Consider the following 110,299-nt stretch of genomic DNA (forward strand, 5'->3'; position numbering starts at 1 on the left):
TGGAAACAACAGCGCAGCCTTGGGGCAGAGTCCTGGTTCCGCCCGCAAGAGATCGCTGAATCCCTGGGCTGCTTTACAGAAGTGAAACCCCCAAGCAATGGAGGATGTTAGTATTCTTCATGCCAGAGAAAGCCACGTCTGCTATCCTCAAGGAGTGCCACCTGAGGCCAGAGTATAGCAGTGTGAGCACAGAGGCTGCTCCTAACCAGCAGCTCTGCCCTGGAAGCACTGCTGTAAATCTCCCCACCAAATCCGCCCTGGTTAGGACACACAGGTCCTTAGGGCAGGAGCCTACGGTGCCCCCGTTTGCCTGGCAAAGGAATAAAGCTATTCTTTTCTACCTCACCCCAAACTCTGTCTGCAAGATTGGATTTGGCACTGGTGCGCCGAGGCCAAGTTTGTGGCATCAACAGCACAGGCCAAGAAAGAAGACAACGTGCCAGGCAAACCAGGGCCCGCACGGTGGGGCGCTAGGAGGAAGCCTTGGAAGGAAGAGGCAGGCAGTGGTAGATGAAGCAGGATGCGGCCCTCCCCAAGTCACCAGAGGGGGGAAAATCAAAGAAATCCAACTCAGTGAAAGACACAGAAAGAAAAACAGGAAGCAACAAGACCAAAAATGCTCAATAGGAAAACAGACGGCCCAGAAGCCGTCAGATGTATTAGGTCTGCGTCTGCGCACCGTGTGCCAGAGCCCGGGTGGGTCTCAGGGCGGGACGGTGCCGCACTGAGCACGGCTGAGCCCCGGGCTGGGACGGAGGCCCCGTCGGCTCCGAGCGGGCCGGGGGCTGCCACACGCCTGCATCGAGAGTCCGGCGCCCCCGCCGCCGCGTCCCTCCCGCCGCCCGCGCACCGGGCGCTCAGGGCGCGGCTCCGTTTCGAGCCGCAGGCCCAGAGGTGACGGGCCGTCCCCGGGTCCGAGGCCGTGAGCTGCCAGTCTCGGTGCGCCAGCCCCTCGTGCTGCGGCGAGCTGCTCGCACCAGCCTGCCCGCCGGGCTCTCTCCGGGAGGTGACAGAGCCCGCGGGTCGGCGTTTACTGCTCCGGCCGCCTCCCGGGGGAGCGCTCCCCGGGAGCTGGGGATGGCGGGCCCGCCCGCCGGGGCCGGAGAGCCGGGAGGGGACGGTCCGGGGTGGGGGGGTCCCCGGCGGGGGACGGTCTGGGGGGCGGGGCGCGGCAGCCTCTGCAGGCTTCTCGTCTGGGGAGGCAGAGGGGCCTGGGGCCCGTCCACGGGGTCACTCAGAGTCCGGCACTGCTGGGCGGCAGCGCGCACGCGGTGACAGGTCAGAGAGTCGCTCAGGCGTGTCCGACTGTACAGTCCATGCGATTCTCCAGGCCAGATTCTGGAGCGGGTAGCCTTTCCCTCCTCCAGTGAATCCCCCAACCCAGGGATCGAACCCAGGTCTCCTGCATTGCGGGCGGGTTCTTCACCAGCTGAGCCACCAGGGAAGCCCTCCAGGTGATGAGAAATTCATGCATTTACGCGGGCAAAACGCATTATGTCAAGGCCGCTGTGCTGACGGCCAGGAGGGCGGGGTCCCCGCGGGAAACGGGGCGCGGGGCGCAGCGAGGGGGCGGGGCCGGACCGCCCAGTCTCCCCCGCCCCCGGGGTCTCGGCCCCGCCCGGAGACGCCCGGCCGCTGGGCGCGCCTTTGCCGCCGCCCCGCCCCGTCCTGGCCCGGCCCGCCCGCCCGCCGAGGCCGCGCTTCTCCCGGCGCGCTTTCCCCCGCGCCGTTTGCCGTGTCGGGGGCTCGGCTCCGTCGCCCCCCGGCCCCCGGCGGCGATGGAGAGGACACGCGCCGAGGTGGACGCGACGCTGCAGATCGCCAAGCTGGACTCGGCCGAGCTGCTGCCCGCCGCCCACTGCCTGCGCTTCGGGCCCGCGGCCGCCGGCGACGTGTGCCTGCTGGAGTTGGAGCCCGCGCTGTGCGGGCGGCTGCGGGCGGGGCGCAGGTGGGGAGACACGAGGGGGTGCGGAGAGGACCCGGGGGGCGGAGGGCGCAGGTCGGGGGACGGGGGACACCAGGGGCTGCAGAGAGGGCCCGGGGGCGGGGGGCGCGCAGAGAGGAGCACGCGCTGCGCTGGCGGCTGCGGGCGGGGCGCAGGGTGGGGAGTCCGGAGAGGAGCCCCCGCGCCCCCTCGCCCGGGACCAGCGGGGCGGCCAGCCCACCCGGCTGGCGGCTCGGGCCGCGCTGACCTCGCAGCCCCGCGGGCGCGAGTCCGGAAGCGGCGTCCGCGGAAGTCGGGAGGTGTTCCTGAACCGCGCGCCCAGGCCCTGCGCCTAGCGCCTGCGTTTTACCGAGACGCCCTGCGATAGTGTCAACATTTACAGAGTTCCTCTCGCCTTCTCCTTAGGTTTATTTTACCCAGGGTGTAGCCAGGAGTTTGGGGGAAGAAGTTTAGAACTGTTTTTTTTTTTTTTTTTTAACAGATTTGGTAATTGTGGAAGGCCCTCAAAAAAAAAAAAAAAAACCAACAAACTTGCGCGGGGTCACTACTGAGAATCTGAAGCTGTTTTCTAATTCTAGGTCCGCTACATATTTGCTGCAAGACCATGGGTTAAAAAACATACAGGAGAAGTCCATTCTCTGTCTCAACTTTGTGCAGTCCCTGAAAAGGAGGAGTTAGCGGTTCTTGTTTAATTCTCTTCTGCACCGTTGTTCCTCTAACACCTGTATTTTATTATATAGTTGTGGCTCAGATGGTAAAGAGTCTGCCTGCAATGCAGGAGACCCTGGTTGGGAAGATCTCCTGAAGGAGGGCATGGCAACCCACTCCGGTACTCTTACCTGGAGAGTCCCATGGACAGAGGAGCCTGGTGGGCTACAGACCATGGAGTCTAAAAGGGTCGGACACAACTTTGACCCTTGTTATCTTGTAGGCTTTTAAAAATTGGGGGACTTCCCTGGTGGTCTAGTGGCTAAGACTCGGCGCTCCTAAGGCGGGGAGCCTGGGTTCAATCCCTGATCAGGGAGCTAGATCCCACGTGCTGCGACTAAGACCTGGTGCGACTAAATAAATATATTTGTTGCGACTAAATAAATATATTTGTTTTCTTTTTAAATTATGCTGCCTTTAGGCTGTCTTTCACTTCTTACTTCAGTCATCGAACGTTATCATAGGCTAGTCTCCAGATGCTAGCAGTAAAGGATCTCTCGGGGAACTGAGGGACAAGCATCACTGTGGGTTTTCACCCCAGCTGAGTTGGCAGGACTTTGAGAAGAGACTTCAGGTGTGAGCACCTGCTTTGTCCAGTTATAGTTAATCTAGCTGGCAAAAACCAGAATGAAAAGGTGTGTTAAAAATTTTTTTCTTTTTGGTGAGGGAAGGGTTTGTTGTTTTAAACAAAATATTTGAAAGCAGAGATGGTGCAATGTGGACATATATATTAAGAGTAGGTACTTGGGACTATTGAATGTTGTTAGCACCAGAAAGCTTTAAAAAAAAAACTATATTTTCACTTAAATGAAGGATTAGTTTTTTTAAAAAAAATTCAGTCTTTTAGTTCAGATTTTTTATTACTTATTTAAAAGAAGTGAATTGGATACAGGAAGATTAAATATAGACAAGGAAGAGGGCTAGAATCAACTCCGTTTTTGTCATGTTCATTATCTTCGTCATTTATTTTTCTTCCCCCTTCTCACCTTTGACCCTCCCCTCTTCCTTCTTCTTGCGTTTTTCTACCTGTGACCCCTTGTCAGAGACATCGTTTACTCTAGTTTGTAAACATATCCTTTGCACATTTTTCTTTCAGCACTGTGGCCTTCTTTTCTCATGGTCCCAGTTTCTTTGCAGCATAGGTGATGATTAGGCCAGGATGTGGTCATTTGATGGTGAGGGGTTGCTCAGGCCAAAACACGAAGGACCACTTGGGTGGGTACCACGGCCAGCATCATAGTCCTCGTCAGGGAGCTTATTGGTAATGCAGAGTCTTACGTCCCATCCCAGATGAATTGCATCCTGAGCTGCTTTTTAACAGGGTTCCCTAACATGCATACTCATAAGTTTGAAAAGGATTGCTTTAGCGATTTTAGAAAGTTTTGACGTCTTGACTGCAGGTTATGGATACTCTTCCCAGTGGTTTACAGAAAGATGCCATGTGGTAACATTTGGCCTCTTTGGATTTTTTTTTTTGCCTGTATGGAGTTATTTTTCCTTAGTGAGTCTCAGTTGGCCCAGTCCTTGCCCTGTGGAGCCCATCATTGTGGGAGGGTTGTGAGAGGAGGGCCCAGACATGGCCTCAAGACTTCGTTGTAAATTCTAGAACCCTAGAGGGTTTGGCACTGTGTGATGAAGCTGGCATCGGTGTCCCAATAAGCCATGGCTTGTCTTTTCCCGTTTTCCTGCAGTCTAGTGATTCGCGGTGATAAGGATGAGCAGGCCGTTCTGTGCAGTGAAGACAAAACATACGATTTGAAAGTGGCAGACACTTCCAATATGTTGCTTTTTATTCCTGGTTGTAAAATTCCAGAGCAGCTGAAGACGGAAGAAACACACTGTAACATTATTCACACTGAGGTACTGTCTTCTATTTCCTGATTTATTTGAAAAAGACAACATGCCTTTAATTGAAAACTCAAGGTTTGGGGCTTCCCTGGTGGTCCAGTGGTTAAGATCCTGTGCTCCTGTGCAGGTGCCGTGGGTTCGATTCCTGGTTGGGGAACTAAGATCTCCCATGCAATGAGGCCAAAAAGAAAAAGAAAAAAAACTAGAGGTGTGAAATGTATAATCACAGAGAATCTGAAAATTTCTCTGATGAAATTGGAAATTTCTCAGCATTATTTTTGCTTGTTTGGAGTCATGTAAAGTTGTCTTTATTTTCCCAATGTGATGTTTAAGTCCCAAATAAGCTGACCATTTTCTGTAATATAGAAAAGTTACTATTAGGTGACTCATTCTAAAAGTTTTACCTATTTTCAGGGAGTTTTGCTGTGGATAGGTTTTGAAAGGTGATTCCCTCAAACTATAACTAGTGCATTAGGTGACGTAGGGAAATGAAAAAATACGTTTTTGAGGGAAGTGTGTTTCTCACCTTTGAAGTTGGTTTAGTTCATTACTATCCATAGCCATGTATAACAAACTCTTAATTACTTTGGAGAATACTGATGGCAGATACCAAACAAAAGTTTCTATCCTGGCTGGATAGTTACACATATACAGTCAAAGCACCTTAATTCTCTTAGATTAACTTCAGACCAACTACTTCCTAAAAACAGAATTGGAATAGAAATAAGGGAAAATACTGGGACACTTGAGTGGTTCATATGATATTGCTAGAACAGAGGAACTGCCAGTAAATATTGTACTTTGGTTTTTGTAGAGTTATGTCTTTGATTGTAATGAGCTAGAAATTTTGACTTTCATCCTTTTGGGAAAGCTGTTGTTTTTTCATCATATGCCTGTCTTGTGGGTGTTTTGGAGAGGGTATAACAACAACCTGAGTACCTTTGAGCTCTTCTTACTAGAGTTCTGTGTTCTGGGACCGAGTAAAACTCAACAGAGATCTGCTAGCCAAAATCTTTGGTTGCACTTCAGATGCTTAGAGGCTAGGTCAGGAATGCACCTGAGCAGAGCAGGCTGGCATTGATAAATGGCAGTGGGTGCCCAGGCTCGGGTGATAGGGAATGGGGGTCTGTGACAGAGTCTGTGACAGATCGGAGTGCACAGGCCTCAGGCAGGTAGGTGGGTGCTTCTTGGCCTTCTGGGAAAGCCACCCAGCATTGCCAGATCTTCTGATTTCTTTTGTCCAAGTGAAGCTTAAAATTTAAGTTTTAGGGGGCAAAATCTCCTTATTTTTCCATGTTGGCAACCAATCAAAAGTCCATACTAAACTTCCTTTTCTCCCTCAACACAAAAGCGCACACCGACATCTGTGTGCTGAGTCCAGCCAGCAGGGCGCCTCTCTGTGAGCTGTGCGTGAGCTCAGTAGTCTTTCTGTTTTGGTCCTTAAGCTTTGCTTATACTCAGCAGCATCTCCACCAGGCTCTGGACCTTGTCTTGTCTGTCACGGCTTCTACTGGTCTGAGAGTGGATGTGTCCCCTGACCTTCCGTGTTAGAGCTACAGTGTATGCCAGAGACAATCCATTTCAGCCTTTTTCCATTTCTTTCATGTGAAACAGTTATTGAGCACCTACTAAGTGCTGGTGTTGATTGGGCAAATCCTGGAGATTCAAGAGAAGGATAACAGCAATTTATCCGTCATTTAGCCACTATCACCTGATTTGAGTGACAGGCCTCTCTAACTGTTTCTCAAGTCCAGTAAGGAATTAGTTGCTGTTCTACTTAGTAGAAGCTCTTGCACTGAATAGAAGTCTTTCTTTTTAACATCTGCTGAATTTTAGCATCATGAGCAACACACAGCAAGAGTGCCCCCCTTCACTTTAACATCTAGGCATAATTTGAAGACTATGATAATGTCTCTTCTTTACTTTCTATTTTTCAGCCTAAATATATTCTTTCTCTGTTGTTTCTACCTGGTTTGCAGAGTTGTCACCTTCCTGGTTGTTCTTTTCTGGGCACACTCTTTTAAGTTTCCAGAATACACTTGAGATGTGGAAGGCAGGAGGAGGAGGGGGCGACAGGAATAGATGGTTGGATGGCATCACCAACTCAATGGACATGAGTTTGGGTAAACTTCGGGAGATAATGAAGGACGGGGAAGCCTGGCGTGCTGCAGTCCTTGAGGTTGCAGAGTCGGACATGATTTAGCCACTGAACAACAGTGACAATGGAAGCTTATTTATCCATTCTCATTATGTTGGCAGTGTCTTCTTGATTGAGGTTTAAAAAGATGTGACCTGCAGATGTGTAGCCATCTCAAGCAGATGGCTGGATGAACACCTTCTCGGCAGAAAGCAGAATACCTTGGCTCCCTTTCCTTGCTTCTAATGGAGGATAGATATATTGGATGAAATTTTGTATGAAATTTTCTTTTAGAATGGCCCCTAAAAGATTATGATGTATTTGTAATCTCTAGATCTTTGGTTTTACTAACAATTACTGGGAATTAAGAAGATGTAGACCTAAACTAAAGAAGTTAAAGAAACTTTTAATGGAAAATACCTATGAAGGACCTGACACTGAAAAAGAAAAGGATTCCAGTCACTTAAAAGTAAGACTATTATTTTCATTTTTTTAATTGGAATTTTAAAAAATATAGCTATAGTGATGTTAATGGTGACATTCTTTTTAAAGTTCATATTATGAAAATTTCAAACATACCCCAAAGCAGAAATACTTGTTGACCATTTATCAATATTTTGTCAATCTCATTTCTTCTGTCCCCCTAACGCCTTCCACCATATTTGTATTAGAAGTTCAACTGATTGACTTTTTTTCTTTGCCACAGCTTTATTGAGATCTGATTCATATACCAAGCAATTTGCTTATTTTAAAGTATGTAATTCAACAGCTTTTAGTGCATTCAGAGTTGTGCAATCATCAACTTGATGAAGTTTAGAATATTTTTATCACCCCTCCAAGGAAACTGTATACCCCATATCTGTTCCCTCTCAGTCCCGCCTTTCTCTCCTCTCTCTCTCCCCTCAGCCCTGACCTCTCAGTCCGCGTTTCTCTCTCTCTCTCTCCTCAGCCCTGACCTCTCAGTCCGCCTTTGTCTCCTCTCTCTCCTCAGCCCTGACCTCTCAATCTGCCTTTCTCTCCTCTCTCCCCTCAGCCCTGACCTCTCAATCTGCCTTTCTCTCCTCTCTCCCCTCAGCCCTGACCTCTCAGTCCGCCTTTCTCTCTCTCTCTCTCCTCAGCCCTCACCTCTCAGTCCGCCTTTGTCTCCTCTCTCTCCTCAGCCCTGACCTCTCAATCTGCCTTTCTCTCTCCCCTCAGCCCTGACCTCTCAATCTGCCTTTCTCTCCTCTCTCTCCTCAGCCCTGACCTCTCAGTCCGCCTTTCTCTCCTCTCTCTCCTCAGCCCTGACCTCTCAGTCCGCCTTTCTCTCTCTCTCTCTCCTCAGCCCTCACCTCTCAGTCCGCCTTTCTCTCTCTCTCTCTCCTCAGCCCTCACCTCTCAGTCCGCCTTTCTCTCCTCTCTCTCCTCAGCCCTGACCTCTCAGTCCGCCTTTCTCTCCTCTCTCTCCTCAGCCCTCACCTCTCAGTCCGCCTTTCTCTCCTCTCTCTCCTCAGCCCTCACCTCTCAGTCCACCTTTCTCTCTCTCTCTCTCCTCAGCCCTCACCTCTCAGTCTGCCTTTCTCTCCTCTCTCTCCTCAGCCCTCACCTCTCAGTCCGCATTTCTCTCTCTCTCTCTCCTCAGCCCTGACCTCTCAGTCCGCCTTTCTCTCCTCTCCTCTCTCTCCTCAGCCCTCACCTCTCAGTCCGCCTTTCTCTCCTCTCTCTCTCTCTCTTCAGCCCTGACCTCTCAGTCCGCGTTTCTCTCTCTCTCTCCTCAGCCCTCACCTCTCAGTCCCGCCTTTCTCTCTCTCTCTCTCTTCAGCCCTGACCTCTCAGTCCGCCTTTCTCTCTCTCCTCAGCCCTGACCTATCAGTCCGCCTTTCTCTCTCTCCTCAGCCCTGACCTATCAGTCCGCCTTTCTCTCTCTCCTCAGCCCTGACCTCTCAATCTGCCTTTCTCTCGCTCTCTCCTCAGACCTCACCTCTCAGTCCCGCCTTTCTCTCCTCTCTCACCTCAGCCCTAGGTAGCCACTAATCTGGGTTCTGTCTCTATTAATTTCCTTCTTGTGGGCATTTTGTATGAATAGAATCAGATAAGTGGCCTTTTCTGGCGAGGATCTTTAACCTAGCATGGTATTTTCAAGGTTCAGCCATTCCTTTTCATTGCTGAATGATACCACATCTTCTGGGTATACCATACTTTATGCATCTATTTATCAGTTGATGAACATTTGGGTAGTTTCTACTTTTTGATTATTGTTGATTACTTATGAATAACACTGCTGTGAACATTCATGTACAAGGGTCTAGTGAACCTGTGTTTTAATTTTTCTTGGAGATGTACACACACACACATACACACGAGTGAAATTGGTGGGTCCTATGGTCACTCTATATGGGCTTTATATAGAACGTTTATACAGAAACCCCTTTGCCAGTTTTCAATTGGGTTACTTTATTATTCAACTGTTGGAGAGTTTTTTATGTAATCTAAACACAAGCTCTTTGACAGATAGAATTTGCAAATATTTTCTTCTATTTTATGAGTTATCGTTTCACTTTCTTGACTTTTTAAAAAAAAATTGTGGTAAATAAAAGTACAGAAGTTTTCATTTTGATGAAGTCCACATAATGTGTTTACATTTTATTGCTTGTGTTTTTTGCATCATATCTAAAACGATTGCCGCATTCAACATCACAAAGATTTGCTCTGTTTTCTTCTAAGATATTCTTTGATTTTGTCTAGTTATCATTACACAGTAACTAAAGAAATTAAGCTATAGATGTTGCCTTATCTGTTCTATGTATTTATTCCCTCAAAATTCAATAAGTTTGAAAAAAATGCTTTGTCCTAAAATGCGAGTTTTGTTTGTTTGTTTGTTTGTTTCAGTATAGGACTGAAGATTTACTTGATCAAGTTCAGGCAAGCGAGGAAGAAATAATGACCCAATTACAAGCTCTAAATGCCTGTGAGATTGGAGGTAGCATTACTTACTATTATCAATAATGGTGGAATTGGGCATCATATGAGAGAGAGAGGGTTTTTTACATCTCCCTCTGTTTATTGCTGTTGCATGCTATGTATTTAATCCTCTTCTGGTCTTAGAGATGATGGTATTTGTGTTTTGGGGTGTGGGATAGAGACTCCATGTGATCACCTTTAACAACAACGTCAGTCTCTGACCAGTGACTTTATTCACTCCTTACAGGCCTTTTCCTTTGGACTAAGTGGTAATAGCAGAACCACATTTGATCAGGAGAGGCCTTAGATACCAGGTAGTCTATTCTATTTTAATAGGTGAGGAAACCAAGGCCTGGGAAGGGAAACAGAGCCTGGTCCAGGGCTCCATGTCGAGATAGTGAGAGGATGAGGCATCAAACCAGGTCCTTGAACTCCTGGTTCAGAATTAACTCATTGCATTTCCAAACTGCTTGGAAGATGTATTTATTCTTGTGAGCACTCAACATGCTTTTGAATAAATGTGGAGTAGTTTATATAATAAACCTGTGTAAAAGCAGTAGCAGCAAGAGATTGATGGAGTAGCCCAGCAGAATCTTCTTCAGCGCTTTGACTTTCTTCTGGTCCGGAGTGGTGGAGTGGGAGCTTTTCCCCCTACCCTCCCCACCCTCCACGTCTGGGCCTACATTAATACTTGAGTAGACGTTTGTGTGCCTTTCTCAGCTCTCTCAAACTTGCCCAGAGAAGCAGCTTAATTCTGCACCCATGTGTTAGGAAGGAGGAAATTGGCATGGTTTGGTGGGTGCACTTTTCAATTTACTCACAATCTTCCAAGCAAGATTAGCTTCTATGATCAATTCTGCTGAGTAAAGCTGCTGCACATGACTTTAGAACTAACTGGAAGCACTTAGTTCTTTGTTGTGGTTCCTTGAGTTTTTAATTGTGGATGCCTGCTTCTAATTACTATGGTATAGGGATACCATGAATATTAAGGTTAAGAATAGAAAAATGGATTTAATGCAGCCCTCTGCATTCTTTGTTTATTGCATGGGAATGGATAATATTTTGGTGTGAGCATGGGGAGGTGGGATGCATAGGTTTTTTTCCTAGGTTTCTTTTTCAATTTTGCATCACACATTCCATGCTTTAACATTGCTTTCATTTCTTCAGAATAAGAATAGGAACATTCTCCCTTGGGAATGATGGGTGTGCACTTGATTTGTTTCTCCAGGGATGGTGGCAGTGCCTTCGGTTATAAGATGGCATTTCATAATCTTTCATAGGGATTGGGAAATGTATCTGGACACCCAGCCTTTGTTTTGCTGCTGGTCCACATCGTACCTGAGTCTGTTATCTCTTGAATGAACTAGACTTATTTTTTAAAAACATATTTATCCTTTCATTTGGCTGCCTGGCGTCTTGGTTGCTTGCGGCGTGTGGGTCTTCACTGCATCTTACAGGGTCCTTCGCTGTGGCGCACTGATTTTCCAGCGGCGCTGCTCGCGGTTCGGCAGTTGGCGCACACGAGCTCTCTCGTTGTGGCTAGTAGGCTTAGTTGCTTCTCGGCATGCGGGATCTTAGTTCCCCCGACCGGTGATCCATCCCACATCCCCTGCATTGCACGGCATATTCCTGACAACTGGACCACCAGGGAAGTCCTTGAACTGGACTTCTTCGTGAGCACGAGAACGGCTCTCCAAGGTGGCTGGAGGAGGGTGTAACCATGACAGTGCGCCGGCGCAGAGGTTACCGTGTGGAATATCCAGCCCGCGATCTTCAGCTCATTTGTGTGACCTTCTAAGATAACTGTACCAGCTACCGCTTTCTCCATTTCCATTTAGAACAAGATTATTATGAGATAATTGAGGATTAAAGCACTTGAAAAAGTCAAAATGTTGGTCATGTGGAAAGTACTCTTTAAAAACCACCTGACCTCGCTTGACAGTTTGCAATGATTGGGAGAAAAGCCGAAACAGAAGCATTGTTTATAAAGAAAGCTAAGACTTATCATGTCTCTTTTTTGCAGTGGGCAAGAGGATACTGCTACTGTATCAGTCTTATCAGTCAATTCATTTGTTTAAATTAAATTTGTTTAAATTAAAATGAATGTTCTTTGGTAAATGTAACTTTGGGAATTTATAGGTTATTGGAGGATTCTCGAATTTGATTATGAGATGAAACTTCTGAATCATATAACTCAGCTTGTGGATTCTGAATCTTGGTCTTTTAGCAAAGTTCCTCTGAATACATGCCTTCAGGAACTTGGACCATTGGAGCCAGAGTAAGTATTGATTCCCCATCCTTCCAGATTTTCTTAAGGGAAAGAAAATTATTATCCAGGGTAGGACTAAACCCAGGGCATAAACTATTTATATTTTAATATCACATAGAAATCTAAAAAATATACAACTAAAAAGGACTTGGGAATTTTGGTCACTGGGGTGAATAAATGTGTCACTTTTTTTCCCTGCCATTAAAAATAAATAATTATATATGTTATTTTATAATAAATTATGCTCAGATGATTTATATAAAAATATGTAACATGGGGCCTGGCACATCGTAGCTTTCCAGTATGTTTTAGTTTTTATTTTTTAAAGTTTCTTGGCTGCACCACATAGCATGTGGGATCTTAGTTCCCTGACTAGGAGTCAAACCTGTGCTCCAGGGAAGTCCCAGTATTTCAAATTTATATCTTAGTTTATATATAGTTAGCAATCGTGTTTGAAAGTTAATGTATAAAATTGTGAAAACTTCAAATAAGCGTTTAAAATTTTTCAGGGAAATGATTGAACACTGTCTTAAATGTTATGGAAAGAAATACACAGAGGAAGGTAAGATTGGGAGAATATTTTAACGGGTGTTTTAGCTCTTGGTGTGTGAAACTTGCCATGCCTTTTGAAGTGTCTTCCTGTTAAAACCAAGATCTCCATGGGGAGTGGAGATGAGTGGTGTGTGATTCCTTCTGAGAATCTGCACTGAGGAAAAGGGGACGGTAGTACAACTCAGGAGACAGTGTGAAACCATCTGCTACCCTTTCCTTAGGTGAAGTTTATTTTGAATTGAGTGCAGATAAGATATGCAGAGCTACAGCACAGATGCTACTTCAGAACGCAGTGAAATTCAATCTCGCCGAGTTTCAGGAAGTGTGGCAGCAGAGTGTTCCAGAAGGAATGACAGCTAGGCTTGATCAGCTTAAGGTAAGGTGGCGACATGATTACCTCCATAACTGAGCAGGTTACGAGGTGAAATGAAGCCTGTATTGGAACTGAATTTGGAGACAATTTATCTTCCTACCTTAGGAGTGCTTCTAAATTCAATCCATCACAAAAGTCCTTTAAAAAAACAGAAGGCAAAAACCCCCAAACTCCACTTAATTGAAGTGTAATTTACACATCATAGTCTGCCCCTTTGTAAAGGATTTGTAGTAAATTTAGTGAGTTTCCAGCCACCACAGTCTAGTTTTACATTTGTCACCTCAGTGAGATCGCTCAGGCCCATTTACAGTTAGGTTGATGCCTAGGTTTCCCTTGGGCTTCCCTTGTGGCTCAGCTGGTAAAGAATCTGCCTGCAGTGCTGGAGACCCGGGTTCAAGCCCTGGGTTGGGAAGATCCCCTGGTGAAGGGAAAGGCTACCCACTCCAGTATTCTGGCCTGGAGAATTCCATGGACTGTATAGTCCATGGGGTTGCAAAGAGTCAGACTCGATTGAGCAACTTTCACTTCCTAGCTTTCCTGGAATAGTGGAACTTAGAGCAGGTTTGGGCAACAGACACAGTGAGTTCATATATACGTTCAGCTAAAGAGGTCTGGTGCTTGGACAAGGGGTTTGAGTTGAAGTTCAAATATCACAGTCATTAGCAAGTAAGTAAGTGGTGGCTGGAGTCACAGATTTAGAGGCGGTTACCCAGGACAGTGACAGCGAAACAGTTAGAGGGGTGGTCTAGGGGCCCAGGGAATTACAACATCAGGTCAGGAGAAAAGGAATGAAACAGTGATGCAGGCTTAAAGAGGAAGATGTGATCAATACTAATGAAGTAAAGGGGGCTACTGAGATGAATCCAAAGAAGGGCCCATGGGTTTGGTAATGACAGGTCACGGTGAGCTTTAGAACTAGAGCCTTTTCACTAAACTGGTGGTGGTAAAAGCCAGATTCTGGAAGGGAAGGGAAGTGACTGCTCAGAGGCGCTCTCTTTATGAAAAAGGCTCTTGTAAGCTTCTCAGCTTCATTATGCTGAGGTTTTAAATACCTTGGGCTAAGCTCAACATAAAAGAATGGGTCATTTGTTCTTAACATTACACCATACTTGAGCTCTCCTTTTTCTCATTTCATACAGGGTTTGGCCTTGGTAGATAGACAGTCAAGACCGGAAATCATATTTCTGTTGAAAGCTGAAGACTTACCTGAGGGTGATCAGGAACGTTTCAATAGTCTGTTCTCTCTGAGAGAGAAGTGGACAGAAGAAGATATTGCTCCATATATTCAGTAAGTAATTTATTACAAATAGATTTTGAGGATTATTCTTTTTGTAACAGGTAGCATAGGGTTTTGGTTTTGTTTTGTTTTGAGTCTTCCCTGATGACTCGGCTTCCTTCCCAGCTTTCTCAAGTTCTGGCTGGCTCTTATCATTCTCCATAGTAGTGATCTGGTTGGTGGGGTGGGTGACATCTCTTCCTTTCTGCTGTGTCTAGAATCACTTCTCTGCTCTTCTTGCAAACTGCAGCTCTCAGAGGGACAGTCTGCTCTGTCCCCTCCTGTGACTCTAAGGCAAGCACCCCTCTCTGATGGCCACCTTCTTTCTCTCCTGCTGCCTTAGTTTAGAACATTTTGGGAGAAGTCAGAATTCGTAAGAACAAGTTCACCCTGTAGTCACTGCTTGCAAGACTGACCCAAAATCCACTAACAAACCCTACCACTTCCTCACTGTGTCTCATACTTCTTGGGGCCTCTCTCTTCTCTTTACCCAGCCTCAGTTTTCTCATATCTCCCATGGGGTTAAATAATACATGACTGATACTCTTACCATGAAGTTTGGAGGTAATACATACATGTAATGTATCTAGCTCAGTTATGGCTTAGTAACCTCTCTTTACACTTATCTCTCCCACAAATGCATGCCCTTATGTTTGTTGGAAAGGTGGACTTAGGGGAGAGAGATATAAAGAACTAGTGCTGTAAATATTGTGTTATGTTCCCTAGACTATTTATGATGTTCATTTTTTTTTGTTTTATTTTGTTCATTAATTGTTTTATCATTCCGCAGAGATTTGTGTGGAGAGAAGCAAACCATTGGTGCACTGCTCACAAAATATGCTCGATCTTCAATGCAAAATGGTGTTAAAGTTTATAATTCAAGAAGACCCATTTCTTGAAAAGAAAAACAATAGTTTTTTCTTTAGGACTAAAGTTGCTGGATATAAGAAAGTTTTTTTATGTATTTGTATTGCAGACTTTGAAAAACCTAATGCTTTGAGGCCTTTTCTCCTCATCTTAAGTATTTTAAAACTACTGCTCTTTTTTCTTAAAGGTAATAGGATATTTTATGTCTTTCAGTATGTTTCATGTACACAGTGTAAACAAGGACAAAAGTGTTATTTTCTATACTTAGTATATCTTGGTAGTCTATATGAGTTCATTTATAGAGTAACAGGTTTGGTTTTTTATGTTGAAAATTTCATTTTTTTAATTAGGATTTGACATTCTAGTCATTAATAAATGTGAAAGTTTTCGGAGAACTAAATAGTAATAGTTTCCTAGAAAAGAATTATTTATTTACTTAAATATCATTTCTCAAGGGAGTCCCCCTCTACTTTTGACCTTCCACCAAAACAGGAAATCACATGATGCTATCAGTTATTTAAAGTAGTTGTTTGTATTGATGAAATTGGCTTGATAATGGCTCCTGTTCACCTGGCTGCTGTAGATGTGATTTCAGAAAGACAACAGCGAGTAGTCCTGAAGAGAGATCTTAGTTCCCTGCCCAGGAATCAAATCTGGGTAGCCTGGATGAAAAACCGAGAATCCTAGCTGCTAGTCCACCAGGGGCTAGAAAGTGAAATTGAAAGTGTTAGTCACTTAGTCTTACCCGACTCTTTGAACCCATGGACGGTAGCCCTCCAGGCTCCTCAGTCCCTGGGATTCTCCAGGCCAGAACACTGGCGTGGGTTGCCATTTCCTTCTCTAGGGGATCTTCCCAACCCAGGGATTGAACCCAGGTCTCCTGCATTGCCAGTAGATTCTTTCCTGTTTGAGCCATGAGGGAAGCACCAGGGGCCAGAGGCAAGAAGTCAAGTTCCTCTGGCTCTTGCCTCCTTAGAAAACAGAAATGTTTGGAGGAGGCAAAAACTGTAAAAACAGGTACAAAGTTTATTTTCAGAGATACAGCATAACAAGTGGGGGAGCACAGGGAGAAACAGTTGAAGACAGAATAAGGCAGAAATACACACCAGGAAAGAAAGGGTGTGGCCGTCCTCCCTCATGAGGAGGAGCACAGTGAAGGTGACTTGAGTCACTTCTATAGGACAGCTCTTCCTGGTCTTTGGTTTCCTTTGGCCAATCTTCTTCTTTCCCCACATCTGTCTGTTCCAGGCTGCTCCCTAACGTGCATGTGCAACTTTCTGCTAAAGAAGGGTTTCACCACAGAGACCAGTGCGGGTATTGGTGCCCTGCCTCCCTTTTTTACCTCCAAGGAGCCTTTTTGCACCTGTGCAGTCAGGAAGTTTCCTTGACCTCAGAAATAGTCGTCTTATCTCTAGTCAAGCAGAGCTCAGCTTCTGCCACTAGCTTTGTCCTCGGAGTGTGGGGAAAATAAAGCTTCAGTCTTTCTCCACTGGACAGACACCAGCTGCCCAGCCCAGGGGCCCGTCTACCTCCTACCTCAGATATGCACTTTGGGGTGAAAGTCTGTGTACTACTTCACTCTTATTTGCCTCTCATTCTTTCCTTAACCCAGTGACCTCTTTTTAACCCAGTTGCATCTATCTTGTTAAATATTCTCCATCTTCCGTGCAAAATGGTATTTAAAAGTTTGTAATTCAAGAAGACCCTTTTCAATACTAATCCCCTGTGAAGAATACTAACAATAGTTTATCTATAATGAAGGATACTGACACAGGTAACACTCAAAAACTACATGTAATTTCTGGTTTTGGAATGCCTGATAAAATTATTTTACATCTTTATTTTCCTAGTGTGTTTTCCTTTAGACCAAAGTTCAAATTAACTTTAGCTAATGAGCTTGCCATCAGGACAGTTGGAAGGGTTAAACCTGGTCCAAAGTTAAAAAAAAAAAAGTTAATGGATAATCCACAATTAATCAAGAGTTACCGGTCACTGGAATTTACAACCGTTTTATTCTCATGCACATGAAATGCAGATGACTTCAAAATACTCCGGTGTTTCAGTAATTCTGCATCTGTATAATCCACTTATTTAATTAATTAAATTTTCAATAAATACCGAGGCAGCAATGCCTAGTGAGGACTCGAATTCGAGTTAGATTCCTTGAGGTGTAGTCTTGTCTTTTCAGCCTAAGTCACAGCTCCGGTGAGTTACGGGTTCTTTTTACACAGCGCCCGGCGGGACGCCGCCTGGTTTCCTACGTCCCCATGCTTTTCAGCGTTTGCGCTACCTCTTTATTACTCTAAAATTTAATGTTTCGCCTTTCCTTCTTGCTGTGCTCGCGTCAGCCACAAAATATCCGTCAAGTTTCCTCAATTTCAGCAGTTCTCTGTCAAGTTTCCTCAGCTTTAACAGTTCTCAGCCGCCATCTGCATATTAAAAGGCAGGCGCAAACTCCGGTGCTCGCCAAGCCCCGCCCACGGCCAACAAGACTTCCGGCTGTCGCCTCAGCACCGCCCTACTTCCGCTGGCGTCAGGGGTCAGAGGTGACGAGAAAGATGTCGGCTGGCGGCCGCTGTTGGGCGCTGCTGAGGGGAGCGTCTCCGTGACAGGCACTCGGCGGAGACGACGGACGAGCCGAGTCCCCACAGCGAGTGTAAGGGGTGGTCGCGGTGGATCGGGCAGGGCCGGGCGTGGTGCCCAGGGCGCTCTCGCCGCGGGCCGTGACTTTTGGGAGCGTGCGGGAACGAAGAGCGTCGGGTGACCGAGGCCGGTGATGCCCCGACGCCGCCCGGGAGGCCGGGAAGCCGAGCTCCGCGGGGCCCCTTCATGCCGCCGACTGGCTCTGACCCCGCCAGAATGAACCGGAAGAAAGGAGACAAGGGTTTTGAAAGCCCAAGGCCGTATAAATTATAAGTATTTTTTTTCTTTATCTCCCTTTCTTGGGCTTCCCGGGTGGCTCAGACGGTTAAGAATCCGCCTGCAATGCGTGCGACCTGGGTTCGATCCCTGGAGGAGGGAATGGCAACCCACTTCAGTATTCTTGCCTGGAGCATCCCATGGACAGAGGAGCCTGGCCGGCTACAGTCCATGGGGTCACAGAATGGACACGGCTGAGCGACTAACACTTCTTCTAGGTTTGGTTTTCATTAGTTACAATTAATCAGTTTCAGTGATCGCTTGAAACTGACTTAGTGGGCCTGGAAAGCCTAGTGGGGAACTAGAAGCCGCCCACAGTTTTGTAGGGCGAAAATGTTTTGAATGACAATGTAATTTCAGCAGATTTACTGCCCCTTGCAGTTTAATGTACCTTTTTCTTAAATTGCATTTTTGTCCAAATAAAGTTATTTTCGTGGCTGTTACTGAATTTTAAATGAACTGCTGCTGCTAAGTCGCTTCAGTCGTGTCCGACTCTGTACGACCCCATAGACGGCAGCCAACCAGGCTTCCCCGTCCCTGGGATTCTCCAGGCAAGAACACTGGAGCGGGTTAGTTACCCTAATTTCTAGGGTTTTAACATGAAAGATAAGTATGATTTTGAGCAGCTTAGAACACAGTTCTTGTTTACACTAGGATTGAATTATGCATTGTTTAATAATTGAAGTATTTTCTTTGTTCTTTAATGTACAACCCATCAGGTCGTCTGCATCAACAACATAAACTTCCAGAGAAAATCTGTTGTGGTAAGTATATTCTTAGCAATTATAAGCAATAACAACACCATCCTTCACCGTAGTTAGAAACTTTCCACTGCAGGTCATGGGTTTTGAGAATAGATACGAATTAGAATTCAAACGTGTATGACTTCAAGAGCCATGGCCTTAATACTATACTGGCCACCACCTCCATTCTCCCTTTCCTTTTTTCCTGTTTTCTGATTAAAATTTATTTTAATATGTTGTGGAATATGAAAGTCTACATTACCAAACATTTTGGATTTGTGTATGAAACAAGAATAAGTCCACAGCGAGATTTTTTTCTGTGAAAAAATTAAGGTTGATGCACACACTGACTTATTAACTTGACTATTCAAAGGCTGCTTTTGTTTTCTGATTTTTGCTTGACCTTGTTTCCCTGGCATTGCTTTGTAGTAAAGTTCTAGATACAGGTGTTTGAAACCTAGTAATTGCCCCCCGCCCTCCCCCCCCGCCAGTTTAGATGTATGGATTGTTATATCCATATGGATTGATATATATGCATGTATATATCCATATATGATATATATCCAAATATCCATATGGATTGATATATCTGTTCTAGGAACGCCGTTGATAGCCTGAGACCCAGGGTTATAAATCTACGGAGCTCCCTTTTCTTCTATTTTCCATTTCCTCTTTGTGCCTCTCATTTGACCGCCCTGACCAGGAGCCAGAAGGCTAGTGCCCAGTTAATGCATCTTCTTGGATACAGAGTAGGGTAGAGGCAGATTAGGACGGGCAAAAGGAAGATACCTACAACAGTCTAACCCCTTTTGCCCCCAGATCATCCTCTCAACACTTATGTTTAGATGACACTGTTCCCAGCCTAAGGAAGTCCCATCAGCTGTTGTAGCATTAGCTACGTTGTGGCATTAGCTAACTACCTGTTTTTTGTAAGTAAAGTTTTATTTGAACACAGCTACACCCATTTATTTATAAACTGTCTAAGGCTGCTTTGTACTCTTGCCTGGAAAATCCCATGGACGGAGGAGCCTGGTAGGCTACAGTCCATGGGGTCGCTAAGAGTTGGACACGACTGAGCAACTTCACTTTCACTTTTCACTCTCATGCATTGGAGAAGGAAATGGCAACCCACTCCAGTATTCTTGCCTGGAGAATCCTAGGGACGGCGGAGCCTGGTGAGCTGCCGTCTATGGGGTCGCACAGCGTCGGACACGACTGAAGCGACTTAGCATAGCATAGCAAGGCTGCTTTGGAGCTACAATGGCAATGTGGGATAGCTATGAAACTGTGAGGCCTGTAATATCTATTTAGTCTCTGGCCCTTTAAGGAAAAGTTTGCTGATCCCTGAAGTAATCCATTTGTGTGAAGAAATGGCAGTTTCAGCATTTTTCCCACCTGAAATATTAGCTATCACCTGTAGTGGAAGAAAGTTGGGTAAAATAATGTGAAAATTAGTTACTATAGCCTTTGCTTTCCTCAGTTGATATCAGGGTCAAAGTTGATGTACACAGCTTTCTTATTCTTCCACCTATTGTATTTTTTTCTTTCCTTTTGACAGCATTGCTTTTGGTCTGTCGTAGACCTTCATTTTGCATCCTTGCTTTTTTTGACTTCATTTGGGTTGTTTCAGTTTTCCATTGATTAGGACTATTCGTCAAGAGGACCTCAGAGGCCTTCCATTGAACCCTCTGAATTGCGAATAGAATTCTTGCTTCTGTTGTATAACAGAATCTCAGTTGCTGCTAGTCTTTCAGCCAGGATGGTGACCCCTTTCTGTGCCTGTTGGTTCAATGGCATGAGAAGCCCGAAGTGGTTTAGTCTCAGCTTCCAATTTAATAAAACCATGGCTCCGTGCCCTGGTGGATGCATTCCTCCTTTGGTCACTAGGCTTCTTAACACCCCCAACCTGAGGTCTTCAAGACAGGAAGCAAAATTCTTTCAGTGACTTTTTGAAGCAGTAGTGAACATAGTCACTCCAGCTTTTGCCCCCTGGCTCCCAGGTCTGTTTGGCTATGGAGAGATGACTTAATGTTATAATATCGTTCACTAGGTTAGGATGGCCTCCTCTTGGAGGTCTCGGTTGGTGCTGTAGCTGAGCCTTCAGCAGTTGGCCATGTTGGCCACTTCTGGATGAGAGGACAAAATAAATTTTGCATGTAAAGTTTGTGTGTAAATTCTGCCACACTTTTCTATACACATGGATGTGTGTATGGGATAGTATGTTGACATGGATGGCTTTTTGTAAGTAAATTGTATTAATAGGGAAGGAAAATCTAGAGTATGTGTCTGTTTTTTTTATAAGGATAAGTTACTGTCTTCTCCCTACGATACCAGCTGTATAATGTAGTCATTTTACTACTGAGTGACTAACTGATGCTTCCTGGGAAGATCCCTTGTTAGAAGCTTATTTTGATCCTCTGCTGTGGGGAGGTGGGCACTCAGCATTGATGGTGGCCAGATCAGGCTTTGTTGAGGGCAGAGCATGTTGCTGGGTTCGTGTGTAGCCTCCATTCCTGCCACCATGACCACTGCAGGTATTAGCAGGGTGGCTCGGGAAAGAGTCTGGGGACATCTGCTGGAGAGATAATCTTGCCAGTTGATTTTTGTGGGCCCCCTCTGCAGTCTCTGAGGATGCCTCTGTTGGTCATTTATGTAGTAACATTTTCATATTATACCTGCTCTGAGAAATTCACGTGTACACTTATTTTCCCATCACCCTCTTATTTTCAGTCTTTTAGTATTGTTCTTTACACATTCCTAACCAGCTGGCCAACCTAGCAACTGCCCCTGGATCCCTGTAGAAGTGTACTTGGGGACATTTCTGCTTCTATAAACACTGTACCCCCTGTTCTGTTTGCCAGCGTCCTGCCCTCAGTAGGGTTTTCTTCCCTTGTGTTTCAGGACTGCACTTCAGTGAGTAGTGATGGCAGCTGCCATCCATTTTCAACTGTGCTGGAATGCTGTACAGACTTATTCATAATTCAGGCTTGTGCTTTGTCCTGTGATTAAACATGGGAACTCTCCATGAGGTCATGGGTGTGGATTGAGGGGGAAGTGGAGATTCGATGGGAGCAAGTCTCTGGGTTCTGAGTCAGTGGCTCATGCTGTTTGCTGTTTGTGCCTTAGGAACCTTCTTGGGCCTGGTCCAGAGGTGGTGTTCCCATTAAAAAGTGGAAAGCTGCTGCATGCACTCAGTTCATGATAGCCATTTCAGGTTAACAAAAACTACCTGAAATTTTTGGAAGTCCCATGGTCATGTGTTCAGTCTCTACTGCAGGGTCTAGTAGCAAAGCAGTAGTTGCTTTGCACATAGAAAATAGTTGCTGGCAGAAGAGGTCACGGGTTTCCTCTGAAACCCCGGAATGGCAGCGCAGTGTCATTCTGTTGGAGAAAGCCAGGGTCAGTGCAGCATCCCTGTCTGCTGGGCGCGGCCCAGTGCTGGTGGCTCTGCTGAGTCATACGGCCTAGGGAGGAGCCTCTTGGACCACAGCCTGGAGCCACTGCAGAGCCCTTTCTTGTTCTGGACCTCTTCCTGAAGATGACAGTCTTAATGATTGCCTAGTAAGCAATATGCCTGAATGTATAGATTGCTTTCTGAATGCAAAGAAGCCTACCAATTTTCCTGCCTTCTTTTTTCCCCCCTCTTGGTGGGAATTGCAAAATGCAATAACTTTCACTTTAGGTTTATTTTTGTGTGCCTCAGACCACTGGAACCTTAGAAGCTCTATTGATGTGACAGTCCCTTGAATGTCCATGAGATTTAACTCTCAGCCTCTGCCATCCATGTGTTTTCTAGTAAGGCATACCGAGAACTTGATTTTCCTTTGTTACCAGGTCCAGATAGTGTAATGTTGTCAGTATAACATACCAGTGTAATTCACTTTGGGCTATCCTGCAGTCAGGAGACTTTTGAACTTTGTTTTGGGAATTGAGGGGGAAAAAATTGCTTGATAATTCATGGCAATATTTTCTACCAGGAGCTGTGCTGATTTGCTGCAGTCAGAGTATCATGTCTGTGAACATGGTTGTGGTTGGCAAGTTTGTGATAGTTCACGATCATTCTGCAACACCCACTTGGCTTTTGCACTGGCCAAATAGTTGAGTTAAATGAAGATGGAGTAGACGTCATTCTGGTGGCACTGATCTCTGCCATTCCCCAGAGATGTAAGGTTGTGTTGATTTACTGTCTTGGAGAAGGGGGAAAGGTGGCCCGTTGGTGTCCACTCAGTCCTTCCACCATAGACCTCACTCAGAGAGAGAGATCAGAGAGTGCCTGTGAGGGTTTGCCAATGACTAAAATGTATCCTATATGTTTGGACTGTGTAATAAACACCAGTCCTACCCTGAGATAGATGTGGGAACCCCTTAAACCCCTTTATTACTTGATCTCCAGAGATCGCCAGTCCGGGGAATTCCCTAGCAGTTCAGTGGTTAGGACTGTGCATTGTCGCTGCCAAGGGCCCAGGTTCAATCCCTGGTCAGGGAACTAAGAAACCATAAGCTGCACCGCCTGGCAAAAACAACCCCTCCACACCCCCCCCCCCCCAACTTCCAGTCTGCCTGGTGGACTGTTGTAATGTTCTGGGACTCCAGGGATTAGTGTCAGTTCTGAACCAGAATATAGTAACTCCAGGAAAAGGGCAAAAAATAATTTATTTGAGATGACATAGAAGTTAAGATTTAAAAGAAAGAAAAGTGAGAGTTGAACATGTTTGTAGGCGTGGGGAAAAGTCCTGTGAGAGGAGAGAGTGTAGTTATAGGAGAAGGTGATTAATAGTGCATGATTTCTGAGAAGACTACAGAGGATGGCCTCTAGCAGAGGAGTGGAAGGAACTGTTCAAAACAGGAGGAGGAGATAGGGCAAGAGAACTGATAGTTGACAGAAGAGTGATTCAAGGTAAGGCTCTTAGACGGACAAGGAAGACAGTAGCCCTAAAAATACCAGGGAGGATTGTAGAGAGAAGCTGGAGGAGGCCAAGAATGGGAGAATACCGTGTGGTTGAACAGGCGGACTGGTAGGGAAGGACAGGCATTGCGGACATTCAGGTTTAAAGTGTCCGCGTCGGGGCAGTGCTGACCAGTGATGGAGTGTCTCTCGGTGTGTGATCTTGACTACTATTCTAGAACGGCCATGCAGATGGTAGGAACTGAAATGCAGGAGCTTTGAAGCAGTGTTACTGCCTGGACCAGCTGTGTCTACATTCATGTCACAGCGTGATGGCTGAGATGGGTTAGAAAGGGAAGGTAGGAACTTTCAACACATATTGGGGTATTTGGGAGATATTAATGAAAGGAACGGAGGATGGTGTTCTGTGTGGCATGAACACGTAGGAAAAGAAGTAGAATCTAAGAATAATAACAAAAACTTTTACTGGATGCCAGCTATGATTTTAAGTGCTTCCCTTGTTTTAAATTGCTCAGTTACAATAATACCAAAAGGTAGGTAGGTAGTGTTGCTGTTCTTGTTTTGCTGATGAGGTACGGGCTTCCCAGGTAGCTCAATAGTATAGAATCCTGTTGTCAGTGCAGGAGACACAAGAGACACAGGTTCAATCCTTGGGTCAGGAAGCTCCCGTGTAGTAGGACATGGCAACCCACAGCAATATTCTTGCCTGGAAAATTCCATGGACAGACAAGCCTGGCAGGCTGTATAGTCCTTGGGGTTGCAGAGTCGGACATGGCTGAGTACACCACCAGCACCACCATAAACGGAGGTGTGGAGAGCTAGAGTAACTTCGCTCCAGCTGACACACCTGCTGAGTAGTGGGGCCAGGACCTGAAGAACACAGGGGCACTGTTCTGCCCTTGCTCTCACAGCCTGTGCTGTGTAAAGGCCTGTCAAAGGTCTAGAAAGAGCGGAAAGAGGGTGGTTTCCTGTTTTCCCCTCCTTTAATTTATAGTGAATAAAAGAATTTATAGCTGCTTTTCAAAGGGGAATCGAGATGTTTCATCTCAGGCTGGGAAGTAAAGGAGCTTTTGAAAAGGTCCACTAGCACGGTCAGTGTCAGGTGATGGGGAGGGAGCAGGAGCAGGAAGAGTGCGGTTAGGATCCCTGGGGGCTTGATATGCTCGGAGCTGTGGCTGCTGGGCTGGAGGCCAGTCAGCGGGTCTGCGTGTGGCAGGCAGGTGCAGGTTAGGGCTCTCCGTGCTGTCAGAGATCTGGCTCACGGAGACTGGGCTTCCCCTACTGTGACGAAGTATACTCCACTCACTGTTCTTTTATTGTTGACCTTAGTTTAGAAAGCCAAAGCTTATTCGTCTGTCTCATGTGACTACTTCTTGACAGCAGTTTCCATAATCTTGTCTGGTTCACTTTTGATGTTATCTTAGTTTTGCTTACAGTTTTTGGCCTAATCCAGGATCATTCATGTCAATTGGTTATTGGCTGGCTGATGTGCTAGTTAAGGGAATTTAGGTCTTTCTACAGTTGCTCACAGGTTAACACCTTTCAACTCAGAGACTTCATCAGTGTTTTTTGCTTCTGCTTTTTTTTGTTCTTATCTGCTTCCAGGCAAATAGATCTGTCCAGGTGGTCTTAATTTAAAGATGTATGACTCTGTTATTTGTCAGTTGGGGGAAAGGGGGCTCTAGATGGGCTTTTGAGCAGTTGGGCTGAATGTTATCTAAAAAAAATTCTTGCTCATTATTGAAAAGCATTGCACTGCGAGACACTGTGGCACAGCAGGGGTCAGCTGTGATCATAGCAGGGGTCAGCTGCGATCATAGCAGGGGTCAGCTGCGATCATAGCAGGGGTCAGCTGCGATCATAGCAGGGGTCAGCTGTGATCATGGCAGGGGTCAGTTGCGATCATGTAGATGTGGGTTTGAGTCTCAGTTCTCCACTTACTAATGATTTAATTTTCTTAATTCTTAATCTATAAAAAGTATAAAGTAATACTTATCTCTTGAAGTTGTTAATGGGATTAAAATATACAAAAGTATCTAGTGTAATGTGTCACATACAGTAGTGCTTAAAAATAGCCCTTATAATTGTTGTAATTTTGTTCTCTATGGTTATTGCCTGAGTTTTATTTTAGATATTCCTGTTTCAACCCTTGAAGTGTTACTGTTTCATGCCCTCCCATATTTTGTGTTTTCAACCCAGAATATTAAACTCGCTGGACATACATTCCGTGTTTCACTGGTCCATCTTCCCCATTTGATTCAGTGCAAGAGGGTCGTGGACAGTGGATATAACTGTCTCTCGTGTCTTTTGTCCATGCTTCAGATAGCTTGCTCACCACCAGGCTGAGGTGGTAGAACTGTATGGCCTTTGGAACTGCTTGGCAGAAAATCATCCAGCACTTTGAAGTGTCTGCTGCTCTTGGATGCTGCAGTAGATTTTTCCCTCCTTGCTTGAATGTTTCTTGGAACTCGTGCTACGTCACATGTCCTGATTTACCTCCCATGAGCAGAGATGCATACCTGTTAACTTTGGTGGTATAGTTTTTACCCTGTTTTGAGGGGCAGTTTTCTTTCTTTTTTAAAAAAAACATTTATTTTTGACTGCGTCTGGTCTTAGACGGGGCACGTGGGATCTGTCATTGTGGTCTTGGGGCTCTTTGCTGTGAGTCGGGAGCTGCACAGTGTGTGGGCTCAGTAGCTGGAGCTCTAGGACTTGGTTGTCCTGTGGCGTGTGGGATCTTAGTTCCCCGGCCAGGGATTGAACGTGAGTCCCCTGCAGTGGGAGGTGGATTCTTAACCTCTGGACCACCAGGGAGGTCCCCAGGGGCAGTTTTCTTCTACTCCCTGAACTGGTTTTGATTCTCTTTTTGCTCTTGGATTTTTCTCCTCTTCCTCCCTGTTTGGGTTCCAGTCTGTCTATAAATTCCTATATTTGAGGATTTTATATATAATATAAAATTCTTATATTTGAGTCATTTTACTTTTTTTTCTAGCATCTGGTTTAATTTTCACTGATAGTGAATGTGAAACACCAGGATGATAAAGTGTACAGAATTCACACCCATTTAGTCACTCGAACAACCATGCTTGAGGTGAAGCTACCTGGGGAGCACTTGTATGTGTCCAGCTCTTTGAGATTCTGTCTCTGGAGTGTAGTATGTGTATAAATAGTAGAAATCAAAAAAATACGTTGTAAAGTATACCAGTATTAATTACAATGAAATTACTATTCCTTATCTTTACAGGGATTTGTGGAACTGACTATATTTCCCACAGTTGCAAACTTAAATAGAATCAAGTTGAACAGCAAACAGTGTAGAATATACCGAGTGAGGATCAATGATTTAGAAGCTGCCTTTATTTATAATGATCCAACCTTGGAAGTTTGTCACAGTGAATCGAAACAGTAAGTTATACACTTTTAAAAGTTGGTATTTCTTAATTTTTTTCATTGATTGGATTAATTTTCTCATCATATTTTTCTTAGATTATTATTAGACTCTGGTTGCCAATTTATTTTCTGTAATTATATACATAATTTCTGTTGCTTCTGCCACTTTGTCCATTTGCTTCAAGAAATTTTACTGGCTCTGGTCAACATAGTAAGTTATTAAGTTTCCTTTATCAGAGAACTTTAAATAAATTTTCTTAGCCAGTTTTCTACTTTTGTTTTTAAAAAAAAATAATTTGTTTCATAGATATTAATATGATCTTTAATGAGTTAGGCGATATTGTAATCTATAGAGCAGAAACTATTCTATAAAATATTTGACAGCTTTATAAAATATAAAAATAATCTGAAATACTAATTTCTTCACTTTAAATACTGCATCTGTCTAGGCTACTTCTGATTTTATCAGTAAACATATTTTTAATGATCAGCTTTATGTTCTACATTTTTCATTTAAATACTTTGTTTTCACTTTGTTATTGTTTTTATGTCAGGCAGTATTCCATTTACTCAGTATACTGTGGATTGTCTGATTATTTTCTAGATTTTTTTTTCTTTTACTTTGAATTATTTCCTTAGGAAAACAGGATTGCTTATTATTCTTTTGGCTCTTTTTAACATTTTACTTGATTGTACCCCAGTAAGATTTGTGCTGATTTAAATACTGTCAAGTACATTTGAAGGCAGTTGTTTTTTCAAAGTTTTGATAGCATGCATTGATAGCATTGCATTATATCATTTCTTCGATTCTCAGTATTTGGGGATAGAGTGCCCTAAACGATGAACTCTTTTCTTGTTTTTTGATAAATTATAAACTCTTTTTAGTGGTGGTGCTCTTCTAACTAGTCCAGAGGTGTAGCGCGTCTGTGTGTTGCGTTTCTTCACAGCTTGTACATTGTTGCACAGCCTCCCCAAACCCATTGTCCTGTGTGATATTCATCACCCCTTGTGAAGTAGAAAGGCCTCATTATATCCATCTAACTGATCAGCTAGGAACCTGAGCTTTATCCTGTGCTTTCCCCGTCATAACATCAGGCACACTCTGTGCTGGTTACTAGTTTGATTGTCTGAATTCACTGCTTTCCAGTGAGCTCCATGGAAATGAGGATCAGACCTTCAGCCCTGCCTTGTGCGTTGCTGTCTCCTCAGAAGCTGGCACATCCCCTGGCGTTCAGCAAATATTTGTATGAGTGAATGAATGAATGAATTGCCCCAGGGCATGCAGACCAAGATCCCAGGTCTCCTGTCCTCCCATCTAAGCAGGGTTCTTAAAGAACGTTGGTTAGGGCTAGCAGGGCATGGAGGCCACTGAAGCAGGCTCCCTCCCGTGAGAGGCTCTCTGCATCATTTCCACAGGGAGAGCGGGCTCCTGTAGCTGACCTAGGGCGTGTTTCATGTGTACAGCAGACTGACTCCGTCATACATGTATCCACTCTTTTAGTTTCTTTCCGCATTTGATGACAGGGTAGGAAGCTTCTCCATCTGCTAGTCACAAAACACAGTGTTTGCACAGCTGCTTTACCAGTTGTTGCCGCTCAGGTTTCAAAGAAGAAAATCTGACAGTGCAGTGATAGGAACAGGACTCCAAATCTGTTGAGGAAGCAATCTAATTTTGAGGTGATGACATCCCCTAAAACTTTTCTCCAGTGATACGGGAAGATGCTTCATCACTTTTAGTATTATAAAGAAAGAAAAGGGAGTCATAAAGGGGAGTATTTTCAGAGGCAAAGTTGGGAGATGGGAAAGGATAGAGTGTATTAACCTTGTCCTTTCAGTAGCACCACCGCTCTCTTAGCCATGGCCACTTGATAAATACTCAGGGCAGCTCCTGCTTTTCTGCCCGAAATTCTGGATTCTGGATTCTTCCAGAATCCTGTTTACTTTTTAAGAGAGATGCCAGTTGTTTTTGTTGGTGTTTGTTTATTCTCTGACTTGTTCAAAAGAGGGTTTGAGATTGGCTTTAGAATTTTATTCGACAGTCATTTTTTAAAGTAGCTAATGAAATTAGCATGGAGAGTGAAACAGGTATAGGATGGTGTGCACCACACTCAAGTTACTAGAGGAAAACTGTAGGTTTGGTTTCGAGGTTTCTGGTTATGATGTGAAAGAGGGAGATGCTATTGTTGGTAAGATCCCTAAAACACGAGACAGAAGCATACCAATGGTTCAGAAGAAACGCTGCTTAGCAGTTAAGATGTGAAAATGATCTCTTGTGATGATGTTATTTATGTTTAAAGAAGACTTGGGGAAGGACAGATAGTTAAGATCTTTCGCATGTCCCTAGATACTTACACCACCTTTCTTGTTTCCAGAGTAACTCTCATTGTTGAATGAAGCAATAAAATTTCTACTAAAGCTGAAGCAGAAATTAAATAGAGTAGATTTGAAATTGAAAATTAAGTTAAAACTCAGTGGTTAAATTTGATCTTGAGTACATACCAGAATGTTCTAACCTTCAAAGAAGTAATATGCTACTTCATCACATTTTCTTCTTATTTGTTTTACTGTTAAGGTGCCAGACCCTTCTATTTTTAATGGCAGGAGTATGCTTACCTTGGTTGAGAACTGCAGGGAGAATATAAGGAAGGGAAACATTTAGATAAGAGATTAAAAGGCGTGTCTTCCTATTTTATCCAAGTAAACATTAGCTGACTTGTTAAATTACCTGTCCTAGCAATTAGAAACCCTGTTGGTCATGTAACATATTTAAGATTTCTCCCTCTCTGTCTCTTTCTGGCTTATTGGCTGCCAGGAAAATAAGCACTTGAAGTTTCTCCAAATATATTTTCTATTTGAATCTTATATTGTAGATGTAGTTTGCGTCCATAGATGCTATGTCTCTTTGGTGGCTTTTTCTTTGTTTTTATTTGTTGCATTTCTTTCTTCTTAGAAAAGGGAAATGTAGATTTTTACCAGAGATTGTTTCTGTGCGTGAGTAGCCTGCAGTGGCTGACATCTCGCCTCATTTCTTTCCCTTCCACAGGTACGCTTTGCTACCTTGAGAAAACTTTTTTTATTTTACTTGAAAAGTCTCCACTTTTCTAAGTTTCAGGAATCAATTTCCAGGAAAATTTTCCAGAATCAATTTTCCAGGAAAAAATAGCTCCTGTCTGCTGTCTTCATTTCCACTGAGAAGTGGCAGTAGAAATAAAGCTCACTTAAGATAGAAATGAAGTAACTGTTGAGTGATTGAAGCAGTTTTTAAAGTGATTAGAACTGATTTTTTAATTCCTTTTTTTAGATTTTCTAGGTCCTGTATATTTTTTTTCAGTTCTGTATTTTAATATAGACATCTGTGTAGAGAGATTTTTAATGTTACTATTTTACTGATATCATATGGTAGAAGTGGTTAATTCCTTTATTGATTATTTATGGTTAGGTAATATGGATAGTTTTATATTTTAACTCATCCACAATGCCTCACTGGCAGTTGTTTTAGGAGTATTGCTTGGAATTAAGTTGTCATAATGGAGAGAACATTGGGGTTTGTTTACTCAAAACTTCCAAGAGGACTTTTTCCCTATACTGTTCCACCTCCTGTTGAGCTCACTGTTTTTTAAAGCACCCCTTTCATTATTTCTGAATGTTAGAAAGTTGTTTATTACATTGAGTTAGTCTGTTTTGCCGTAATGTTCAGAAGCTTATCCTAATTAAAAATTGTTTTCCTGTAAACAATTTTTTTCTTTTCCAGTCTGTAGCATCTCAGTACTCTCAGTCATTCCTCATTGAAAACTTTTTCCAAATTTGTTAACCGCTCTCTGAATGCGCCCCTTTGGCGGTGTGTTTTCTTCCATGTGCTGACCCTGTAACTAAATAGGCTTCTTCCTGTTTGGACTTCCTGTAATCACACAGGCACAGCAGTAGAACCCTTTTGTTCTTACCTATACTCGGCGTTTCTAGTGACTTGAAACTCATTAGGCTCCTCAAATTGCTGTTGTTCAGTTGCTAAGTTGTGTCCAACTCTTTGCGACCTGGGGAGGCCAGGCTTCTCCATCCTCTACTATTTCCCGGAGTTTGCTCAAGTTCATGTCCTTTGAATTGGTGATGCCATCTAACCATCTTATTCTCTGCCACCTCCTTCTCCTTTTGCCTTTAGTCTTCCCCAGCATCAGGATCTTTTCCAGTGAGTCACTTCTTCGAATCAGGTGGCCAAAGTGTTGGAACTTTAGCTTCAGCAAGAGTCCTTCCAGTGAATATTCAGGGTTGATTTCCTTTAGGAGGGATTGACTTGATCTCCTTGCAGTCCAAGGGAATCAAGAGTCTTCTTCAGCACCCCAGTTTGAAAGCATCAATCCTTCGGCATTCATCCTTCTGTATGGATCGCTCTCACGTGACTATTGGAAAAGCCATAGCTTTGACTTTACAGACCTTTGTCAACTAAGTGATGTCTCTGCTTTTTAATATGCTATCTAGGTTTGCCGTAGCTTTCCTTCCAAGGAGCAAGCATCTTTTAATTTCATGGCTGCAGTGATTATAGAGCCAAAGAAAGTAAAATTTGTCACCACTTCCACGTTTTCCCCTTCTACTTGCCATGAATTGATGGGACCGGATGCCATGATCTTAGTTTTCTGAATGTTGAGTTTCAAGCCAGCTTTTTCACTCTTCTCTTTCACCATCATCAAGAGGCTCTTTGCTTTCTGCCATTAGAGTGATGTCATCTGCAAATCTGAGACTGTTGATATTTTTCCCGGAAATCTTGATTCCAGCTTGTGCTTCATCCAGCCCAGCGTTTCTCATGATGTGCTCTGCATATGAGTTAAATATGCAGGGTGATCATATACGGCCTTGATGTACTCCTTTCCCAGTTTTGAACCAATGTGCTGTTCCATGTCTGGTTCTAATTGTTGCTTCTTGACCTGCATACAGGTTTCTCGGGAGACAGGTGTGATAGTCTGATAGTCTCATCTCTTTTAAGAATTTTCCATAATTTGTTGTGATCCACACAGTTAAAGGCTTTCGAGCAATTCATGAAGCAGAAGTCAATGTTTTCTGGAATTCTCTTGCTTTTTCTATGATCCATCCAATGTAGGCAATTTGAACTTTGGTTCTTCTGCCTGTTTGAAACCCAGCTTATACTGGAAGTCCTTAGTTCACGTACTGCTGAAGCCTAACTTGGAGGATTTTGGGCATAACCTTGCTGGCATGTGAAATGAGCGCAACTATACAGTAGTTTGAACATTCTTTGACATTGCCTTTTTTGGGGATTGGAATGAAAACTGGTCTTTTCTAGTTCTGTGGCCACTGCTGAGTTTTCCAAATTTGCTGACGCATTGAGTGCAACACTTTAACAACATCATCTTTTAGGATTTGAAATAATAGCTGGCATTCCATCACCTCCACTATCTTTGTTCATAGTAATGCTTCCTAAGGCCCATTTGACTTCACATTCCAGGATGTCTGGTTTTAGGTTAGTGACCACACCATCATGATTGTCTGGGTCATTAAGACATTTTTTGTACAGCCACTTTAAATTCATTCAGGTTTGAACTTGTTATCAGTGAAATCCCCTAGACTTTTTCACAGAAAAACTTGTTAAGGTAGAGTTTTCTCTGAACAACCTTATTTCATGGCATCATAGCAAATGGTTTTTTGGTTACTTTTAAAAAGGCATTTAATTTTTTTTTTTGGTTGTGCCATGCAACGTTCAGGATCTTGGTGTCTGACCAGGGATCAGACCTGTGCCCCTGCATGGGTAGTGTGAAGTCTTAACCACTGGACCACCAGGAAAGTCCCTCATTTTTATTAATTTTGATATTGATTCTGTTTCTGGAAAATGAATTTTTCTGTCAGCCTTTTATTTATTTTATTTTGTATGTGAACTGTCAAAACTAAGGACAGAAGAAAAAATTGAATGTTGGTAAGAATATAGAGTAATTAATTCTCAGACACAGTTAAAAGATATGTAAATTGAGATCAAATGTATTTGTACTGTGTGACTGAAGAGTCTCACTCGTACGTGTATACCCAACATGTAAACCACGAAGAAAGTGCAGCGATGTTCTCAGCAGCATCTGTAATGGTCAGAACTGTAAATAACCTGAAAACCTGTTAGTATTAGAATGGTGGATTCTGGTATATTCTCTCACTGTTGGAACTCTAAAAATAATGAAACTGAATGACCAACAGTTAGATGCAGAGATGTGGATGGATTTCACAAAGTTAATGTCGAATAAAACAAGTCACACACAAAGGAATGTGTGTTAAGTTGTTGACCTGTCCCATTATTATCAGAATACTGCTTACCCACGGTGGTGAAAGGCAGGGCTCGGCTAGTGAGGACAGGAGGGCTTTGGGGGCCGGTAAAAGGCTCGGCCCTTGCTCTGCATTGCTGGTTCCGTTGGCTTCGTGAAAATTCATGGAGCTGTATGCTTAGAGCACATACACTTTGCTGATGTAATATATTTTGCTTTTAAATGGAGATAAAGGTTACAAACAGTTGAATCTTAAGTTTTGCAGAATCTGTACATTCAGTTTTAAAAAGTACATGTTCTTGACAAAGAAGAGATTATTTTAATGTATATATTTATAATTGGTTCTTGGAGAAAATTCTTTTGATTTTGTACTTGTTTGTTTGTACCTTAAGGTACTTGCTTTTCAATATCCTCTATAGCATTACTCCTCTTTAAGCTTTGTTTCCTTAAGGAAGCCTGGGGATTGACACTGTGGTGGTTATGGGCCAGGGGTATGTTAATATTTTATAGTCATTATCATTCTGAAAATTGAAAACACTTATTATAATCTTGCCTTGTAATTTTTGGCTTTTATTAGGTTATTATGAAAGGAAACATGTTTGATTTGTATTATGAAAGGAAACACTGAAATCCAAGCCATGAGAAGATTGTTCCACCAAACTAACTTTCCAATAGATTCCATTTATAATGACTCACCATTTTATTTGGACCACTTTATCACTTCTCAGGAAATGAGATTAAGTGAGAATAATTTTCCTTAAAAAAAAAAAAAAAGAAAGAAAAACTGAGTGGTTTAATATATAATGTTTAAATTTATTTTTTTGTAACAATGATTTTTTTTTATTTTTAAATTTCACAAATAATTGGCTTTCAGATTTCGTGTTTTTGAAATTTTACTGAAGAGAAGTTACAACCTTTAGATGTCTCAAGTAGTCTTTAACTAGTAGCGTATGTTAACTAAGTGCTGGTAAGGATGCAGAGCCACTTTCTTATTGCACTTTCTTATATTGCTGATGGGAATGCAGAATGGTACAGCTGTTCTGGAAAACAGCTTAGCAGATTCTTATAAAGCTGAATTTATAGTTGCCATATGACTCAGCAGTCCCACTCTTGCCTGTTTGTACTACAGAAATGAAAATTAAATTCACATAAAAACTGATACACAGTTGTTTGTAGCAGCTTTATTCCTAATAACCAAAAGCTGGAAAGAACCCAGCTGTCTTTCAGTGGATGAGTAAATAAACAATAAACAATCTGTGGCACAGTCTCTACAGTGGAATACTATTCATTATAATAAGGGACAGACTGTTGGTACATGTACACCTTAGATGAATTTCAAAGACGTACTGAGTGAGATAAAAGCCAGCCTCAAAAATACATTCTTATGATTCCTTGTATTTGGCACAAGGGATTTTGGGGGATGGTGGAACTGATCTGTATCCCAGTTGTGGTAGTGGTCACACACGTTAACGTTTACAGAATTGCATGCCGAAGGGAGAAAGTTACTTTTACTGTATGATAATAAAGAGAAAAGATGGTATGTGAAAGAACATCTATTTCTTTTTTATTTTGTTCCTGGAATTTTTATACCCTTTCTTTCTCATATTTATCTAATAGAAAGGCAGTGTTAAAAGTCCTGAGAAGTCAGCTTCACTACTGTCAGAACCTTGTATGTCGTAGTTTTAAAGCCGTGGTTGGCATTGCACCCTTCCTGGTTAGTAGAGAGCTGCAGGCAGGGAAGAGTTGCCTCTGGCCTGCTGAAAGGGTGTAAGTGTGATGTTTTCTTTAATGGCTCTTCCTGTTTTATCTTCCCTACAGTCATTCTGTAGAGTATCTGAAACTTGTCTTTTACCTAGGTTAAAGATTTAGTAAGTTAGTGAAATGTCATTAACTACTTTGTGGCTTCATCCAAGGGCGTGATGACTGACATAAAGTACACAACAGTGTGTCTCACAGAGTCGTGTCCGATCTTACTTTCTCGCTCTTGCCATTCCTTGCCCTTTCTCTTTGTTCCATTTCCTCTGTGTTACTTTCACTGATTTTAGTGAGGAAATGTGATTTGTATGTGTATGAATGTATATGTATATGAGTTGCTCTATGGAAAAATACTAGCAAGTCAGATGAGAACAGTATTTTCACATTTCCATAAGTCCTCTGTTGATGGCTTTCATCCAGTGGGCAATAAGGCCAAGTACCCATTGAACAGGCTCAGTGGTAAAGAATCCACCTGCAATGCAGGAGCCATGGGTTTGGTCCCTGGGTCAGGAAGATCCCCTGGAGGAGGGCATGGCAACCCACTCGAGTTATTCTAGTCTGGAGAATTCCTTGGACAGTGGGCTCTGGGGTTGCAAAGAGTGGGACACGGCTGAGCTACTAAGCCTACCTATTGAAAGTCCCCTGGCATTTAGGGAACGTAACAGTCAACCACACGAATGTTCCCCTCCTTCATTGAGCTTACGTTGTCATGTACTTCGGAGTGAGGAGGAGCAGTATTGTATTTTGAGGAATTAATTCCCATCCTGACTCATTTTAAACATCTTGAATTTCTGTCAGATTATAAAGCTTGTAGAATCCATTCAAATTTTTGCCAGATAGATAAAGAATAATTATTTTTTCAATTCTACCAGTATTCTTTACATTTGTATCAGGAAATTGTAGTGGCTTTGGTATTCTAAAATTAATGAAGGATGCGATACTCCTAACAAACACATAGCATCAGTGAATAGACTGTACATGCCACTGCGTTTGTTGCTGTTCACTCAGTCGTGTCCGACTCTTTGTGACCGCAGCACGCCAGGCCTCCCTGTCCATCACCAGCTCCTGGAATTTACTCAAACTCGTGTCCATTGGAGAAGTGGCACCCCACTCGAGTACTCTTACCTGGGAAATCCCATGGACAGAGGAGCCTGGTGGGCTGCAGTCCATGGGTCACAAGGAGTCGGACAGACTGAGCGACTTCACTTTCACTTTTCACTTTCATGCATTGGAGAAGGAAATGGCAACCCACTCCAGTGTTCTTGCCTGGAGAGTCCCAGGGACAGAGGAGCCTGGTGGGCTGCCGTCTATGGGGTCGCACAGAGTCGGACACGACTGAAGCGACTTAGCAGCAGCAGCATGTTCATTGAGTCGGTGTTGCCATCCAACCATCTCATCTTCTGTCGTCCTCTTCTCCCCCTTCCCTCAATCTTTCTCAGCACCAGAGTCTTTTCCAGTGAGTCAGCTCTTTGCATCAGGTGGCCAAAGTGTTGGAGCTTTAGTATCGGTCCTTTCAGTGAATATTCAGGGTTGATTTCCTTTAGGATTGACTGGTTTGGTCTTCTTGCCCTAGTTTTTGTCTTGGGCAATAAATCTACAGTTAACTTGGCTAAAAAGCATTCCTGTGATTTATGTAAGATGATATAATGCTTACAAACAAGTGGTGCCAAGTATTTAAGAAAACATTTGGTGAAATATGTGTCTTATTGTTAAGACTGGCTTTCTCTCTTCGTCTTTCCTGTCTCCCCAGGAGAAATCTCAATTACTTTTCCAATGCATATGCGGCTGCGGTTAGTGCTGTGGATCCTGATGCAGGGAATGGGGAGCTGTGCATTAAGGTTCCGTCAGAGTTGTGGAAACATGTCGATGGTAAAATATCAAGAACGTATTGACTGTACAGTTAAATCATGTTGGATTCAGTAACTAAAAACTTTTCATGAAAGTTTATGGTGTTTAAATTATAATCAGTTGAAATATACAGGAGTTGGAAGCTTTTTTTCCTTAAAGATAACTAATAGGAAAATAGCAATCAAGTGCTGTGACAAAAAGCAACTCATTTCAGTGTAGTTTTTTAAAGTGAAAGTTATTTGAAAAAAAAAACAAATGGATGGAATATTTTGTCAAGATTTGAGAACCCATATGATATTAAATCAGTTTAGAATTACAGAGTTTTGTAAAAGGAAGGGTCCTAAAAAATCATCTTATTCAATTTCTTCCTTTCACAGAAGAGCAATCTGAAGTTTAAAGAGAGTAAGTGACCTGCTGAATGTGACCGATTAGTAGAGGAGCCAAGGCTAGAACCTGGGGTTTCTAACACCCATTCTGCACACTTTGATTATTTCTAACTCTTTCTTTTCCTGTATAAAGTTACAGCTGTTTTAATTATTATACATCTCTGCCTACCTTTATTTTGCTCTATAAAATTAAAATCAAAATAAGGAAGTAAAGTACTTTGTTTTGTTTTTGCTTTTTTTGGATAGTTTGTGTGTGTATAGTTGGGGGAGGGGTTTATTTTTTAGAGATATTGCCTAGTTTAGGGGAAAGGCATGGAAGGTCATCATTGTATATTCAGGGATTGGAAAAAGTCCATATTGTTGTCATGTTCTGCGGGAAATTAAAAGAAACATTTTTTTTAATCTCGTGAATGATGGATATATGTGTGTGTGTGTGTTCAGTTGTGTCCGACTCTTTACAGTCCATGGACTGAGGCCCGCTAGGCTCCTCTGTCCATGGGATTTTCCAAGCAAGAGTATTGGAGCCTGTTTCCTCCTCCAGGGGATCTTCCAACCCAAAGACTGAACCCGAGTCTCCTGCGTCTCCTGCACTGGCAGGCGGATTCTTTACTACTGAGCCACCTGGGAAGCCCAGTCTTGGGAGCGCAATGCATATTTATTGCTTACAAATAAGGCATAATGAATAGTGCTGCATAATGTAAATTCTTGGGTAGTCTTTCCCACGTACCCCACTCCCTTCTCCTACTGGTCAAAGTCACAAGTAGAATTAACAGGATTTGTGGGAGCGAATCCCAGGGACGGGGGAGCCTGGTGGGCTGCCGTCTATGGGGTCGCACAGAGTCGGACACAACTGAAGCGACTTAGCAGCAGCAGCAGCAGCAGTAAGTGAACAGACTTGAAAAGTAAGTTTTGAATGGGGTCTGGAAGGCTGTAAGTGTCCTAGGTGGTAGTTTTGAACTTTTTTCTTTGGCAGTATTGGCCGTATCACATTGTCAGAAATGTTGAGAGGAGAATATGATATGATCTATGTTTTGAGAGCACACAGCTAGCAGTGACTAGAACTGAGTGGAAATAAGGACACCAATCTCTGGTGGCTCAGCTGGTTAAGAATCTGCTTGCAGTGTAGGAGACCTGGGTTCAGTCCCTGGGTTGGAAGATCCTCTGGAGAAGGGAAAGGCTACCCACTCCAGTATTCTGGCCTGGAGAATTCCGTGGATTATAGTCCTTGGGATTGCAAAGATCAGACACAACTGAGCAACTTTCACACTTTGACTAAGGACACCAGTAGAAACAGGTTGTTGAGCTCCTACAGGCCAAGAGATGGTAAAACCCTGCACTAGGTTAAATAGTGTGGTTTTTTTTTAGGTAAAACTCAACCTTTGATTCCCACTTTATGTTCAGTGTAAGTCTTTACCCTTATTATATCGACCACTGTTACCTAATATATATTCATATATCTGTGTATGTATTTATTTGTTGCAGAGTTAAAGGTCCTAAAGATACACATCAATTTTTCTTTGGATCAGCCAAAAGGAGGTCTTCATTTTGTGGTGCCCAGTGTAGAGGGAAGCATGGCAGAGAGAGGTGCTCACGTGTTCTCCTGTGGGTATCAGAATTCCACAAGGTAGATGACTCATTCTTACGTATTACAGTTGATTGCGTTTTTTCCGTTGCATTTTTCTCTGTATGTGTATGTATATGCAGTGCAGGTATTCAGTGTCAGATGAGAAGTATGAACCTGACCCCCAGCTGCCTTTCCCTCTTGTGAATCTCGTTCCTTTAATCACTCCTCCTCAGTCCTGTCCCCCTCCTCTCCTCTTCAAGTCTGCTGTGCTAAAGTCGTCTCAGTTCTTTATTTTTTAAACTTCTGTATTGAAGTAAAATAACGTACAGAAAATTAATGAATTGTAAATAGAACATTTTCAAAGTGAACAGATTCCTGCAATTCACACTCACATCGAGAAAAAGAACAGTCGCATTATCAGCATTGCAGTCACCACGTCTACCCACTTGCATTCACTACTTCTGCTGATAGCCTGAGAAATAACTTCCATCCTGATCTCCAAAATCCCATCGATGAGTTGCACCTAGTTTTGAACATTGTTAAGTGGAAGCATATGTATCATGCTCTTTATATCTGCCGTTCTTGTGTAACTGTGGTGGTGAGGTGCACCTTTATTGTTCCATCTAATTGTAGTTCATTCTCGTAGCTCTGTAGTTAACCATGTTATTGAAATATTTTCTTTGTTTTGAGACTATTAACTCCTCCCAGCCAGGGATATTGCCTTATCCTTCTTTGTATTTCAGTAACAAGTACAGACCCTGGCACATAGTAAAACCTGATCAGAGTAGACCATTGAATAGAAATTTAATGTCTTTATCAGCACTGTTTGAATTTATACAATGCATCACATATTCCAGAGAAGCAATTTCCTGATGTATGGAATGGATTCTGAATATTGTATTTTTTAAAACTTACTGTAAGCATTTTTTGTTCCTAAAAATGAACGCTACATAAAAACTGTGAATATACAAGTAAAAATTATTTTTAATTAAAAAATCAGAAACTCAGAATTGGTTACTTCTTTTCAGGGTTTAAACTGGAGGTACCACATGATATATTTTATTAATATTGCCAAAGAGTGTTTGGAGACAGGGCTGTATCTCTGATCACACTCTCCCAGGTCGCTCAGGAGAAAGCATGGGTGCACAGAGAGCTAGGAACACTTTGCTGTGTGCGTTCTGTAAACATGGGAGGAGCCATGCAGGTTACGCTTCCAACATGTTCTCTGCTCTTGATCTTTTTCCTAGATTTTGGTTCCCATGTGTTGATTCATACTCTGAATTATGTACGTGGAAATTAGAGTTTACAGTGGATGCTGCCATGGTGGCGGTTTCCAATGGCGATTTGGTGGAGACCGTGTATACCCATGACATGAGGAAAAAGACCTTCCATTACATGCTTACCATTCCAACATCTGCGTCAAACATCTCCTTGGCCATTGGACCTTTTGAAATCCTCGTGGATCCATATATGCATGAGGTAGATGGTGGCTTCTTGTTCTTTCCTCTCCTACTCTTTGAAGCCTGATCAGGAGAATGTGCATAAAATACCAAGTTTGTCTTAATTCCTTTTTCAGCTATGAGAACTCTCACTAGAGAGAAAGGATTTTTAATCTGAAATGTGTAATGATATAAACTCTTTCTAAATTTTAGTATTTTTTTTCATCAGAGGGCTTAGTGTTCCAAAAGAGCTTCAAGTAACTTGGTTAAAATATTGGTTGATTTCTATAACTGAATCTATTATAGAATTACTATGAGTTTGTGAATGTTCTAGTTTCCTCTCCAGAACCTGAAATATTGCAGTTTCAGAATTAAAAAGCAAGATTTATTCTAACTTCAGCATATGTAGAGGGAAGAGACAGGTTAAGGCAGGCAGGATCAGAGCCCGGGTCAGTGAGCTCACAGAGCTCTCCTCCAGGTCCCGCCGCATGTCTGACCATAAATCGGGGAATGGTTGGTAAGACTTGTGCTGTTAGGCCTCCTTAAGCATCACGTTTCTGTTGGGTATAAAGTGATTCATTGGTTATTGACCCTCATAGTCTCTGTGTAGGTTTAAAGTAACATTTGAATGAATCCCTTAATTCACTAGGTTTATAAAATCACTCATGGAAAATATTCAAGATATTTTATGAATGGTTTGCTTTTGGTGTCTTAACAATCACTCTTAAAAGTGTATTCACTGATAAGATGCAGTGAATTTTACCATTTTTGGTAAATGATCAACTTTAAAATCAAAATTTGATTAGTACCTGGTTTTGTATTTTGGAAGAATTTTTGTTTTCCCACTGAGCCATTGGATAGGAGAAAGGTAAATGTCGGTCAAGAAGTATTTTTCTTGAATACTTAAAGCCTGTGATTAGTCTTTCTCTCTCAAATAAAGTTTCTCTTGTATTATCAGTAGATTTGCCATCATGTAGTTTTGTCTAAAAGTGAGTTTTTTTTGATGAATAGTATTTTCTTTTTTGTTTGTGTACCAATAAGAGTGCTCATCACAATGCAGTTTGGGCCCTGATCACTAGTAATCCATAGATGCTCATCCTTCACTTACGGTAGTCTCTAATGTGTTCTTTCATAATGTTGTTAGAAGAGTAGTTTTTTATCATATATTAAAAACTTTCCTTGCCTCCACATCCTGCAGTCATCAAATCTCTTTAAGTGTGGCTTTCAAGAGCATCTAGAATTGGACCCTAATATTCCTTTCTAGCTTCTTCCTCATTTCTTTTCTATTTATGTTTGTTCAGCATAGTTTACTTATATTTTTTCCAACCAAACCATATTTTCTCCTGTCTTTGAATCCGTTTGCAATGTCCTCTTTTCCTGTCCATACCTGTCAAACTTTTGTCCAGTTCAGAAAGATTAGCTCAGGTTTAGTCTTCTTCATAAAACCTTTCTAGATCAGAAAGGTTTTATGTTGGTCAGAGTGCCTGCATGCTCAGTTGCTCAGTCTTGTCCAGTTGTTTACAAACCCATGGACTGTAGCCCACCAGGCTCCTCTGTCCATGGGATTCTCCAGGCAAGAACACTGGAGTGGGTTGCCCTTTCCTTCTCCAGAGGATCTTTCTGATCCAGGGATCAAACCCGCATCTCCTGCATTGGCAGGCATTCTTTACCACATTCTTTAGCCAGCTGGGAAGCCTGCTGGTCAGAGTGATGATGTCATTTTTTATGTTATTCTTATGGCACAGAATCACAATAAGGGACAGGGAGACAGTATGTAATATATGAGTGTTTGTGTCCAAATTGGGATGTAGTGGAAGAAAGTCAGAATTATTATTTCTATTGCTGGCATTTCTTGCCTCCTCACTGCCTCCCTGCAGCTTTCATGTTGTTCTCTGTATGTGCTGGAGACAGTCAGCTTTAATCACATAAGGCAGTGCTGTGCTGTGCAACATTCACTAGGCTAGATTTATGAATAAAAGGCAGGTTTACAGTGAGCCTTGGAAATTTAGATTATTTTTGTTTTGCATGCATATGTAGAGGAAACTTTTAATTTGTAACCAAAGTTATATTTTCATTGGCTCTAAGCATTTCATAGACATAAAATCTATCATGAATTTAATTCTGATGCATTGAATATTTCATAAACTTAATAACAGTAGTCACTAATTTCATACCAGTGTTTTATCTCAGTGCCATGGATTTGTCGGAAAAATGAGGGGAGGGGAGGGACTTAAGTGCTGCTTCATTTATAATTGAGATATTTAGGAAATTTAAGATGTAAGTTAACTCTTATTTAATGATCTTCTTCCCTGCTTTTTGTTTTAGGTTACTCATTTTTGTTTACCTCAACTTCTTCCATTGCTTAAACATACCACATCATATCTTCATGAAGTTTTTGAATTTTATGAAGAAATTCTTACATGTCGATACCCTTATTCCTGTTTTAAGACTGTATTCATTGATGAGGCTTATGTTGAAGTGGCTGCTTATGCTTCCATGAGCATTTTTAGGTCTGTATCCAAATTTGAAATGACTAAATTAGGTTCATGATGTGAAGGTTATTTATTTTGTGATCATGTTTAAGATGCATTTTGAACTTTTTCCCTTCAATTTAGCTATGAATGGCTTTGTAGAAATTCTGTATTTTCAAAATTTTTAAATGTAGAAAAGCATAAAGAAAATTTCAAAATAGCTGAAAAGAGTCATATTATCTTTATCCAGAATTATCTGCTACTAAGACTTTACATATTTGTTTTAGTCTCTTTTCTGCTTATGCACCGAAACAAATATACAAAGTACTATATAGATATTTAGTGGGGTTTTTGTCCTAGCACCATATAAAAATTTACTAATATCATCAGAAATTTATATGTAAAAAAATGAGGAGGAAAAAACTTTATTTTCTTTTTTCTCTTACTTTATCTCCCTCTCTTCTTTTATTCCTTGAAAAGTTCCACATTTGGAAGTTCTATGTCTCAGGATTAGTAATTTTTTTTTCTGGGTCTATTTTCTCATCTGTAAAATGAACATGATAGCAGTGTTCCTGCATTCTTCAGAGTTGTTAGAAGATCTGATGGGTCAGTGTATTTGAAAGTAAATATTATAGGACAAAAAGTTAGTAGTATTGTTAGGAAAAGATTTTTGAAATTAGAAGACCCCCTCGTGAAAGGACTAGTCTCTGATGAACATATCAATTTCTGATTGGTGCTGCAACTGCCTAGCCCCTAAAAAGAATATTTATATTTTTCATGGAAATCAGTGGGGAACATTACAATCCTTACTTTAAACAAAAGTTACTAAAATATAGATTTCAGCTAAAATTTGAAAAGATGGGAAAGCTCTTGGGGAGAGTATTCTGGTTTTTCTCTGTTATATCTTAACTGAATTCCGTCATTTTAAAAGTGTGATTATTTTATTTTGATTGAATAGTTATTTACTTCTTGGTTATAATTAGCTGTCTGCTCTTTGAAATTCCAGCACAAATCTGTTACACAGTGCCATGATCATAGATGAGACACCTTTGACTAGAAGGTGTTTAGCCCAGTCTTTGGCTCAGCAGTTTTTTGGATGTTTCATATCCAGAATGTCTTGGTGAGTAATTTCAAAGCTTACAACTCCTGAGAAGAATTAGAAAAGTTTATTTTTATTTTCTTTCCCTGCAGTGTAAGTTGAACTTTGTTCTAACTGCAGATAATTAACAGACACTATTCTGTATATGTTTAAAGAAAAGTAATGAGTATAAATTTCATCCTACATTTTCATCCATTTCCTTAATGTATCAGTATAATCAGTTCTATAATTTTCAGTAAGGTAAGTATTTTGATAGTAGCAGTTCCTTAAAGAATTGAATAAATATTGTAGATACAAGGACTTGAATGTACAGAGAACTATAGTTGGAATTCTGATGTCAGTTTTCAGTGCCGTTGGTGTTATTTAAGGTAAAACAGTGATCCTCTACAGTACTGATAATGCAGTACGGATTTCCTGTTAGTGCCTAGTTTTGTACTAGTTTACTTGAAAAATGTGAGAAATAAAATACTTTTTGTTTTCTTTCTGATTAACTTGAGGTAAATTTGAAGAAACAGACAAAATTCCTTTAAGATTATAACCTACGATTATAACATATATTGATAGTATGTAAGTCTTGATTTCTTTTATTTTTTTTTCTTCCTGGAGGGTGAAGGACAGAGGGTAAGGCCTCTTAACTTATAATTTCCTAAGGCATATAGTTTCGCTAAAGAATAGTCTCTGGAACATGTAGACAAAATGTTTGAATGAATGAATATATAAACATAAATATATACCTGGATGAATGGTGTGATTGTCTTTCCTCTTAAGAAACTAAAAAATAAGTGGTTAAACTTCAGGTCTTAGGGTACTGCTAACAGTCATGCATGGGGCTGGCAGTGTTAGAGAGTGGACTTTGCAGAATTGAGCCCTGTGGTCCTCAGAAGTGGACGGTGTGGACAGACTTGGACCTGAGGGGAGGAGCTCTGCTAGAGGAAGCACAGAACAGGAGCCTTGAGGCGATGCAAGGGATGGACAGGGAGGGTGTGGCTAGAGGAGGTGGAGAACCAAACAGTTTAATGCCTTTTATTTTCTTTAAAAAGGCAGAGAAGTACTTGCTATGCTTGTTCTGTTACCCTCTTTGGTCTTATTTGAAGAATTCTTATTATTAAGATAATAAAATTGATTATATTTTATTTATATTAAAATAAATAATATATTGTTATTTGGCTTTTTGCTTAGGTCTGATGAATGGGTATTGAAAGGAATTTCCGGTTATATATATGGTCTTTGGATGAAAAAAACTTTTGGTGTTAATGAATACCGCCACTGGATTAAAGAGGTAAAAGCAGCTGGATCCATTTATCTACATAGAAGTCAATAAGGCTTGTTCGTGTTCTCCAGATTTTCCTTTATTTTTTGTAACTTTAAAATACTTACTGTTAATTGTAAGCCCCTGATTTTTTCCGAAAAAAATGAGAATCATCTTATAGAGACTTATCTATGTTATCTAGTTTCTGTTGCCATTGTTGGCCTCCAAAGACTTGCTAAGAATGAGAATATTTAAGCTCCTTAAACATCAATTCAGCTGTTAGATATATTCCTGTTCCTCATAGTAACTATTTTTAATATAATTCTGTGGCTTTAATGTAATTTCTAAGGGCTTGCCAAGTGGTGCTAGTGGTAAAGAATCCTCTTGCCAGTGCCCGAGACACAAGCAATGCAGGTTCAATCCCTGGGTCAGGAAGATCCCCTGAAGTAGAAAATGGCAACCCACTCCAGTATCCTTGCCTGGAAAATTCCATGGACAGTGGAGCTGTGCTTTCTAAATTTGTTTAGACTTAGAACCCAGATTCTGGAGTCAGTTTGCTTTTCATTTTGCTTTTATTCACTCCCAAGCGTTATGATTTTGGTTAATCTTTCCAAGCCTCTTGTATCAGGAGAGTAAGTAGTAGTAGCATCTACACCGTGGACAGGGACAAGAGACATCCCACGTGTAGTGTGCCTAGTACCCAGGTCACAGGAGGTAGTCACTGTGCGTTGGCTAGTCCTGCAGCACATTTATGTTCTCTGTCATTTTCGCATCTTTTCCCATTATTTAAAGATTTTGGCTAAACCAGAAAAAATCAGTTGTATTTTGCCCAGCCCATTCTGTTCATATGCATTTTATTATCATGTTTATTTTTTCCCTTCTCAGTCGGAAAAATTTTAGCCTTTAATAGCCTCATTAGACAGACCCTTTTTATCCTCCCTCTTTTCTCATTTTATATACCTTGGTCATCTAAACCTAAACTCAAGTAAGTTAAAAAGTAATTGTGAAAAATTTCAAACACTGAGAATTATGAAAGAATCCACATATCTAGCACTGGACAAGTGCATTTTTGAGTTCAAAACTGTGAACCAAGGGGGAATGTGACACACAGCACTCCTGGATCCCAGGTGCTGCTACAGCGGCTCATAAAAAATGACCGTCTTACCCTCCTAACTGCTCTGGCATCATCTGCATTTTACAGGTAAGGAAACTGAGACACAGCGAAGTTATTTGGCTAAAGTCACACAGCTAGTGAGTAACTAGCCAGGCTTCACACCTGGCCTTTCACTACTTCACTGTGATCTTTGCCACTTCTCTGTACTGCTTGTATACTCTTTGAACCAGTCATGAATTTTCAGCACAGTTATACTGTCTCTTTTTGCCACTGAAACTTTTTTTTTTAATTTTGACCTGTGTCATATTAGAGAAAAGTAGAGTTTTAAAATTATAGATTCCTGACATAATTTTATCCCTATTTGTTTTACTTGCTTAAATCTTCCACCAGAAGCAAAATACAGAGAAGGAAGAGAGAAACTTGGAGAACAGGTCAGAGAGGTTGGGAAGAGCTACCAGGAAAAGTTGCTGGGCTGCCGGCCAGCCCTGAGGTCCCACAGGAGAGATGGCTGTTTGGCTCCGTCACTCAGCCAGCTGTGTAGTCTGCTTTGTTTATGAGAACATAACTACTCTCCAGATACATTTCATGTACTTTTGGAAATTTGCATTCTGATTCCAGGAAATTAGAAATCACAGTTAAGTTCTAAAATTTAATATGTAAAATACTTTTTCACTGGCCTCTGTTTTTACATCCTTAGGAGCTGGACAAAATAGTGGCGTATGAACTAAAAACTGGTGGAGTTTTATTACATCCCATATTTGGTGGAGGAAAAGAGAAGGATAAGTATGTTTATTGTTCAGAGATGATATTACAAATCTTGCTTTATGAGGTTAGTCTTAGAATCACTTTTGTGTGTATTGAGGCCCATACAGGCCACAGAAGTCGTCTATCCTGAGACCACGGATACTGGTAATATTCTCATTACTCCTTTCATAACTATTGTATGTGGTGGCTATAGATGGATTTAAACATTAAAAAAAAAAAACTTTAAAAAGACAATGCTTTTTTTCTTTTTCATGTTAATTTCCTAATGCTAATATTAGTATATCATACTATTCTCATAGAAATTTAAAAATAATGGAAGCAAGTATTTTACTTATGTATCACTGATTAATTTTTTAAGTCTAAGTAGATGGTTTCATCATCAACACAGCCTATCTATACCTGTTTATCTAAATGGCCTACTATCTAGACATTTACTTACTCTTCCCTTTTATTTCCTTCTCTTTTTTCTGTTTCTTAAGTCACTGTAAAGGAAATAGCCATTTATAGCAACATAATGGTGCTAGCAGGAATTATTATTTGTCCTTGGATCCATAAATTCCCTAACGGAATATGAACTGAATTGAATGGGAAATTTTTTCTGTTTTTTTACTAACTGTTATCTGAAATTTTATGTTTCGTTTAATTATAAATGTAGATAACAGACAATGCTGTGACTTTGCTAATAGTAGGAATCATGGATATCTTCCTATCACATTTTAATTGTTAACAGATATCTTGAGATATGTTTTACACTCGTTACGTTAGAATTGCAACAGTAGACCACTGCTAGATCTTGTTATTTAATGCATTAGTAAACTTGCACATATACTGGTAATGTCATAGTTTTAAAAAATATTTTGATAGCTGTATTTCATTGTAATTGGTTTCCTTTGTAAACTTGTATATTTTCTGTGCATTTAAAAGCAGTTTTTCTCTTGTGGTCTGTAGGATTAAGGAGGCTACCCAAGTGTCTAAAAGTACAACAAAGGTTAAGAAACTGGAATTTGTTCACCAGTAGTCTTTTCTTTTGTTGAAGCATGGTCACTGAGAAAAGATTAAGTCAGTGGTAAGGCATAGGAATTTGGAGTTAGAGAAACTTGGATTTTTATAGTTACTGGTTTTTGTGAGCTAAGAAAATTGTATAGCCTTTCTAAGTGTGTGTATTTTAATGTGTCAAACAGTGATGATCTGCCTTAATCATACTGGTTGCAAGGGTTACTTGAGATAAAGCTTTAAACATAGTATGCACTCATTCAAATGTTAGTTCCTTTCACTTTCTTCTCTTGACCGCCTGCTATTTGGCAATTTCCTGGCATGTATTTAGAGCCTTCCCATTCTGTGCAAATATTATTTACACTGAATGTTTTTACGTTGTTCTGCCCATTTATTTAGTTCTTTCTGTACGTTTGATTTTCAAAATTTATATATAAAAGTAGCAGATGAATGCATGCTCTTTGAGGAGATTCAAAACAGTACAATTGAGAAGCTTGTGGAGTAAAAAGGAAAAGATCCTGTTTAGCCCTCTTTTACCACGTCTCACTCCTACCACTTCCTTTCCTTGGAGATAACTGTGATTATAAATTTGGTATATTGTCCTCCAGACCTCTTTTTTTTTTTTTTTTTTGGCTTTTATGTGTATATGGTAGTCACAAAATATAATTTAATTATGCATATTACTGTATACTTTTCTTTTTTAAAAAAATTAATCATACCTGTATTTTGGCAGGCATTCCATGGGGCTGTACATTAGTTTTTGTTGTTGCCCAGGGGCTTAGTTGTGTCTGATGCTTTGCTATCCCATGGACTATAACACACCAGGCTCCATGGGGTTCTCCAAGGCAAGAATCCTGGTGGGTTGCCATTTCCTTCTCCAGGGGGTCTTCTGGACCAGGGATTGAACCCACTTTTCCTGCATTGGCAGGTGGATTTTTTACCTCTGAGCCACCTGGGAAGCCATACATGAATTTACTTTGTTCTGTTTGCATGTTGTATATAGTATTCCATTATACCTTGGAGTTTATGTCACCTTTTTCATATTGCTGTGCATAAGCTCAGAAGTAATAAGTGAAGTTTAAAAGTCATTTTTCAAATATCAATTTAACAAATATTTTAAATTTCAATATGCTGTATTTTTTAAGGAAGTGTAATGACTATTCTTACATATTGATTGTGAGAGAATAATTTGGTAACACTAATTTTGAAGGGTAATTTGTTGGTACCAATTGAAATTCTAAAATGGGTAATTTTTAGATTTCAGCTGTTCAATTTCTGTTATCATATAGAAGTTATTCTTCTAGATATTTGCCATAGAGAAGTACTTGCATATGTATTAAAAGATAGTCACTGTAGCATTATTTGAAATAGTAACAAAGTGTAAACACTTAATTTTCATGTATGTTGGGAATCTCTTCTGCCGACTGTGCCTTTCTTTTACTGATAACCTCTTTCATCATATCAGAATGTTCCATTTTTACATGGTTAATCTGGTCTTCATGTCCTCTGGATTTTATATTTTTCCTTATGAAGGTTTTTCCTATCCCAAAATTATGAAAAGAAAATTTTTTCCTTTATTTTTTTCTAGTACTTTTATCATTGTTTTTGTTTTAGATATATGATCCATCTTGAGTGGTTTTTTGTGTATGCTTTAACGTGGGGATATTGATTGGAATTGCATTGATTGTATGAATGAATTTGGAGAGCATTGAATTATTTACACTGGGTGTCTTCCTGCCTAGGAGATGTTTCCGTTTATTCAAATTTTCCTTTATGTCCTTTCATAAAACTTTATAATTTATTTATAGTTAAGTTTATTTTTAGATGTTTCCTAGTCTTCGTTGGTCTCATACTAAGGAAATTTCTCAGGTATTCCTGTGAGGTTTTTGACTTAGTGTCTTGATGTAGCCATGAAATTTATTATTTATTTCATTCAGATTTGTTACACTAAGAAAATCTGTTTTCTTAGCCCAGCGTCGCATCTACACTTCTCCATAAAGCATCCGCATACGCTCTCCTGGGAATACTACACTATGTTTCAGTGTAAAGCTCACCTTGTGATGAGACTGATTGAAAATAGGATCAGTATGGAATTTATGTTGCAAGTAAGTATTAAAGAACTTAATAATTGTAAAGAAAGATCTGCTCTATATGCATATAATCCGAATACTATTCTGGAGAATAGAAATCAGGGCATCTGGCTTTATAGCTGGAGTTCAGTTAGTAATTAGCTGTTTGTCCAGCTTTTTTTTTTTTAATTTATTTCTTGAAGGATAATTGCTTTACAGAATTTTGCTGTTTTCTGTCAAACCTCAACATGAATCATTCATAGGTATACATACATCCCTTCCCTCTTGAACCTCCCTCCCATCTCCCGCCCCATCCCACCCCTCTAGGTGATACAGAGCCCCTGTTTGATAGGCAACAGCAAATTCCCGTTGGCTATCTATCTTACATACGGTAATGTAAGTTTCCATGTTCCTCTCTCCATACATCTCACCCTCTCCTCCCCTCTCCCCATGTCCGTAAGTCTATTCTCCATGTCTGTTTCTCATTGCTGCCCTGTAAATAAATTCTTCAGTACCGTTTTTCTAGATTCCGTACATATGCGTTGGAATACAAGATTTATCTTTCTCTTTCTGACTTCACTCTGTATGATAGGTTCTGGGTTCATCCATCTCATTAGAACTGACTCAAAGGCATTCCTTTTTATGACTGAGTAAGATCCCATTGTGTGTATGTACCACAACTTTATCCATTCATCTGATGGACAGCTAGGTGCTTCCACGTTCTAGCTATTGTAAATAGTGCTGCAGTGAACAATGGGATACAGTGTAGTCTCTTTCAATTTTGGTTTCCTCAGGGTACATGCCTAGGAGTGGGATTGCTGGGTCATATGGTGGTTTTATTCCTAGTTTTTTAAGGAATCCCCATACCATCTTCCATAGTGGCTGTATCATTTTACATTCCCACCAACAGTGCAAGAGTGTTCCCTTTCCTCCACACCCTTTGCAGCATTTATTGTCTGTAGACTTTTTGATGAGGGCCATTCTGACCCGTGTGAGGTGATACCTCATTGTAGTTTTGATTTGCATTTTTCTAATTAGGAGTGATGTTGAGCATCTTTTCATGTGTTTGTTAGCCATCTGTATGTCTTCTTTGGAGAAATGTCTGTTTAGGTCTTTTTCCCACTTTTTGATTGGGTGGTTTGTTTTTCTGGTATTAAGTTGTGTGAAAGTAAAGTCGTGTCCGACTCTTTGCGACCCCATGGACTGTAGCCCACCAGGCTTCTCTGACCATGGGATTTTCCAGGCAAGAATATTGGAGTGGGTTGCCATTTCCTTCTCCAGGAGATCTTCCCGACCCAGGGATTGAACCCGGGTTTCTCACATTGTAGGCAGACGCTTTACCGTGTATGAGCTGCTTGTATACTTTGGAAATTAATCCTTTTTCAGCTGTTTCATTTGCTATTATTTTCTGCCATTCTGAGGGTTGTCTCACCTTGCTTATAGTTTCCTTTGCTGTGCAAAAGCTTTTAACTTGAATCAGGTCCCACTTGGTTACTTTTGTTTTTATTTCCGTTACTCTAGGAGGTGAGTCATAGGGGATCTTGCTTTGATTTATGTCATCGAGTGTTCTGGCTATGTGTTCCTCTAAGAGTTTTATAGTTTCTGGTCTTACATTTAGGTCTTTAATCCATTTTGAGTTTATCTTTGTGTCTGGTGTTAGGAAGTGCTCTAATTTCATTCTTTTACATGTAGCTGTCCAGTTTTCCCCAACATCATTTATTGAAGAGGCTGTCTTTGGCCCCTTGTATATTCTTGCCTCCTTTGTCAAAAATAAGGTACCCATAGGTTCATGGGTTTATTTCTGGGCTTTCTATCTTGTTCCATTGGTCTGTATTTTCTGTTTTTCTGCCAGTTAACCTGTTCTTTTTGTGTTTCCCCAGATGTAGAGTGGGTATCAATACTTGATCCACGCAATGCAGGATTTTTATGAAGATAAAATTAAAATGTGAGGTTAAAAGTAAAACCTACTTATGCTAGGATTTTGTGTTTGGCATAATTTAGAATGTTAAAGATGAAGTGCCATTTAGAGATATTTTCAGCAAAAAAAAGCAAATTTATCTAAAAGATGTTTATTTTTTCTGTTGCTAAGTTCTCCCTTATGTTTAAGCATGTTTTGATGGAACTCACTGAGATGTTCTAGTTGAGGTCATGGAAGCCACTTGTATTATAAATGCTTAGCCATTTTTTTTTCCATTGATGATATTCTTAGAGGTAAATGAAGAATAACTTTTGAGTAATCTTTTTGAAAAAGCCTTTTAATTTTGCCTTAAAATTAAGTTTCTTGAATCCTCTATCCTTCACCTTGCCTTTGAAGAACAAAAATATCAAGTGAGAGATGGTTTGTGAAGAGCCATTCCACTTCTAGAGTGGTGTAAATCCACACAAGCATTCTCAGCTTCTTAAAGCTCATGGCACAGTACATTACTATAGTTCCTAAAGACGCAGCATCATTGTCTGGCCAGGACATCATTGAAGTTCAGTTATGTTGAGAAGAATAGTTTTGTGGTCTAGCTGTTTAAATCTTTTCATGCTTTACTGATCATAGTTTTTAACTAAAACAGTCTATGAAGTAAGATGTGAAATTGTTGTCTTCTATGGTTGTCTGTAATAAACTTACATTGCAAAGTGGAAATAGTACAGAATTGAAAGCGATGTATAATTATGTTACACAGACACACTAAATGAAACTTTCTTACAGGTTTTCAATAAACTGCTAAGTTTGGCTAGTACTGCTTCATCTCAGAAGTTCCAGTCACATATGTGGAGTCAAATGTTGGTTTCCACATCTGGATTTTTGAAATCCATCTCGAACGTCTCTGGCAAAGACATCCAGCCTTTAATAAAGCAGTGGGTGTATCCTTTTCAGTAGTAGTTGAGTGAAGGAGGGAAGGTTATTCGTATAAAGGGGAAGAAGGAAGAGCTTTGGGGGGTGAAAGGAGGCAGATAATGGTAGATGTTACCAGGAGCCGTGAATCATCTCTGAGGTGCCGACGCGTCACTGAGGTGCACACGCCCATGCACATCTGTACTCGTAAAGGTTAGCTTACTTTCAAGTACCTTTCAGTGTGTGAGTGCAGCAGTAGGCTTGATGAGAAGGGAGGTAAATAACCCACCAGACAGGCCTGTAGGGTTGCTCGTAAGATGCAGTGGTCTGATGACTTCTAGATGTGGCTGGAGGTTGACACAGCTTGCATGCTATCTTGGAACTTTTCAGTTGTTACATTTTTTCATTTCAAAGCACTTTCTATATTAATAACCCTGTAAAGTGGCTTTGCTTCTTTGAATGCTTTGCCACCTGGTTTACAGTGGAGTATGCTCTCAAGCTTTGAACTGGTGGGAATGTGTTTGAAAATTATTACTACCCTAATGAATAATTTATTTTGTTTAGTACATGTTTATTCCAGTATGCAAAGATTCCTTTACAGTTCTTCAGAGACCAGAGCGGAGTGGTAAAATTTTACGGAAGTTTTGCCTTTAATAGAAAGCGAAATGTCTTGGAATTGGAAATAAAACAAGATTATACGTCTCCTGGGACCCAGAAATACGTGGTAAGTTTTTTTTCCCAGTGGCCTTTCTGCACTGTTTTCTGCCCAGTTTAAATAAAGGAAGGGCTTATGGGTGAGGAGCTGGTTGGAACTTTCATAATGAGATTTCGTTTGCAGAGACTGAAACTGGGCAAACACCCAGTGTCGGTGAAGGGAAGGAGGGGCTACTTACAGAGATCTCGGGGGAGACAGAGTCTCCCAGGCCCCCTCCTCTGGCACCAGCTGCCTTTCTGTGTCTCCACATGCAAGTCTTATACAGTGTTGTTTAACATCTTGGCGAATATTCCTTACATGTAAGAACACATGTGATTTGTTTTTTTTCTTTTCCTAGCACTATCTTTAAACAGTGTGTTTCTTTTTAAAGGGACCACTGAAGGTAACAGTGCAGGAGTTAGATGGATCCTTCAACCACACGTTGCAAATTGAAGAAAACAGTCTTAAACATGACATACCTTGCCATTCCAAAAGCAGAAGGTAGGCACTGTCCAAAATAAAAACCGTAGTGTATATCTAGTTTTTTAGGTAGAGAACGTGTTATCTAGTATCTTTTTTCTCCATTTTACTTTTTTTTTCTTTTTTTTTCCATTTTACTTCAAGTTAGTATTACCAGATTCTTTATCCAGTTTCTATTCTTGACAACATTTTTATCCTTAAAATTAAACAATTATTTTTTAAGTTTAAGTATGAGAATCCTTATTTTGTAGGAACAGGGGGAGGTGGAATGGAAGTTGATTTTGGGGAGCTGGGAAACCTTCAGGAGAGATTGCTTAGGGTTGTTCTTACTGATCTCATTGGGCTAACAGCTGCAGAAAGTTTGGGGGAGACGAACGTTGACTCTGAAGAAAGGAGCTGGGTCCATATGTCGTGAAAAAGCCCCTGCCTTCTCTCCCTGTGTCTGCTTTACTCTCCCTTTTCTCCATGTCACCGTGACCTTGAACAACCTCGATGTCTTTCTGAGGCACGTTGCCAGCAATAGTTCATCTTTTATTTAATATGCTTTTTCTTTACCACTTTTTTTTTTTAACTCAGCCATTAACACATACTCTGACTAGTGAAAAATGAGAACATTTTTGTTGTTTGCTGGAGGAGTGTGTAGCAGTGTCAGAATTTGAGGAACAAAAGTTTTTTACTCATGACTGCACTTAGGTCATCTCAAACAGACAGGCATGTCGGTTGATTTTGAGTCCTTTAGAGAACTTGATTCTAAAATCTCCCTGTAATCATTCTCTGTGAAAATTCTTTCTTAGTTCAAAGGAGATCCTTCTTCTTTTTGTTCTGTCCACCTCTGACACTGGGAGCATCTGATTGCTACCCTTTGCATCACATTTCCTTTGTTTTCTCTGTAATAACAGTGCGTCACCTGCTTATTATTTGGCCTGAGGAACACAAGACTGTGCTCTCTGTTCCCGTTTGTGTTTGCCCTCACGTGACCATGCATTTAGGGTAGTGTTCAGAAGAGTTAATGATTCAGGAGTAATTTGCATGGAGGCGGTTGCTTTTGTTTTGGCTCATCGTAAATCTTGACCATATTAATTATGCATGTTAATTCGTACTGTGAGGATGTTTTGTAGGTACCTTCTTACTTCATTTCATGTAGGACAGCACCTTGCATGTACAGTACATGTTCAGAATTATTCATTTCTCAGTTCAGGCCTGTGTTGTTGTTTTTTTTAATAAAGCATTTCTTTATTGGTAGATCTCTTATCTTCTTATATGAAATTTCCAGGTACCAGTTCTTGGAAATATGTGTATGTTTTAAGTTGACATTTAATTAGATGTTTCTGACTTTTGTTAAACATTGATCAGGAAGACCTTTTAATATCATTTACTTCATTCTCTTCAGTTTCAAAGTAGATCGGTTTTGTTGTGTTTAAATTCCATTATATTTTCCATCTCTTCCCCCTTAGAATATCTTTCAGCACTACGCACGATTCTTAACTTGGACTTGAGCTGCTCTTTATCTCTTGTCAAAATTGGAAATGTCAGAATTTTCAAACTTACTTTTCGTTAAATGTAGGAATAAGAAGAAAAAAATTCCACTGATGAATGGGGAAGAAGTTGACATGGATCTTTCTGCAATGGAGTGAGTTAGTTACTTAAAGTCAAAGATACAGTGTTTTCTGCATTCTCATTTGTCCTGGAATATACATCTAAAAGTGTGTAAATATCCTGAAATTGGTGCCTTTAAAACTTTCAAAAGGCAAAAGAAACCTTATGTTGATAACAGATCGAACATAAAATTATAATTAATCAAAGAGAGAACAGTAAGTCTAGCCTGGCCCAGATAAAATTCAGGGCAATGGCCTCGAATTAGCTTTCTTGCCTCCCCGGTGGTCTCCAGAGCGGTGCTTCTCACGCCGGAGCGCACGTACCGTCTTTGGGGGCCTCCAGAGCGGTGCTTCTCACGCTGGAGCGCATGTACCGTCTTTGGGGGCCTCCAGAGCGGTGCTTCTCACACTGGAGCGCATGTACCGTCCTTGCGGGCCTCCGTAGAATTTACTTTCTGACCCAGCATTTCACTTGTGAGTCCTGACAACTTGCATTTCCAGTGAACTCTCAGATGATACTGGTTTTCTCTGTTTTTGGACAGAGCCTCAGGGCACTTTGAGGCCTCCTTTGTTTGCAAAATGCAACTTAAATATCATTATAAATTTTGTGATATTTACTGATTGACAGCATTTTATTTTTAAATATAATGTAGCTCAAACTTTATTTTGCCCATCCATATTGTGCCTGTGTATTTTTTTTAATGCCTATGTATTTTATAAAAATATAAATACTTTATAAAAATATAAAATATCTGTAATTGTTTACTAACTTGGGTACCAAATATCACTGCTATTTATTACACAGCTTATATAATCTTTTCATATCAAGTGTCTCACCTATATTAAGTACCCAGTAGTATTTATTGAATTGTATTAATATTTCAAGTGCCGTTCTTTTGTTAAAAGAGACTAGTTTTTTTAAAACTGTGTTTGTGACTCTGAGAAATACCTGAGGATAAATTTGTGCTGTGTCTCTGAACTATGATTTCAGGACTTTCTATTTGATAACGATCATCATGAGACTAGCATTTTAAAAAAATATTGAAAGTCAATGGAACAAGTTAATTTAGTAAATTAATAAGAAGTAAGTTTAGTCACAGATTGATTTCTAATAAAGAGTGGCATTTGTAACCAATGTCAAGTGTTAAGTTTTAGGAAATAAAATGAAGAAATTTGGTCCCATTTTCCCTTTTCACACTGTGTAATCACTAATAAAGTCCCCAAATTATTACTTCAGGTGGATTTTTTTGTTTCAGCAAGATTAATATAGGTTAGACATATAAAACTTGGAATTCTTATTAAATATAATGAGAAAGTTGTCGGTGTGATTTTTTTTTTAAAAAAACAACTATAGTAAAACTCCAGGCAGTTTTGAATACTGCATGGAGAAGAAAATCTGCTTAATAAATGCTGTGTTTTTATTTTATAAATATATGAAGTGGAAAAAAAGAAAAAGAAACTGCTGTTTTCTTTCAGTGCCGACTCTCCTCTGCTGTGGATCAGGATCGACCCGGACATGTCTGTGCTGAGGAAGGTGGAATTTGAGCAGGCGGACTTCATGTGGCAGTACCAGCTCCGCTACGAGAGGGACGTGGTCGCCCAGCAGGAGTCCATCTCGGCCTTGGAGAAGTTCCCCACTCCAGCGTCTCGGCTCGCCCTCACAGACATACTAGAACAAGAGCAGTGTTTCTACCGAGTGAGGATGTCCGCTTGCTTCTGCCTTGCAAAGGTGCGATTATGTACACTGGAAAGAAAATAAGATGGCTAGTGCATGATAAAAACAGCCCTGAAGAGAAATCAAACTCCTCTGTAGTCCCTCATTTGACTTGGTGTGATTGGTCTCTTTTGCCACATTCTTTTAACAAGGCTGATATGAAACAAACATGTTTTGACCTGAAAATAAATTGTGCACTAAAGTTTTGTGACTGTCAAACTGAAAGTCAGGTTTTAAAACCAAAGAAAATTTTCCCCATTTTTTTGAATTGCCATGCACATTGTTAAAGAACGTAAGCATTTCCTTGGTTTGAGTGATGTTTTACCTTATGGTACATGAAATTAATTCATGTATTAATTTATCCCACTGTGGTAGCCATTTCTTGTTGGTTAGAGCTTAGTATTCAGTATAGGGATATGGAATTTAAAATGATAGATTCTATCATTTAACATTCTACAAAAGTTAATTTATTAAGAAAAGTAAATATTTTTCTTTAGATACCAAAAAAAAAAGAAAGAAAGAAAGACACATTTGATGATAGAACAAGTGAAAATCAAAAAGCACTGACAGATATTTGACCGGAAATACTGGGTTTTAGGTCTTTAAAGGCATCTTGATGATAAGTTCATTCCCATATATTGACTCTCTTGCTTTCCTCACTGCTATATCCACTTGTCCAGTATTTCAGCAGATTATAATGATTTTATTTGTTTCACCTTTAATGGTAAATAGTAGTTAGACTGCTTTATCTACTCAGATATATAAGGGAAAATGTGATTTTCTTTGATAATCATCTGCTGAGGGTGTAATTTTATTGCTTCTGTAAAGTTCTTATGATTCTTGCATGCTAAATCCTTAGCAAATCCGTAAAATTATAGCCTGTGTTATTTAAAATTAATTATAATTTCATTATTTTCAGCCTTGATTTTTATACACACTTAAATTAGCTTTCTTGGTGCCTCAGATGCTAAAGAATCTGCCTGCAGTGCAGGAGATCTGGGTTCAATCCCTGGGTTGGGATGACCCCCTGGAGAAGGGAAAGGCTACCCACTCCAGTATTCTGACCTGGAGAATTCCAAGGACAGAGGAGCCTGGCAGGCTGCAGTCCATGCGATCACAAAGAGTCAAACACGACTGAGCAAACTTTCACTTCCAAAGTATCAATAACAAGGTGTATTTTCTCTGTAATGTGTTCTTAACATACTTAAGTGGTAGGACCGTATTTGCCTTATTTTTCAGTTAGGGTAGAATTAAAAGCCTTATTTAAAATCCGTGGTGATGTTTCTACCTGATAAATTTAGAATATTAGAACTCATCTCCCTAAATGGACAAACTTAGAAGTCTTTGCAAACAAGATTTCTTAAAACATAAAAAGAATGCTCTAATTTAGAGATTAACTAGTAGAAAATAGTTACACGTGTACATAGAATTTTAGGAGGGGTGAGTTTATATATTTTCTTAGAAATGATAGTGAGACACTGAAATATATTAAAGTTTTAAGAATTGAAATCCTTGGAAATGAATCCAATATATTGATAACTTTCAGAAAGCTATTTTATTTATTTAAAAATACATTTGCTGTGGTGACGGAAATTATTCCATTGTCTAATTATTTGCAGATTGCAAATTCAATGGTGAGCACATGGACAGGACCACCAGCCATGAAGTCACTCTTTACTAGGATGTTTTGTTGTAAAACTTGTCCAAACATTGTGAAAACAAACAACTTTATGAGCTTTCAAAGTTACTTTCTACAGAAGGTACAGTTTCCCTTCTAGTTTTCTTATAATTATTTTATGCCAATATCAGTATATATTCGTTGACCTTGGGGACTCTTCGAATATTATTAACTTTCTTACAAATTATTTTGTCCTTGTTCTCTTCTTGCTTCTAAACTGCTTCCCAAAGTCTTGGTTGTTCTCTGGTTTTATGAGCTGTGGGCAAGTGGCTCACTGTCCACATTAACACTGAAGTCCGCAGAGACGGGTAATGGGACTTCTCGCTTGGTCCCCTGGGGGACGGAAGCACGCGACAGCCCTTCTGATGGCCATCCCCGTCGAGCATGGACGGCGTTTCCGGGTCAGAGGTGGCACGGCACACAGCTCTGCCACTCACCAGCAGTTTGCAAGAGGACAAGTCTTTTAACTCTAAGCCTTGGTTTAGTCAATTGTAAAGTTTTATCTTTTTTAGAATTAAAGAATATCAAGCATATGAAGGGTTTTACACTATATTTTTATCACATAGTAAGTTGTTTATAAATGGTAATTTAAAAAGTGGTGGTGTGATGAAGTCACTGTTGTAGGAAGTGATGTGGGGTTGGCAGGGTGGTCAGTGTTTGGGCAACTTGGAAATCACTTGTAAAATATTTTGAGTAATTTAATAATAATGAAGGCAGAAATTAACTAGATTGAACTAGAAGGAGTAAAGTTGAAGAGTATGAGAAAAGGAAACATGTTAAGGATAAAGCAAGGCTGAGAAAGGGCATTTTAGGTTTTATTTTGTGTAGAGGGAGAAAAAGCTTGAGGCATGTTGGGCACAGAGAAAAGAACCAGTGGAGGAGAGATGAAATTTCAAGTGGAAGCAAGTCAATACGAAAAAAAACAAGATAGAGCGAATTCTGAAGGGGTTAGTAGTGGGCAGGACAAATAGAAAAGATAAAAACATCCCATTTTCTGAGGCAGGTAGAAACCAGATTAAGTGAATTGGTAGGTGTTGAGGGGGATGTTAAGCAAGGTGCAATTTGTGTGTGAAGGAGGGAAATGTGAAAGGATTACCCAGCCATGCTGAGACTCGGTTTGAGAGAGGAAGTTGTGACACATTTATAGTGGATGTCATCAGCAGAGCAGACTCAGGAGATCTGGGTTTGAGGAAAGCCAGTGTTGATGTGATCAAAGAAGTCTGAGGCATTCTGTTATTTTTAACAGCTGAGCATTTTATAGTCCTTGAACGTGTTGCTCAGCTCTCTGCTTACTGCCGTTTCACTAACGTATGGCCTGGAAGCAAGTTAATTTCCATGCCTGTCGAGCACGTCCCCTTTGCTGTGCCCTTGTTCTTCTGTCTGCCTTAGATCAGTGTGCAGATTGAGAGTTGTGAGCCATTAGGAAGGCAGTCATGAAATCAGTTTGTAAGTTTGTTTTTGTTTTTAAATAAAACAATAGGCAGTATCAGAATGCAACACATGTAATAGGAGTAGGTATAAGTTGTTTCGGTTTTATGTTTTCGTTTGTATATGTGATTGTGTGTGTGTGTGTGTGTGTTCAGTTGGGATGTAAACATACTTCTTAGTGTGGTTTGCAGTCAAAAAAATTGGAGAAGCGGTGCTTTCAGACCAGTTCATCTTCTACATAATACTTGTAGTGCCAGAAAAAAGAATGAAGATTCGTACTTAAATTTAAGTCCTATTTCTGTGAAACAGAATTTTTCCCTCAGTTCTTACAGCATTGGCAATACCTATTGTAACACTGACCATCCTGTTGCTTCTGCTCCTTCAACCTACCAGAGGAGCCACGCAACTTTTTGTCCACCAGTTTAGAGGGAATAGTTACTTTGATCAGAAGAGAGAATAGTCTAAATCTCTCTGTACTGGGGACTGTGATGTCTGTCGTCTGTGGTTCTACCTTGAGTTGGAATAGCTTTACTCTGCTGTTGTTCTAGTAGAGGTTACCACTGTGGGTGAGGCTTCTACCTCAGAAAAGATGTCTATGAAAATTTGGAAAGGGGGAAATTGGATTTCAGGTAATTTACCGTTTTTCCTTAGGCCGAGAACAAGGTGGTACTGGAGAGTCTGTCTCTTGAGACTAGTAGTTGAATTCTGCTGTCCGCCACATGCCTCTAGCCACGGTGTCTGTTAACCCTACCCGTGGTGTGCTCAGCAAGCAGCTAGCTAAAATAGCCCACCTCAGAGGGCAGTGGAGTGCGGACTGAATAGTGGTCTGTCCAGTGCTAGAGCCCATACATCCCTTTTTGTCTGTAAATCACAGAGCTGGATTTACATGACATGTCCCTGTTCCAACAGGCGGGCTGCCGAGCGCCTCCAGTTCTGCGGCTCTCCCCTGCGGTTCCTGCTGAGCGCTCTTGCTAGAACGTTTGGAACCTGTTCCCGTGGGAGGGGTAGGGACCAGGGGGGCTGGGTGCCTGGACTCCCTCCAGATACTGTCGCAGCCCCAGAACAGCCCTTTTTCAGCATGCACTGCATTGAATTATAGTGATGAAAATGGAAAACAAATTTTTTTTTTTGTAGACTATGCCAGTTGCAATGGCCTTATTGAGAGATGTTCACAACCTTTGTCCCAAAGAAGTCTTAACATTTATTTTAGACTTAATCAAGTACAATGACAACAGAAAAAATAAGGTACGTTACTTTAGTATTAATAAAACTAGCCAGTGATATTTTGTTTCCAGAGAAATATTTAGACTGTGAAATCATTGTTGTGTCCTTGGGACTTGAAATTTCTAGAGATAGAAACATACAAATATGATTTATTATAATAACCAGTAGATGAAAACCAAGATTAGTTGATTTTTAAATGTTCCTTATACCTGTTATAATATATAATGTTATATATTATAATACCTATTATAATATATAATGTTATATATTATAATACCTATTATAATATATAATGAGAGTAGTACATCAAATTTGGGGAACTCAGCTGACGTTTGTTTTGGTGAAGTCTGACAGCCCAATTTTATTCTTATTCCTTTTTTCTTGTGTCAGAAAACAGTTCCTCTTGGAAAACTTGTTCATTGATGAATTTGACTCTTTTCTTTTTTTTTAACCATAATGTGTGTTTTATTCACAATTTAGTAAATAGCTATTGAATGCCATGCTTCAAAAGTTATTTCACCATACTCGTTATCATTCTAACAATCGACAAGTGTTTTTGAGAATATATGCTGTGCTAGGCAATATACCATGTTAAATAGAAAAAGAAGACATGGTAGTTGCCGCCTCACATTTCGTTTAAAGTGAACATATATTTGGGACGTCCCTGAAGGTCCAGTGGTTAAGACTCCACAGCTCCACTGCAGGGGGTGCGGGTTCAGTACCTGGCCGGGGCACTAAGAACCTACATGCTGCACACTGCAGCCAAGGACAGACAGGAAAACCAGCACTGCTGCATAGATGACAGTCTGACTCTGGGCCCTCGAGGTTTCAGCCTAATGAGGAAATCCAGCAAGTCAACAGCTAGGTTATTACTGCCAAAGTGGAAGTATGTATACACAGATTTCTGGAGAGAAAGTAGTTATCCACAGTAACAATGGAACTGTAAATATACTTGCAGAAAACTTACAAACATTATTTAAGTAATCTGAATACAAATGGCCCTGCTGATAGAATTAATTTGCTTGCTCCATGTTCAAATTTCTAGGCCAGTACATCTGATGTGCTGAGTTTAAATCAAGCCACACCTGGATTGCTTTCAATTAAATTAATCTTCTGGGAATTGACTGGGATATGGATTTAGAAGTTTTTGTTCATTTTGGGGGGTGGTTTCCTCCATTTTCTCTGCTTCTTTTGCTACAACTCCTATTAATGTCTTCTACACCAGCCCTCCAGCTTCTTTGTGCTTTCTTTCCTATTTTTTAACTTTTTTGCTCAAAATTTCAAGTTTTTTTTTTAATTTTATATTCCAATTTAATTTTGATTCTGATCCCCTGCATATTTCTTTCTTTTAAACATGTATTATGCTGTTGGAAGGCATATCATTGGTTATTTCTCAGACTGTGTTAATGATAACTTTTGAATTTTTTTCCCTTTACTGGTTTTCTTTTCTTTGCATGCTCTAATTTCCTCCAAGCTGCTTTTCCCACTTTGTTCTGGTCTCTCTTTATGTTGATGCTTTCTTCAGATATCTGGTGACCCTTGGTTAGATAGATGTCTTAGATGAGAGTGGAACATGGAAATAGCTGATTCAAAACTATATTACCAGCAGAATTTGTGAACCGCGGTCTTCCTTTTAGAGGTGTCTGGCTAGATTCCTATGAGAGTGCCTTACATGTAGTAAACATTCATCAAGTAAGCTAGTGTGTTAGTGTTAAGTAAATCTCTTTCACTCGTTTTTTCCAATGTGTGACTCTGTGCCAAAGGACAGAGTTGAATACTTACCTGAAAACTTGCTTGTCTTTGCAGATAAATTATGTTTTTAAAGTTACTATTTTTTATTTCATTCACTTTTGAAAAGAAGTGTAAATTTATCATCGTCTCGTAATTGTTTCTTGGCTTAGTTTTCAGATAACTATTATCGTGCAGAGATGATTGATGCCCTTGCAAACTCTGTTACGCCTGCAGTCAGTGTGAATAATGAAGTTCGAACTTTGGATAACTTAAATCCGGATGTGCGACTCATTCTTGAAGAAATCACTAGGTTTTTGAATATGGAAAAACTTCTTCCAAGTTACAGGCACACCATCACTGTCAGGTATAATGATTCTTCATATTTGCTTCTTAAAGTTACTTGTTTTTGTAATTATTAGAGAAATTTATTTTCATAGAAAATAGAGAAATAAAGTAAAAAAAAAATCTTATATGAGTCTACCATCCATGGGTAAATTATTACTCTTTTGGAGAAGGTCTTCTAAGTTTTTTCCTGTGGTAACTATATCAATTTTTAATTTTTGATACCTATATATATAATTTTTATATTCTACTTATAAACACTTCCTCGTGTCATCAGAAATTATTCGTAAGCATTATATTTGATATCTGCATAAGCTTTTATCCCACTGGATATAGTTTAAACATCCCTCTATTGTTAGGCTTCTTTTAAGATTTTTTGCTACTCTCAAATTTTTTGTACATGACTATCAACAGGTTTTATCTGTTTCATTAGGAGTTTGCTAAAAAATTATTGATTTACTGATTCAGCAGTATAAATAGTCTTAGCTTTCCATATATGTTAGTGAATAAACTATATATTTGTATCACTAAAACTTTTAGAAAGAGTACTTTATTTAAGTTATATTTTATGCTAAATACATTTCCCTGTAGTGTATTTCTGTTATAAATATAATGATACCTGAAATTGGATTTCCAAAGTTGTGAAATGTGTTTTCTTTTAATAGAGTTTTTTAGAGTCATTATAAAAACTGAGTGTTAAAAATTAAAAAGAGGATTCGGATTACATCAACCTTTCAGTTTATTGTTACAGATTATTTTAAATTCCTAGGAAATAAGTTAAATTCAAAATACTTTAACAAAAGTATTTAACTATAAATGCTATTTTCGTAGTTGTTTGAGAGCCATACGAGTGCTTCAGAAGAATGGACATGTGCCCAGTGATCCAACTCTTTTTAAATCTTACGCAGAATATGGCCATTTTGTGGACATTAGAATAGCAGCTTTGGAAGCGGTGGTTGATTACACTAAAGGTAATGCTTTAGAAATATATGCTCATATCATTTTAGAAAGAATTGCTTACCATTTACTATTTAGTCATTAAGATTTTCATAGTATGTACAATACAAATATCTTGATTTTTAATTCTTAACTCACTGATTTAGAATTTTTGGTAAATACAGAATTCATATAAGAATTTGTAAATGGGAGAAAAGAAGAAAATTATAGATAGATACCTTTGGTCTTTTCAAAAAGTCTGTGTATCATTCTATAGCCTTAATTAACATGTTATTTCAAGATATCTTGGAAGAAATTTCTAATTATATAAGAATTCAAGAAAACATTTTGTACCTGGCAAAAGTTTTCTCTCTGAAAGTCGAAGAAGAGCTAAAAGTTGGGGGACTTCCCCCGTGGTCCAGAGGCTGAGACCCCGTGCGCTCAGTGTGTGGGCCTGGCTTCCACCCCTGGTCAGGAAGCTGGAGCTCCCATGCCTCAGCGAGGACCCAGCACAGCCAGTAAATAAATATTGGGCAGGGGGAAGAGGTGTCAGTGGGAACCTCAGGAGGGGGGTTAAGCAAGGCTTCGTGAAGCTAAAAAAAAAAAGAAGGAAAAAAGTGAATAAGGGAATATTACACATTCAGAACATTTTCAGAAATACAGAGGGGAAAGTTAAGGAGATGAAAATATTAAAAAAAAAAATTGTCACGAAGAATAATAGGTGGAAGAAAACAATAGAATATATTATATCCTATTATCCAAGAAATGATAGGATACTTTGAAAGAGTGTAAATGAGACTGACCTAAGCTAGAATCTGATGAAATTTAAAATTTTAAGATTAAGGAAGTCTGTAAATTTCTAACTATTCCTAGAAGTGTCAGAACCCATTTATTGTACAAGGCAGAAGAGTAATGTAGCCTATAAAGTCTTCAGAGTATGAAGAATTCAAAAGACTGCACAGGCCGACGTGATGTTCAGGGAAAACGATGGTCGAAGCTTCTCTGCTCTGCTGAGCTGTGTTCATGTACCCTTGAAGACTGAGAAGACCGTCTCCTATGTGTCTGTTCTTAAAAACAAAATTCCTGTTCTTCCTCAGCGGCCCACTGGTCCCCATTCATGCTTTCAGTGCAGGGGGCACAGGTTCCAACCCTGGTTGGGGAAGTTCTGCATGCCATGGAGTGCTGAAAAAATTTTTTCCCAAAGATAATTTTCAGCTGATCTGGAAGTGAACCAAAATAATAACTCAAGATTGATGAAAGTGTGATATGAAATTCCCAGTGAAATGCCAGGCATCTGTGCCTGTAAAATAAAGAGCTAAGCTTAAATACTTGTTAACATGTAAAATTTAATGCAAATTTCAAAACATAGTTCTTAAAAAATAATATGCAAATATAAGAAATGTATAAATGTAAAGTTCCAGATGATACTAAAATGTGGGGAATAAAGAAGTTATGGTACTTTCTTATCTAACTGTGGAAAGAGAGGATTGCTTAAATTTTACATATTAAGTAGAAGAAAATATACTCAAATACTTACATTTGTGTGTAAATTTCAGTAGGAATATTGCTTCTCAAAAGAAATTGTAACAGGGTGAGAGCAGTACAGTGTGTGTCTCATGCATGTTGGCCCAAGTTTAACAAGCGCTGTCATTTGTTCTTCCTTTTTGTTGAGGGTTAAAAGTTTCTTTCTTTCAAAGAATGCTGCTAAAGATAATGTTTTTTCATATATTTCTTAGCAAGAAAAAAATGTGATCCTGTGTCAGTTTTCAGTTTTATTTTGACTTTTACCAATTTGTGAAATCTGGAAATTTTGAGATTCAGTAAATAGGCCATTACTCCCAGCCAGGGTATACAAATAATGTTCACTGTCTCATCAGCGGAAGTTTTCATAACTTAGCACTACCTGAGATCAAGTAGAATGTTAATATTATGATTTCCAAAAGAACTCTAAATTAGTAAGTATGATTTACTTGAAAGATGTTTAAAGGTGTACCATAAGTCCAGTTCACTAGAAGAGGAAAAGAATGAAAAATACTAGAAATTAAATTCTGAAAATAAAAGTTTTCAAATCATAAATACAATACTTTTTAAAAAGGTAAATGAAAATAGCTAATGAATTTTGTTAAAGTTAATTATATTTATAGTACTAGTTTTACAGCTGTTGTTTATGTTGTATTGAAAAGTTAAGACTGCTCTTAAATGAAAGAAACCACTTGGGCAGCAGCAGTTTACTGTGTGATTTAATCGAGATACTGTTGACTATCAAACCTCTCTGTAATTTGATTTGAGCATCTAGAAACACAATTCTATTTAAACACATTTCCATTTAGAGTTATTCATGTCTGATTTAGGGCTCTAATAAATTACAGTTTTGTTTTATGTTGTATTTGCCATTGATTTGAGCCTTAGTGGAAAATATGCTCTTGGTCCTGTTTTTTATGTTTTGACTGCATAGATAGCACAACACTTGTAAAATTTGCGAAGTAGCCTCTTGCATTAAAAATGTAAGAAATAGCCTACATCCTTCATTTCTGACTAGAAATCTGGCTGAGACAGAGTCCTAAATATTAAGTGTGAACTCCTTGTTTGTCACTTGTTTAATTTGTTATAATTAACAACAAATACATTTCCTTCTTTTTATTTTCAGTGGACAGGAGTTATGAAGAATTGCAGTGGCTTCTTAACATGATTCAGAATGACCCTGTACCCTATGTAAGGTTAGTTTTTTTGTGCTATAATATTTTGTTTTTATAAATCATGAAGTAAGTAATTTTAGAAAGTTTTACATGGAGTTAAGTCTTAATTTTTGAAAACATAGGAGTACCTTATCCAGGTACTCATGTCGGTTTTTATTTGTTTTGCCTTTGGAAAGATACTTTAAAAGATATATTGTTATTAAGTTAATTCCCTGAATTTTACACATGATTTCTATTGTGATGTAAAGAAAAGCTTATGTAACCCTTTTTAATACACATGGGAAAATCTCTTATGTATCAAAAAATCATAAAACCTCTTTATCAATTGATACACTCTATTTTAAAAGTAAGTAAGAGCAGTGTTTTGGTGTATCCCATTTGTTCCTTTTCTTGCTCATATAAAACCCTGATTTTTAATAAATGGATTTAGAATCAAAAAATGTAATACAACATTGTTAAAAATTTAGAAAATAAGGGAAAATAAAATTCCAGTCCTGACTTGGTAACTATTTTCATTTTTGTATTCTCTTCATTTTGTTCATTTCTGCTGCTTTCTTTTGCAAAGTAGAGTATCTATAGTGTATTTGCACAGGATTAAAATTTTTTACTATTTCTGTCTTCCTTTCTTTACACCTAATAGACTCAAATTTGTGTTCATTTGTTGTAATTATTCACTTTCATAAAATGAAATTTGAAAGCTGGAAAATAATTTAGATTTTAGCCATTCCAACTAGAATCAAGAACATAGACCTAGAAGCATTGTCTTGCTCAAGTTTGCACATCATTTGGCAGATATTTTCTTCTGAAAAGGCATACAAATACTTGCTGCCTTTTAACCTCACTGAAATACATCTGGATGTGAGGAATACATAGGCGCTTTCAGCTCCCTAATGGAGAAATCTTTGAGCAACAGTTGTTTTTGAGGTTAGTTGTAGTAGGTTCCTGCTTAAGTCACCTTGTATATTTCAGTGTTTTAAGCAATGCTTATTAAAAAATATTCTTTGTACAGAGTTTTGCTGTTTTTATTTCATGGTTCTTGATTTGTGATCTGAATTGTATTTTAATTTGTCCTTGGATTGATGTATATACGAAGGATCAGGTTGACATGGACAAAAATCTCATAATCACCCATTCTGAAGTACATATTTACATGAAAGAGAGTCGTCAGGAAGCCAGCCTCGTCTGTTCTCTGGTAGGGCTCATGCATTTGCAAGTTTATAAGATGCTGCTGATAGCAAGTAGGGACAGAAATTATAAACATAGCTTATCATGTGTTCATTTATGTTTTCAATTCACATCAAGAACTAACATTAAGACACATATTCTGAGATCTCAAAACTGCATTTTGAAGACCATTTTATATAATATTTGAAGTTATATTTCTAAATTAGGTACTATACAATCTGATTGCTTTTGAAATGTTGTGGAGCTTTTAATATTCAAGTTTCAAGAACATTTATACTGTGAACTGAAAATCTATTTAAAGATATATTCATGATTATATTTGATATGTTTACTTCATAATTGATACGGTTTATTTATATCACCAATAGGGAGCCTCTTAGGCTTTACTTAATATCATCTAGTTCATGCTGCTGCTTCTGCTAAGTCACTTCAGTCGTGTCCGACTCTGTGTGACCCCATAGACGGCAGCCCACCAGGCTCTGCCGTCCCTGGGATTCTCCAGGCAAGAACACTGGAGTGGGTTCCCATTTCCTTCTCCAGTGCATGAGAGTGAAAAGTGAAAGTGAAGTCACTCAGTCGTGTCCGAACCCTTAGCGACCCCATGGACTGCAGCCTACCAGGCTCCTCCGTCCATGGGATTTTCCAGGCAAGAGTACTGGAGTGGGGTGCCATTGCCTTCTCCACATCTAGCTCATAGTTATATTTAAAAAATTTCAGCACGTCTTTAAACAGCTTTACTGGCAGTGAATGATCACAGCATAGGAGTGTTACCACATTAGCGGTGCTGTATGTTTGTTATTTGGTGTCTTGGGACATCAGTTGCTATATTTTTTGTGGGTTTTTCCCCTCTCTGGTTTTTATACTTTGTCCTTTTCTCTGTCATCATTACCTTCTCTTTTCCTCCCTCCTTCCCTGTCTGTCTCTATTGAGGTATAATTGGCAGTTTCAGGCGTATAGCATATTGATTCTCTATTTGTATATTTTGAAAAATGATCACCATCATAAGTTTGGTTAACATCCATTACCATACACAATTACAAGTATTTTTTCTTACAAGAACTTTCAAGATGTGTTCTCTTAGCATCTTTCAAATATGCAACATAGTGTTACTAACTACAGTCACCATACTATACATTATCCCCCCATGACCTATTTTATAAGATAAGTGGAGATTTGTACCCTTTGACCCCGTTCACCCATGTCACCCCACCCCCACCCCCGCCTCTGACAACCTCCAGTCTGTTCTATTATTTAAACTCATTGAGTAACCATCATATAGAACCGCTGTATTCTGCTGTTAATTGGATAGGATTCTTAGTCTTAAAGATAGCCAAACATTTCTAGTTCTGCTATTCCTGTCTCTCTCAACATCAGTGACATTCCTCTCTCCTGCCTCAAATATAGCATTTTATTTTTATGGCTTTTGGTTGATTTTTTAAACTCCTAATAGTAAAATGGCCTTTGCTGCTGCTGCTGCTGCTGCTGCTGCTGCTGCTAAGTCACTTCAGTCGTGTCCGACTCTGTGCGACCCCATAGACGGCAGCCCACCAGGCTCTCCCGTCCCTGGGATTCTCCAGGCAAGAATACTGGAGTGGGTTGCCATTTCCTTCTCCAATGCATGAAAGTGAAAAGTGAAAGTGAAGTCGCTCAGTCATGTCCAACTCTTCGAGACCCCATGGACTGCAGCCTACCAGGCTCTTCTGTCCATGGGATTTTCCAGGCAAGAGTACTGGAGGGGGGTGCCATTGCCTTCTCTGAAAATGGCCTTTAATAAGAATTAATTCTTTTAAAAAATACAGATTTTAAAAATTTCTCTCTTTTAACATTAAAAAATTTTTCTTTGTTTTTATATATATATCAGGATTACTGATTTAGATAGATCACTAGAGTTAGATAAAGCTCTACAGAATTTGGGGGCTGAAACCATTAAAATTTGGAGGAAAAGAAGCAAATTACTTGTAATTACCCCTTTATGCTTTAGAGCTATGTTTGAACATCATTTCTGTAAGGACACTTTCTTGATTCCCTGCTCTAGTTTAGGTTCATCAAGTAATAATTGTCTGCAAAATCCTACAGTTGTTCCTTTACCCAAGTATATCCATACTACCCATGTATATAAATATTAATTTTATAGTCTAATTTTTTTTTTTTTTTGCTGCTGTCTCCCCCATGGGAAAATAAATTTTAGAAAGAGACTGTCGTTTTTTTGCCACTGTATGTATAGCATTTAGTATGATGCTTTGTATATGGTTAATTAAATATGTATTAAGCAAGTGGTTGTTATGTATATTATATATGTTATTATATATGTATTATTATATATTTTCCCCTTCTAATCATATATATGTTTAACTTAATTCATATGTTAAAGAAAAGTGATTTTATCTCTAGTGACAACTGTATATAGAAAAAAACTTAAAGCTGTTGAATTATTTTTAAATGTTTGAGAAAGTTCTTAGTCTAAGAAGAGAGGTGATAAAATAAGATGGAGAAACTTGAAATAGTTTTCAAATGTTTTTATTTCACGGTTAGCAAAAATTTAATTTTTCTTTTTATCTTTCAGACATAAAATTCTAAATATGTTGACTAAAAACCCACCCTTTACTAAGAGCATGGAGTCTCCCTTATGCAATGAAGCTTTGGTAGATCAACTTTGGAAACTTATGAATTCTGGTAAGAGAGCAGAGGCTTTTAAAAAAGCTTTTTATTATTGGAGTATTTTCATTGTATAACAGATTTTCAGTACTTAAAGAACTATGGTTAATTTTTTCATTTTATTTTTTTTTAAGGAGACTACTTACCATACTTACCTTCTCAATGGTGGCTGTGATAACATTTGCTAAGGGCATAGCCACTCACTTTGCTCCACAGGGTAGTTGAGGAAACAAAAATACTAATTTAATGAAAGTGTCTCAAATGTTAAAAGAGCTGTAAACATGAACTTGCACAGTATTACTGTTATTTTTATTTCAGAAGCTTCCAGAGGGTTAAAAAATAAGTGTTCTTTCTCTTTTTGCTAGTCCTCCTAGTGGCCTTTTCCAGAGGTAACCAGTTACTTACGTATCCTTTTCAGGGTGGTATATAATGTTAGCATTCTGCACCTTGGAGATCATGGTATCTCATCGTCATGGTTTTAATTCACATTACTTGAGTGAAGTCAAGAGGCGGTTAGTGCTCCCAGGCATGTGCTCTGAAACCAGTTTGCTGAGGATTAAACCTCCGCTGAATGACTTGCTCTCAGTGTGACCTGTCTAAGCCTATTATTTTCTCATTTTAAAGTAGAGGTATGATGATAGCAACTTCTGCAAACTGAAAATTAAATGAGTTATTATTTGTAAAATGCAGTAACTAGTTCATATTAAGGGCTCAAAAAGGTTGTCACACTAACATACTAATGATATTATGTTGAGTACTTCTCATATATGTGAGCTATCTGTAGTTCCTATTTTGTAAATTGTTCATATTCTTTGACATTTTTGTTTAATTGAATTACTAATCTTTTCCTGTAGGGTTGTAACTATAATATATATGTAAAGAAAATTTCCCTTATGTCTCTGATATGTTGAAATTGTAATATTGGTTTTGATGTAAAATTGAATCTAAAGCTAGACTGAAAGTGTTTGGCTTAGAGATAAGTTGCTACAGATAGATGGTGAGGGAGCAGTGGGTATTCATTGTAATAAGTGTGTCACTTTACCTTCTCTCTAAAGTATTGGAAGATAACTTGCTTGCCCATCTCATTAGTGACTACTTCACTGAATCCCAGCTAAATAACAAGTTCTGATTCTTTTTTAAAAATTATCTAATTTACTAACATTGAAATGTGAAGTGGTTGTATGACTTCTGTCCCTCAGTTTCATAATCATAGTACAATACTCCCAAGTAAAGGCACCATAGTAGATATTTCATTGAAATATAATAAAATGAAAATGACCCTTGTCCTCAAAATCGTTACAAAATAGCACATAACCCAGTTTATGTCAATATTGCCAAGTTATTATTCTCATGCTTTCCCCAGTACCTAGAAGAATGATTGCTGGTGTTTACATGATGTTCTATATTTTGCTACTTGTGGTTACCTAAAAGGATGTTATGATTACTGTCATTTAGATCCAAGAAATGAGCACACAAGCTCATGAACTTGTAAAGAATCATTCAGCAGTTAATATGTGACATGAACTGTACTGTGTTGAATTTATTCTTAGCAAGAACGCATGGTTCCATGATTGTGATGGAGTACAACCTCACAGAAAGTCATAGTGAAGTATGAAGAAGTTGCATATCACTTCTTAGGGAAGATTTCATGGGCAAAATAAATGTGTGTTTAAGATTAATGGGACAGTCTCCATTGGAAGATTGTGGTTATACAAATTCAAGCTCTGATTGATGTTTAGTATTTATTTTTGCTAGTGTTCAGAATAAAGTACAGTTACTCCTTTGGTTGGAATTCTCTGTGTTAATAATCTAAACAGAACAGATCAGTGAAGCCATCGGCATAAACAATTTTTTACTCTTGTTCTTCAGATTTATAAATAAATGGGAACAGAACAATATGAACAGCGGGAGTGGCTCAAATAGTTGAGAATGTTTTTTGGTTTTTTCTTTCTAATGTTTTTGGAGGACACTGGGCATTAGCCCGGGAAGCTTGAGTGGGGGCTCGCCTGAGAGAGCTCCTGGTTCCCACCCCCGGTCGCCGCGTTCTGGAGACTGCCATTAACCTGCCAGCTACCCCCCGACTCAGCCACTTAGACGGCAAGGAATAGTCATATACCCACCCACCCCTCCCAAGAAAAAAGTCACTCTTCTTTCCCCTCAGGTAGCAGTGCTGGCCTTGTGTTCTCATTCGCGGTTACGCTTTGGGACCAGCCCTGCCTACCTGAGTCAGAAAGGCAGTGCTCAGGACTGATGGTCTCTGCTCAAATCAGGAAGCATCTAAAGACAAATCCCTCCGATAACAAATCTGATCTTAGAAAAGATCATTCCTTCATTATCTGAGGTGATGGCTTTTAAAACTGATCAAGGCACCCTCTTCAGGGCATTTTTCTTTTACTTGGTCGTGCTTGTGAAATCTTGATTCCCTGACAAGGGATTGAGCCCATGAGCCCTGCAGTGGAGGCTTAGCATCCTAACCACTGGACGGCCAGGGAAGTCCCAAGGACATTTGTCAGTAAACTCGTCACTCCGTACTGATGACAGAAGCTTGAAATGTGTACAGTTGGGCTACACAAACATGACTGTCGTGTGGTTAGTTCTGTCCTGACCTTTCCATCCATCTTTTCTGACTCGGCCCCTTAATTCCACTGTAAAATGACAGCCGTTTTAAGATTTTATTCCATGGTTTTGAAATATAATGTTCTCGTTGTTTTCTGTTTTATAATTTTAACAGAAGTACTGCTTATTTTTTAGCTCCGTCTTATCAACCTTAAGTTGTAATACTTATAACTCAGGTTTTTGAGGAGGGGGAAAACAGTCAAGGTCCTCCCGTAAGAATAGAATAGTGCTGCTTCCTCCATCCAGATTGAAGGCCTGCCGAAACCTTTAGCAATCCAAACCCAAAGCCCACACAGAAATACAAAGAAACAGCATCCCTGCTCTAGGGACTGGGAACTTTTAGCAGCCTTCATGCCCTGTGCCGCCTCGTGGTCCTTAGCTGACCTTCAGGAAATGGGACACCCTAGCTCACCAAAATATACATTTCCCACCTGCTTTTTAAAATTGAGATAATGCTTTTTTTAAAAAAACTCGAAGAGTTCACACTGTTCGCCTGACTGGTTTTAGTATCATCTGCGGTACGTAAAGATCCCAGAATCGTTGTTTGCGGTCGACATAACTGGGCAGTACTCATCTTCAAGGTTTAGCCTTATTCCAGCTGTAAATGCACCCTAAGCCCTTCTGGTTTCTTTACTGATGAAGTGTCTGAGACAGGCGTCTTTTCCTGCTCGACCCCTGAGTGGTAGACACGGAGGGCTCGCCGTTTGGGCAGCCTTTATTCCACTCTTCAGAGGGCCGAGTCTCTCCAGCCTTTGTGATGAAGGTCCAGGAATCCGATCCCTGTCCTCTGTGGAACCTTGCCATGTGTAAAAAGCATTGAGGAGGAGAGTAACGAGGGCCTCCAGAACACTGGGCAGCTTCAGTCCATTAAAGTGTCCAGGTACGGATATTCCAGAGAAGGAAACGGATTTCCAGTGTAAAATCCTTACCTTCACTCTGTACCGTTCCCATTTTTGGTTTCTCTGTAGTTTTTATGATATAAAAACTCATGCTTCTCAGAGCTCCTGCTGCTTTCTCTTGCTTCTAGCAGTATTGTGTATCTGTGGTTATTACCTTACCACATAGTAGCAAAATTGAAGATGTCTCAGGTAAGATTGACAGTTGTTTCATGATGTGCAAAGTGCCTAATACGGAGTAGTATATATAGTATGAACTCTGTAAAATTGTAATTCCTCTGACAACTGAAAGTATAAACCCATGTGGATTTTCTTTGTACATAGTTAATATAATAGTTACTTCCCTGTTACAGTTGTTGTTTAGTTGTTAAATCATGTCCGATTCTTTTGCCATCTCATAGACTATAGCCCGCCAGGCTCCTCTGTCCATGGGATTCTCCAGGCAAGAATACTGGAGTGGGTTGCCATTTCCTTCTCCAGGGGATCTTCCTGACCCAGGGTCTGTTAGAGTATATCTCATCAAAATCACTACTTGATTGCAATTTATTTACTTATTTTAATATTGTTGTTCAGAAACCACAAAACTTAATATTATAAACTGTCCTGAATTTACTGTAGCAATGTCTTTCCTTTTTGTTTCTCTTTTTTAAAATATTGTAGTACTCTTCTGAAACCCTAGTTCTTGGCCAAAATTATTTATATGGTTTATTTTTCTTCTCTAGAAGAGTATTTCTTCTCACCTGTTTTAAATTCTCTAGGTCGTTGTAAATTCTGTCTAGAAACCACAGTCATCATCTAGCCCTGGGTGACAGTCTCATCTTGGCAGTTCTGTGAGGTGGCTGGAGTGTCCCGCTGGGGGAAGGGAAGGGACGTGGGAAGAGTCCTGGCGTCTGTGCTCTGGTCTGCCATTGTTGTGGGGTGAGGTGTAATCTGAGAGCACAGCCCTGACTTGGGAGGCGAAGCACGGGTACTCATCAGAGCAGCTGAGAAGTCTCTCAGCCGCCTTAGCCTGAGTTTCTGCAGATGCGGTTTTCCTCAGGCCAATAAATACATTTTACAGCCTGTTGGCGTCTCTGCGGTTTGCTGCTTTTGGTTTTTTTTTAAAACAAATCCCTAGTAGAGCAGCACGAATATGTAGGTGCTGAGCAAACGCTTCTTCTGCAATAAATCGGAGGTTAGAATTGTGTGATTTCAAATAATTGTAGGGTTTCTTACCATATTCAAAATCTGAAAGTAATAAATTTGAGCATTAGAATTTGTTTCCAGTGGTAGGGTTCAGTAGGGTTCCTGAAGCCTTTCGGTGTGCCGTCTTCCTAACGTGCTGTTGAAGAAGAGAATCGGACAAGGCGGACAGAGAATGAATGAATCTGGAGCAGTTCTGACTCTGCGACCCCGTGGGCTGTAGCCCACCAGGCTCCTCTGTCCATGGGACTCTCCGGGCCAGAAGGCTGCAGTGGGTTGCATTCCCTTCTCCAGGGGATCTTCCCAAACCAGGGGTCGAACCCAGGTCTCCTGAATTGCAGGTGGTTTCTTTACTGTCTGAGCCACCAGGAAAGCCCAGTATAAGTCTAATACTCTAAAAATAGTATTTTTTTTCCTGGCTTTAAATCTTCCTTTTAATTCCTCCTCCTTGGTTAACTGTTCGACCTTCATTCATTCCCTGTTCACCTTGTCTGATTTTCTTCTTTAATAGCATGTTGGGAAGCTGGTACACCAAGAGCTCATGAACCCTACCACTGGGAACAAATTCTAATGCTCAAATTTATTACTTTGAGATTTTAAATATTGTAGGTGTCTAATTTTTATTTCGTAGGAAGAATGAAAGAGTTAGATTTTTTCAATTGTAAGATTCACTATTTCCTTAGAACGTTTATGGTTTCTGTGACGGTGTGTAGGTACTTGGTGTTAGGACAGGAAGCATCTTTACAGTGGAGGGCTTGCCGCTGGGGCCTAGGTCAGTAGGCAGCTCCCTTTAGGCATCATAATCCTCTCTTCTCTTCCGTTTGTACAGGTTCTCAATGCCTAAAAATGTATGGATAAATGTGCATACTGACCTTTTATTAATACTATTATTTGCTTCCTAGGTACTTCACATGACTGGAGGTTACGGTGTGGTGCTGTGGACTTGTACTTCACACTTTTTGGCCTCAGTAGACCTTCCTGCTTACCCTTGCCAGAACTTGGCTTGGTCCTTAATTTGAAAGAGAAAAAAGCTGTCTTGAATCCAACCATCATTCCAGAGGCCATAGCAGGCAACCAAGAAGCTGCAGTGAATCCAAGTAGTCACGCACAGCTAGTTGGATTTCAGAACCCTGTAAGAATCACACGTGATATGGAAAAAGTATCAATAGTTTTATTATTTAGAGCTCCAGAGAAGAGAATTGTTTCCTTAGAGCTAGTGGATTTTAGAGCCACTAACAGCTTCTTGCAGCATTTAAAAAAGTGCTGGCTGGCATTATCTTAGCACTTTACAGTTTACAAAGTGCTGCTGACAGCTGCGTAACGGCGGCGCGACGGACGCTGTGAGGCCAGTCCTCTGACTCCTCTTGTGAGGACGGTGACTTGCTGTGCTTGAGCGTAGACTGTCTCCTTTGAGTAGCAGAAAACTGAAATGAACATTTAACCGGTTACATATTAACCGAACTTGTCTGTACACTAATGGCAGGCTGTTTTGAACACAGGACCTTGACTTTTCTCTTTTTTTGCTACTTTGCATTAATAGCATCATTCTAAACATATGAAAAGTGCCTGACAACTGCTTATTGAATCATTAGTAAATAAGTAGATAATAATGAATGGTCAGGTGAACATGTATGTAATCTGCTGATTGGGCGAGGAGAGATGCATTATGTTTTTTTTCAGTTTATGTATATGTGTATATGTTTGCTTTTACAAAAACTTTTATTTCCAACTATGCATTATGAAATTATGAGACTTTATTGTAGAAAGACCTTCAGGATCCATATCAATTATTTTACTGTAATTTAAAGAAAATTTTCCAGAAACGTCTTGCTCATTGATGACACGGTGTCTCCAGTGCTTCAAGCTTCATTTTTCACCAATATTTAGACCAGATTACTTGCCTGGCAATACCCTACTGGTGTTTTGACACTTTAAAACTTGAATTTCTCTTTATGCTAGTTAGTAATAGTCATTTAAAAGAAATTATTCACCTAGATTTTCTGAAATATAATCATACTTATTTGTTGTAAATTTAAAATGTATCCTAGAGTTCGGGTTATGAAGAAGTAAGACAAATCTTTTCATAGGGAAAAAAAAGTCATTAAAGAGCTCTTTTATATCTGACTATTATAAACCAGTGAAAATGAATATGTTTATAATTCTTGTCCATATATGTTAATTTATCCTCTTTCATACTTGGAGTCTTCAGCATAAGAGGAGAAAATGACACCAAAAGGTATATGCTTTGGGGAAAGTTTCAAAAGTTCCCTTTAATACCTCCCTTCTCCTCCCAGAAAGACTAGCAGATAGGAGAGGGTGAGGTTCGTTTCCAGCCCATTGCTGATAACTTTCAGGCACTGGGCATGTTCTAATCTGCATGGTTGCTGTAGGTCTTAGTTTTCAGCTATAACATGAGCTACTTGTCTTCAGGAATCTAATTTTGATCTTGAATATTGCCACAGGAAGATGATCACCTTGCCAAGGAAGCCTCATGTAATATGTCAGCTCATCAGCAGGGAGTGAAGAGGAAGGCTGACACACCACTGGGGTCCCCACTAGAGCCTGGTCAAATACTGGAGAAGAATGAGGATAGCAGTAAAGTCAAACTCAAAATCAGAGTAAGAGATGCAGGTTCAGCCTGGACGAACAGTGTAGGATGCTCACCTTCTTGTAAACTCTTTTGAATACTTGGAATGGTTTTTCCTTAGCAGGAACAGATGGGACAGCCTAAATCATAAAAGAACTCAAATGTCCGTCTAAGACACTCCAGCCGATGGTCAGACTTCTGTTACCACACGCTTCTTCTCTGTCTGGGGGAGGAGCTCTGTGGGCACAACCTACACAGCTCACTGCTTCTCGCCACAGCGTAGGGCAGACCTCAGCCGCTGTTCCATGTCCAGTAGTTTCCAGTCAGCTGCTTTTGGAGGCTGGGCCACATCATCTTCTCTCTCTCTTAATGCTTTTTGAGAAGGAGACTACTTTTCCTTTTAAATGTTTCGGGGCTATATCCTGTGGCTTTTCTGCTACCTTTCCTGAGAGCAAAAATGCAGACATGAAGTGATATAATGGCTTTTTCCCTCCTTTGTTTTGCTTGTGTTATAGTTTTCAAGTTCTCAAGACGAGGAAGAGATTGATATGGATACCGTTCATGATAGCCAGGCATTCATTTCCCATCATTTAAACATGCTTGAAAGGCCGTCAACTCCAGGTAAGATGGTGGACTGCGTTCACTGCGGTGATGGAGAGCGTTCACATGATACCACTGTTTTAAGGTGTGTTGCTTTATTGTCAAGAGAATAAAGTTTAGAGGTAGCCAGTATAAAATACTAGATTGTATCAGATAACACATAGCAGCAAAGGAATAAATTTTTTTAAAGTATTTCTTTTGATTTTCTACTTTGTTTTGGTTCTTCTTAAATATTTGGCTTACTTGTAGATTTGTTTTTTCAAAAATCTGTTCATCAGATTCCTTCCAGTAGCTTTAATTTCTGTTTTTTTGTTTGTTTGTTTTTTGAAGTTTAGACTTAACCTCAAAATAAAATAAGAGGTCTTTTTTTTTAAATAATGTAACTGTAATCATATATAAAACTTCTTGACTACAACTAATGCAGCCCATAACACAACTACTTTCTCTTCTTGATTGCTTATTCCATGTAATATGTCATATTATAGATTTTTGCATACATCTCTCAAACATCATAATCTTTTCTATTGAAAATATTACCTGAGACAGTATCAAGTTGATACACTTTACCTTATTATTTCCCTCTGAGCAGGCATTTGTTTCTGATTTTAATTTTATGCAAGTAATTCTCTCTGAGTATCTTCATACAGAAGCTTCTGTTTCTTTTTTTGTCAAATTATGCTTAGGATAAATTCCTTAAAATATATTTTTGGTAAAAAGATTAATTTTAGCTTTATTGTAAGATACTTATCTTTAGAAGATTTTCATACTCTTGGTATTATTGCCATAATGCTTTTTGAAGAGATTATGCCTAGTTCATGTCATCAACATTTTTAAGTTTTCAGAAGTAAAGCTTTGGTGTAACTTGCTTGTGGTTGTGAAATACAGTAATAAAGCAAGTCTTGGTGAACCCGCCACTCCCCATTAGCCTGTGTAGCGTTCCCCACCCTGTGGCCATTCTCTCTATGCTTCTCCCTGATTCTGCTCACCTGTCTTCACATTGTGAGTGAGTAAATGGTGTCTCAGCTGTTTTTCCTCAACATTCTTTTGCTTTTCGTCACAACGAACCACACAGATACCTGATCTATATGTTTACTTTGCCTTTAGTTTTTGAATTATGTGAAGACTGTGTGATACTCAGTATGACTTGGCTTTTTCTCACTCAACATTATGCTGCTGGAATTCACCCATATTGATACATAGAGATGTAATTTATCAATACTTATCATCATGCTTTGTACCTCATAGTACTGTTTTGTTGTCATTGTGATAACTTAAAGGATACTTAACTATAATTACCATTTTAAATAATTATTAATTGTGATTATCATTCTAATTCAAGTTTATGGTATATTTCTTTAATTATGAATGTGACTATTTTTTTGTTAGGAGTAGGTACTGTTGCTGTTTCTTTTTACTGAAAAATCCTATTTATACTTCATGCTGAATGTGGTTATCTTTCATGATCTTTGTGTTTGAATGGGTTTTTTTAAAACATGTTATATTTGTGCAACTCTCCCTTACCCACCTTGGTATGCTTTTTGTTTGACTTTTTGTTTAATTTTGTTTGTAAGACCTAAATTACTTCTTACTATCTAGTAATCTGGGATGAACTAGTAGAATTTGAGAATTGGCATCAAAGAGAATATGAACTTACTTATATTTGAAAACTGACAGGTCATGAATTCTTTGGCTTTCATAATCATAAGCAGTCTGAATTATTTTTCTATTCTTTCCATTTTATGGATAAGTAAATTTAAGCAGAGAAATATTAAATCATTTGCCCTCAGTGACACATCCAGATAATAGCCAACTCAGTGCTAGATCCAAATCCTAGAACTTTTCCGTGTGACAAATGAAAATGAGACACAAAGAAAGAAGTGTCTTGCCTGGACTGTGTGTCTAATTTGTGGATAGTTTGGCGTTAGAACCTGGGTCTCCTGGTACGACAGTGCTCTTCATGTGTACCATTATAACATTTCATGTTTTAAATATCTTCCGTAATCCCTGAATTATTTTGATGTTAAATATTGTAATGGAATTTATTAATAAATTTTGGGGAGAACAGGCATGCTTAACTGTATGCAAAGTTCCACATAAATAATAAAAAACATGACATGACATGGTTCTGCTCCAGAATATAGACTCCAGTTTATGTTCAGCAGTTCAGTCAGGTGAGCTATCTTTCTTGAATGTTTATTTTTCTCAGACTTAAGTATATTGAAACCTTGACAAAGGATTAAATCAAATGGGATCTTCAGAAGTTTTGAAAAATAGTATTCTTTTTATTGTTAGAGTTTTACTGTTGAACTGATACTGGTTTTAAGATAGACTGTTTTCTTCTTCTGGGAAGTAAAGAAATAAATCCCCGTTTTCCCTCTTCTCTGCACTTTAGGGCTCTCCAAATACCGGCCAGCTAACTTGCGGTCTGCTCTGATATCCCAGCATGCAGCAGGCTGCGATGGCACGCCCACCACAAAGCCCCAGTGGGGTATGGAGCTCCCACGGAAGGGAGCAGGTAAAGTACCGTCACTGTCATTGTTGGTTTGCTCAAAGACGAATCTATAAACTTCATCAAGTTTCTTTATCAACTGAAAGAATACATTAAAGACTGTAGATCTGAGGACTTGCTTTTCTTGCAACACATTACTATATTATCAACATAGACTTCTTTTTTCAAATACAAGCTGCATATATATTTTTTTGAATTATCTATGATCCACAGTGTTATGTTAGCTTCAGAGATGTACAGCACAGTGATTCTATTATGCATATATATGTCTTTCTCAGATTATATGGGTTATTACAGAATATTGAGTATTGTTCACTGTGCTGTATATACAGTAGGTCCTTGCTGGATATCTATTTTCTGTATAATAGTGTGTCTATGTTGATCCCAAGCTCCTAGTCTATGCCTTCCCCCATTTCTGCTGTGGTAACCACAAGTTTGGTTTCTATGTCTATGGATCTGTTTCTATTCTGTTAATAAGTTCATTTGTGTGTATATATATATACACATATATATATATATATATCACATATAAATAGTATCGTATGATATTTGTCTTTGTCTGGCCTTCCTCACTCATTGTGACAGTCACTGGGGCCGTCTGTGTTGCTGCAGATGGCACTGTTTTGTTCTTTTTTATGGCAGAGTCACAGTCCATTGTAGTCCACATCTGTATCCATTTGTTTGTCACCGGATATTCAGGTTGCTTCCATGTCTCGGCCCCTGTAAACAGTGCCGCTAATGAACGCTGGAGTGCATGTACCTTTTGGAATTGTTTTTCTCCAGACATATGCCCAGGACTGGGATTGCTGAACATATGGTAACTCTGTATTTAGTTTTCTAAGAAACCTCCATACTATTCTCCATAGTAGTTCTACTAATCTATATTCTCACCAGTGCTGTGGACGGGTTCTTTTCTCTCCATGCCCTCTCCGGCACTGAATGTGTGTAGACCTTTGAGGATGGTTATTCGAGCTGCAGTGGGGTGGCACCACATTGTACTTTTGATGTACACTTCTCTGATAATTAGTGATGTTGACCAATTTTCATGTGCCTGTTGGCCATCTGTACGTCTTTTTTGCACAGGTGTCTATTTAGATTTTATGCCCAGTTTTTTAATTCAATTGTTTGTTTTTTAACACTAAGCTATGTGAGCTGTTTGTATATCTGGGAAATTAATCCCTTGTCGGTCACATAGTTTGCAAATATTTTCTCCCATTCTGTAGGTTGTCTTTTCATTTGCTGTGCAAAAGCTTTTAAGTTTAAGTCACATTTGTTTATTTTTGTTTTTATTTCCATTCCTCTAGGAAATGATACAAAAAGATATTGCTGTGATTTCTGTCATAGAGTGGTCTAGGATCATTCTGTCGTTTTCTTCTAGGGATTTTATAGCATCTGGTCTTACATTTAGATCCTTAATCCATTTTGAGTTTGCTGTTGTATTTGGTATTAAAGAATGGTTTAATTTCATTCTTTTATAGGGAGCTGCCCAGTTTTCTCAGCACCACTTATTGAAAAGACTATCTTTTCTCCATTGTATATTCTGGCCTCCTTTGTCATAGGTTAATTGACCATAGGCGCATGGGTTTATTTCTGGACTTTTATCCTGTTCCATTGATTTATATTTTCTGTTTTTGTGCCAGTACCATACTATTTTGTTTACTGTGGCTTTGGAGTATACTCTGAAGTCACAGAGCCTGATTTCTCCAGCTTCATATTTCTTCCTTAAAATTGCTTTGACTTAAAGACTTTTCAATTACACTTCTTGCTATTTTCAAAGTAATCTGCTCCTATTATATAAAACTTTAAAATTGTAGAAAAGAGGGGGAAAAAATTGTCCCCTATTATGCCATTTCAGCTCAGTTCAGTTCAGTAGCTCAGTCGTGTCCAACTCTTTGCAACCCCATGGACTGCAGCACGACATCCCTCCCTGTCCATCACCAACTCCAAGAGTCTACCCAAACTCATGTTCATCGAATCGGTGATGCCATCCAACCACCTCATCCTCTGTTGTCCTCTTCTCCTCCCGCCTTCAATCTTTCCCAGCATCAGGGTCTTTTCAAACGAGTAAGCTCTTTGGATCAGGTAGCCAAAGTATTGGAGTTTCAGCTTCAACATCAGTCCTTCCAATGAACACCCAGGACTGATCTCCTTTAGGATAGACTGGTTGGACCTCCTTGCAGTACAAGGGACTCTCAAGAGTCTTCTCCAACACCACAGTTCAAAAGCATCAATTCTTCGGCGCTCAGCTTTCTTCACAGTCCAACTCTCACATCCATACATGACCACTGGAAAAACCATAGCCTTGACAGGACGGACCTTTGTTGGCAAAGTAATGTCTCTGCTTTTTAATATGCTGTCTAGGTTGGTCATAACTTTCCTTCCAAGGAGTAAGTGTCTTTTAATTTCATGGCTGCAGTCACCATCTGCAGTGATTGTGGAACCCAAAAAAATAAAGTCTGACACTGTTTCCACTGTTTCCCCCATCTATTTGCTATGAAGTGATGGGACCAGATGCCATTATCTTAAGAGTTTTCTGAATGTTGAGCTTTAAGCCACCTTTTTCACTCTCCTCTTTCACTTTCATCAAGAGGCTCTTTAGTTCTTCTTCACTTTCTGCCATAAAGGTGGTGTCATCTGCATATCTGAGGTGATTGATATTTCTCCTGGCAATCTTGATTTCAGCTTGTGCTTCATCCAGCCCAGCATTTCACATGATGTACTCTGCATATAAGTTAAGTAAGCAGGGTGACAATATACAGCCTTGACATACTCCTTTTCCTATTTGGAACCATTCTGTTGTTCCATGTCCAGTTCTAACTGTTGCTTCCTGACCTGCATACACGTTTCTCAAGAGGCAGGTCAGGTGGTCTGGTATTCCCATCTCTTTCAGAATTTTCCACAGTTTGTTGTGATCCACACACTCAAAGGCTTTGGCATAGTCAATAAAGCAGAAACAGATGTTTTTCTGGAACTTTCTTGCTTTTTCAATGATCCAGCAGATGTTGGCAATTTGATCTCTGGTTCCTCTGCCTTTTCTAAAACCAGCTTGAACATCTGGAAGTTCACGGTTCACGTATTGCTGAAGCCTGGCTTAGAGAATTTTGAGCATTACTTTACTAGCGTGTGAGATGAGTGCAATTGTGCAGTAGTTTGAGCATTCTTTGGCATTGCCTTTCTTTGGGATTGGAATGAAAACTGACCTTTTCCAGTCCTGTGGCCACTGCTGAGTTTTCCAAATTTGCTGGCATATTGAGTGCAGCACTTTCACAGCATCATCTTGCAGGATTTGAAATAGCTCAACTGGAATTCCATCACCTCCACTAGCTTTGTTTGTAGTGATGCTTCCTAAGGCACACTTGACTTCGCATTCCAGGATGTCTGGCTCTAGGTGAGTGATCACACCATTGTGATTGTCTGGGTCATGAAGAACTTTTTTGTACAGTTCTTCTTGCCACCTCTTCTTAATATCTTCTGCTTCTGTTAGGTCCATACCATTTCTGTCCTTTATCGAGCCCATCTTTGCATGAAATGTTCCCTTGGTATCTCTAACTTTCTTGAAGAGATCTCTAGTCTTTCCCAATCTGTTGTTTTCCTCTGTTTCTTTGCACTGAACACTGAAGAAGGCTTTCTTATCTCTCCTTGCTATTCTTTGAAACTCTCCATTCAAATGGGTATATCTTTCCTTTTCTCCTTTGCTTTTCACTTCTCTTCTTTTCACAGCTATTTGTAAGGACTCCTCAGACAGCCATTTTGCCTTTTTGCATTTCTTTTTCTTGGGGATGGTCTTGATTCCTGTCTCCTGTACAATGTCACAAACCTCTGTCCATAGTTCATCAGGCACTCTGTCTATCAGATCTAGTCCCTTGAATCTATTTCCTACTTCCACTGTATAATCATTATGGATTTGATTTAGGTCATACCTGAATGGTCTAGTGGTTTTCCCTACTTTCTTCAGTGTAAGTCTGAATTTGGCAATAAGGAGTTCATGATCTGAGCCACAGTCTGCTCCTAGTCTTGTTTTTGCTGACTGTATAGAGCTTCTCTATTTTTGGCTGCAAAGAGTATAATCAATCTGATTTCGGTGTTGCCCATCTCGTGATGTCCATGTGTAGAGTCTTCTCTTGTGTTGTTGGAAACGGGTGTTTGCTATGACCAGTGCGTTCTCTTGGGAAAACTCTTATTAGCCTTTGCCCTGCTTCATTCTACACTCCAAGGCCAAATTTGCCTGTTACTTCAGGTATTTCTTGACTTCCTACTTTTGCATTCCAGTCCCCTATAATGAAAAGGACCTCTTTTTTGGGTGTTAGTTCTAAAAGGTCTTGTAGGTCTTCATAGAACCATTCAACTTCAGCTTCTTCAGTGTTACTGGTCGGGGCATAGATTTGGATTACTGTGATAATGAATGCCTTGGAAACGAACAGAGATCATTCTATCGTTTTTGAGATTGCATCCAAGTACTGCCTTTCAGACTCTTGTTGACCATGATGGCTACTCCATTTCTCCTAAGGGATTCTTGTCCACAGTAGTAGATATAATGGTCATCTGAGTTAAATTCACCCATGCCAGTCCATCTTAGTTCGCTGATCCTCAAATGTCGACGTTTAGTCTGGCCGTCTCCTGTTTGACCACTTCTAGTTTGCCTTGATTCATGGACCTAACATTCCAAGTTCCTATGCAATATTGCTCTTTACAGCATCGGACCTTGCTTCCATCACCAGTTACATCTACAACTGGGTGTTGTTTTTGGTTTGGCTCAGCCTCTTCATTCTTTCTGGAGTTATTTCTCCACTGATCTCCAGTAGCATATTGGGCACCTACCGACCTGGGGAGTTCATCTTTCAGTGTCCTCTCTTTTTGCCTTTTCATACTGTTCATGGGGTTCTCAAGGCAAGAATACTGAAGTGGTTTGCCATGCCCTTCTCCAGTAGACCACATTCTGTCAGAGCTCTCCACCATGACCCGTCCGGCTTGGGTGGCCCTGCACGGCATGGCTTAGTCTCATTGAGTTAGACAAGCTGTGGCCCATGTGATCAGGTTGGCTAGTCGTCTGTGATTGTGGTTTCGGTCTGTCTTCCCTCTGATCCCTCTCAGCGCCTGCCGTCTTCCTGGGGCTTCTCTGACCTTGGACGCGGGGTCTCTCCTCATGGCTGCTCACCGCTCCGGTGCCGCGTTATGCCGTTTAAAGATCTCTATTATGTAACATTTTACTCTTTCCTTGCAGTGCTTTTTCTAAGAATATTTTAATTTAAAAAATGTCAGCTTCCCTAGAAACTGTCAAATCTATACCTTTATACTTTTATAAAATAGTTAACTTATTTCTCCTCTCACCCTTCCCATGACAGTTTTTACAGTTGATCATTCATGATCAGTCATAAAGACTTGATGCTATATATACCTAGAAAACTAACACATTTTGTCTTTTAAATTATTTCATACTTATTGGACTTAGGTTTATGAAAGAATTCCGTTCAGATGTGATTGTTAACCTAATTTGACTGTTTTACATTGTCTTCTATTTACTGTTGTTTTTCTTACAAAGTGAAGATTGTCATCCAAATAAAGAGTAAACCAATGCTGCTGATGAACAAAGATTCAGCCTTTAAATTTTGGAGGGACAGGAAGTGAAAAACAAGATACATAAGCAAAATCATTTTTAAGGAATAGTTTTTCCAAAAGTCATTAGTCAGGCTTTCCAATGCCAACTGATGGATTTTGCTTACATAAACCATGCTTTTACCATATAAACAGAAGAGCAACTGTTTATTGCCGTGAGGAGCTTGGGGACCAGCTGTGATGAGAGGGGACGGAGCAGAGAGCGCGCCTCCGAGGACTCTGTCTGAGCCTCCGGCCGCGGGCCGCTCGGGCCTCCGCACGCTGTCGGCTCTGTGACCGTTGCTCACACGGTTTATTCCAGAAGGGAGTCAGCTGGAGACTTGAGTGCTCAACTTTAATCAATGCATCTTGACATTTCTTGGCCCTCCCTTGCCAATTTTGTATTCTCTGGTTTTGTTTTGGGGTTTGGAGTAATTTTGCTTTATTATCCTTATACTTATTAAGATTTTATCAGACATGAAAATTTTTCTACATCTTTTAAAATGATAACGCTTAGGGCATTTCAAACCTCAATCTGATAAAATTGGAGAGTGACACTTCCACCTACCTTCCATGCCTTTAAAAAAATAAATTCTGTCTAATAAATTCTTACTCTAGTGAAAAATCCGAGTATGTTTGTTGGGTTTTTCCTACTGATATGGCATAGTAGCCTATGTATAGAAGCAAATCTTAACACTGTTTTGTGTCCACCAGTGTGCCTTTGTATCATTGTTTTTATATTGCCTTAAAAAATGCATGTTTACTCTTTTTGGAATGTCTTTACAGTTTTTAGTTCTCATAGCGTCCTGTGGGAAGACTGGAGAGCAGATGAGGCGCAGTGGTGAGGAATGGCAGAGCGTTGACATTTTGGCCTTGGTTGCTTCAGTGTAGGGTCCTTTTATGTCACCAGTGTCTTATGGACTGATCTGTAAAACTTAATTTTGAATATATTCTTTAATTTGCCTTTCTAATTTCCCTTAAATACATTTATGGTGTAGCCTGTGACCACTGAAAGGGTTAGTCGTTCAGTCATGATCGATTCTTTGTGACCCCATGGGCTGTAGCTTGCCAGGCCCCTCTCTCCATGGAATAGTTAAGGCAAGAATAATGGAGTGGGTAGCCATTCCCTCCTTCAGGGGATCTTCCTGACCCAGGGATCAAACCAGGGTCTCCTGCAATGCAGGCAGATTCTTTACCATCTGAGCCACCAGGGGAGCCCCAGTGACCACTGAGCGTAGTGACGTTATTAGAATTTAGAAAACGTTCATGTTACAAATGATAGTGTTCCAAAAGTTTAATTTATACTTGTATTTTACTTTGGAATTCTAAAAACAGGTTTCTGGTAGACATGTTGTTGTATTTGATAGGTAACTTTCCCAAACTAGCCAACAAAAACCCTTTTTAACTTACACTATACCGAAGAATAGCAGTGTGAAACCCGCCACTGTGTGTGACAGCGTTTCTAAGAGAGAGGGTGCTGGAGCTCTGTATTTGGGAATGTTGGAGGCACAGCTTTACCCTGACCCAGACGACGGTGGCAGTAAAAGAGGAACAGAGGCTGGGGGCCTCCTGCCGTGGTAGTGACCTTGGCTTGGGGTTCAGAGTAGTGGTGAGAGGTGCTGTGGGAACTCTCTTAAATATCTGGTGATTCTAGATTAAAGTTCACTAGTGCGTTTGCAGGGCCTTAATCAAGCTCATCCAACTAAGGCACTTTTATTTGGCTATAGAATTCTTAGAAAAATTTTTGAAGTAGTTGACTGAAAGTGAAGAGATTACAGATAAAGATTTGCATTTCCAGCCTCTCCTAAAAAGAGAGTTAAATGATGCGCTTTAGGCTGGGGTTGCTCTCCAGTCCGTTGGTCCCTTTTGTGTTGCGCCCAGGAGTCTGCTTCCCCATTTACGCTGTCTCCTTGGGTTCCAGGCTTTGGCGCTGGAGACTCTGCCTGCTGTTTCTGAGAGGGCTCCCCTCGGGCCGCCCACCCGAGGTCCGCTGAGAGCTGGGATGTGTGCAGACATCATCTGGGAGGGATGGACCCTGCTAAGGAGAGGGGAGGTCATGGTTTGCTCTCCAGCAGCTTCCCCAAAGCCGGTTTTCGATTTCCTTGCATACGTTAGAGGGGGAATATTTTAGGGTAGGGATACAACATGTTTGGTGAGTTCAGCCATCTGGGGTAAGAACAGAGAAGCCCAGGAGTGTGCCTCATCATTTAACTCGACCTTCCCCCGAGCTGGAGAAGGGTATCGGAGGAGGGCTGCGTGGCTGAGTACGCTGTGTACACGGCTCCCCCCTCCCCCCCGCGCCCCCTCCCCTCCCCCGCGCGCCCTCCCCCTCCCCTCCCCCGCCCCTGCCCCCGCCCCTGAGGGCCGGCTCCTGAGGCTGCGCGGGGACCGCACCGAGGGGTTGCGGGAGGGGCTGAGGCCCCCTTGTGGTTGGTCTCTGCGGGCGGGGAAGGAGGAGCGCTCCTGCGGCTCTGAGAAGGGGTTGCTGGGTTATGTAAAGGCTTCTTGCACAAGTCGGAAAGGCACTGTCCTGGTACGGAAATCCTTTTTTTGAAAAAACAAGAAAAAGAGGCTAGAGTTCTTTCTTCTGAAACTCAAAAAAGACTTGAATTTTTTTCTTTAAATTACAATGATACAATTCTACACTTTTTTTTAAATTGGAAGAGCCCGAAGAACAGACTTCAGACTTTTCCTAACAGAAACTGCAGGTTTTGTGTTAAATTTAAACATATACCTAATGTGATGAATTCAATGGAATTAGCAGGTTACTCACTGTTATCAGCACTTTTATCAAATGGGCTGGAAAGCTTCTACATTAGGTTTGTCTTAAATACCTCTTTCTGTGTGTTTTGCATGTGTTAAATTGACTGTAGCTACCCCTTATCCACAGTGAACTCCTTAGGCCTCTAGGAAAGATTTTACGTTAGATGGAACAACAAAACTGAACATCTGTTGTGTTCTTTCTCTGTAACTTGAAATGGGCAAGTTAAGGTATTGTGAATTACTTTTATCTTCTTTTCCTGAAGTATCTTCTATCTGCGATAGAGACATATGTTTTGAGTCACTAAAAGTGCTGTCGTTAACTTTCTTTTTTTAATTTTTGTTTTATATTGGAGTTTAGTCAGTTTACAGTGTTTTGTTAGTTTCAGGTGAATAGCACAGTGGTTTAGTTTAAAAGGGCTTTCATTAGCTTTTAAATGAACGTTGCCTAACCTTGAGTGGACAAGTTCTGAGGCATCTTGTAAACCCCTAAAATGATATGTGGGGTTGTACGTGTTAATGTTCATATCATGGGGATGGTAATATATGTGTTTTTTCCAATAGACATCATTATGCTAGTATGAAAGTAAGCTCAAATCTGACTGTTATACGGGTTTACATGAGAGAGAACTTGTACTTTCTTACCGTGTTGAATTAGACCAGGTAAAAATTATTCAGAAAAGAAATTAAATAAAAAATATATAATGTCTATATAAATGAAAACTTAAGAGCTGAAGGTTAGTATGATGATAGAGTAATGCTGGGTTTTATCTGATGTTCTATTCTTATGGATATTTTTGTATATATTTCTTTCCACTTAGGCATGAGCACATTTGTAGGATATGTTTCTAGGAATGAACTTTCTAAATTAAAAATATGAGCATTTAACATATTCACAGATAGTGCTAATTTGTCTTAACTTGTTCTTTTTAAAAAATGATTTTATTATAGAGAACTGTGAAGTTGTCAGACTAGTATAAAGAAACCCCTCTAACCTTTACTCAGCTACAGAAATGATCAGTCTTGTTTAATCTATAACCACCTCATTTCTACCCTTCTCAATAATTTTGAAACAAATCTCACATATTTTTTGCATAAATAATTCTGTGTGTATCTCTAAAAGATAAGGACTTTAAAAACTCATAACCATGATAACATTCTTGTACTTTAAAATACAAAGGTTTTTGTATCATTAAATATTCAGTCATTGTGTACATTTCAGTTGAGTCATACATGCCATTATTTTTAATTGCTTTATTTGTTTGAATCCTTGTCTACATAAGCAATTGGCTGATATATCCTTTACATCTTTAAAATGGAAAGTTTCCAGTCCTTTTTTTTTTCTTTTTTCCCCTTTACTATGTATTTGTTGTAAACGCCAAGGTTTTGATCTGTAGTTTTCAAGTCTGTGTTTTTCTAGTTGTATACCTGTGGTATAATTAAAATGTTAGAGTCCTCTATATTTTCTTTAAATTTGTAGTTGTATCTGGAAGCTTATTGGATTCAGGTTTATGGATGGTGGTGTGTTCTTCCATCTGGAAGTGTACAGTGTCTAGTTGACGTTTTTTATGAGATTAGCCACTAATACATTCAAAGCACCAGTCCATTAATTTATTAAGGATTGCAGAATTGTGATATTCTAATTCATCTTTCTGTTTTTATTTATAAGTTGATTATTTCTATGAAGCTGGATGATCTGTTGTTATCCATTGGTATAGATCATATAGCCAAGGAAAGAAAAAGACGTGATTCTCTTTGTGTATTTCAGTTCGCTTCAGTCGCTCAGTTGTATCTGACTCTGCAACCCCATGAATTGCAGCACGCCAGGCCTCCCTGTCCATCACCAACTCCTGGAGTTTACCCAAACTCATGTCCATCGAGTCGGTGATGCCATCCAGCCATCTCATCCTCTGTCGTCCCCTTCTCCTCCTGCCCCCAATCCTTCCCAGCATTAGGGTCTTTTCCAGTGAGTCAGCTCTTTGCATGAGGTGGCCAAAGTATTGGGGTTTCAGCTTCAACATCAGTCCTTCCAATGAACACCCAGGACTGATCTCCTTTAGGATGGACTGGTTGGATCTCCTTGCAGTCCAAGGGACTCTCAAGAGTCTTCTCCAACACCACACTTCAAGAGCATCAATTCTTCGGCGCTCAGCTTTCTTCACAGTCCAACTCTCACATCCATACATGACCACTGGAAAAACCATAGCCTTGACTAGACGGACCTTTGTTGGCAAAGTAATGTCTCTGCTTTTCAATATGCTATCTAGGTTGGTCATAACTTTCCTTCCAAGGAGTAAACGTCTTTTAATTTCATGGCTGCAGACACCATTTGCAGTGATTTTGGAGCCCAAAAAAATAAAGTCTGACACTGTTTCCCCATCTGTTTCCCATGATGTGATGGGACCAGATGCCATGATCTTAGTTTTCTGAATGTTGAGCTTGAAGCCACCTTTTTCACTCTCCTTTTTCACTTTCATCAAGAGGCTTTTTAGTTCCTCTTCACTTTCTGCCATAAAGGTGGTGTCATCTGCATATCTGAGGTGATTGATATCTCTCCCGGCAATCTTGATTCCAGCTTGTGCTTCCTCCAGCCCAGCGTTTCGCATGATGTACTCTGCATATAAGTTAAGTAAGCAGGGTGACAATATACAGCCTTGACATACTCCTTTTCCTATTTGGAACCATTCTGTTTTTCCATGTCCAGTTCTAACTGTTGCTTCCTGACCTGCATACACGTTTCTCAAGAGGCATGTCAGGTGGTCTGGTATTCCCATCTCTTTCAGAATTTTCCACAGTTTGTTGTGATCCACACACTCAAAGGCTTTGGCATAGTCAATAAAGCAGAAACAGATGTTTTTCTGGAACTTTCTTGCTTTTTCAATGATCCAGCAGATGTTGGCAATTTGATCTCTGGTTCCTCTGCCTTTTCTAAAACCAGCTTGAACATCTGGAAGTTCACGGTTCACGTATTGCTGAAGCCTGGCTTGGTGAATTTTGAGCATTACTTTGCTAGCGTGTGAGATGAGTGCAATTGTGCGGTAGTCTGAGCATTCTTTGGCATTGCCTTTCTTTGGGATTGGAATGAAAACTGACCTTTTCCAGTCCTGTGGCCACTGCTGAGTTTTCCAAATTTGCTGGCATATTGAGTGCAGCACTTTCACAGCATCATCTTTTGGGATTTGAAATAGCTCAACCTGGAATTCCATCACCTCCACTAGCTTTGTTCGTAGTGATGCTTTCTAAGGCCCACTTGACTTCACATTCCAGGATGTCTGGCTCTCGGTGAGTGATCACAGCATCGTGATTATCTGGGTCGTGAAGATCTTTTCTGTACAGTTCTTCTGTGTATTCTGTGTATTTGTGTATTTAGTAAGTTTCAAAATAGTAAATTGGCTAACATCCTCCAGTGGTGATCAATCACTTCTAGTCCATTAGAGGTATTATCTTTATCAATATTCAAATTTTTCCAGCTTCGATTGGTGAGAACCCCTTCAGTTGACTCTTAAGTTTTTGAGTAGACTTTTAACTTCCTTTCTACTATTATATCTGATGTTTCAGGCTCATCTTGTAAATATTCTGTCCAGACCTGCAATCGGCCATTTGTCCTAGGAGCCCTAGTTCGTAACACCTTTATCCTTGGATCTAGCTAATCCATTGTCTTCTTAATAGGCTTCATGCTAATCAAGAGAAATGCAAGATTTATTTAATTTTTTTAATTTTTTACTTTATGTTTGAGTATAGTTGACTAACGGTGTTGTAATAGTTTCAGATGTCCAGCAAAGTGACTCATTTATACACATACATGTATCTATTCTGTTTCAAATTCTTCTCCCGTTTAGGTTGTCACACAGTGTCTGGCAGAGTTCCCTGTGCTGCACACGTAGACCCTTGATAGTTGTCTACTTTAAACACAGTAGTATCGACTTACCAATCCCAGAGTCCCCAGCTGTCCTCCCCCCTTTCCCCACCTACCCCAGCAACCAGAAGTTTGTTCTCTAAGTCTCTGAGTCTGTTTCTGCTTTGTAAATAAGTTTGTTTTGTATCATCCCTTTAGATTCCGCAAATAAGCTGTATCATACAGTGTTTCTCTCTCTCGGTCCCACTCACCTCACTCAGTATGACAGTCTCCAGGTCCGTGCGTGTTGCTGCCAGTGGCGTGACGTTTTTCTTTTCAGGGTTGAGTAATGTCCGTTGTACATGGGCGCCGCATCTTTGTCTGTTCCTCTGCCGGGGGGACATCTAGGCTGCTTCCCTGTCTTGGCTGTTGTGAACATGGCTGCAGTCATCACTGGGGTGCATGTATGCTTTCGGACTGTGGTTTTCTGTGGATATATGCCCAGGAGTGGGAGTGCTATATTTTTTGATTTTTAAAGAACCTTCATACTGTTTTCCATAGTGACTGTACCAATTTACATTCCCATCAACAAGGTAGGAGGGTTCCCACGCTGTGCCCATCCTGTCCAGCATTTATTGTTTGTGGATGTTTTTTTGATGGCCATTTTGACTGGTATGAGGTGATATGTGGTAGTTTTGATATGCAAGAAATGCGAGATTTATAGTCAGTATATCTTGAATGCAGGTTGTAAGACCTCCAAACAAGAGATTGACTTTACTTTTGAAGTGGTTAATAGTATTCCCTGGAAAAGAATACACTCAGTTGTACGCTTGGCAGTTGCCTCTACTGGGAAGTACACTTTCCAGCATAATCATTGGCTTTTCTGCAGTCCAGGTAGCTTGGCAGGTGTTAGGATTGGATGATAAAACATCTCTCGGTGAAGAAAAGGACCTCAGACTCCAAGGAGTGCAGACTGCCAGTTGGAAAGCTTCGCAGTCTGTTGATGTAGCCTGACTAAATAATGAGAGTGGAGTTAAAGGAATTTATAAGGTTTTATTACTTCCCCTGTCACTTGGCCATGTGTATTCTGATAGGTAGGGGCCTGTAGACAATATTTATAGAATTTAGAATATAGTTATGTAGTTCATTTGAAATGAAAATTAAAATTATATAATAGCATGCTGCTGCTGCTGCTGCTAAGTCACTTCAGTCGTGTCCGACTCTGTGCAACCCCACAGATGGAAGCCCATCAGGCTCCGCCGTCCCTGGGATTCTCCAGGCAAGAATACTGGAGTGGGGTGCCATTGCCTTCTCTGATATAGTAGCATATTTAACTGTAAATCAGATATCTCAAATTTTTTCTTTTTCTGGGCACCAGTTGTTGCAAAAGATACCAAGTCCCCAAACTAGCTCCTGTATATAATCTCTCTCTTTTCTTTTTTATTACTGTTAGTATTAGCGTTCAAAAAAATCATGAATATAAAAATATGATTTTGTGGTAGTACACTGTGGATAATCTGTGAGGATAGGAATGTGAACACATTCACTTGTCCCAAAATGCTGGAGTCGTACCTGACACGGAGGAAGCACAGTCGTCATCACCAGTTTAATGACCGGCCTGTGATAGTTCCTGTGTCTGTTTGTAAACTAATAGTTTTAGTTCATTCCTCTCCCTTCAAAATCAGTGACCTTTAAACTCCATTTAGTTCAACTGAGTTCACCTGACATACTGTTGAAAAACGTAACAGTTACATGAACTTGTGACACTAACTTGTTCATTTAGCAAGTTGTGGGGAAGTGGAGGGTGCTGGATACACTGGGAGACAAAGGTGACGCCCTGTCCTCAGGGAGCTGTGAGTCTCGTGAGGGGGACCCGGAGACAGAAGGCTGTGCAGCGGCATGCAGCATGCTGTGCGCACGTGAGCGAGTGGTCACGCGCACAGACTCTGGAGTCAAGCTGTTAGGTTTTGTGGCTTAGATTTCACAGCACTGCCTTGGGCAAGTCACTTACTTTTACTTTCTCTGGATCTTAATTTCCTCATCTGTATTATGTTGTGGAAGCTAATTCTTTTGGGGAAGTTTGGTGAAAACTTTCCCCCAAAATGACATATGAGCTGTTTTAAATTATTGAAGAACCTAAATGTTTTTTCCTCTCCTTCGTCCTCCTTCAGGTTACAGTTCAGCTGTAACTTCCTTGCAGAAGTTTGTCTCTGATGCACACTGGCTGCCCTGCTGGCTGAAGTCTCAGTTGTGCTCCTGTTTCACTGTGTGTTTTGTCTTTTTGCTGGTACAACCCGGGTATACTTATTTTTCTCTGTTAGTCTGTAAGCTCCAGGAGAGCTGAGATCTGTCCAGTTCATCACTACTTTCCCAGTTCCCATGTAGTTCCTGATACTTGTTAAATGAATGTGCAAGTTAGACCAGAAATAAGGGAAGACCATTCCAAACATAGGAATAACAATTACAAACAAATACACAGAGTTGTGAAAGAGCTAGTCTGGAGCATATAGAAAGGAATGGTGAAAGATAAGGTAAATTCACGATTCAGATTATAAACTGTCAGTAAAATTAGTGCTAAAAGTTGATCTTTAGAAAAATTCTCTGGTGATGCTTCTTTTGGTTAAAAAAAAAAAAATGGCTTGGGGCTGGATCGGATCAAAATTAGCTCTGAGAATTTATGCTTTAAAAAAGAAAAGTAACTATTGCATTAAAGTCCATTTTAGTGAAAAACTTGGTCTAGTTTGGATAAATACATATGTGTGTGTGTGTACATATGTATATACGTGTAAAAGTAGGTATATATACACATACACACAGAAATTGCTGCACTGAAGTCTTAAGGATTTTGTTCTGAGTTTTTAAACAAGTAATCATGGTCGGGGTTCTGAGGAGCATAGCTGTGCAGCAGGGCCTCTGAACCTCAGCTCTGTTGACGTTTTGGACCCTGAGAATTGCAGTTGGGGGCTGTCCCACTCTAATTGTGACAACCAAAGTGTCTCCAAACATTGTCAAACAGCCCCTGGGGAGAAAAGTTGCCCCTGGTTTAGAGCCACTGCTGTGCAGCTATGTAAGGTGTGGATTCAAGTGGAAGACACTTCAGGCAAAGAAACCAGTTAGTAGGAGGTTAGTACTCCGATCCAAGTGGGATGCTGCTGCTGCTGCTAAGTCGCTTCAGTCGTGTCCGACTCTGTGCGACCCCATAGACGGCAGCCCACCAGGCTCTGCCATCCCTGGGATTCTCCAGGCAAGAATACTGGAGTGGGTTGCCATTTCCTTCTCCAGTGCATGAACAGGAAAAGTGAAAGTGAAGTCGCTCAGTCATGTCTGACTCAGCGACCCCATGGACTGTAGCCTACCAGGCTCCTCCGTCCATGGGATTTTCCAGGCAAGAGTACTGGAGTGGGGTGCCATTGCCTTCTCCCAAGTGGGATGAGGTGGTCTGAATTAATACAGACTGGATAGAGGGACAGATTGAAGACATTCTGGTCAGTAAGAATAAACGAGAATTGGTATCCAACTAGATCTACAAGGGAGGGGGCCTGAGGTGATTCTTCGGCGTTCTTCTCCTGGTGGTGGTGGTTTAGTCGCTAAGTTGTGTCCTACTCTTGTGACCCCCTGGGCTGGAGCCTGCCAGGCTCCTCTGTCCCTGGACTGGTTGCCATTTCCTCCTTCAAGGGATATTCCCGACCCAGGGATCAAACCCGCATCTCCTAAATTGTGGGCAGGTTCTTTACCACTGAGCTACCAGGGAAGCCCTTTTTCTTAGTTGGCTGCCTGTAAAGTGGTACCATTAACCTCGAGTAACACAGAGAGAATTCTCTGGGTATTGCTCTAGGATTGTAGCGTCTGGAGGAAGCAGGAAATTCTGTACACTACTTGCTATTATAGATCCCTGGATCGATAGAACGTTGGAAATAGAAAGAATCTTCAAAGACATTTGCTTCATTTTTAGGTGAGATAAAATACATGCTGAATGTTTTCCCATTTCATCTGAAAGTTACATTATACTGTTGTCTGTTAAGTGTGCAGTGGGGTTGTATCTTTCCAAGTGTGCATACCTCAGTCAAAAACTGGTAACCACCATCTGAGCCCTCAGCAAGTCGGTCTTTTCACTGATGGAAATATTTTGAAATATTGTAAAAGTTACCAAAATGTGACACAGTGACACAAAGTGAGCAAATGCTGGTGGGAAAATGGCTCCAGTAGACTTGCTCAAGGCAGGGCTGGCACAAAGCTTCATTTGTAGAAACGCTCTGTGTCTGCGAAGTGCAGGGAAATCAAGTGTGCCTGTGGCGCTGGTGCTTCCCAGCCCGGAAGCGCAGAGCAGAGCTGGGGTTAAGGAGCCGTGTGGTCACTGACCAGTGTCAGCCTCGATCTGTACCGTGCGTGCCTGGTCACTGTCGCTTCATAGTACTTTCAAGTATTAAATGTTAATTTTCAGAAGATGGTTTGATAGTACACTGGTCTATGTCGTAATTTGTATAGACTGCAGGGAATTGAAATATTGACTTCTTGGTCACAGTGCTGGAAACTTGGCTTTGTGTAACGAAGTGGATGTGTCAGTTGGATACTTTGCCCATTCCTAGTTTTTTTCGTGGACGCGATAAACACTGAGGAGTCCGTTGTCTTTTCTGTCCTGTTACCAGCTCCCTTTTCCTTTGCATTCCGTTTCCTTGTCACCAACAGGAATTCATTTGAGTGTTTTTCATCTTGAAGGCAAAGAGCAGCCCCCTTTGGAGATGAGTATGCATCCAGCGGCAGCAGCTCCACTGTCAGCGTTCAGTAAAGAGCCCGCGTCCTCCAAACACAGCGACCACCACCACCACCACCACCACGAGCACAAGAAGAAGAAGAAGAAGCACAAGCATAAGCACAAGCACAAGCACAAGCGCGACGGCGGCCGGGAGAAGGACCGGGAGCCCGCCGCCTTCCCCAGCCCCGCCGGCGGCCGCTCGGCGCGCTCCGCGTCCCTCTCGGACTGATCCGGGCCGGGAGCCCGCCGCCTTCCCCAGCCCCGCCGGCGGCCGCTCGGCGCGCTCCGCGTCCCTCTCGGACTGATCCGGGCCGGGAGCCCGCCGCCTTCCCCAGCCCCGCCGGCGGCCGCTCGGCGCGCTCCGCGCGCTCCGCGTCCCTCTCGGACTGATCCGGGCCGGGGGACCGTTCCCTCTGGGTCCACAGCAGTGTGCAGAACCAGCACTGCGTCAGCTGGGAAGATGATAGAAAGAAAAAAAGTCACCTCTTGTAGAGACTCAAGTTCTAAGCATTTGATTTATGTTATTTATACAACGGAAACCTGATTAGGAAAATGTGTTTTATCGTCCTGAGTAAACCATCTCATCCGGTTTCTTCCTGGAAACACAGAGCAAACCCTTGGTGAGGCCCTCATAGGGTGAGGCCCTCCTAGGCGCGGGCAGCCCCGTTCACATCACGGTCGCCGTGTGTACTGCCAGAGTCAGTTAGTTTTAAAGCCTTTGATTGATATTATGGTACAAAGTTGTTTTAAACAGAAGCTACTGCCAAATCTGTGGTAAAACCACCGTTTCCAGTGAAATATTGTGTAACACCATTTGGAAGTACTGAAGGATAGAGGCTTTTCTATAGGACTCCTCTGTTGCATGTTCTGTGTGTATCTGTTAACCATAGAAACCAATGCTGAAATTTTCAGAGGCAGCTTTAAAAAAAAAAAAGGCTTTTTTGATAGCACATTTGGTCATTATGATGTTGGAATTTAACAAAACTACCAAATCCACAGTTTCCAAATCAAGATGTTTAAATTATAACTTCCTTTTTTTCATTAAGTGTAAGTGAATACATTCGCATGTAGAACATGTTTACCAAATGTGGACGATTAATACACCCAATACATATTCAAAATTATTTCTCTAAGGATGGTACCTTAAAAAGGTGTTTATATGCTGTTCATAAGCGTAAATGTAGACATTTTGACCCTCAGCGTGAGTATACCAGAAGTATTTAAAAACATACGAAACATTTTCATACTTCAATAGTTTGTATGTTTTTATTTTTATTTCTAAATTTACCATGTGCTTTATTTTGCCTAAAAATGTTACTCATACCTGTTCTGTTTTTATCATTTCCCTTATCATTTAGAAGGTTTGACAGAATACTTCTTCCCAGAATAGATGTTTCAAAGGGATTTGGTAATGTTGGACTTTTAAATATACTTGTTTAATAAATAACTTTTTTAATTGATCATTTTGCCATTGTGTTTTCTCTTTTGTTGCCTTTCTCTTTCTGTGTGTATATAATACACCTGTTCATAAGTTTGAGGAGAGCTTTTGGGTAGGTGGGATTTGAGATGTCCCTGTTAGGAAGAACGGTTTCAGTAGGCAGGGGGGACAAAGTTCTCTCAGCAGAAGAGATGTATTTTCAGCTGATTTCAGGATATATTTCAAAATAATTATGTGAGGTATGAAGTCAGTTGTGAATAACAGCTACCTATGTAATTTAAGGACCTCTTATATATCAAGTATTGTGCTAGGAACTGCTATGTATATTTCTAAATTGGTTATCTATACTGGATGTTTATCATGAGGAACATTTTTTATGGTGAGCTTTCAGTCCTTTAACCTGGTGGATAGATATAAACAATGAAGAAAACGCGTCTTTATGTCTAACTGCACGTAAGTAATGGGAGTCCTGGTGTGAGTTTCTTTAGTGTTCTCCCCCAGAGGCAGTTACTGTTGCCGGTATGACATGTACAGAGCGAGTTTATACAGGTGTATAGTGTATGCGTTGTTTCAATGGTTGATACTGCAGAAATTTTTATTTTTGTATAGTTTTTATGTAGGTTTTTTTCTTAATTTGTTTATTTGGCTACAGCAGTTCTTAGTTTCCACATGCAGGATCTTTGATCTTTGATCTTGGCTGTGGCAAGTAGGACTTTGTTCCCTGGCCCGGGGTCGAAGCCAGCCCTGAACCACCAGAAGCCCCTGGAGGTCTTCAATAGTCACTTACGACTACTGCATTTTGTGTTGTACCAACAAAGGTCTTTCTTATTCCATAATTATAAAATAATTCTCCCAATTTTTTCTGTTGGTTTTAAAGTCTTAAATTTTAGATTTATATCCTTTATCCAAGTAGAGTCCATTTGGAATTTATTTTGATAGAAGGTAGGAGGTAAGGACCCACTTTTTATTTCCTTCCAATATGCTATACCCAATACCATGTGTTTAAAGCTCCAGATTTACTCTCTAACTTGCAAGTGTTGTATGCTAAATCCCCGTATATATTTGGGTTCACTTTTGGGCTTTGTAGCTGGTTTCATGGGTTTGTTCACTTTCTGCCTGTACCACACTGTTCAGATTATTGTAACACTATGATATGTTTTGATGTACTGTCTCCTCATTACTTTTCTCTTACAGAGTTTCTTGGCTATTCTTGTGGGTTATATGTTTTTTTTCTGGTTGACTTATTTATATACAGTGGATCTCATTCCTTGTAGTGTACATTTCTGCGGATTTTGACAAATGTTTGAAATTGTGTATCCAACCACCATGGCCCATGACTCCAAAACTCCCTCACGTTGCTCTTTTGTAGTCAACTCTCCCATCTCCCAACCCCTGGCTTCCACTGATTGATTTTCCATTCCTGTAATTTTGCCATTGTTGTGGATTTATGTTTCTCTGTTAATATTTGAATCTTTCTGGCCTTTCCCTGAACTTGCATTTGTAGGTTGATAGTGGCTGTGTTTTAAATCAGGAGTTAACTTACAATTGCTATCTTAGTGTTGATTACTATTATTAGGGATATCAGTGTAACTGTCTATTAATATACTATTTCTTTTTAGCTTTATTGTAAAGTACTTTTTTTCATTTGGTATTCTGTAAGTGGTGTTTTTTTTCATTATTAGGTTATCTAGTCTTTTATGCTAATTTTTTGCCTTGTTACTGGATTAATCAATTCCAGAGAAACAACGTATATTTGTTTAAAAAGTATTTACTTAGATGATCCTGGAGGCTGAGAAGTTGTTTAACCTGTTATCTGCTAGCCAGAGACCCAGGAAAGCTAGCAGTGTAGTTCAGAGACCGGAACACAAGAGGGTCCATGGTGCAGAGTGCTGTCTAGTGTGGAGGCCTGAGAACCAGGACTACAGGGGCAGACGGTCAGTGCCAGACCTCGTACATGCAGGGGGCAGGCGGTCGGTGCCAGACCTCATACACGCAGGGGGCAGATGGTGAGTGTCAGACCTCGTACACGCAGGGGGCGGGCGGTCGGTGCCAGACCTTGTACACACAGGGGGCGGGCGGTTGATGCCAGACTTCGTACACGCAGGGGGCAGATGGTGAGTGCCAGACCTCGTACACACAGGGGGCAGGCGGTCGGTGCCAGACCTCGTACACGCAGGGGGCAGACGGTGAGTGCCAGACCTCGTACACGCAGGGGACAGGCGGTCGGTGCCAGACCTCGTACACGCATGGGGCAGACGGTGAGTGCCAGACCTCGTACACGCAGGGGACAGGCGGTCGGTGCCAGACCTCATGCACGCAGGGGGCAGACGGTGAGTGCCAGACCTCGTACGCGCATGGGGCAGATGGTGAGTGCCAGACCTCGTACACACGGGGCAGGCGGTCGGTGCCAGACCTCGTACACGCAGGGCACGAGTGGTTGGTGCCAGACCTCGTACACGCAGAGGGTGGGCGGTCGGTGCCAGACCTCATGCACGCAGGGGGCAGGCGGTCGGTGCCAGAGCTCGTACACGCAGGGGGCGGGCAGTTGGTGCCAGAGCTCGTACACGCAGGCAGAGTGGGCATTTAACTTTCCTCCACCGTTTTGTTCTGTTCAGGCCTTCACCAGATTGGATGACGCCCACCAACACGGAAGGTCATTCAAATGCTAATCTCATCCTGAAACAGCCCCCAAGACACAGGCACAAATAATGTTTAACCAGCTATTCATGCATCTCTTGGCATCTCTCATCGAGTTGACATGTAAAATTAACCATCACAGCCACATTACTAAATACTCAGCATTATTTTTTCTTAATTTATTTCTTTTTATTTGAAGGATAATTACAAGATTGTTTTGGTTTCTGCCATACACCAACAGGTCATGTTTTAAATACATTACTTGGGTTTTACTTGAAAATAATCATATCTGTAAAGGATGGCTAATTGTATTACCTCTTTTCTAATGTCTGTGCGTTAAATTTTCTGACGTCTTCCTTTGACGTCTTTTTCTTGCCAAGTGTGCCTGAGAGCTGCAGGGGAGGGCGTCTTTGTCAGCACCTCCTGCTCCATGCGTCACTCTCTGCGCTTGGCAGTTCTGCTTGTGTTCTGGATTTGTCTTCCTAACTTCTTCTAATTTCTTAGAAGTTGAAGTTTACAGTTCGTTTCACATTCTCCTTACTGCTTTTGGATGATTCTTGAGAGAATAGAGAAGCTGTGTTACTACCCAAGTCTTGTAAACTCCCTAAACAGACATCTTGATCACAGGACCCTTCTTACAGTGAAACCCTTGTCTGGCAAATAGCAGGAAGCGGCTTTGTTTTCCCCTCCTCTTCTCCTAGCTCTTCTGTTTCCAGTTTACTGTAAGTAAGTGAAACTTTTCATGTCAAATGTGCTCCAGTCCAGGCAGAAATGGCTTTTAAGGTTCTCAACCTCTAGCACCCCTGCCCTTGACTGTAAACTGGTCCTGCTGACTCATTTCTAAAGAACAGATTATGGAAACAGGACAGTAGTTGCTTTACAGTGAGGAAGGGTGACAGACACTGCTTTAACCAAGTGACCATGGTAAACCCCAGTGATAAGTCATGTCCACGTCACGTTCTGTGATGAGATACACTTCTCTGTGGATCTAAAGTCCACAATCCCAGTCTACCCAGTCTAAGTATGAGGGGAAAAAAATAATCAGACAAACCCAAACTGAGGGACACACTTATTACTCCTCAAAATGATTAAATTTATGAAAAATAATTACATGATAGACTGTCATATCTGGATCATCGCTGGATCATCGAAAAAGCAACAGAGTTCCAGAAAAACATCTATTTCTGCTTTCTTGACTATGCCAAAGCCTTTGACTATGTGGATCACAATAAACTGTGGAAAATTCTGAAAGAGATGGGAATACCAGACCACCTGACATGCCTCTTGAGAAACGTGTATGCAGGTCAGGAAGCAACAGTTAGAACTGGACATGGAACAACAGACTGGTTCCAAATATGTTAAGGCTGTATATTGTCACCCTGCTTGTTTAATTTCTATGCAGAGTACATCATGAGAAACGCTGGGCTGGAAGAAGCACAAGCTGGAATCAAGATTGCTGGGAGAAATATCAATAACCTCAGATATGCAGATGACACCACCCTTATGGCAGAAAGCAAAGAAGAACTAAAGAGCCTCTTGAAAGAGGAGAGTGAAAAAGTTGGCTTAAACTCAACATTCAGAAAACTAAGATCATGACATCCGGTCCCATCACTTCACGGCAAATAGATGGGGAAACAGTGGCTGACTTTTATTTTTCTGGGCTCCAAAATCACTGCAGATGGTGATTGCAGCCATGAAATTAAAAGATGCTTACTCCTTGGAAGGAAACTTATGACCAACCTAGACAGCATATTGAAAAGCAGAGACATTACTTTGCCAACAAAGGTCTGTCTAGTCAAGGCTATGGTTTTTCCACTAGTCATGGATGGATGTGAGAGTTGGACTGTGAAGACAGCTGAGCACAGAAGAATTGATGCTTTTGAACTGTGGTGTTGGAGAAGACTCGTGAGAGTCCCTTGGACTGCAAGGGGATACAACCAGTCCATTCTAAAGGAGATCAATCCTGGGTGTTCATTGGAAGGACTGAAGTTGAAGCTGAAACTCCCAATACTTTGGCCACCTCATGCGAAGAGTTGACTCATTGGAAAAGACCCTGATGCTGGGAAGAATTGGGGGCAGGAGGAGAAGGGGATGACAGAAGATGAGATGGCTGGATGGCATCACCGACTCGATGGACATGGGTTTGGGTAAACTCCGGGAGTTGGTGATGGACAAGGAGGCCTGGTGTGCTGTGATTCATGGGGTCACAAAGAGTCGGACACGACTGAGCAACTGAACTGAACTGTCTACTTTGTGGTGTTTGGTTTAGTTAAACCCAGGTGATTTAACCCATCAGTCCATTTAACTGGACACATAAACTGCACTATGTCAAAATACAGGCATGAGTAAGGACAGGAATGACCAGCATCCCCAGCTCCTTGCTGCTGGGATGCACCTCACGTGTCTGACGTCGGATTCAAGTGAGGATCTCAGTGTCATTTGTACGGAGATCCATGGGAGCAGAGGTTTTAAATAGTCTTCTTAGGTCTCGCGTGTGCCTTGCAGTACAGAGGCACCCTACTTAAAATGTCTCTGCTGTAGATCTTTGACCTTATACTTTTGACTTGTTTATCCCTCTTCTTCCGTGCCTTCCTTTTTATTTTATTTTATTAAAAATTTTTTTTCATTTATCTTTGATGACATAGCATGTGAACTTCCCCAGCCAGGGGGCTGAACCCGTGCCTCATGCAGGGGAGAAAGGAGTCTGAGCTACTGGAGGGACTGCAGGGAAGTCCCCCGTGCCTTGCTGTTTAAATTATTGTTCCTCTGGCCTCCTCTTTGCAAAAGAATAAGCAAAGGTAGAGCTGGAAAGCAGCAGGACTCTTGCTCAGCAGGGGAGCTGAAATCTTAAGGGGACACAGATGTTTACTGTGTGGGATATAGGGCCAGAAGGGGACAATAAATAAAAGGGTAAGAAGAGTTCTGCAGAGTTGCTTTCTTTCCTTTAAGAAAAATTGTGATTTGCTTCTTTGACAGGATAAAAATCCTCTCTTAAGGTTTCTTGCAAACACATTTTCTGCTTTTAGTGCCACATTTTTTTTTTGGATGGCTTATGATATTTTTAACTTCTTTTTCACTGAAGTGTAGTTGCTGTGCAACTTTATATGTTACAAGTGTATGATATAGTGATTCACAATGTTTAAAGGTCATACTCCATTTATAAGAATGTTGGCTGTATTCCCTGTATTGTGCAGTATACCCTTATAACTGCTTTTGTATGTAATAGTTTGTGTTGTACTTAATCCCCGCCCCACATTGTCCCTGCCCTCCTCCTTCCCTGACTTGCTGCTCAGCTGCCAAGATGCGTCCCAACTCTGCGACGCCGTGGACTGCAGCACGCCAGGCCTCCCTGTCCCTCACCATCTCCTGGAGTTTGCCCAAGTTCCTGTCCGTTGCATTGGTGATGCCATCCAACCATCTCATCCTCCATCGTGCTCTTCTTTATTCCATAATTCATAGGGCCTGATATATCTTTGTTTTTTTAATGTGGATGACACAAAATCGGGATAAATGTAGTTCCTTTGCAGATACTTTCAAACAGTCATCTGTGTCATGTTTTAAAGTGAATCAACCAGCCTTCTTCTCTCCCTTCCATCCTTCCTTCCTTCATTTCATTCTTTAGACAGCATTTTTTAAATTATATATATATCTCCCCTCCCTCTTGAGCCTCCCATCTCCCTCCACCCGTCTCGGTTGTCATGGAGCTGAGCTCCCTGTGTTACACAGCAGCTACCCACTCGTTATCTGTTTTACACTTGGTAGTGTATGTGTGGCAGAGAGTATTTTTGCATACGCGCTACCTCCCCGTGTTCTAGGCTTGTGATAATATTGTCAATAAGACGGATAGTCTTTGTCCTCAAAGATCACAGCACTCAGAACTAATCCTCCCTCCCACCTTTCTCTTGTATGTAAAACTCATACAGTGCTTGCAGTTTATTGGCTACTAGTGTATCCATCAGCGCCTCACTATGATAGCATCTCTTTGGAACACTGATGAGAGTAACTCTGATGGGCATTCACTTAAGTGACTTCCTTATTTTGGTTGGCGTGATTGTTACAAGCTTGCACACCAGCATACAGGCTGATGTGCAGGGTTCGGTACACAGGAGAACTGCATAAAATATATTATTTCATTTTCTTACTTTCAAACATTGAGAAATAGGCTCTAGAGGGCTTTGTTTTTTTTCAGCTAGTTGACTGTACAGATACTCTCTGTAACAGGCACATATTAATTACTATGAATACAGTGGAGAGAGAGGAAAGGGCTCAGCAGATGGGATGGGTTGAAAAGGTTGGGGAAAAAAATATATTTCTCAAGATAAACTTTGACCTCTCAAACGAGTTCCTTGGCTGTGTGAGGTCCTTCCCGTCATGAGGGCGGAGGTCATGTCACTGTCCTGTGTACGATGCTTATTCCCTCTTAACCGTCTTAGTGTCACTGCACGTCACTGTTGGCACTTCACAGGGGCTCAGATCGTACTGAACTGGCCGTGAAAGCAGAAGGTGATTTCATCAGCCAGAGAATGAGTGATACCATGGAGAGATCCTGCTTCTAGAAAACTGGAAACCTGGGTTCAGAATCCCAACTAGAGTATCGAGTGTTGGGGCCTCAAATGTATCACCCTGCCACAGCGGGGCCGTTTTCCTGAAAAAATGAGAAGACTGGATACGACTGTCTCCTGTCACACTGCTGTGACTATTCTGTCACTACTTCCCTAGTAGTCAGCTGGTAAAGAATATGCCAGCAATGCTGGAGACCCAGGTTCAGTCCCTGGGTTGGGAAGATCCCCTGGAGAAGGGAATGGCTCCCCACTGCAGTATCCTTGCCTGGGAAATCCCTTGGCCAGAGGAGCCTGTCAGAAGCAGGCTACAGTCCATGGGAGCACAAAGCGTCGGACACGACTGAGCGACTGACACTTTCGCTATACAGTAAATGCACGCTTGCACATTGTGTAAGAAATCTAGGTTATAAAGTCCTTATTTCCATTCTTGAAATAAACAGCCTTGACTAGTTTTATCTGAACTTTCTAAAAAGAACTTATGTTTCAGCTTTAGACTCTCTGCATACGCTCGGAGCACGTGCATTAGACATTATGTACTTAGAGGTGTGAACATGGATGCTTTCCGTTGACTGTAAACTCTTCTGTCTCTTTGGACAGACTCGTCGTTTTCCTACGACCAATGATGCGCATCAGCCGCTAAGATTCATTTTTGAACTTTTACAGACTCTATGGTCATCAAGGTCTCATCAAGTCAGTAGGTATCATTGGATGCCTGCTGGGCATGATATCCTGTGGAGAATATAAGGCCCTTGCTTTCAGGGTGGCTCGGTTCTGTAAGTAGAGTTTAAATAAATACATAAATGGAATAATAGGAACTTCAACCCGGAGTCTAAAGCTAAACTATTGAGATACAGATTTTCCTTGATTTACTATGGGCTATGTTAGTTAAGTTGAAAATATTATAGGTACAAAATGGATTTAACTTACCAGACATCATAGCCTAGCCTGTCTTAAACATACATTAGCCTACAGTTGGGCAAAATCGTCTAACACAAAGCCTATTTTAGAATAAAGTATTGAATAACTCATGTAGTTTATTGAACGCCAAACTGAAAGTGAAAGGGAGTATGGTCATCTGAGTTCAGGATGATGCTGAGTGTCTGGGTCATTTACCACCATGGTCACGTGGCTGACGGTGAGTCCAGGCTCCCTGCTGGCCGGCATCCTGAGGGCACCTCACCACATCTCACTAGCCAGAGATGAGATCAAAACGCAGGTACAATCTCTACTGAATGCTTATGACTTTTGCACCATCATAAAGTTGAGAAAAAAGGTTGAACCATTGAGAGTTGGGGAGTGTCTATTTTAAAGCAGGTCCTGAGGGGACTAGGGGACACCTTGCCAAGTTCTCTAACTACAGGTATGCTCTTAAAATTTCCTGATGAAGATTTTCGATTGCATGTTGCTAAAACCCTTGGACCTTGCCTGTACTAGAGGGCTGTCTCACCATTGAAACGCAGGGTCCAGAAAGTCTACTCGAGACTGAGAACAATGCCGGGCCTGACCCTGTGGCCCATCCGTGTCGATCAGTGCGTGTGAGCTGAGAGCCTGAAGTCTTAAGAAAACGCATTCCTTGCAGGCTCGGAGGTAAGCGTGTCCATGCTTGTAGCTGGTGCTAAAGCCCTTTTTCGCAGTGCTGTTGACCATGTAGGTGGTTTGTTGGTCGGCCGATAGATTGTTGTTAGGATTGTCATCGTAAGGTCCTACTCGTCAAGGTGAGAGCTGACAGTCCTTCAGTTTCCCAAGTGTAGCAGCCACTGCCGCCAGGGCCTTGCAGTCGGAGCGCGTGTCTCCATGGACCTTCTCGTCTGCTCTGTCACCCAGTCTGAGGAGGCAAAGCCAGTAACACTCTGCTCATTTTATGTTTGAGCAAAACAGGCTTGGAGCCATGTGTTCTGCATTTCCTGCTAGTGTAACACAGGCTTCTCCTGGCATGAGTTAACAATCTGCTCTCCAGAGACCTCTGTTCACAGTCATTTATGCGTTATTCTATGCGCGGTCACCAGGCCTCACCTGTCCCTTACACCTTGCAGATATGGGACCAGCTCCTTTCGTGTGGTAGGGGAGGCCTCATTTCTAAATGTTGTGGTTTTGATTAGCAATGGTAAGTTTTTTTCTTAACTGAAAAAATAGAGATGTCTATTTTCCTGGCGGAAACTTCTAACATCTTTTGACTATCTTGCTTTGAGGGGACACTTCACACATCAGGTTTTGATTCTCATGCAGTTGTTTTCCATTCCAAGAGGAGCCAACTATTATCCTAAAAGGTCAGCATTTAGTTTCCATGCTTAATCAAACAATGGAGCTTCATGACTATTTTTCTATTAAATACAGAGGGGTTTTTTGTTAAAACAGATGTTCTTCAGTTGCATCTTAGGTGATTGCCTGGTGATTCAGAAGACTTAACACAAGAGCTGGCTACTTCTTCACTTCTTTTTCCAAATATTCCTGCAGGGGCTCCAGCTGAGGCGTGCCTTAGCATGTCTACAAAGGAAAAAAAGCATGTGAATCTTAAGGAGTGTACAAAAGTAGTTCGGCAGCAATGGAACCAGTTAAACACCTCGGCCCGGTTGTCCTAATGGCTCCCTGCATTGTTACTGCGTAGGCTTTGGAGTCCACAGGGCTGTCTGAGAATCTTGTCGCTATGATGTATTGGGTTAGCCAAGAAACTCGTTTGAGTTTTTATCCGTAAGATGCTGGAAAAACCCGATTAAACTTTTTGGCCAACACAATACAATACTGTTTCGGTGCTCACCCAGCAATATTCATCCTCCCCGTCTCCTGCTTACAGAACCTTAATTTTGTGTGGGTAAAACTATGTCTCCTACATATTTTCTTTTCAGGAATCACCTGCAGCTGGCGTGGCCGTATATGACACAGTCCTGGCCTCCCAAGCAAGGGATGCAGTGTTTCACCAGGAGGAAAGGCCTGCATCACCTCTGGTCCCATCCAGCCTCGTCCAGCCTCGGGTCAGAGCTCAGCCCCGGGGGCTGCTCCCTCCCCTCCCCACCCCAGTGTCAAGGTGGGGGCAGCCTGAGAATAAATAACGCAGCACCAATTGTTGCCACCCAGCTAGCTCGTCGGAAGAAGACTCCATGCCAGAAGAGGCAAGCGGAGGCCAGGGGCTTCTACCCTTCCCCAGGTCTCCGCTCAGAAAGCAGAGGTGTCCCTCTGAGAGAAGCAGACCAGTCACTGTCCCACACCTTGAACAATGCTTCAGAGATTTTGCCCAGGGGGCAAAACGCAGCGAATAAGAACAAAGAGCTCTGAGGCT

General features: G+C 40.7%; 2 protein-coding genes across 29 annotated transcripts; both read left to right on the forward strand.

The window, feature by feature from the left end:
* Positions 1-687: 687 nt before the first annotated feature.
* On the forward strand, positions 688-15,315 carry DSCC1 (DNA replication and sister chromatid cohesion 1). 5 transcript variants are annotated; one of them, XM_081504885.1, is made up of 10 exons: positions 688-939; positions 3,075-3,288; positions 4,345-4,513; positions 6,973-7,107; positions 9,507-9,597; positions 11,718-11,856; positions 12,357-12,409; positions 12,621-12,775; positions 13,912-14,060; positions 14,839-15,315. In XM_081504885.1, exons 2-10 carry the CDS (start codon positions 3,281-3,283, stop codon positions 14,945-14,947), a joined length of 1,008 nt encoding a protein of 335 aa, XP_081361011.1. In that variant the 5' UTR covers positions 688-939; positions 3,075-3,280; the 3' UTR covers positions 14,948-15,315. The 5 variants fall into 5 exon arrangements, with proteins under 5 accessions (XP_081361011.1, XP_081361012.1, XP_081361009.1 ...); XM_081504886.1 differs by lacking the exon at positions 688-939 and adding an exon at positions 1,685-1,966; XM_081504883.1 differs by lacking the exon at positions 688-939 and adding an exon at positions 1,685-1,948.
* A 2,142-nt stretch (positions 15,316-17,457) lies between these two features.
* On the forward strand, positions 17,458-110,083 carry TAF2 (TATA-box binding protein associated factor 2). Of its 24 annotated transcripts, none has more exons than XM_081504824.1 (28): positions 17,458-17,831; positions 18,554-18,598; positions 26,728-26,888; positions 36,630-36,748; positions 38,596-38,737; positions 39,925-40,156; positions 42,442-42,626; positions 43,594-43,707; positions 44,866-44,965; positions 46,747-46,832; positions 49,777-49,912; positions 52,575-52,729; positions 53,310-53,424; positions 53,786-53,895; positions 55,439-55,504; positions 56,946-57,198; positions 58,803-58,943; positions 61,424-61,534; positions 63,415-63,608; positions 64,418-64,557; positions 67,170-67,239; positions 70,967-71,076; positions 76,655-76,884; positions 78,215-78,370; positions 78,855-78,960; positions 81,332-81,454; positions 98,322-98,570; positions 98,724-99,848. In XM_081504824.1, the coding sequence occupies exons 5-28, from the start codon at positions 38,685-38,687 to the stop codon at positions 98,930-98,932; spliced, it is 3,444 nt and encodes a 1,147-aa protein (XP_081360950.1). In that variant the 5' UTR covers positions 17,458-17,831; positions 18,554-18,598; positions 26,728-26,888; positions 36,630-36,748; positions 38,596-38,684; the 3' UTR covers positions 98,933-99,848. The 24 variants fall into 24 exon arrangements, with proteins under 24 accessions (XP_081360950.1, XP_081360955.1, XP_081360951.1 ...); XM_081504829.1 differs by having other exon boundaries at positions 98,352-98,575; XM_081504825.1 differs by having other exon boundaries at positions 98,352-98,570.
* The last annotated feature ends 216 nt before the right edge of the window (positions 110,084-110,299 follow it).

Source organism: Giraffa tippelskirchi, chromosome 6 (assembly GCF_054371585.1).
Source record: "Giraffa tippelskirchi isolate mGirTip1 chromosome 6, T2T-mGirTip1v1.2.pri, whole genome shotgun sequence".
Taxonomy (NCBI): Eukaryota; Metazoa; Chordata; class Mammalia; order Artiodactyla; family Giraffidae; genus Giraffa; species Giraffa tippelskirchi.

Bases quoted from the DNA above. Each gene is read 5' to 3' on its own strand.
- DSCC1 (XM_081504881.1), top strand. From the start codon at position 1,779: ATGGAGAGGACACGCGCCGAGGTGGACGCGACGCTGCAGATCGCCAAG. The intron at 4,514-6,972 runs GTACTGTCTTCT...TGTAATCTCTAG, and splicing joins GTAACATTATTCACACTGAG to ATCTTTGGTTTTACTAACAA. The intron at 11,857-12,356 runs GTAAGTATTGAT...AAAATTTTTCAG, and splicing joins CTTGGACCATTGGAGCCAGA to GGAAATGATTGAACACTGTC.
- TAF2 (XM_081504814.1), top strand. From the start codon at position 17,745: ATGCCGCCGACTGGCTCTGACCCCGCCAGAATGAACCGGAAGAAAGGA. The intron at 36,749-38,595 runs GTAAAATATCAA...TATTTGTTGCAG, and splicing joins GTTGTGGAAACATGTCGATG to AGTTAAAGGTCCTAAAGATA. The intron at 46,833-49,776 runs GTATGTTTATTG...CTGTTTTCTTAG, and splicing joins GGAGGAAAAGAGAAGGATAA to CCCAGCGTCGCATCTACACT.